Below are 144179 nucleotides of genomic sequence, written 5' to 3'. Positions count from 1 at the left end.
GTACCTTTGTGCAGGGGGGTTCATCATATACTTCCCCCTCTTAAACCACATCTTCTCCCATGGGATTTGAACCTGGTGCTCTCGGGTTCTTCAGAACCCTCCCTTTGAAAACATCAGAGAGATTCCTCTCTTGACACTATCTTAGAAGGTGGCCATTACGTCTGTCAGACGTGTTTATGAATTGGCGGCCTTGTCTTGCAAGTCTCAATACTTGGTCCTCCATAAGGATAAGGCGGTGTTGTGCCTGCAACCTTCCTTTCTTCCGAAGGTGGTTTCGGCCTTTCACCTTAACGAGGACATTGTACTTCCATCCTTGTGTCCTCGGCCGGCGCATCCTAAGGAGGTCATACGCGCCTTGCGGGTGTACCTGTGTGCTACGGCTCCGTTTCGGAGGTCTGACTCACTTTTTGTGTCGGTATCCGGTTCACAAAAGGGCCTGGCGGTCTCGTCGGCCACCATTTCTCCGTGAATTAGGCAGATCGTCATACAGGCCTATGCTCTTTAGGTGGCAAGCACCCCCCTTTCCGGTCATGGCACATTCGACCAGAGCAATTGTGCTTACTGGGCTTTCCGACATCAAGCGTCTGTCTCACAGGAGTGTAAGGCGGTGACTTGGTCGTCCGTTCACACCTTTTCCAAATTTTACAAGGTTGATGTGAGTGCATCTTCTGATGCTTCCTTCGGCCGCAAGGTTTTGCAGGCGGCTGTTTAAAGTTGCAACTCCTGCGTTGAGGAGCTCTGCTTGTTTGGGGTGAAGTTGTGTGTTTTTTACTGAAACTGTTCCCACCCCTCATTTTTTTGACACTGCTTGAGGATGTCCCACTTGTCAAGACTTGAGAAGGCTGTGTCCATCAATGGACGATAAGAGGAAAATAGGATTTTTTTTGTACTCACCGTAAAATCCTTTTCTCTGACATCCATGGACGGACACAGCACCCACCACTCCTTTTTAGGTTTGTACTGCTTGTTACAAACTAAAGCTGCATGCTGCAGGGAGGAGGGTTATGTCTGGAGGGACCGCCCTCTGGGCGGGGCTGTTCAACTCTGTTTAAGTTACGTGTTTAAATATCTAACATGTTTCTGCCTAGTCCTCTCCTGTGAACAGGAACATAACCCACTTGTCAAGACTTGAGAAGGCTGTGTCCGTCCGTGATAGGCGGAACTATGTCTTCTGAGAAACGCCAATCGCGGAAGGGACCAGGAGGAGACCGCGACTTTTAAACAATGAATGGATGTCCGCAGCATGTCAATTTCAGGTGCACTGACTCGGGCACAGTGAGGCTGCAATGGGCACAGTGAGGATGGGCACAGTGAGGTTGCAGTGGGCACAGTGAGCAGTGCCGGCCCAAGACATTGTGCTGCCTGGTACCAAGAATGAAATGCTGCCCCCCCAAAAAAAATTACGCCCACCAAAATGCCCCCACATCCATTATTTTATATCATGATAACTAAAGTGGACCTATCATGGCTCTATACATGTATATAGGAGTATAAAAAGGACCTGTTATGGCTCTATTCATGCAATTAACCCCACAGTGGAGCGGAGAGCGGAACGGGAGGAGCGGTCGGGCGTCAATTAGCCCCACAGTGGAGCGGAATGGGATGGCATGCAGGCAGGAAATTTGCTGCCCCCCTGAAAGTGCTGCCTGGTACAATGGTACCATCGGGTCCCATGGTAGGGCCGGCCCTGACAGTGAGGCATGCAAATGGGCATTGTTGACCCTCTTTTCAGCTTACAGTAGCTGCTGCATTCTCACCCTATGCTTATACTCGAGTTAATACGTTTTCCCAGTTTTTCGTGGTAAAATTAGGTACCTCGGCTTATACTCGAGTATATACAGTATAAAGAAGGTAGTGAATCTTGTCATAAGAACATATAGTGCATTAAAGAGGTTGTAAACTATCATGTATACTTTGTACCTATAGGTAAGCCTAGATGAAGGCTTACCTATGTATTTACTGTATACTGCGCCGATGATGTCATCGGTGCATGCACTCTGAGGGAACGACCGCCCGTGCCTTTTTTTCTGGAGCGTGTGCCATGACGGACGACTCCCGCACGCATGCACAGGAGTGATGTCACGCAGCTCCAGCCAGTCAAAGAGCCGGAGTCCGCGGCCCCTGAAGTAATGCCGCGCACAAAACCGACATTTTTAAAAACGTCATTTAAAATGACCGTGTGGGGGGAAAACGTCATTTTGTGTCTTCTGAAAAACGACAAAAAAAAATTCGAACATGCTTCAATTTTTTATGTCGTTTTTCAAAACGTCGTTTTTTGTGTCATAAAAAATGACCGTGTGTAGGCTAAAACTATGTTTTTAAACCCGCGCATGCTCAGAAGCAAGTTATGATGCGAGCTTGAATAGAACAGACTGCCGCCATACGTGCTGAACGTAACCGCGCTTTGCTAGAGCATTTTGAAAAAACTATGGTGTGTAGGCAACGTCGTTTTTTAAAATGAAGTTTGAAAAACTTTTTTTTTTTCATCACAAAAAAACGACCGTGTGTACGCGGCATAAGATGGATGCGGCCTCCAGTGTGGACGACTCAGGCTTCGTTTGCAGGTAAGTGTCACATCTGCTAGTATGCGATGCACACAAGCACATTATGCCTTTACTTTGCAGGGAACAAAAAATAAAAAAACATCCAAGTTTACTTCCTCTTTAAATTCTCCACACTCTATCCCTGGGAGGATTGGAACAGGTAAACTGATATGTGAGAGTCAGCGGATTTCTGGTACAAAGTGCTTCTTTCTTTCAGTCAGTAAATTCTTTGTTATCATCATCTACCTGATCAACATCTGACAGCAGCAGTAAATTACTGGTGAGCTAAAATTGGCCAATATATGAAGGTATACGAATATTGATGAATATACCTTCAAGAGGCACTTTATGTACCCCAATGCACCTCTATTATGTAGTGTAGTTTGCAATTAATGGAATCCACTTGTCTCTACCAAATCTGATGAGAACAGATCACCAAAGGATCATTTTCCCCAATGGGACAAGGATGGAAAAAAAAAAGAGAATGATATGGGTTATAACCCTCCCTTACTCTATCTACAGCTCTATAAGCTCTATCTTTAAAGTGTTACTAAACCCACAACAGTAAAATCGGTCTGTATATGCAGCATAGCAGGCTTGTTATACTCACTGTGGAACTTAACCCCTTCCCGACCAGCCGCTGCAGTTATACTGTGGCAGGTTGGCTCCCCTGGGCGAACAGTCGTAACTGTACGTCGGTTCGCCTTTTAACCACTAGGGGGCACGACGGCGGAGCCGATGTGCGGCGACCGCTCCACACAGAGACAGAATGCAGATTTGTCAATGTAAACAGACAGATATCCGTGCAGTCAGGGGTGAGGAGAGCAATCATTGTTCATACTAAGTATGAACAACGATCGCTCTCCTCACCCAGGCAGTCCCATCCCCCCACAGTTAGACTCACTCCTTAGGTAACAGTTAACCCCTTGATCGTCCCCTAGTGTTAACCCTTTCTCTGCCAGTGACATTTACACAGTAATCAGTGCATTTTTATAGCACTGATCGCTGTATAAATGCCAATGGTCCCAAAAATGTGTCAAAAGTGTCTGATATGTCAACCATAATGTTGCAGTCCCGATATAAATCCCTAATCACCGCCATTACTAGTAAAAAAAATAATATATAATAATAAATATGGCAACAATCGTTCCCCTATTTGTAGATGCTATGGCCCGAATTCACATACATCGGCGCATATTTATGCGGGCGTAGCGTATCTAATATACGCTACGCCGACGCAGCGCACAGAGGCAAGCACTGGATTCACCAAGCACTTGCTCCCACTCGCTCTTAAAGATACGCTGGGTTTCCTCGGCGTAAGCCAGCGTAGGTGAAAGTGGGCGTGAGCCATGCTAATGAGGCGTGACCCCATGCAAATGATGGGGCAAGCGCCATAGAAGTACTTAAAAAGCACGGCACATGCGCCGTCCCGTGGCCGCATCCCTGTGCGCATGCTCAGAATCACGTCGGAACTACTCCCTAAGATACGACGGATCACTGCCTACGACGTGATCGTAATCTACGCCCAGCCCTATTCTTGTTACCATAAATATGTTACCATAAATATGTAGAAGAATACATATTGACAAAAAGAAGAAAAAGTGCGCTTATCAAGTAAACATATACATAGCCGCAAACTCAAATGTTTATACAAACAAAAGTGAACAATAGAAAAAAGGTGGAGTTGCGCTAACGAATATAATAATGGTGTGTATCCCGTAATCAAGGGAATAAAACAAAAAAATATCCAGTGATAAAAAAGAAAAAATTATTTTTCTCAATGATGAAAACTAACAAGTCTTAACAAAAAATGTGATAACTGTGATCAAAAAATCATAAGTCATTCGTGTAGGTAAACAAGAACATAGGTGATTTGTTCAAAGATGGTGGAAAAATCTGGAAAGAAATCAAACGGTGAACATGGATCCCAAATATCTGGTATTGATGACCCTTACCAGAAAGATTGATCCTTAAGGATCAGGCCAAGCAAGCAGCCACACACCTGGACTGCACAGGGGATCGGAGTCTTTAGGATCCTCACAATAGGTGCTCCAGCAGAGTTTCCCAAAAAAAACAGATATACAAAAAATAGTGTGATACTGTATGGAACACTTAATGGTAAATATCACCCAGTGACTGGCAGACCAACAGTGAAACAAAAAGACCACCACCACAGTACACACTGCTCCTTACCAGAGCCCTAGGGATGGCTAGCGCAAATAGTACAAGAGATGTGTGCAGCAGGATAGGGAATGGTCAGATCGATCCTCAAACGAATGTTCAGATGGTGTATACACATGTGGAAGAGAACTCACAATAGTGTGACATCATTTAAGGATTTATTAGGTAAAAGGTAATGCACTTACAGCATAGTTGTGATAAAACAGCATAAAACAATTCCGGCCGGTAATGGAACGAATTCCTCTCATGCGGTGACGTCAGCACGCCTCCTCCCAACGTTTCGTCCAATCAGACTTGTTCACGGGGTATGTGGAGGCGTCCCGCGTCACCGCGTTATATACACAACAGCGGGCGGAGCAAATGATGGACACATGTCCCAAATGGCAAGCCGTCCGCCATCTTAGTTAAGGGAAAACTTAAGGGAAACGATCAAAACAGAAAGGAAGTCCCCTAAGCGCTGCGGACACCAATGATTTGGCATATCACTAGCATCCGTCGGAACAGAAGCCGCAAGAGCTACAGGAATTAATAAAATATCGTCTGCCAGACTAGGGAAATATCCTCTGTCACGGACATTCAATACTTTTGCATGGTGTGCATAATCTATTAAAAACCATCATAATGGTAATTTCATAACCACCATAATTGGTGGTATAAATGATGCAGCCCAATATGTGCCAAAAATTAGTCCTAAAAAGTTACTTAAAAATCATATTGGCCACAAAATTAAAAAATATTAATTATTAAATATTAAAAACAAAGACGTCTTTGTTTTTAATAATTAATATTTTTTAATTTTGTGGCCAATATGATTTTTAAGTAACTTTTTAGGACTAATTTTTGGCACATATTGGGCTGCATCATTTATACCACCAATTATGGTGGTTATGAAATTACCATTATGATGGTTTTTAATAGATTATGCACACCATGCAAAAGTATTGACTGTCCGTGACAGAGGATATTTCCCTAGTCTGGCAGACGATATTTTATTAATTCCTGTAGCTCTTGCGGCTTCTGTTCCGACGGATGCTAGTGATATGCCAAATCATTGGTGTCCGCAGCGCTTAGGGGACTTCCTTTCTGTTTTGATCGTTTCCCTTAAGTTTTCCCTTAACTAAGATGGCGGACGGCTTGCCATTTGGGACATGTGTCCATCATTTGCTCCGCCCGCTGTTGTGTATATAACGCGGTGACGCGGGACGCCTCCTCATACCCCGTGAACAAGTCTGATTGGACGAAACGTTGGGAGGAGGCGTGCTGACGTCACCGCGTGAGAGGAATTCGTTCCATTACCGGCCGGAATTGTTTTATGCTGTTTTATCACAACTATGCTGTAAGTGCATTACCTTTTACCTAATAAATCCTTAAATGATGTCACACTATTGTGAGTTCTCTTCCACATGTGTATACACCATCTGAACATTCGTTTGAGGATCGATCTGACCATTCCCTATCCTGCTGCACACATCTCTTGTACTATTTGCGCTAGCCATCCCTAGGGCTCTGGTAAGGAGCAGTGTGTACTGTGGTGGTGGTCTTTTTGTTTCACTGTTGGTCTGCCAGTCACTGGGTGATATTTACCATTAAGTGTTCCATACAGTATCACACTATTTTTTGTATATCTGTTTTTTTTGGGAAACTCTGCTGGAGCACCTATTGTGAGGATCCTAAAGACTCCGATCCCCTGTGCAGTCCAGGTGTGTGGCTGCTTGCTTGGCCTGATCCTTAAGGATCAATCTTTCTGGTAAGGGTCATCAATACCAGATATTTGGGATCCATGTTCACCGTTTGATTTCTTTCCAGATTTTTCCACCATCTTTGAACAAATCACCTATGTTCTTGTTTACCTACACGAATGACTTATGATTTTTTGATCACAGTTATCACATTTTTTGTTAAGACTTGTTAGTTTTCATCATTGAGAAAAATAATTTTTTCTTTTTTATCACTGGATATTTTTTTGTTTTATTCCCTTGATTACGGGATACACACCATTATTATATTCGTTAGCGCAACTCCACCTTTTTTCTAAAGAATACATATTGGCCTAAACTGAGGAAAAAAATTGCTTTTTTAAAAAAGAATTGGAGTTATTTATTATAGCAAAAGTACAAAATATTGTGTTTTTTTTTCAAATTTGGCACTTTTTTTTTGTTTATAGCACAAAAAATAAAAACCACAGATATGATCAAATACCACCAAATGAAAGCCCTACTTGTGGGAAAAAAGGACGTCAATTAGTTGTCAGTTGAAGCGGCCCAGTGCTGAATCGCAAAAAATGTCCTGGTCATCGAGCAGCCAAATCTTCCAGGGCTAAAGTGATTAATCCTTTGCATTGTGTAAAAAGGCTGTTTAATCCTGTATGCACAGATCCTCCCCCTCCTGCAATGTCTATCTGGGAAAGGCAAGCTAACACAGGCAGAATAGCCGACCTGCACATGCTCAGTTGTGTCTTTTTTATGCTGGAGAGAACAGTTACTTGTTCTCAGAGATAGCCAGGTCACATGATATTGACATCACACATGTGGGCGTGTATAGAGGCTGCAGTGGAAATCTCCTCCTTCCTGATCTCTCAGCACTGGAGAAACTGTGCAGTTTATCATGTAACCGTGGTATACGGGTTATCCAAAAAGGTATAAAGTAAGGTAACCAGATTTTTTAAACGAAACCTGGGGACATATTTTTTATTTTATTTTACTAGTAATGGCGGCAATCAGCAACTCTCTGTCCCTCGCGGCCGTCGACCGCCTCACAGCCTGTCAAGTCTTCCCTGGGTGGGTAATAGAGGAAGATCACTCCACCAGGAAAGGCAAGGAGATAAGCAGGTCGGCGGCTGGCCGGGACTTGAGCCAAGGCAGAAGAACATGTGAGCGGAGCTGAATTGGCATACACCCGAAACTGAAGAAATATTCCCTCCGGCCAGCACATGATCATCAGAAAGGGGCACAGATAATGGAACAAAATACACCCCCTAAGCTAGTAGGAGTGGGGGTGTGTAATTCAGAATTTTTATTTTTAATTCTGCACTGACTGTCTTTGAAATTTCCCCAGTGCCTGTTCAAAGCCAATCCTGGGACAAAACCAGGGACAGACTTGGTCTGGGGACAGTGTCCTCAATCCGGTAACTGTCCCCGGAAACCGGGGATGTTTGGTCACCCTAGTATAAAGTGGCATTGGAATCTTGTTGAATGCAGTGGATGGTTTTACTTTCATGGAGGATATCTTTATCATGAACAGGAAGCAGGAATATACAAGTGCATGCACTGAACATAGACAGAACATTCTGTAACTACATGACCATAGAATAACACATTATACCACTGCAGTGCCACCTGCTGGATATAAAGGTATAATGCATATATATATATAGATATAGTCGGTCCATAAATATTGGGACATCGACACAATTCTAATATTTTTGGCTCTATACACCACCACAATGGATTTTAAATGAAACAAACAAGCTATGATTTAACTGCAGAGGTTCAGCTTTAATTTGAGGGTATTTACATCAGTTTGTATATGTGCCTCCCACTTTTTAAGGGACCAAAAGTAATGGGACAATTGGCTGTTCAGCTGTTCCATGGCCAGGTGTGTCCTCATTATTTCATTTACAAGGAGCAGATAAAAGGTCCTGAGTTCATTTCAAGTGTGCTATTTGCATTTGGAATCTGTTGCTGTCAACTCTCAATATGAGATCCAAAGAGCGGTCACTATCAGTGAAGCAAGCCATCATTAGGCTGAAAAAAAAACATCAGAGAGATAGCAAAAACATTAGGTGTGGCCAAATCAACTGTTTGGAACATCCTTAAAAAGAAAGAACGCACCAGTGAGCTCAGCAGCACCAAAAGACCTGGAAGACCATGGAAAACAACTGTGGTGGATGACCGAATAATTCTTTCCCTGGTGAAGAAAACACCCTTCACAACAGTTGGCCAGATCAAGAACACTCTCCAGGAGGTAGGTGTATGTGTGTCAAAGTCAACAATCAACAGAAGACTTGATTAAATACAGAGAGTTCACCACAAGATGTAAACCATTGGTGAGTCTCAAAATCAGGAAAGCCAGATTAGAGTTTGCCAAACAACATCTAAAAAAGCCTTCACAGCTCTGGAACAACATCCTATGAACAGATGAGACCAAGATCAACTTGTACCAGAGTGATGGGAAGAGAAGAGTATGGAGAAGGAAATGAACTGCTCATGATCCAAAGCATACCACCTCATCGGTGAAGCATGGTGGTGGTAGTGTCATGGCGTGGGCATGTATGGCTGCCAATGGAACTGGTTCTCTTGTATTTATTGATGATGTGACTACTGACAAAAGCAGCAGGATGAATTCTGAAGTGTTTCGGGCAATATTATTATCTGCTCATATTCAGCCAAATGCTTCAGAACTCAGGGCCGATCCTAGGGTCACAGACGCCTGGGTGCAGAAATATTTCTGGCGCACATGGGCGTGGTCATCTTACTAACTCCTCCCCTTTACACATGTTTCTATTGCGATGACTCAAACACAGAGATGCTCCCCTAAAAAGTCTTCATTAGTGTCCCCCATCAGAGTCCCCCCCAGCAGGTGTCCCCCCATCAGAGCCCCCCACAGCAGGTGTCTCCCAGAAGGTGTCCCCCATCAGAGCCCCCCACAGCAGGTGTCCGCCATCAGAGCCCCCCCTACAGCAGTTGACCTCCATCAGAGCCCCCCCACAGCAGGTGTCCCCCATCAGAGCCCCCCCACAGCAGGTGTCCCCATCAGAGCCCCCCACATCATGTGTGCCCATAGATCAGTACTTGTCCAATATCCAAGATCCCTGTAGCTCGGGCGCGCTGGGAGCAGAAGCACATTACAGGGGGCGGGGCGTATACGTGGCATCTTTGGTTACTTGGAGGGTGGCACTTGGAGAGCATTTCTTGGAGTGCACGGGATGATTGGCAGCAGCTCCGGCCAACCCAGAAGCCTCTCATCACACCGCCTATAGGAGAAGAGCTGACACATGCAGAGGGGGTGGGGCAGACAGGAGACTACTCCATGCACACCGGACAGAATTAATTAGTGGAGCCTAGTGCCGGAACGTGTTCCGGCACTAGGCTCCGCTGTAGTACCCAGCCTGGATCCGGGGACAGCGGGAGGTATGCGCTCTTGTCAGTTGTCAGCGGAATGCGGGATGGGGAACCGCAGCACCCGCTACATGCGCTCTGCCTCTGGACATAGACAAGGAGGAGGGAGGGGAGCACTTTGGGGCTTCGGCGCCCCCACTTCTTTGGCGCCTGGGTGCGGAGCACCCCGTGCACCCTGCCTAGGATCGGCCCTGTCAGAACTCATTGGACGGCGCTTCACAGTGCAGATGGACAATGACCTGAAGCATACTGCGAAAGCAACCAAAGAGTTTTTTTAAGGGAAAGAAGTGGAATGTTATACAATGGTCAAGTCAATCACCTGACCTGAAAGCGATTAAGCATGCATTTCACTTGCTGAAGACAAAACTGAAGGGAAAATGCCCCAAGAACAAGCAGGAAGTGAAGACATTTGCAGTAGAGGCCTGGCAGAGCATCACCAGGGATGAAACCCAGCGTCTGGTGATGTCATTGTGTTCCAGACTTCAGGCTGTAATTGACTGCAAAGGATTTGCAACCAAGTATTAAAAGTGAAAGTTTGATTTATGATTGTTAACCACTTAAGCCCCGGACCATTTTGCAGCTAAATGCCCAGGCCAGGTTTTGCGATTCGGCACTGCGTCGCTTTAACAGACAATTGCACGGCCGTGCGACGTGGCTCCCAAACAAAATTGGCGTCCTTTTTTCCCCACAAATAGAGCTTTCTTTTGGTGGTATTTGATCACCTCTGCGGTTTTTATTTTTTGCGCTATAAACAAAAATAGAGCGACAATTTTTAAAAAAAATGCAATATTTTTTACTTTTTGCTATAATAAATATCCCCCAAAAACATATATAAAAAATTTTTTCCTCAGTTTAGGCCGATACGTATTCTTCTACCTATTTTTGGTAAAAAAAAATTGCAATAAGCGTTTATCGATTGGTTTGCGCAAAATTTATAGCGTTTACAAAATAGGGGATAGTTTTATTGCATTTTTATAAATTTTGTTTTTTTTTACTACTATTGGCGGCGATCAGCGATTTTTTTCGTGACTGCGACATTATGGCGGACACTTTGGACAATTTTGACACATTTTTGGGACCATTGTCATTTTCACAGCAAAAAATGCATTTAAATTGCATTGTTTATTGTGAAAATGACAGTTGCAGTTTGGGAGTTAACCAACGGGGGCGCTGTAGGGGTTAGTGTTCACTTAGTGTGTGTTTACAACTGTAGGGGGGTGTGGCTGTAGGACTGACGTCATCAATCGAGTCTCCCTTATAAAAGGGATCACTCGATCGATACGCCGCCACAGTGAAGCACGGGGAAGCACACGGCTCTCCCCATGCTTCAGCTCCGGGGAGCGATCGCGACGGAGCGGCTATAAACGAATAGCCGCGCCGTCGTCCCGGATCGCTCCCCGAGGGAACCCGCCCGCCGCACGCAGCGGAGGGGGTCCCGATCGGACCCCCTACTCGCTAGAAGGCAAGGACGTGTATATATACGTCCTTCTGCCTGTCCGTGCCATTCTGCGGACGTAAATAGTCGCGCGGCGGGCGTTAAGGGGTTAATCTGTCCCATTTACTTTTGGTCCCTTAAAGTGGGAGGCACATATACAAACTGTTGTAATTTCTACACCATTCACCTGATTTGGATGTAAATACCTCAAATTAAAGCTGAAAGTCTGCAGTTAAAGCACATCCAATGTGGTGTTGTATAGAGCCAAAAAGATTTGAATTGTGTCAATGTCCCAATATTTATAAACCTGACTGTGTTATATATTTATATATATTGTCCCGGATTCACATACATTGGCGCATATTTATGCCGGCGTAGCGTATCTTTTTTAGGCTACGCTTGCGTAGCGCAGAGCGCCAAGCACAGTATTCACAAAGCACTCGCCCCCAAATCTACGCTGGGTTTCCTCCGGCGTAAGCCAGCGTAGGTGGAAGTGGGCGTGAGCCATGCTAATGAGGCGTGACTCCATGTAAATGATGGACTGAGCGTCATAAAGATACGAATAACGTCTGGCGCATGCGCCGTCCCGTGGCCGCATCCCAGTGCGCATGCTCAGAATCCCGTCGAAACAACTGCCTAAGATACGTCGAATCACTGCCTACGACGTGAACGTATATACGCCCAGCCCTATTCAAGTACTACAACGTAAAATACGACGGCTGTTCCCTGGTCCATACCTTTGCAGGAGTTGCGCCTCATAGATGGGGAATAACTATACGCCGGACGTAAGCCTTACGCAAACCGCGTATATTATGCGCCGGGTGGGACTACGTTCGTGAATCGACGTATCTCCCTCATTTGCATATTTGCAATGAGGCGGCCAGCGTAAATATGCGCTCACGATATGCCGGCGTAGGAAAGTTACGTCGGTCGGATGAAGCCTATTTTCAGGCGTATCTAGTTCTGTGGGCACGGCGCACAGATACGACGGCGCATACTTACACTTACGCGGCGTATATCGAGATACGTCGGCGTAAGTGCTTTGTGAATCCGGGCCATAGTTTATATAGAAAGCTCCTTGCTGTTGCTTCTTCCACCAGCCACAGATTCTCAATTGGATTTAGGTCTGGACTTTGACTTTTTATAACCGAACTCTGCTTTAAACTTCTCTGCAACTTTATCCCTGACCTGTCTGGTGTTCCTTGGCCTTCATGATGTTGTTTGTTCACTAAGGTTCTATAACAAACCTCTTCACAGAACAGCTGTATTTATATTGAGATTAAATGACACACAGGTGAACTCTATTTACTAATTAGGTGACTTCTGAAGGCAATTGGTTCAAATAGGTTTTAGTTAGGGGTATCAGTTTCCTTCCTCTTCACAATTATGTGCCACTTTGTGTTGGTCTATCACATAAAATCCCAATAAAATACATTTACATTTTTGGTTGTAACATGACAAAATGTGGAAAATTGCAAGGGGGTATGAATACTTTTTCAAGGCACTATATCTATACTATAACGTCCATGCCTGGAATTCAACTCTAATGCCCTGTACACACGATCGGACATCCGATGAAAACGGTCTGATGGATTTTTTCATCAGATATCCGATGAAGCTGACTTTCATCAGTCTTGCCTACACTCCATCAGTTAAAAAACCGATCGTGTCAGAACGCGGTGACGTAAAACACAACGACGTGCTGAGAAAAATTAAGTTCAATGCTTCCGAGCATGCGTCGACTTGATTCTGAGCATGCGTTGATTTTTAATCGATGGATTTCCCCACAGACGATCGTTTTTTTAACCATCAGATAATTTTAAAACAGGTTCTACGTTTTTTCACCGATAGGAAAAAAAACGATGGGGCCCACACACGATCGGTTCGTCTGATGAAAACGGTCCATCAGACAAACCGATCGTGTGTACGCAGCATAAGAGGTATCTAAACCCAAAAAACAAAATTTTATATATGGCAGCTTACTAGTCCTTAAATGTAGTGTGTGCATTCGTTTTCTTATATTAGATTTTTTATTTTTTCCTTTTATTTTTACGTATTGATCTGGCAAGTAACATGCTTCCTGTCTTAGGTTGTCTCCACTTTGGATCTTTGGACAGCAGCATTGTTAGTCTAGGGAGAGGGTGGCATTCGATGCACTTGACTAATAAATTGAAGTTGAACTTTAGCGAACAGTTTATAAGAAGTTTCAGCAACAATTTTTATTTCCTTTTGAGATGAAAGTGTAGCACCCTCTAGTGTGATAAAATTAGAATGGCTAGAGTTTTGTTAGAGTAGGTACATTTTCAGACTTGGCTGACAGCCAAGCCCAGGTATATTTTGATCTGGGTTGGGAATGACTCAGAGAAGAGCTGGTTGACTCACAGGTAGCCTCACCAAGACCTCCCACTTCTTCTTTCCAGAATGTTCTAGTGTTTTCTTGAAAGAAAGGAGGAGAGGTGGGTGGAACTTTCTGGGGTGTTTTGAGGAGCCTTGGCTGGCAAGGGACAGGCCTCCATAAATACCCAGAGTAAGCCCAGCTGAGGGAGAGTTGGTATCGGGTGGAAAATGGAGATGTTTGGCTGTCATGGCCTTAGAGGGAGTTCTCCAGTCTGGGGGGGGGGGTGACTTTGGGCCTGGGCTCAGGTGCGAACGGGACTCTTACAACCCACAGAGGTGTCCTGACCAGTAGGCACAGGAGGAGCAAGAGAGGACAGCAGGAGAACACTGCCGGGCAATTCTCCAGAGGATCCACAGAGGCAGTCAAGGGGGCTGGTGAGTGTTCACACAGTCCACAGTCGGGAGGACTGGGAGGCATGCCTGAGAGGACTGGGATGGATCAGTCTGGGATGGGTGCAGAGCCAGCCAGGAGGATTGTGGTGACACTGGCAGTGGAAAGGGGCAGCTGCAGCAAGGAGGGCTGGCGGTGCCTATAGAAGTGGAGCTGGGAGCAGTAGCCACATGTAGGACAGCTAGCACCAAGGACTACCATAATGTGTTTTTTATTTTGTTTGTGTTTTTTATTTTGTTGTGTTTTTTATTTTGTTGTGTTTTTTATTTTTTGTGGTTGAACTGGATGGACTTGTGTCTTTTTTCAGCCTGACTAACTATGTAACTATGTACACCATATGGGCCTGCACTCCCTGCCTGCAAAGGGTATTTGCTTTGGGCCTGGCTGAGCCAGTGTTAGGCCTATCTATCAGTGCCAACTGGTCCGTGAAGTGCAAGCAAGTGATGTGCTGGAGGAAAATAGGAGATTGTATATACTGTGAGTGTATATAGTTTCAGCCCCAACATTGACTTTCAATCATCTGGGCATTCCCTGATTTCCCTAGAAAAAAGTGTACTCCCAACCGTCTGGCATGTAAATTGCCACCATCCCTGGTAAATCAAAGAAGAAAATACCTCCAAAAATTGGGATTTTATGGGCAATGAAAAAAGGGTTCAGAAAATATATATAAAAATTTTATAGAAAAAAATTATACAAAAATATACAAAGACAGAAATATATATAAATTACATAAAAATTATACAAAAATATACAAAGACAGAAATATATATACATACATACAAATAACCACCACCAAGTGGTGGGTTAAAAACAATGAATGACAGTGCATATGTGGAGATGATGAATAATATCTGTGTTTTAAACCCAGGGCTGTGGAGTCGGTAGATAAATGTTCCGACTCCGACTCCTCTGTATTAATATGCAAATGTATTTTATACATTCCTTGAGGGAAAGAAACGCAACCTACCACAGGACTACTGGCTGGGAAGCCAACAGTCTACTGTATTGCACAGTTTAAGCAAAAGACAAACACAATGAAAACAACGTTTTTTATTCTAAAACATGATTTTCCTAGGAGAATCCCATAGTCATGTTTAAAGTTTAAGCTAACAATCGGAGTTTACAAGTTTTTATAGCCTTAGCTAAATGACAGCAGTTTTTCCAATGGTTTACAGCTTCAGTCTTGAACTATTGGCCCTCCATTCCCTTCACTTATACAAGTGTCTCACTCTCTAGTCCTGCAAAAAACATATTTATAATGGGCCAGATCCACAAATATCCTGCGTAACTTAAATCTTCCGATTTAAGTTACACCGCCGCAAAATTTCTACCTAAGTGCCCGATCCACAAAGCACTTACCTTGAAATTTGCGGCGGTGTAACTTAAATGTGTCCGGTGCAAGGCGTGCCGAATCTAATGGGGCGAGTCCCATTTAAATTAGGCGCGCTCCCGCGCCGGACGTACTGCGCATGCTCCGTCGGGTAACTTACCCGACGTGCATTGCGCTAACAGACGTCGCTCTGACGTCATTTGCTTAGACGTTAACTTAAATGGCGTCCAGCGCCATTCACGGACGTCTTACGCAAACGACGTAGAGTTTAATATTTCGACGCGGGAACGATGGCCATACTTAATAGGGCTTAGGCAAATAGGACTTAGCCCTATTTTTACACGGCGTAACTTGACGTAAACTACGTAAATTCAGCGCGACGGGCCCGTCGGAACGTTCGTGGATCGCCGTAAGTGCATATTCTAGGCCGGCCGCAATGGCCTCGCCACCTAGCGGCCGGCCTAGAATTGCATCCTTAAGATCCGACAGTGTAATTCAATTACACATGTCGGATTTTCTGCCTAACTATGGAAAACTGATTCTGTGGATCAGTTCCATAGATAGAAACAGGGATATGACGGCGTATCAGTAGATACGCTGGCGTATCCCTTTTGAGGATAACCCCCTTAATCCCTTATCAGTGAGAGGCTAGGTTACACATGGACGCTGCGTTCCCTGTAAAAGCAGAACACAACACTATGGAAAGTATAAGTATTGCAGCTCCTAATTGTGCGTTGCGTGCCATATAGTGAAGCACATGAAAAGCATGCTTCTTCACGGTCACTTAACGTGTTCGTTTTGCGGTTACGTGAGGCACTGCATGCATTGGTCTTTATTCTTACAGTAGAGAAGTCATTAATTATAACTTTTTGTGAATTGGGACATTTAAACTTGCTTTTTTTTTTTAATTCCAATCTAAATTTAGTCGGAGTCGGTGCATTGTTTGCCGACTCCGACTCCAGGTACCCAAAATTTCCCCCGACTCCGACTCCTCGACTCCGACTCCACAGCCCTGTTTAAACCTCAAGAATCTGATAAGAATGGTTCCTAAAGTTCTTTCAGATAGCTGATCCAACGCATTTCAATGTCTTCCTCAGGGAAAAACAGCAACTCTGAAATTGCAGAAAAAAAATACATATACTTAGTACAAACAAAACAAAGGGCGATGATGAATAATCATAACATAGTCCTCAGTAGAAATAACATATTCATAAATTAAAATAAAAAACTTACATGCACCTGTCCCAGAACAAGAAGAACCAATCCCCTCATATGGAACCCCCTCTCGAGTCCCCCAAGAAAGGGAAAGACGTCCACAGCAAAAGGAACCACCAAACAAAACCAATTGTTCAAAATAGGATTGCCAGAAGAAACAAAGCAAAATGTCCCAAGATTTCAACGGACAAAAAGTCAAGATAGCAAGGGGCAAGTAACCTAAAAAATGGAGAGAAGGAAAAACTATTCCATTGGAAAAGAACCCCCCCCCCCCCTCACATTTTGTTTTGTTTGTACTAAGTATATGTATTTGATTGTTTTCTGCAATTTCAGAGATTTTGTTTTTTCCTGAGGAAGACATTAGTGTAAATCCACAAAGTTGAAACGCGTTGGATCAGCTATCTGAAAGAACTTTAGGAACCATTCTGATCAGGTTCTTGAGGTTTAAAACACAGATATTATTCATCATCTCCACATATGCACTGTCATTCATTGTTTTTAACCCACCACTTTTTGGTGGTGGTTATTTGTATGTATGTATATATATTTCTGTCTTTGTATATTTTTGTATAATTTTTTCTATTAAATTTATATTTTTATATATATTTTCTGAACCCTTTTTTCATTGCCCATGAAATCCCAATTTTTGGAGGTATTTTCTTCTTTCATCCCCTGATTTCCCTATCACTATCTAAGTTTATTTCCCTCAATAAAAATACAAAAAAAACAAGTGCAAGGGCTGTTTCATGTCTCTGGATGCTTGATGTTGTGTGCCTGGATGGGCAGGGTGATAGATAGACCACGACACTAAGGGCCCTTTCACACGGGGTGGAACGTGTCCAGGCTCCACTTTGCTCAGCGGGGATCGCTCCGCCGATCCCCGCTGAGCAGGCAGATGACAGGTTTGTCTCTGCACACTGTGCAGGGACTGACCTGTCAGAGCGCCGCTCTTCCCTATGGGGAATCGGATGACGACAGACCGTTGAGTCCGTCGTCATCCGATCTGCCAGACGGATGGAAAATAGGGTTTTCCTCTGTCACACTTTGGCGGATCGGAGCGGGTCGGATCACCGCTGACATCTGTGGCTCCATAGGGGTGCACGGATCGCTCGTTCAGGTCCGCCTAAAAAACTGACAGGCGAACCTAAACGGTCCGCCCGTGTGAAAGGGCCCTTAAGAGCCCTTGCGAGGGTACTGCTACAAACGTTTTATATTAATGAATTAAAGCTGATCATTCTAATCAACCTCTCTCAGCTGTAAATTGTTTGTCTCAACCCTCTCAATGACAATTTTTTTGGACAGCTTGGTCTTTTAAAGGAAGTTAAACAACTGGTCAGATTGCTAGATGAAAATAAAGAGGAAAAGGAAAAGAAATGCAGCCGACCCCGAAAATTAGCAATTCAGAGTTTGCGGCCTCATTCGTTTGCGGATTTTTCCCCAGCCTAGCATTCACCTATAAGTGCCGGTTCACACAGGGGAGACCTGTCAGGCGAATTGTCAGCCTGACAAGTCATGCTTCATGCAGTACAATAGAACCGTTCTTATAGGGGAGACTCAAATCGCTCTGACTTAGAAAAAGGTTCCTTTACTACTTGGGGGCGACTTCAAAGCCGATTGCATTGACTTCTATACAGAAGTCGTTTTGCAAGTCACACTGAAGTCAGGCTGTACAGAGCGGCTTCAGAGTGGGACCGCAGTCGGGCGACTTTGAAGCCGACCCTGTGTAAACCATTTATAGGAATTTTTTTACCACATCCAAAATTTGTTGATTTTCACAATTCATGGGTGCTAAAAGAACCCGCAAATTTCGGAGGTCAACTGTATATTACATTTTTGTTGTTGGGTTTAGATACACTTTATTTTCAGGAGTAAACGGGGTTCAGGAGCCCTGAAAGAAAAAAAGGAAATGCATTTTTTTCTGCCCCTCCTTACCACTATTTAATTTTGGTAAAAAGTTCTGAAATGAGCTCTTGGCCTGAAAAAACAAGCTGCATGAGAATTTATTCTAGAGCAATTCACTTCTCTGCACAGCCTTTCTGTAGCTTGGTGGTAGAAAGAGTCAGCCCAAAAAGGGCCCTTAGGTAGTTTGATTGACAGAGGCACCCATTGTGGTTGTTCAAAGAATTGGCATGAGTTGTCCATCCTTTGCCAATCGACCTACCTAATGGCTCTTTTTCCGCTGACTCTTTCACCCCCAAAGTGCACCCAGGATGGGAATGACGCTGTGTGGAGCATCTAGGAAAGCTTCATGTTCCCTCTTAGCTGGGTGACCGCATCCTCAACAGTTGTAATGCCGCGTACAGACGGTTGTTTTATGCAAAAAAACAACGTTTTCTGTGAAGTAAAAAACGACGTTTTTGAAACTACAATTTTCAAAAACGACGTTGCCTACACACCATCGTTTTTTCACAATGCTCTAGCAAAGCGAGGTTACGTTCACCACGTTTTTTCCATTGAAGCTTGCTTCATAACTAGCTTCTGGGCATGCGCGGGTTCAAAAACTTCGTTTTAAACGTCGTTTTTTGCTACACACGGTCAATTTCTGTGACACAAAAAACGACGTTTTGAAAAACGACACATAAAATTGAAGCATGCTTCAATTTTTTTTTGTCGTTTTTTACAAGACATAAAGCAACGTTTTCCCCCACACACGGTCAATGAAATTGACGTTTTTAAAAACGTCGTTTTTTTACATCGCATAAAACGACCGTCTGTACGCGGCATAAGACCATTTTGATAACAACAAAACCTGGGGAATGCCCAGGGAAAAATCAAGCCTACTTACCGACCAGCTCGCAGAACAGCCAATTAACCTGTCTAACAGTATGCGTTTAAAACAGGCATTTTGTCCGCACGCATTTGCAAACGCATGCGTGAGCCATACCATTTGTAAGACCATTTTGCCCTTTTTTTCTTTTATTATGGAAGCACTGCATTCTTGTTTTTGCATTAATCTACTACACTATTAAGGGCTCTCGCGCCTCCCTCGATTTTCATTTTTGGTGGAAACTAATTGCCGCGTACACACGATGGAAAAAGTCAGACGGAATTTTTTCATCGGATATTCCGAACGTGTGTATGCCCCATCAGGAGTTGCGACGAACTTAGAAAGGGAACATGTTCTCTTTTTTTTTTTCAACAGAAAAAAATTCTATCAGAAATTCCGTTTGTATGGAATTCCGATGGAGAAAAAAACATGCATGCTCGGCTTGTCGTAGTGTTGTACGTCACTGCGTTTTTGACGGTCAGAATTTGGTGTGTTCGTGTGTATGCAAGACATCTTGAGCGGAATTCCGTCAGAAAAATCTGTTTATTCCGACGGAAAAACTGGTCATGTGTACGCGGCATTGGCTTTACCAGAAACCCCCCAGCCAGCTCCTCAGGATCTTTCATTCCACAATCTACCACCACACCCCAGACCTCTTTCTGTAGCTTCCCTGTGTTACAAAGCAGTAAAGGCTTATAACAGCCCAGTGAGAGTCTGGTATGGAGAAGTGTAAACAAAGTTTAAAAATGGCAGTAATGCATGTGAACATACCTGTGACACACCTAATAACTAGGGGTGCAACGGATCAAAAAACTCACGGATCGGATCGATCCTCGGATCAGGAGTCACGGATTGGATCATTTTCGGATCAATAAAAAAAAAAAACACAAGACAAACAAAAGTTTTGTCTTTTTTTTACATTTTTATTAATATTTTTTTTTTTTACTACCAATGGCGGTGATCAGCGATTTTTTTTCGTGACAGCGACATTATGGCGGACACATCGGACATTTTTGACACATTTTTGGGACCATTACAGTGGGAAAATGGCAATTACAGTGTTACTGTTTTACTAGTGTGGGGGCAATGTTGGCTATGGCTATTATTAATAGCCATAGCCAACATTGCCCCCACACTAGTAAAACAGTAACACTGTAATTGCCATTTTTGCCACTGTAATAATAGTCATAGCCAACATTGCCCCCACACTAGTTAACAGTAACACTGTGTGTATAGCCATTTTCCCCCTGTAATAGCCATTAGCCAACTCACTGTACTGATGTACTCGGTCCGTCTCACTGTACTCAGGTTGCATGCAGAGTCAGCGCGCTCTTGCAGAATAGAAAAGATCCACAAGCAGAGGGAGGGGTGATGACGTCAGCGCGCACCGCCGCCGAGTGTACCAAGATGGCCGACCGCTCCGGAGCTAGGCCGAAGCCGCGGTCTTTCCTAAGGGCGGAGCGTTCCGCGGATCACATACTGTGCCGATCCGAACAGGTCGACCGGTTCGGATTGCGGATCGGGCACGATCCGTTGCACCCCTACTAATAACCTTCAGCAATCTCCTGAGAATGGTTCCATATTTTTCCTATATGATCTATGCAAGGAAAGCTATTTCTTTGGAAGTAGGTGATACAAGCCCCACAGGAAATAATCATATACAGTAGTAATATAACTCTTGATCTGCTACAGATTACTGTCAGAATAAGAATCATGCATACTACAGATTTCACCAATAGAAGGTGACACATAGAACAGGCAATGATCCTCCTGTAGACAGGAATTTAGGAATTTTATGTTGGTGATTAAACTTTTTTTTTATCTACAGACGTGTGGACTAACACAGTCAACATATTATAGGACAGTTACAAGTGTCTTCTTCAATTACAATGTTGTTAAATATGTGCTGAAATATGCAGCATTGACAGGATTTATTTTTAGATTCAGAGTAGTAGAAATCTGATCAGGGATGAGACCTGTAACAGAGATGCAAATCACCCATGTACAGCCTGCAGCCTCTTGGCAAACATCTTCTGGTTTCCAAGTGATCTCATTGTTACTGTATGCATTTCCTAGAAAATACTCCATGGACGTAGATACTCTTATGCCGCGTACACACAATTGGAATTTCCAACAACAAATGTTCGATGGGAGCTTTTTGTCGGAAATTCCGACCGTGTGTAGACTCCATCGAGCATTTGCTGTCGGAATTTCCGACAACAAAAATTTGAGAGCTGGTTCTCAAATTTTCCAACAACAAAATCCGTTCTCGGAAATTCTGATCGTGTGTAAACAATTCCGACGAACAAAATTCCATGCAAGTTTGAGATGGAATCGCTCGGTAAAACTAGTGCTTGTAAAACTAGCGTTCGTAATGGAGATAGCGCATTCATCACGCTGTAACAGACTGAAAAGCACAAGGCTGAAAAGCGTGAATCGTCTCTCACCAAACTTCTACTAACACCACTGGTATTGAACTTCCCTTTAATAGTGCAGTTGTACATCTTGTACGTCACCGTGTTCTTGGCGTTCAGAATTTCTGACAACATTTGTGTGAATGTGTGTATACAAGACAAGTTTAAGCCAACATCCGTCGGAAAAAAATCCATGGTTTTGTTGTTGGAATATCCGATCGTGTGTAAGCGGCATTTATCTTATAATAACATTTTCCCTGAATGTACTGCACTTAGCAAAATGTCCCCTAGATGGCAATGTTGACATGAGAAAAATTTACAAACAGTAAATCTGCATCTACTGTTTACAGTATAATAGGTCTTCCCAAACTTTTTACCCCATGGGAACCCTTGAAATAATTTTCAGGTCTCGGGATCTTTACAAAAAACAATTTATGGGGGGAAAAATGCCTCTTCTGTTTGTGGTCACTGAGACAGCTGTGGTCAGAATGCAACTTATACAGACAGTTCAAAAGATTATTGCTGCCATGTCTGTGCAAAGTGGTATTGTCCCCGGACTATGCAAGCACCATCAAATGGGAGGTCCACTAGCCACAGCTCAAGGAACCCCTAGCAAGCCCTGGAGGAATTCTACGATTCAATGGAAACTTTGTTGAGAATGGCTTGTATATAAATTTGGAAATTTCTCACTTACATAAAAGAGACGCTTTAGAGGAAAGTTGGAACTGTGTGTAAGCATTTAAAGCGGGAGTTCACCCATTTATTAAAATTTTAATTTTTTCCCCTTAGATTCCTGCTCGTTCGGTCTAGGGGAATCGGCTATTTGTATTAAAATATGAGCTGTACTTACCGTTTTCGAGATGCATCTTCTTCTGTCGCTTCCGGGTATGGGTCTTCGGGAGCGGGCGTTCCTTCTTGATTGACAGTCTTCCGAGAGGCTTCCGACGGTCGCATCCATCGCGTCACTCGTAGCCGAAAGAAGCCGAACGTCGGTGCGGCTCTATACTGCGCCTGCGCACCGACGTTCGGCTTCTTTCGGAAAATCGTGACGCGATGGATGCGACCGTCGGAAGCCTCTCGGAAGACTGTCAATCAAGAAGGAACGCCCAGTCCCGCAGCCCATACCCGGAAGCGACGGAGAGGATGCATCTCGTAAACGGGTAAGTACTGCTCATATTTTAAAACAAATAGCCGATTCCCCTAGACAAAACGAGCATCCATCTAAGGGGAAAAAGTACTCTCTAAGGGTGAACCTCCGCTTTAAGGTTTTATAACAGTATGGGTACATTTTAACATTTTATTCTGACAGAATATCTGCAAACTGTACATTCCTAAAATATGTTTTTATAGTACTACCAGGACCCCCTTATATCACAGTCACCATCAGAGTCCCTCCTTACATCAGGGTTCCCATCAGAGGACCCCCTTATATCACAGTCCCCTTTAGAGTCCCTCCTTACATCATGGTCCCCATCAGAGAACCCCCTTATATCAGTCTCCATCAGAGTCCCTCCTTACATCAGGGTTCCCACCAGAGGACCTGCTTATATCACAGTCCCCTTTAGAGTCCCTCCTTACATCATGTCCCCATCAGAGAACCCCCTTATATCACAGTCCCCATAAGAGTCCCTCCTTACATCTAAACCCTTCTGCTACAAATGTATTAATACTCTAGCAGGAAAGGAGGCTGCTGCAATGATGAAGAATTTTCTTGCATCCACGCAAACAGAAATGTTAGCAACAGTGAAAGCTTTCCGGGAGGCAGCTGGGCAGTCAGCACAGACCGGGACAGAGGAACTTACCCCCAGGGAAGGCACTTCCTCTCTGGAAAACCCCTTTTCTAGGGGCCCAAGTGCTTTCTTTACACCTTCACAAATTCCCCCTCTGGGTGAGGTAGAGGGTGAAGAAAGTGAGGTAGCAAGTTTACCCAGGTCTAGGCACAGCTCAGGAGAGGTAGATGGAGACCCCATTAGTCAGTCTCAGGAAGACATACGTCTAAGGAGACACCTCTTTGCCGTGGAAGATCTGGAGGGTCTACTCCAGGCAATTTACGCCACAGAGGAGATTCCAGAGACCCCCAAACCAGCCTCAGCACAGGATAAAGTTTATAGGGGCTTGGGTGACACCCAGTCTAAGGTATTCCCCCTACACCAGTCCCTTAAGGAATTAGTCCTACAGGAATGGAGAGACCCTGAAAGGAGAATAATCAAACAAAAAACCTGGAAAAGAAGGTTTCCCTTCTCCTAGGAGGATGAGGAGGTCTTTTTTAAGCTCCCTAGACTTGATGCGGCTTTGTCGCAAGTCACTAAGTTGTCTGATCTCTCCTTTGAGGATGTGGGTAACATCAAGGATGTGATGGACCGTTGAGCAGAATCGCTCCTTAGAAAAGCTTGGGAGGCCAACTCGGCAGCACTGAGTCCAGCTTTAGCAGCAGCATGTGTAGCCAGGAATACCGATATATGGGTAGAAACACTCACCGAGTGAGGGCTCTACCATTTGGGCTAACTTCCAGCCCAATGATATTTACAAAAATCGTAGCGGAAGCAACGGCATTTTTACACCTCCAGGGTATATCACTTATACCCTATCTAGACGACTTACTGATTTCAGGAAAGTCAGCCATCCAAGTCACGTTGGATGCCAACAAGGTAATAGCAGTCCTGGAAAGTCTAGGGTGGATAGTCAACAAAGAAAAATCCTCCCTCAAGCCAGAACAGGTCAAGACCTTCCTGGGATATATAGTGGACACCAGGCAGCAGAGGCTCTTCTTCCCAAAGACAAGGTGTTAAAACTAGCCTCAGCAGCAGGGGACCTAATAAAGAACCCCAGACTCTCCAGAAGAAATGTTCTGAGAGTCTTAGGCCTTATGTCAGCAAGCATTCCAGCGGTAGTCTGGGCTCAGCTTCATGCCAGGACACTGCATTTCTTCTTCCTGTCTTCATGGGACAGAAAGAGAGAGTCCTTAGACCAGGAAATACTGCTCACCCCTCAGGTCCTGACCTCCCTGGAGTGGTGGACAATTCACCAAAACCTGAAGGAAGGGCGACCATGGGCACAATGGAACCCAGTGAAGGTTACCACCGATGCCAGCTCCTGGGGGTGGGGCGCCCACCTGGGAAAGAAAAAAGCCCAGGGGCAATGGGACAGCTCACTAGCTCGCAGGTCATCCAACTACAGGGAACTCAGAGCAGTGGGGGAAGCCCTAGTAGCCTTCCAGGAAGACATCAAGGGCAGAGAAGTCCAAGTAAGCTCCAACAACTCTACAGTGGTAGCGTACCTAGGTCACCAGGGAGGGACCAGATCCAGTCCCCTACTAGAACTATCCAAGGAGATCTTGGAATGGGCAGAAGGAAGAGTATTCTCTATCTCAGCCATACACATAAAGGGGACGAACAATACAGAAGCAGACTTCCTCAGCCACTACCAGCTGAGGCAGGAGGAATGGGAACTGAACCCATTTCAAACCCTGGTCCAGTGCTTTGGAAATCCAGAAATAGATTTGTTTGCCAACCGATAAAACAGGAAGGTAGAAAGGTATTTCTCGATTTCCCAGGAACTACAGTCGGAGGGTCTGGATGCACTATCCCAGACCTGGCGCTTCGGACTGGCCTATGCCTTCCCGCCGGTGGCGCTTATTCCGCAAGTTCTTCAAAAACTCAGCAGGTCTCCCGGCCAGATTCTTCTGATAGCACCATGGTGGCCAAGAAGAACTTGGTTTGCAAACCTAAGATCCATGGCGATAGTGGAACCACTAAAACTCCCGTACAGGGCAGATCTCCTCAGGCAGGGCCCAGTACTTCATCCAAAGCCGGAATTCTTTCAGCTAGCGGCCTGGTTAGTGAGCGCCAGATCTTAGAACGCAAAGGCTACTCAGAGAAGGTCATAAGTACTCTCCTCATGAGCAGGAAACCAGTAACTCAAAAGATTTATCTAAAAGTGTGGAAGACCTTCTGTTCCTGGGGTAAGGAAAGACAGGTATCTTCAACTTCTATCCCGGTTATCCTGGACTTTCTCCAGGATGGGGTAGACCTGGGAATTAAAAGTTAGTACCCTTCGGGTCCAGGTAGCGGCTCTCTCAGTCTATCTTGACAAAAGATTGGCTAGAGGACCTTATTAGACGTTTTTTGTTAGCTAGAGAAAGAGTTTCTCCAGTCCAGAAATATAGTTGTCCGCCTTGGGACTTAACAAGGGTGTTAGAGGCGTTATCTATACACCCATTCGAACCTCTGGAAGAGGTTTCCCTTAAATTTCTAACTTTAAAATTGACTTTTTTGTTAGCCATTACTTCGGCCAGGAGGGTAGGGGATTTGCAGGCGCTATCCATGAAAGAACCCTTCCTAAGAGTACAGGCAGATAGGATCACTCTTAGAGCAGACCCCCTGTATCTACCTAAGGTGGCATACTTATTTAATAGGACGCAAGACATAATATTGCCGTCCTTTTGTTCTGAACCAAAGAACGAGAAAGAAAAGAAATTTCATTTTTTAGACGCAAGAAGGTGTCTTCTCACTTATCTAGAGAGAACTAAGAGTTTTAGGAGATCCAACCACCTATTAGTTCTACATGCTGGGCCCAGGAAGGGACTGCAGGCATCAAAAGTCTCAGTCTCAAGATGGATTAGAGAAGCTATATCCATAGCCTACGTATGCACCGGAGCGACAGCTCCCATTAAAATCAAGGCTCACTCTACTAGATCCTTAGCAACTTCCTGGGCTGAGAAAGCAGGGGCCTCCTGGGAACAAATCCGCAGCGCGGCTACCTGGTCCAGCCATCACACATTCCTGAAGCACTATCGTGTGGAAATGTTATCACAGCAAGACTTAGTCTTTGGTCGAAAGGTTCTACAAGCTGTGGTCCCACCCTGAAGGTAGGCCTGTGTATACTTGATTATCCTCTCAGGTGCCGTCCTGGAAGGTGATAAGAGAAAACCTACGTTAGGCTTACCGGTAACGGTATTTCTATGAACCTTCCAGGATGGCAGGCCTACTTCCCGCCCTATGTGGAGGGAAAAGGTAAGTACCTATAAGGACTACGTCCCTTGTGAACCAGTTCAGGATTACTCTATTACATACTGGGGAGCAAGGGGAAGGGTGGGGCTTTTTATACTGTCATGTGATTGTGTTTCATGCAGGGAGGAGCCATCATCTCTCGGGTGCCGTCCTGGAAGGTTCATAGAAATACCGTTACCGGTAAGCCTAACGTAGGTTTTCCTGTTCAGGGAGCCCGCAAAGTCAGCCCCCGAGGCCGATCTGTCCATTGGATCGGGTGCAGGTGCCATCATTCTAACTAAGGGAAACCATCAGTGGAGCCTTGCGGCTTCACTGCCCGTTTCCTTCTGCGCATGCGTGACTCACAGTCAGTGTTTATCGGTTTTGGGGGGGCGCCAGAGGATTAGCTTGCACAGGGCGCCTGAACACCTAAGGCCGGCCCTGATGGCACATGCGACATTCGTCCCGACACTATTCGATTAGGGGGGCACTTCTCGACAGAACACCGGGCACTGATGTAAGCTTATTTGTTTATATATTATTCTCCCTTTTTTTTCATATAGTATGCAACTACGTTTTTAATAACAAGCTGTATGTTTGCAAGATTTTAAATAAACCAAAATATAGACTCCCTGCCTCTGCAGATGAAGAGGGTAGCAGTTGAGTGCTCAACCATGGAGATTTACCGCCCCCCCAACCTCACATGTGCGTTTGGGATGTCATTTAGTTTATTCAGCATGAAATGGAGCTTAGTTATGTAGCATGAGGCTGTATATTCTGCAATATTAATTTTTTTTATAAATTCATTTAATGAATCCAAGCTCTGTAAGCTGAGATAACATGCACTGCATTGATGCATTCACACAATTTCACAATCTGGAATATTCCTTCATCCCATTGTTTTGCAAATCTATGTACACTACAAACTGTATGATTGAATCAGTTCTGATATTGCCGTTTTACTAACCTGACAGCCAGGGCTAAAGTCCTGTGGGAACGGAGTTCCTGCACTTTTTTCACAGCAGGAACTCAGTTCCTTTTGCAGGACTAGAGCAGCTGAGCCACCCGAGCCAATCCTTCACTAAGCGGTGATGCCCAGCTCGAGTCACTGTCAGGGGCAGGCGAACCTTAGTAATCCTTTATGTTACTGGCCGCTTCCTGTATATGGATTCATCAGGTAGTGTGCGGGTATTCCGTCACTTCCTCGATGCCGCAGTGTCTCCTGGGAGCTTTTGTCATTGTTCCCAGGAGAAATTACGGAGGTCTGGGGGATTTAGAAAGAACTTGCTTCTTTCTAAATCCCACGATAACTCGCGTCAGACCTCCGCAATGTCTCCTGGGAACAATGACAAAAGCTCCCAGGAGACATTGCGGCATCGAGGAAGTGACGGAATACCCGCACACTACCCGATAAACCCATATACAGGAAGCGGCCAGTAACATAAAGGATTACTAAGGTACGGTGGATCGGAAAAAAAAATGCGGTTTAGTAATTATGCATATGAGCGCATCTTTTTTTTTTTTTTTTTTTTGGTGGGGGAGTGGATCTTGGGTGGGAGTTCCCACACTTTTCCCCCCAGGACTTGACCCCTGCTGACAGCTTATTATTCTAATTAGAAAAACTTAATTTTGTGTCACTGCCGCATTACCAGCATTCCCATTAAAGTGAATGGGACTGTCGGCGAGTCAACAGCGGGTCAGAAGAGGAGCCGCTGCGGGACAGAGATGACAGTTGCTCTTTAAAAATGATGATTTAAATCAAGTTTTTTTACTAGAGATTTAAATCAAATCCACCCTGCTGGCCATATAAAAACAATGTCTTTTCTAATCATTAGTGGGATCCAATAGACGTATGTTTTCGACCACAGTGACTGGAAAATTCGAAGGAGCAAAATAGAAAACTTCTTGGTCAAAAGGAATTTTCAGACAGTGTTCGTGGTTTTTGTTCAGAAATTACCTTCATTTTAAAACTGAATGTTAAAAGTGAAATTTTCAAATGACATTCTTTCATTCAGCGAATGTACAAAGTATTTCCGTATGAATATTCTCATCCAAAAATCAATACGTGTATGGAGGATATTTAGTTATGAGGAAAGGTTGCAAGCACTGAATTATTCTCTCTGGAGAAGAGAAGCTTGAGAGGGGATATAAGATTTCAATTTACAAATACCGTACTGGTGACCCTACAATAGGGATACAACTTTTTTGCGGAAGGGAGTTTAATAAGACACATTACCACTCATTAAAATTAGAAGAAAAGAGGTTTAACTTTAAACTGCGTAGAGGGTTCTTTACTGTAAGAGCAGCAAGGATGTGGCATTCCCTTCCACAGGCGGTGGTCTCAGCAGGAAGCATTGACAGTTTCAAACTATTAGATAAGCACCTGAATGACCGCAACATACAGAGATATACAATGTAATACTGACATATAATCACACACATTTGATGGACTTATGTCTCTTTTCAACCTCACCTACTATGTAACTTTTCCCTTCACGTTTTGCCCCTTAACCACTACCATTTTTTTAGCTTTAGAGGCAGTAGCTGGGCATGTTCACAAATGCCGCGGGTGCAATTATACCCCCTGTTGCTTTCAGCAGGTGTAGCACCCACTGACAGTGACCCATTCAAGTGAAAGACGGCACTCTGCAAGCAGCCCACAACTGCGTGCAGCATGGAGTTCAAGGGGTTAAAGCAGGTTGGGTGGAGCCGATACAACGTCTTCTCACCACCTCTCAAATGCTCTCTGCATGAGTGGGAGTGACGTCATTGTGCTCCAGCCACTCATACAGCCAGAGCCCGCAAACCCGGAAGGAATGCCAGGGGAGGAGGAAAGCCTTGTTAGATTCCCTCTTTCTAAGGCAAGCATTTCATAATGTGCTAGTATGCGATGCATACTAGCACATTGTGCAATTGTCTTCCAGGGGAATTTTTTTTTTTTTAACTGCTGTGGTTTACAAGCGCTTTTAAGTTGGTACATGTGCACATGTTTTTTTATTCAGTTTGCTAGCTGACAGGTTCTTGCATCTACACAAGCGATGTGGATGCAAAGACTGACAGCGGAGACTCTCCACCGTCAGTATACACTCATTAGTGCTACAGCTGATTTGTTGCAAGCTGCTGATTGAACAATATTTCAAAGCCCCTTTCACACTGAGGCGGTTTTAAAGCATTTTAGCACTAGAAATGGCATCTATAAAGTGGAAAATGTGGTGATACTGCGCTGTCTAATAAGTGAACCTAAAATTAAAATGCTAGCAACTTAAAAAGTGAGATACCCACAAAAAACTAATGCAATGGAAAACAAGCTGCGCAACTAATATAAACATACAAATATCTGTGATGCTTGGTGATATGATACAGATAAGATAAATTCACATGGAACAATTAGAGTTGTCCAAAATGGTGAAATGAGACAGTCCCAATGGTTGTGTATTAGACAAAAATAGAAAAATAAAGTGAAATAAAATTGAGTCTATCATTGGAACACATAAAAAAACGTGCATCTGATGACAATTACTGACAGTCAATTATCATATTCCTTCAAGTGGATGGTGACATCAATGCATGAAGACCTCAGAATAGTGCACGGATAGATAAAACACCTCCACCTTTCAAACACACTGCCCCTTACCAGAGGAAAAGATCCCAATTAGAGATCTTCTGACAGCAGATGGCTTGCTCCCCAGCCAAGGGCTTGTGTGGCAGGATATCCAAGAGTCGAGATTTCTCCCACAATGCACCAATGACAAGCAAGAGAGCTGTGTGTGTGTGTGTCTTCTTGTTACAAGAGTCTGGGCCAACAAACCACTGCATGCTTCTCCTGTTTTGAGACAGGAAATCAATCCTTGACAAGTGCAATGGTGGAACAGGTGTTTATGAGGTGACACAACCATTTACCCATACTTGTGCACAGACATACAGGTAAGTAAATATATATTTGGACACAGGTACAATTTTTTGATTCTTTTGGCTCTGAATGCCACCAGAATAAAAATTAATCTAATTAATTTGAAGGGCAGGCTCAGCTTTAATTCAAGGGGTTGAGCATACATATCAAGTACAAATTTTAGGAACTGTAACCATTTTTATACACAGCCCCCCCCCCCTCCATTTAGGGGCTCACATGTAGTTGGACAAATTATTAATACAATCATAAATGTTCATTTTTTATATTTTGTTGAGAATCGTTTACTGGCAATGAGTGCCTGAAGTCTGGAACCCATGGACATTACCAGACTGGGTTTCCTCCTTTCTGATGCTTTGCCAGGCTCTAGCTGCAGCTTTCTTCAGTTGTTCTATGAAAAAAAGAGGTAAATAAAGACCAAACTGGGAGCCTGACAAGTTATATATAGTTACATAAGATCCCATATTCCCCAATAAGAATACTACAAAACCCCATTCAGCCCTCCAACCCATCAAAACATGGTAAACCATGTTAGCCTATTGCCATTCCCTATCTCCTCTTAGCACATGTGTGGAACCGCTAAGAACCCCCCCCCCCTTAGTTCCATAACGGAGCTGGAACCAAAAGGCTGTGATGAACCCCCCTAGATGGTACCGTTGATGACTGCACCTGAATCCATGCCCTACCGAATGATTCCAGACCAGGTAATTGCCTAATTGCCCATTTACACAGGGGCAATACAACTTCCAGCACGTCTTCGGGAGGCAACTTGGACACGACTTGAGTATGAATCATCAGGCAACTTACAGGGCAACTTCAATTTTCCTCCAGGACAGTACAAGGCAACTTCAAGTCGCCTCCAGGACAGGAGGCTTTCCAGTGGCCAATCAAACAACAATCGGCTCTGTGGGAGGAAGGGGTTTGCCTGAGAAATGTATGTTCGCTTCCTGTATTGTTGCTTCAGTTAAGACAGTGATCCAACTTCTGAGGCAACTTCCATTGAAATCAATGGGTACAAGTTGCCTACAAGTCTGATTGAAGTAGTACAGGAACCTTTTCTGAAGTCGGAGCGACTGCAGTAGTGTGCATTAAGACGGCTCCCATTCACTTCCATTCATTTTCTCGGCCGCGCAACTTGGGGCGACTTGAAGTCGCATCTCAGGTCACCCCAGTGTGAACCGGCTCTAAGTGCCCATTTACACAGAGGCAACACAACTTCCAGCGCGACTTTGGGAGGCAACTTGGACACGACTTGAGTATGAATCATCAGGCAACTTACAGGGCAACTTCAAGTCGTCTCCAGGACAGTACAAGGCAACTTTTTCAAGTTGCCTCCAGGACAGTACAAAGCAACTTCAAGTCGCCTCCAGGACAGGAGGCTTTCCAGTGGCCAATCAAACAACAATCAGCTCTGTGGGAGGGGTTTCCCTGAGAAATATATGTTCTCTTCCTGTATTGTTGCTTCAGTTAAGACAGTGATCCGACTTCTGAGGTGACTTCCATTGAAATCAATGGGTACAAGTTGCCTACAAGTCGCCTAGAAGTCGGATTGAAGTAGTACAGGAACCTTTTTTGAAGTCGGAGCGAATGCAGTAGTGTGCATTTAGACGGCTCCATTCACTTACATTGATTTTCTCATGCAGCGCGACTTGAGGTGACTAGGGGCGACTTGAAGTCGGATCCAAAGTCGTCCCTGTGTGAATGGGCTCTAAGGGTCTGCACTTAGTAGAGAAGGAAGGGTAGCCGCTGCAGGTGAGGTGTGTACTCCTAATGATCCTCCTCACAGAAACCCCAGGTGCAGGCAATGCATCAAGCAAGGCAGAAAAAAGAAAATGTCTTTCTGGACAGCCGCACTCAAAACAAAAAGTTGCCTTTATTGTAAAATCACAGCAGCACTACAAATCACAGCAGACCGGACAGCTGATGCGTTTCACACTATTCCTAGTGTTTAATCATAGCCCCAGGGGGCCCCTGCAGCCTCCCTGTCATATTATCATTTCCTCCACAAAGTCCAGCTCCGATCTGCCCAAGGGCCCCACAGCCACACTCCAGTACTGGGCTTTAACTTTGCCTTCCACGGTCCATGCCCCTTCGTTCTCATTGGCTGGGGACAAGCTGTGAGCCATTTCCTGAATGGAGAGGAGCACAGGGTGAGAACAGCCCAGGGGCCAGGTCAACTTTTGCATCAGGGCCCACAAGCTTCAAGTTACGCCTCTGCCTGGTGGTATGACTAAAACAGGGGATCAAGCCATGAGTGATAACTGTATAGTGAGGGAATGCCCTCATCCACTGGTAGTGCCACACAATGTCACACACAGATATAAGTCATATGGAGGATGGAAAGTGCTATACAGTGTCACAGGGACACAGAGTGTGTCACAGAGTGTACTCACAGATCCGTTTCCTCAAGTGACAGCTGGATGGTTGTAGTTGTGACAATCAACAAGGTGACTGAATAAAGATGATAGAAAACGGTAATCCCCTAGGTCAAGCAGGTAATGCAAGTTACATAGTAATGCTTTGTAAATCATGCAGGAGCGTTATTCCCATAGTAAGCTCTGAATTGAGCATAATGCTGATTCACCTGTGCCATAAGTAGTGGGTGCAGGTAGACTTCCAGGCAGATATCAGCAACCAGCATCCCAGCAATTAGAGTCCATCTGGTGTAAGTATGTATCGTACTGGATATCTCATTGGGTTCCTTTCAAATGACTAAGGATGCGGTGCATCGGGGGTGGGGGCTTCATTTGTTCTTTGTGGGTCTTTCTGCCTTTAGCTTTGCGTTCAGCAAGTGAAATGCATGCTCACTTTGGTTGAGATCAAGTGATTGAGTCGGCCATTGCAGAGTTTATTCCACTTCTTTTCCTTCAAAGCTCCTGGGTTTCTTTTGCAGTGTGTTTTGGATCATTGTCCATTTGTACTGTGAAGTGCCATCCAATCAACTTTGCTGCATTTGGCTGAATCTGGGCTGACAGTATGACCCGGATTCACAAAGCACTTACGCCAAAGTATCTCGAGATACGCCTCGTAAGTGTAAATATGCGCCGTCGTATCTATGCGCCGGACTCTGAAACTAAGATACGCCTGAAAATAGGCTTCATCCGACCGACGTAACTTTCCTACGCCGGTGTATCGTGGGCACATATTTACGCTGGCCACAAGTGGCGCTCCCATTGATTTTCTATTCACATATGCAAATGAGGGAAATACGCCGATTCACGAACGTACTTGCGCCCGGTGCATAATATACGCGGTTTGCGTAAGTAGTACGTCCGGCGTAAAGTTATTCCCTATATATGAGGCGCAACTCATGCTAAGGTATGGACCAGGGAACACAGCCGTCATATTTTACGTCGTTTACGTAGTATGTGAATAGGGTTGGGCATAGGTTACGTTCACGTCGTAGGCAGTGATCCGTCGTATCTTGGGGAGTAGTTCCGACGTAATTCTGAGCGCCGTTCGGTTTAAGTACTTGTATGGCACTCGGTCCATCATTTGCATGGGGTCACGCCTCATTAGCATGGCTCACGCCCACTTCCACCTACGACGGCTTACGCCGAGGGAACCCAGCGCAGATTGGGAGACAAGTGCTTTGAGAATTCGGTGCTTAGCTCTCTGCACTACGTCGGCGTAGCGTATATTAGATACGCTACGCCGGCATAAATATGCGCCAATGTATGTGAATCCGGGCCAATATCTCTAAATACTGCCGAATTCATCCAGCGGCTCCTGTCTTCTGTCACATCATCAATAAACACCAATGACCCAGTGCCACTGGAAGCCATGCATGCCCATGCCATCACACTGCCAGCTCCACCATGTTTTACAGATGACCTTATGTGCTTTGCATCATGAGCTTTTCCAAGCCTTTCCACACTTTTTTTTCTTCCCGTCATTCTGGTACAGATTCATCTTGGTTTCATCCGTCCAAAGAATGCTTTTCCAGAACTGATCTGGCTTTTTTCGATTTATTTTTTTTTGGTAAAGTCTAATATGGCTTTTCTGTTCTTCAGGCTTTTGAATGGTTTTCACCTTGTGGTATTTGCTCTCATGAAGTATTTTCTTGATTGTAGACTTTGACAATGATGTGCCCACCTCCTGGAGAGTGTCCTTCACTTGTCTGGATGTTGTGAATGGGTTTTTCTTTTCCTGCGATCATCCACCAATTTTTGCATTACACCTGTAAGGGGCCCGATGGTCCCCAGTGGCCCTTACAGGCCCGGCTGGCCCCCTTCTCGTTTTATTTATTTATTTGTTTTTTGCATTACACACCTGTATGGGGCCTATTGGTCCCAGGCTCCCCCCCCCCCACTTATCTCGCGAGAGGAGAGAAGAGATTGCACTTTTTTTCATCAGCACCCCCACCCCCGGTTCTCTGCTCCAGGTGGGCCCTGCCTAAAGCTGTGTAAGGGGCCCCAAAATTTGTGATGGCTGCCCTGCTGCTATCTCTGATGTGCAAAAATATATTACTGCGCTGAACCTAATATTAATCTTATAGGTAATACAAACAATAAACCAACAGCATTATTTAAAAATAAAAAATATAAAAATAAATACACCAAAAAACAAAAGTGACTCAGGGCCAGATTCTCGTACGATCGCGTAACTTTTTGCGGGCGTAACGTATCTGATTTACGTTACACCTCCGCAACTTAGACGGACAAGTGCTGTATTCTCAAAGCACTTGCTCCGTAAGTTGCGGCGGCGGCGTAGCGCAAATCGGCCGGCGTAAGTCCGCCTAATTCAAATTTGGATCAGGGGGGGCGTGTTTTATGTAAATATTCTGTGACCCGACGTGATTGACGGTTTTCCCGAACGGCGCATGCGCCGTCCGTGGAATTTCTCCAAAGTACGCCGCAAGGACGTCATTGGTCCTTGGACGTCATACGTTCCGACGTGAACGTAAATGACGTCCAGCCCCATTCACAGACGACTTACGCAAACGACGTAACTTTTTCAAATTTCGACATGGGAACGACGGCCATACTTAACATTGTTACGCCGCACTAATTCCACCATATAGCAAGGGTAACTATTAGAGGTCGGCCGATATATCGGCCGATTTTCGGGCTTTTTTGAGAAATCGGCATCGGCCGATTTTTATCAAAAAAGGCCGATATTTCACTTGCCCGCTAGTGGTGCAACGGATCGCCGTTGATCGGTGATCCGAACGTGTCACCCCTTTCGGATCCACCGCGAATGGCCGCCGCGGCCATAGCGTTAGGAAAGGCCGCGGCTTCGGCCTAGCTCCGGAGCCACGGCCATCTTGGTACACCCGGCGGCGCCCTCCTCTCTGTTTACACTGACAGAGGAGGAGGAGCCCGCGCTCGAGTGACACACACACACACACACACACACACAAGGCTGTCCGAGGTCTGTGAGGGGAGCTTGTGTCTGCACTAAGGGGGGGCTTGTGTCTGCACGAAGGGGGGGCTTGTGTCTGCACGAAGGGGGGGCTTGTGTCTGCACGAAGGGGGGGCTTGTGTCTGCACTAAGGGGGGGCTTGTGTCTGCACCGGGGGGGGAGTCTACTGAGGGAGGGGACTTTAGTTGGTGGGGGGGTGACACCATTTTTTTGCACCTGTGCCACCTGCCAATGCCAACCAGTGCCATCTGCCAGTGTCACCTGTTAGTGCCACCTGCCAGTGCCAATCAGTGCCGTCTGCCAATCAGTGCCACCTGCCAATGCTAACTAGTGCCATCCAGTGCCACCTGCCAATGCCATCCAGTGCCACCTATCAATGCCAACCAGTACCACTTGCCAGTGCCACCTGTTAGTGCCTGCCAGTGCCACCTGCCAATCAGTGCCATCTGCTAGTGCCATCTTCCAGTGTCAATTAGTGCCATCCAGTGCAACCTGCCAGTGCCAATTAGGTCCCACCTGCCAATCGGTGCCACTTGCCAGTGTCACCTGCCAAACATAAATAAATAAATCGGCCTAAAATATCGGCTGCAAAAATCGTCATCATATATCGGCGATCGGCCGGCCGGATTTCTAAATATCGGCCAGAGAAAAACCCATATCGGTCTACCTCTAGTAACTATACGCCGGGAAAAGCCTAACGTAAACGGCGTAACTTTACTGCGTCGGCCGGGCGTACGTTTGGGAATTCGCGTATCTAGCTAATTTACATATTTTGACGCGTAAATCAGCTAACAGATATCTATGCGTAACTGATTCTAAGAATCAGGCGCATAGATACGACGGCGCATCTGGAGATACTACGGCGCATCTGGAGATACGACGGCGTATCTGGAGATACGACGGCGTATCTCGGCTGTGAATCTGGGCCTCAGTGTTTAAAAAATAGATATTCATAAGTCAACAAAATGCCTCCTGACAAAGTTCACTCTGTCCCTTTTATCGCTAAAAATATCATCCATAAATGCAAAAGGGCTCAACATCCCTGAAAAAAGAACTAAACTTATCAACAAATTTTCCAGACGAAAAGCCAACATCATTCTTATACAAAAAACCCACTTTAAATCTGATAAGATTCCAATAATAAGAGATAAAAGATTTCCAACTTCATTTCACGCTACCAATCCAATAGGTGAGACAAAAGGCGTTTCGGTACTGCTATCCAGACAGACCCCATTTCAAATTGTAGACACTTTGATTGACCCCGAAGGTCGATATATTTTTCTGAAAGGGAAGCTGAATCAGCACCCCATTACTATCGCCAATGTCTATGCCCCAAACGTGAGGCAGGTAGCCTTCTTCCGCAAAATCAAAGATCTCTTAACAACTTTCGCCTCAGGAACCCCGATTTTTGGAGGGGATTTCAACACTCCTTTAAATCCTCTTATAGATCGATACCTCAAATGGTTCATCGAGTTTACCGTTTAGGGGCCTGAAACAAATCAAGATTCAATTTCAAGACCTCATGCTTCATGAAACATGGAGAATTCTGAACCCTCATGCCGCATACACACCATCACTTTATGTGATGAAAAAAACGACACTTTCTGTGAAGTAAAAAATGACGTTTTTGAAACTTCAATTTTCAAAGACGAAGTTGCCTACACACCATCGTTTTCTCACAATGTTCTTGCAAAGTGAGGTTACGTTCCACCACGTTTTACCATTGAAGCTTGCTTCATAAGTAGCTTCTGGGCATGCATGGATGAAAAAACGTCTTACAAAACGACGTTTTTTGCTACACACGGTCAATTTCTGTGAAGTAAAAAGTGCACTTTTGAAAAACGACACATAAAATTGAAGCATGCTTCAATTTTTTTTGGTCGTTTTTTACAAGACATAAAACAACGTTTTCCCCCACACAGTCAATTAAAGTGACGTTTTTAAAAACGTCATTTTTTTTCATCACATAAAGTGATGGTGTGTACGCGGCATTAGACTAAGGACTACACATACTTCTCCAATATACACCAAAAATATTCCAGAATTGACTACCTCCTCCTCTCATAGCCTGACCTTCCACTTCTGACGGACTAAAAATTGTAACCTATGACTCTCTCGGACCATCATCCAGTAACCATGACTTTGACTTTCCCAGAAAAGAACAACATAACCAAGACTTGGAGACTCAACACGGCGGTACTGAAAAACCCTTCTGACACAATAGAGTTTAAGGAGACGTTAAACGATTATTTTCTGCGCATTGAAAATGACGATACTTCACTGACTACACAATGGGAAGCTCACAAATATGTCATAAGGGGAGAGTTTATTAAAAAAACTGACTAGCATAAAAAAAGAACAACAATCCAAAATAAGATCCCAGTTAGAACGCATCCACCAGTTAGAACTTGCACACAAGCGAACTTTGGCAGTCTCTGCACTCGACGAGCTAACGCATTTCCAATCAACTCCACTCGCATGTTCTTCTGCCTTGACTTAAGTCTCGGCCAGCCGCCTGCCTGCCTATGTCCTTGCCTTCCCCAGTGGAGTGATCTTCCTCTGCTCCCCACCCAGTAGTAGCCGGGGCCCGGAGAGTAAGACTTGAGAGGCTGTGAAGCGGGCGGCGGCGGTGATGGGCAGAGAGTCGCTGATTGCCGCCATTACTAGTAAAAAAAAAATATGTCCCGGGATTTCATTTAAAAAATGTGGTCACCTTACACTGACACCATCGCTATGAGAGAGCGCGCTGACACTAGAGAGATTGCACTGACACTATCGCTGAGAGAGAGCGCACTGACACCAGAGAGCACGCACTGACACTAGAGAGAGCACACTGACACCATCGCTGAGAGAGAGAGCTCACTGACACTAGAGAGATTGCACTGACACCATCGATGAGAGAGAAAGCACTGGCACCATCGATGAGAGCGAGCACTGACACCAGAGAGAAAGTACTGACACCATCGCTGAGAGAGAGCGCACTGACACCAGAGAGAGCACACTGACACCAGAGAGAGCACACTGACCCCATCGCTGAGAGAGTGCGCACTGACAATAGAGAGATCGCACTGACACCATTGCTGAGAGAGAAAGCACTTACACCATCGCTGAGAGCGAGCAATGACACCAGAGAGAAAGCACTGACCCCATCGCAGAGAGAAAGCACTGACACCATCGCTGAGAGAGTGTGCACTGACACCAGAGAGAAAGCACTGACACCATCGCTGAGAGAGTGTGCACTGACACCAGAGAGAAAGCACTGACACCATCGCTGAGAGAGCGCTCGCCGACACTAGAGAGCGTGCTGATGCCAGAGAGAGCACGCCGACACCAGAGAGTGCGCACTGACACCATCGCTGGGAGAGAGCGCACTGTAACTAAAAAGAGCGCATTGACACCATCGCTGAGAGAGAGCGCACTAACTAAGGAGAGAGCACACGGACACCATCGCTGAGAGAGAGTGTGCCGACAGAGAGAGCGCGCACTCAAACTAGAGAGAGCGCATTGACACCATCGCTGAGAGGGAGCGCACTGACATTGGAGAGGGCACATGGACACCATCGCTGAGAGAGAGCGCACTGACACCAGAGAGATCGCACTGACACCATCGCTGAAAGAGAACGCACTGACACCATCTCTGAGAGAGAGAGCGTACGAACACCATCGCTGAGAGAGAGCGCACTGACACTAGAGAGATCGCACTGACACCATCGCTGAGAGAGAGCGCACTGACACCATCGCTGAGAGAGAGCTCACTGACACGAGAGAGATCGCACTGACACCATTGCTGAGAGAGCGCACTGACACCATCGCTGAGAGAGAGCGCACTGACACTAGAGAGAGCGCACTGACACCATCGCTGAGAGAGAGTGCACTGACACTAGAGAGAGCGCACTGACACCATCGCTGAGAGAGAGCACTGACACTAGAGAGAGCGCACTGACACCAGCACTTTGGGGCCCTTTCACACGGGGCGGATCAGTAATGATCCGCCTCCGTGTGTCCGTAAGCTCAGAGGGGATCGCTCCGTATATCCCCGCTGAGCCGTCGGCTGACAGGGCGGTCTCCGCACACTGTGCAGGGACCGCCCTGTCTTTTCTCCGCTCTCCCCTATAGGGGGATCGGATGAACATGGACCGTGTGTCCGTGTTCATCCGATCTGATCCGCAGACAGAAGAAAAAAATAGGACATTCTTCCGTCTGCAAAATCGGATGTTTGCGGAGGCGGGTGATTACGGGTGTCAGTGGATGTTTATCCGCTGACACCCGCAATCACATAGGGACCAATGTATGTCCCTTTTTCATCCGCAAACAGATGGATGAAAAAGCGGACATACGGTCCGCACGTGTGAAAGGGCCCTTAGGGCTCTTAATATATAAAATGTATAGTTAAGGCGACCGCCGAATTTTCCTAGGTAAAGAGCCGCCTCTGAACTAAGTAATAGTGAGCTGACCTTTTATTATATTTATTTATTATTTAATGTATTGTTTATTAAATGATATAATCTATTTATTATGTGTTATAACTGTCCCTGTTCACTGTGGTGGGATGTATTTAATACTCGGGCGATCAGACCACTCCCACTGTCCCCGATCACTGCACCGATTATTGCCCGCCACAAATCTCACAATTATTACTCCTCGTCCGGACTCCGCCCACTACCTATGCATGGTAAACCTGATCCAATTGGACCCAGGAGATGGGCCTTACACCTACTCAAACGAAATGCAGGGGGCGGCGCTTATGTGTGGTTTAATCAGGCGGAGGGGAGGTGGAGTTTGTTTTTCTCCCAGTTGGTCCCCTTCGGCAGCGGATCATGTCTGCCATAATGTCGCAGTCACGAAAAAAAAAATCGCTGATCGCCGCCATTAGTAGTAAAAATTTTTTTTTTTATAAAAATGCAATAAAACTATACCCTATTTTGTAAACGCTATAAATTTTGCGCAAACCAACCGATAAGCGCTTATTGCGTTTTTTTTTTTACAAAAAACAGGTAGAAGAATACGTATCGGCCTAAACTGCGGACATTTTTTTTTTTATATATATATTTTTGGGGGATATTTATTATCGCAAAAAGTAAAAAATATTGAATTTTTTTCAAAATTGTCGCTTTATTTTTGTTTATAGCGCAAAAAAAAACGCAGAGGTGATGAAATACCACCAAAAGAAAGCTCTATTTGTGAAAAAAAAAAAGGACGCCAATTTTGTTTGGGAGCCACGTCGCATGACCGCGCAATTGTCAGTTAAAGCAACGCAGTGCCGAATCGCAAAAAAGGGGCAAGGTTTTTTAGCTGCATTTTGGTCCGGGTCTTAAGTGGTTAATACAAAGTCCCGTCTCCTATTATAGACAGAATAGTCATCCAATGCCAGCCCAGGAGACGGGACTTCCAATTACAGATGGCGCAGAGTAAACAGGAGATTCTCCTGTATGTAATCTGACGGCACTCTTCCCGCCACCTCCCAGGCAGCTCTGATAAATACAGTATATATCCTTCGTGGCACTGGGGGCCACAAAAGTTTTATATAATTCCCAATTACCAGGGGGGCCATATTAAACCAGAACATTGGCTGCCATTGGCCCACGGGACGGACTTTGGACATGCCTGATCTAGACAAACCAGACTAAATACCTGCTCCAAGCTTGCCTGATATGCAACCCGGACTGGATGATCTAGGCATTGCAGCCATCTTTAGACCCCTTTCACACTGAGGTGCTTTGCAGGCGCTATATCGCTAAAAATAGCGCATGCAAAGCGCCCTGAAAGAGCCGCTCCATTATCTCCAGTGTGAAAGAAAGCCCAAAGGCTTTCACACTGGAGCGGTGCACTGCCAGGGTGTCAGAAAAAGTCCTGCCAGCAGCTTCTTTGCAGCACATTAAGAGCGGTGAACTCACTGCTCCTAAAGCGCCCCTGCCAATTGAAATAGTAGCAGCGCTTTGAACCCTTTTTTGTCTGCTAGCGGGGGTTAAAAGCGCCCACTAGTGGCCGTAAAGCTCCGCAAAAACGACGGTAAAGCGCCGTTTTATTATTTATTAATTTTTTTGGACATTTTTGTTTGATATTTCTTTTTCTGCACTAGCCCTCTCTGTTTGGAGAACCGAGGGTTGTTTTTGATGCATGAGGACATATCCTTGTATTCACATATATTTATGTCTATATACATAATGTTATTTTTATGTATTTTGTTTATTAGTCATTAGCGCGATTCTTTTCCTTTTTTTCTATTTTGTTCACTGTATATATAACACAGCGAATCGCAGCTTTATTGATTGCATTATAGCAGTGCTTCTCAAATAGTGGGGCGCGCCCCCCAGGGGGTGCTCATAAAGGGAGGCTCGTTCCGGACCGCGGCGATCGCGCCATTTAGTATCCGCTTCTGTCCCCAGCCTCCTCCGCTAGTTAGAGGAGCGGACGGCGGGAGGCAGGACATTTTTGAACTGGGGGACGGGACCAGAGAGGTAGCAGCCTGTCATGTTGGACGGCAGGTGATTGGCTGCTAGGAGGCGGTCCTAGCAGCCAATCACCAGTTCGCCCAAAAGTCTCCCCGCCCCGCCCAGTGCTGCTGCGGCTTCACTTGACGAATGTCCCGCCTCCTGCTCTCCACCCTGAAAAGTTACAGGTAGGAGTGGAGAGGGAGGAAAAATATATGGAAATGTTAAGGACGAGGAGTGGGGGCTGTGCTGTGGGGGGAAAAGGGGGGTTATGTGATGGGGGAAACTGTGTGCAGGATATGTGATGGGGGTCATGTAAAGGGGGCGATACTGTGTGGGGGGGTATGTGATGGGGTCATGTAAAGGGGGCAATACTGTGTGGGGGGATATGTGATGGGGCAATACTGTGTGGGGGGATATGTGAAGAAGGGCAATACTGTGTGTGGGGGGATATGTGAAGAAGGGCAATACTGTGTGTGGGGGGATATGTGAAGAAGGGCAATACTGTGTGTGGGGGGATATGTGAAGAAGGGCAATACTGTGTGGGGGGATATGTGGATACAGTGTTATGCAGAGGTGTACTTATAACAATTTTATAGACAAATGATACTATTTACAGTCCGCGGGGGGGCGCGAAATGTTTTCTTCTTCCTAGGGCGGGCATGACAGAAAATAATTGAGAAGCACTGCATTACACATACAGACACATTTTTGTTACATTGTTTATTTTATGCTATTAGCGCAGTTTTCACCGCACTTTTTTCCATTTTTGAACTCTCCCTCTATAGGTCTATGGAAAACACTTGTCAATGATGTGTTACCCTTATACAAAGATACCTATATACATAGAGGCTGTCCGAAAAAATATGACAGGGTCTGGTCTAAGTGGTTGGCAGAACCCTCCACTGTGGCAGCAGATTAGGAGGCTTCTCTGAATTCTAATAACACCCCCTGAGGTTTTGTAAAACCGACCCTTACTAGCAGAGCATTTTAGGTGAGCTAGTTAACTAGAGGGCCTCTGGCTCCGAACCGCCACTGAAAATAACATACATTCATGCATTGCATGAATGTATGTTATTGTTGCCAGCTGCCGCTGGTCTATTCAGGCGGGCCGGATGTTGAGCGCCGGCCGGCCACCTGAATAACGGCAGCTGGTTGGCTGTGCGGAAGTGCCTATCAGAGCCAGCGGCTCTAATAGGCTTTCCGAGTACAGCCCTCGTCTCCCGGATGTCTTATCCTCGGGACGTACAGGACGTTCCTTCGGTAAGACTGAGGGCCGTCTCAGCCAATCAGGTTTATCGATTCTGGTTATCGGTAACCTGATTGGCTGAAGCGTCACCAAGGCGGGAAAAGACATTGAGGGACGTGGAAGGGAAGGTAAGTGCATTTTACACGGCACAGCGGCGACAATGAGCACAGAGGCGACAAAGGGCACAGTGGCATTAATGGGCACAGTAGTGACAATGGGCACAGTGGCAACAATTAAAGGGCACAGTGACATGCACAGGGGCAACAATGGGCACAGTGGCGACAATTAAAGGGCACAGTGGTGACAATTGGCACAGTGGCAACAATTAAAGGGCACAGTGACATGCACAGTGGCAACAATGGGCACAGTGGCGACAATTAAAGGGCACAGTGGTGACAATTGGCACAGTGGCGACAATTAAGGGGCATAGTGGTGACAATTGGCACAGTGGCGACAATTGAGGGGCACAGTGGCTGCGTTTGATGGCATGGCACAGTGGTGACAATTGATGGCACAGTGGCTGTGTTTGATGGGATGGCACAGTGACTGCGTTTGATGGCATGGCACAGCGACTGCGTTTGATGGCATGGCACAGCGACTGCGTTTGATGGCATGGCACAGCGACTGCGTTTGATGGCATGGCACAGTGACTGCGTTTGATGGCATGGCGCAGTGGTGCGAATTGATGGCATAGTGACTGCATTTGATGGCATGGCACAGTGGTGATAATTGATGGCATGGCACAGTGGTGACAATTGATGGCACAGTGGCTGCGTTTGATGACATGGCACAGTGACTGCATTTGATGGCATGGCACAGTGGCTGCATTTGATGGGCACAGTGAAGCTGCAATTTTTTTCTTTTACGTTTGCGCCCCCCCAAAAATATTGAGCACCAGCCGCCACTGTGCTCTAACATCTCTTGGTTTTGTATTGCTACCTTGCGACCCCTGCTCGGGTCCTGCCCATGTTGTTGGCCAGATGTTGGCTGTGCTGTTGTACGTTTGTATTGTCTATGTGTTTATATAAAAAAAGATTTAAAAAAAATAGCAGCATTTTACCGCCGACCCCCCACCACCCCAGTTGGAAAGCACCTTAGATTGGGGAATCTAGTAACTGTACAAACAAGAAAAAACAATTAGGTAGATTCAGTAAGAGTTAGGCCGGCTTATCTACAGATACGCGGCGTAGGTGTAAATTTGCACCGGCGCGCTTTTGTTCCGTACCCACAGAACAAGATACGCCTGAAAATAGGCTTCCTCCGACCGACGCAACTTTTCTAAGCCGGCCTAACTTGGGCGCATATTTAGGCGCGACGTATCTTCCGCTCGCATTGATTTCCTATTTAAATATGCAAATTACGGAGATACGCCGATTCGCGATTGTAAGTGCGCCCGACGTAGGCTAAGCCCGGTGCGCGCAAGTGTTACGTCAGGCCTAAAGTTATTCCATCAAATAACTTTGCACCAGACGGACACAGGTCAGCTGGAGAGCAGCTACAGCACCGTTACGGACGAACTGAGCACCCACACTTCCAGGACAAGGGGATGGTGTCAGCCTCCTGAAGTCCCCTTTCCGATTCCTGGATAAGTCTGGGGGTACCCTGTTGTATTCCCCAAACTTTGTGTGCCAGATCATCGGTGCATGTTGCATGCTGCATGCTGCACAACCTCGCCGTGAGAAGGGGCCTGCAGATTGACATACGTGATGACCTGACCCCCGAGCCACACAATCCCCCCCCTGACCGAGGGTACCCAGTCTGCTGTGGGAGCCGCAATCAGAAGACGCCTCACAGAAGACATCTTTTCACGTTAAACAAACATTAATCATGTCACAATGAGAATGCATGCATGCACACCACTGTGGTCCCTAGCACAGACACATCTCATCCTCATCAAATTGGATTAGACCAAAGTACACCGCACGGGACTTTGGAGCAGCCACGCCAAGGCTCCAATTATGTCACTGTACATTCATACACCTTTCAAACGGCAGAGGGTGACACCCCTTTGCCAGCAGGAGTGACACCCCCCCCCCATTCACACACCAGTCACACTGTAGCAGCACTCCTCACTGTGTGCTTGCAGAATTGCAGAAATAAAAGGAAAGCATCACCTGAGCATAAAAGAAACAAAAAAAGCTCATCACCTGAGCATAAAAGAAACAAACACTGCTAACCTGGTGACCAGGTTAGCAGTGGTGGCCTGCAGGTCAACCACACAGGTGGCTACTGCAGAGCTGTTGCAGCTCACCTCCTGCACTGCCTCCCTTAGTTCTCCAGCATCATGAGCCATCTTCTGGAGATGCCCGGCGATATCCCCCATATGCTGGGTCTAATGGCTTTGATCCTGGGCAATCTGGTCCTGTACATCCACCGCTACACCCCTCGTCTTCCTGGTCGCCTTCCTGGGGCCAGAAGAGGCGACTGAGCGGGTGTATGTGGAGCCCCTGGAGGTGGGTGATGCGGGGGGGCTTCCTACCATGGGGGTGGAGGTGTTAGAGGGCCCAACCATCACAATGGACTCCTCTATAATAATGCCGATCTGGCCTAGGTCCACAGACTCATCCAACACCACCTCAATAGGAGAGGTGTGGACAGTCCCCTCCACCGCATCATCTTGGGGGTCTTCCTCAGGCTCGTCGGACGATGTGGTGGGACGGCACAGATGTGCCCACCCCTTCCTGCACATCTGTGGATGACATAAAGCAGTCACATGTTGGGGGACCCACACACTTGTCACATCTTCCCTTCCCCCACCCACACATGCTACACACCAGATAGGAAATATAAAACACACTTTCCTGTCCTCAAGACCTCTTGCCGGGAATCGAAGCCCTCAACTTCCACCACCTGCTCCTTATGCAGACACCGGGCGATCCTCTCATCCTCCGGGGTCAGCTCTACATCACAGGGTGGTCCACCCCCAGTGCCAGTCCGGTGCTTGTTTATTTTGGCCAGCTTCTCCCGCACACGAAGCCGCATATCATTGATTTTTTTCAGTATGTCCTTTCCAATGCAGGGACATTGCCATGGGCATTGACCATAGTGGCTATTGTGTCCAGGATCTCCTGCTTCCTGGCACGGGTGGTATTTCGACTTTCAGGTCCATGGAGGAAATCATCAAACTCCTCCATCCCAGAGATGATGATAGCCCTCTCCTGGGCAGTAAAAAAATGTTTTCTCTTGCTGACAGGAGCAGCCATCAGACAGAAAAAAAACAAGCTGGGAGCAAAATTACGACGCTCGTGGGGGGGGGGAAGCAGGATGTAATTTTGCGTCGGACGGACGCATGTCTGGGCGTATTTATGCGCTAGACGCAAGCCAATAGGCCGGCGGCGTACAACGGGAAGTTCGGCCGACCTAGATGCGCGCATGTGCACAAGAAAGCGCTCCGGCTTAGACATCACTGCGCATGCTCCGTTGAAGTTAGGCCGGGCGTAAGCCACTGCACCACGCTCACACAATCATTTGCATAAGTTCACACCCACTTCCACTTACACCGGCTTAAGCCTCCAATTTTAGGCTCGGCCGGCGCACATTGGCGAGCAAGTGCTTTGTGAATCATCAACTTTGCTATTCGACTTATGCCGGCGTAGCGCATATACGTTGCGTTACGCCGGCCCAAATATGCACCCATCTACCTGAATCTACCTAAAAGGGTGCAAAAACCTAGTGCATTGTCAGCACTTTATTGAAAGGTATAAAATATACTCATAAAACCATTGGCCCGGATTCAGAGAGCAGTTACGAGGGCGTATCTCGGGATACGCCGTCGTAACTCTGAGTTGCAGGGTCGTATCTATGCGACTGATTCATAGAATCAGTTACGCATAGATTTCCCTAAGATCCGACTGGCGTAAGTCTCTTACACCGTCGTATCTTAGGCTGCATATTTACGCTGGCCGCTAGGTGGCGCTTCCGTAGATTTACGCGAGGAATATGCTAATTAGGTAGATACGCCGATTCAGAAACGTACGTCCGCCCGGCGCATTTTTTTACGTTGTTTACGTACGGCTTTTTCCGACGTAAAGTTACCCCTGCTATATGAGGGTTATCCTTTGTTAAGTATGGACGTCGTTCCCGCGTCGAATTTAGAAAAATTTACGTCGTTTGCGTAAGTCGTTCGCGACTAGGGCTGTACGTAAGTTACGTTCACGTCTAAAGCATAGACGATTTGCGGCGTAATTTCGAGCATGCGCACTGGGATTCTTTCACGAACGGTGCATGCCGTCAAATACGCGGGGTCACATGTAATTTAAATAAAACACGCCCACATCATCCACATTTGAATTAGGCAGGCTTACGCCGGACCACATACGCTACGCCGCAACTTAGGGAGCAAGTTCTTTCTGAATACGGAACTTGCGCCCTAATTTACAGGGGCGTAACATATCTGAGATACGTTACGCCCGCCGATTGATACACCAATGTATCTGAATCCGGGCCATTATGAATAACTGTGTTGTACATCCCAGGCACCAAAAGCAACCCCATCTATGGAACTCCTCAGGTTCAAGTGGATGATAACCCCAGCTGATGCTAGTTGATGTCACGTACTTGGTCGGAGGCTAGAGTACTGAGCGGACTCCCGTTACGGCTAAGTACAGAGCATCCCTGAAGGTGATAACAGCAGATGCTATGCCCAAAGAAACGCGGGTTGGCAGCTGCAATAGACTTAAAGGGGTTGTAAATGTAATTTTTTCCCCCTAAATAGCTTCCTTTACCTTAGTGCAGTCCTCCTTCACTTACCTCATCCTTCGATTTTGCTTTTAAATGTCCTTATTTCTTCTGAGAAATCCTCACTTTCTGTTCTCCTGTCTGTAACTACACACAGTAATGTGACACTTCCTCCCTGGTGTGGAGAAAGCCTCTTGAGGGGGAGGGGCGAGCAGGAGTGTCAGAACTCCCACTAACACACAGCTCCTTTCTCCCTTGCAACATAGATAGCGTCCTGACCCCTCCCCCTCAAGAGGCTTTCTCGACACCAGGGAGAAAGTGTCGCATTACTGTGTGTAGTTACAGACAGAACAACAGGAAGTGAGGATTTCTCAGAAGAAATAAGGACATTTAAAAGCGAGGTAAGTGAAGGAGGACTGCACTAAGGTAAAGGAATCTATGTTGACCGGATGATGACCAGATGAGCAGGATGCACTGCAGGGCAGGAGTCCCTCAGAAGTACCAGGCAATACTTGGCAGCAGGGAGAGACAGGAAGCAGGATCAGGAGCCAGGCCAGTAGTCAATCACCACAATTACTAGTAAAAAAAATAATAATAATAAAAATGCCATAAAAATATCCACTATTTTGTAGACGCTATAACTTTTGCGCAAACCAATCAACATAAGCTTATTGTGATTTTTTTTTTTTTTTACCAAAAATATGTAGAAGACTGCATATAGGCCTAAACTGAGATTTTTTTTATTTATTTTTTAAATTGGGATATTTTAGCAAAAAGTAAAAGATATTGGCCCGGATATATTTCATATTCTAGGTTCTTCCACCTTTTGCAGCAGACACATCTCTAGAACTGGTAAGAGGAGACTGTGTGAATCAGGCCTTCATGGTAGAATATCTGCTAGGAAACCACTGCTAAAGAAAGGCAACAAGCAGAAGAGACTTGTTTGGGCTAAAGAACACAAGGGATGGACATTAGACCAGTGGAAATTGTGCTTTGGTCTGATGAGTCCAAACTTGAGATCTTTGGTTCCAACCCCCGTGTCTTTGTGCGACGCAGAAAAGGTGAACGGATGGACTCTACATGCCTGGTTCCCACCGTGAAGCATGGAGGAGGAGGTGTGATGGTGTGGGGGTGCTTTGCTGGTGACAATGTTGGGGATTTATTCAAAATTGAAGGCATACTGAACCAGCATGGCTACCACAGCATCTTGCAGCGGCATGCTATTCCATCCGGTTTGCGTTTAGTTGGACCATCATTTATTTTTCAACAGGACAATGACCCCAAACACACCTCCAGGCTGTGTAAGGGCTATTTGACCAAGAAGGAGAATGATGGGGTGCTGCGCCAGGTGACTACCTCTTGAAGCTCATCAAGAGAATGCCAAGAGTGTGCCAAGCAGTAATCAAAGCAAAAGGTGGCTACTTTGAAGAACCTAGAATATGAAATATATTTTATTTATTTTTATATTTAGTTTTGATGCCTTCAGTGTGAATCTACAATTTTCATAGTCATGAAAATAAAGAAAACTCTTTGAATGAGAAGGTGTGTCCAAACTTTTGGTCTGTACTGTATATCTATCTATATATATATATATATATATATATATATATATATATATAGGGAAATGGACAGTGTTGATAGAGCAGAGGTTGGTGTCAATAGAGCAGTGAACGGTGTCAGAGGGGCACAGATTGGTGTCAGTAGTTTATTTTTTACTATTTTTTTATTATTTATTACAATAATTTTTTATTATTGTTTTTTGCAATTATTTTTAGGAGCTTTGGTGAAATGTCAGGAGTCTAAACAGACCCCTGATGTCTCACTTTTGAGACAGAGAAAGGGACAGAGATTCCCCAGTCCCTTTCTCTACAAGCAGCAGGGGGAATCTGCTCAGCACAGGGTTATTAGGGTGTGCTCAGGCACACCTGGCACACCCTGTGCACATGCCTATGATGTGTGTACAGATGGATTGTCATACTCCGTGTAATGTGTGTACAGGTGGATTGCCATATTTGGTGTAATGTATGTACGGGTAATTTGCCATCCTCGGTGTAATGTGTGTACAGGTGGATTGTCATCCTCTGTGTAATGTGTGTACAGGTGTATTGCCATCCTCGGTGTAATGTGTGTACAGGTGGATTGCCATCCTCGGTGTAATGTGTGTACAGCTGGATTGCCATCCTCGGTGTAATGTGTGTACAGGTGGATTGCCATCCTCGGTGTAATGTGTGTACAGGTGGATTGCCATCCTCGGTGTAATGTGTGTACAGGTGGATTGCCATCCTCGGTGTAATGTGTGTACAGGTGAATTGTCATATTGGGTGTAATGTGTGTACAGGTGAATTGTCATATTGGGTGTAATGTGTGTACAGGGAGATTGTGTACTCAGTGTAATGTGCATACAGGTGGAATGTCACGCTCAGAGTAATGTATGTGTGTACAAGTAGATTGTCATACTTTGTATAATGTGTGTACAGATGTATTGTGTGCTGTGTCATAGCTCCTATGTGTACCGTAATGTGCATACTAATGTATTGTCGTACTCAGTGTCATAGCTACTGTGTATAAGGTGTGTACAGGTTGATTGTCATTCTCAGTGTAATGTACATACTGGTGGATTTTCATACTCTGTGTCACAGCTCCTGTGTAATGTGTATACATTTGGATTGTCGTATTCAGTGTAATGTGCATACATTTGGATTATAACATTGGGTGTCACAGCTCCTGTGTGTAATGTGTGTTCAGATGGATTGTTGTACTTAGTATAATGTGTAGAGGTAGATTGTCATACTCGGTGTAATGTGCATACAGGTGGACTGTGATACTCGCTGTGTGTAAGGTGTATACAGGTACAGGTGGGTTGAACATTACCTGTTGCTGTGTGAGAAGTGGGAGGAGATCCAGGAGGATGTCACCGTATACCTGTCACCGAGTCCTGTCCCCCCTCCTCCTCCTCCTCCCTGAAGAGTTTGAACTGTTGTCAGCTGTGCTCTCAGATATGGTTAATAGTACACACAAAGGCAGGCAGAGCAAGTGCAAAGGCTAATTTCTCCTAAGCTCCATCTCTCAGCCCCCCTCATGATCACTGTGTTCTTCACCGCCCTCCCTGGGCTTCTGCTGCTGCCTCTCCTCATCAGCTTCATCTTTCCATACATCTTCCAGGACATTGCCAATTTCATCACTGTCACTCGCTTTGGTATCAGGACCAGGAAGCGTTCCAACAAGACCCCAGCTTACACCATTGTGGACCTATTCCTGGAGAAGGTGGAGACAAGTCCTGACAAACCATTTATCCTCTACCAGGATGAAGTGTACACCTATTCCGAAATAGACAAACTCAGCAACCAGACGGCCAGAGCCTTGCGCAAGCATGCTGGGGTCAAGTCAGGGGACTGTGTGGCCCTATTCATGAGCAATGCCCCTTCTTATATCTGGATATGGCTCGGGGTGGCCAAACTGGGCTGCTCAATGGCCTGCCTCAATAACAACATCAGAGCAAAGTCATTTCTGCACTGCTACAGATGCAGTGGGGCAAAGGTCATCCTCGTAGAACCAGGTGAGTGCAGCTCTATTGTCATGTGACATGGGCCGGTGCCCTAAAAGTGGGTTCCGGTCATTGGATGTGTGTATTTACAAACAGTGTGACATGGGACAGTGCCCTACATTAAGTATGTATACACTGAGAGTGTGACATGGGACAGTGCCCTACATTAAGGATGTATCCACTGAGAGTGTGACATGGGACAGTGCCCTACATTAAGTATGTATCCACTGACAACTGACAGTGTGACATGGATCAGTGCCCTACATTAAAGGATGTATCCACTGACAACTGACAGTGTGACATGGGTCAGTGCCCTACATTAAGGATGTATCCACTGACAGTGTGACATGGGTCAGTGCCCTACATTAAGGATGTATCAACTGACAATGTGACATGGGTCAGTGCCCTACATTAAGTATGTATCCACTGACAACTGACAGTGTGACATGGATAAGTGCCCTACATTAAAGGATGTATCCACTGACAGTGTGACATGGGTCAGTGCCCTACATTAAGGATGTATCAACTGACAATGTGACATGGGTCAGTGCCCTACATTAAGTATGTATCCACTGACAACTGACAGTGTGACATGGATAAGTGCCCTACATTAAAGGATGTATCCACTGACAGTGTGACATGGGTCAGTGCCCTTAAGGGATGCATCCACTGACAACTGACAGTGTGACATGGGTCAGTGCCCTATATAAAGGATGTATCAACTGACAATGTGACATGGGTCAATGCCCTACATTAAGGATGTATCCACTGACAGTGTGACATGGGTCAATGCCCTACATTAAGGATGTATCCACTGACAGTGTGACATGGATAAGTGCCCTACATTAAAGGATGTATCCACTGACAAATGACAATGTGACATGGGTCAGAGCCCTACATTAAGTACGTATCCACTGACAACTGACAATGTGACATGGGTCCGTGCCTTACATTAAGGATGTATCCACTGATCACTGACAATGTGACATGGGTCAGTGCCCTACATTAAGGATGTATCCACTGACAATGTGACAAGGGTCAGTGCCCTACATTAAAGGATGTATCCACTGACAACTGACAGTGTGACATGGGTCAGTGCCCTACATTAAGTATGTATCCAATGACAACTGACAGTGTGACATGGGTCAGTGCCCTACATTAAAGGATGTATCCACTGACAACTGACAATGTGACATGGGTCAGTGCCTTACATTAAGGATGTATCCACTGACAGTGTGACATGGGTCAGTGCCCTACATTAAGTATGTATCCAATGACAACTGACAGTGTGACATGGGTCAGTGCCCTACATTAAGGATGTATCCACTGACAGTGTGACATGGGTCAGTGCCCTATATAAAGGATGTATCAACTGACAATGTGACATGGGTCAATGCCCTTAAAGAAGGCATCCACCGACAATGTGACATGGGTCAGTGCCCTACATTAAGGATGTATGGCACTGACAACTGCCAATGTGACAAGGGTCAGTGCCCTACATTAAAGGATGTATCCACTGACAACTGACAGTGTGACATGGGTCAGTGCCCTACATTAAGGATGTATCCACTGACAGTGTGACATGGGTCAGTGCCCTACATTAAGGATGTATCCACTGACAGTGTGACATGGGTCAGTGCCCTACATTAAGGATGTATCCACTGACAGTGTGACATGGGTCAGTGCCCTACATTAAAGGATGTATCCACTGACTGGGTTCCGGTCATTGAATGTGTGTACTGTACTGTGTACCGACTGACAGTGTGATATGGACCAGTGTCTTACATGAGGTATGTATCCACTGACAACTGACAGTGTGACATGGACCATCCATCTTACATGCGTCTTGCCATGCGTTGTATGTATGCTGCAAACTGACAATCACAGTAAGTGCCTGTTCACACCAAAATTGCACAGAATTGCGCTCTGCAGTCCCGTGCGATTCAGTGCGATGGGATTTTCAGCTGAAATCACATTAGGGCTGAAATTGCAATGTAATAATTTGCTTAACACTTGCTTAATGTAGGGCAGCCTGATTAGTACTAGATAAGCAGAGTATTATGAGAGTAACATACTCGATAAAATCTCCCCTAGTATAGCTGCTGGTAATAAGCAGTTAAATGGATCCTACTAAACACTGGACTAAAATCCAAGGTTGTACAGAGCTTGTACAATCACATTGTAGGGGCCTGAGTCAATGGACCTTTGTTTCAGAACTGCTTTTCTCAACATACAAGTCTATAGAAATGCAAAGCAGGTCAGCTGCAGGTCCATTGCACCTACAGTGACTTGTAAATGATCTCAGAGGAATCTTAGTCCTCCTGCACATGGACGTTTACCAGCTCCTATGTGCTAAGCCAAGGTGTAAATATTGGTGGCTTCTGCATCAGTTTTTACCCTCACATGCAAGTATGGTGCTTCTCCCCAAATGCAAAAGTGGTGTGTCCTGGCTAAAGTGCCATAGGCGCATATGCAGCCGTGTACAGCCATTCACATGTATTGGTGGCTGTACATGGCACATGTGGCTCCCCAGGTGCCCAAAAGTGCCAGAGATTTTATGCCTCAGTACACAGGTGTTGGTAAGCGTCCATTTGCATGAGGCCTTATGGTCCTTTCACACGAGCGGACCGTTCGTCCGTTCATTACAAGTCCGTTAACGGACTTGTAATGAATCCCTATGGGAACGCGTCCGTTAGCGGATGGAGCATCCGCTAGCGTCCGCGTCAGTCGGGATCCGCTTTTCCGAACGGAAGAAACCCTATTTAGGGGACAGCGGAGCAGAGACAGGGCGGGCCCTGCACTGTGTGCGGGGACCGCCCTATCCGCCGACAGCTCAGCAGGGATCCCCGCTGAGCTTTGGCGGACACACGGAGCGGACCCAGAAACGGTTCGCTCCGTGTGAAAGAGCCCTTAAACTTAAATCACGCTGCATTTGCCCAGTGAGGATCATTGCCTTTGGCCCTACATGTGTGGCCAGCTGTGGATCTGAGCTGGAATACTGCTGGTGTTCATCTCCCTGCTCTTTCTCTCTAGAACAGGGACTGGCAACCCATTCATTGCGATCCAGTCATTGATCACATGAGGTGATGGGTAGATAACATTAACCCCTAGCTGATTGGAAATGCTCCTTCTCCATATGCAAAAAGCGGCTCAAGGAAGCAGCATATTTGGGTGTCCTGTGCTGATTCCTGCTGGCCCTCCTCTTCTCTCCATCCTAGTTGCTTGCATGTGGATTCCTTTGCTCTGTCCTGCTGACCCCTATACTCTGCTCTACTAACCTCTGTGCTCTGGTCTGACCCCCTGGACTCTGCCCTGCTGACCCCCTGGACTCTGCCCTGCTGACCCCCTGTGTTTTGCCCTGTTCACCACCAATACATTTCCCTGGTGTCCCCTGTACGCTGCACTATAATCTACTGACCCCTGTATGCTGCCCTACAAACAACTGATCTTTGTACTACCCTTTAAACGAATGACCCTGTGACACAGCCCTACAAAATACTTACCTTTATACTCTGACCTACAAAATGCGGACCTCTACTCTTTACTACTGATCCCTGTAAACTGCCCGATAATCTACTGACCCCTGTACACTGTCCTACAAACTACTGACCTCTGTACACTGCCCTACATACTAATAACCCTGTACACTGCCCTACATACTAGTGACCCTTGTACACTGCCCTACATGCTAGTGACCCCCTGTACACTGCCCTACATACTAATGACCACTGTACACTGCCCTACATACTAGTGACCCCTGTACACTGCCCTACATACTAATGACCACTGTACACTGCCTTACATACTAGTGACCCCCTGTACACTGCCCTACATACTAGTGACCCCCTGTACACTGCCCTACATACTAGTGACCCCCTGTACCCTGCTTTACATACTAGTGACCCCTGTACACTGCCCTACATACTAGTGACCCCCTGTACACTGCCCTACATACTAGTGACCCCCTGTACACTGCCCTACATACTAGTGACCCCCTGTACACTGCCCTACATACTAGAGACCCCTGTACACTGCCCTACATACTAATGACCACTGTACACTGCCTTACATACTAGTGACCCCCTGTACACTGCCCTACATACTAGTGACCCCCTGTACACTGCCCTACATACTAGTGACCCCCTGTACCCTGCTTTACATACTAGTGACCCCTGTACACTGCCCTACATACTAGTGACCCCCTGTACCCTGCTTTACATACTAGTGACCCCTGTACACTGCCCTACATACTAGTGATCCCCTGTACACTGCCCTACATACTAATGACCACTGTACACTGCTCTGCATACTAATAACCTCTGTATACTGCCCTACATACTAGTGACCCCCTGTATATTGCCCTACATACTAATGACCTCTGTAAACTGCCCTACATACTAATGGCCTCTGTACATTATTATTATTATTCTGGATTTATATAGTGCCAACATTTTACGCAGCATTTACAATATAAAAAGGGAGACAATACAGTTATAATACAATACAATACTAATGACCTCTGTACACTGCCCTACATACTAATGACCTCTGTACACTGCTCTACATACTAATAATGAAGAAAAAATTATCCGCACTCTGGTCGTTGCTCTTTCAAAAAATCTTTGTTTTTATTGACAAGCCACAGTGAACAAACGCAGATAAAAACAGTTGACGCGTTTCAGCCAATAAGGCGGCCTCAGTCATAACCATTTTGGTGGTTATAACTAAGGCCTTATAGACTGAAATGCGTCAACTGTTTTAATTTTCATTTGTTCACTGTGGCTTGCCAATAAAAATGAAGGTTTTTTAAAGAGCAAGGATCGGAGTGCGGATCATTTATTTCTTCATTACTCTACTCAGCCAGCGAGCGCCCGGGAGCTCTACTTATGTGGTGTATGGGTAGTAGCATTGACTTTTCTGTTTATACATACTAATAACCCTGTACTCTGCCCTACATACTAATGACCTCTGTACACTGCCCTACATAACACTTACAATGGTCAGAACGTAATACAGCAAGTCAGGCCAGACCTCAGACCAGACAGCCAGGCTTGAAACTAGTTGAACAAGTCAATCAGTAGTACCAGCTGTTCTGCCTTTATGGTAAACTTCTTCATCAGACCTGCAACCAATTAATCTCCAGACATGAAAAAATTGTGAGTAAATGTGAATGACAAGTCTCACCAAAACTAATGCCGCGTACACACATTTTTCAGCATGAAATTTTTTTTTGTTTTTCAGCATGTCGAAAAAATGAAGTTTTCCCAACTTCATCATTAAAACGATGTTGCCTACACACCATCGTTTTAAAAAAATGATCTAGCAAAGCGCGGTGACGTACAACACGTACGACGGCACTATAAAAGGGAAGTTCCATTCCCCTTTGGGCTGCTTTAGCTGATTCCGTGTTAATAAAAGATAATTTGCGCTTTTTTGTCTGTTACAGCGTGATGAATGTGCTTACTCCATTATGAACGATAGTTTAACCAGAACAAGCGCTCCCGTCTCATAACTTTCTTCTGAGCATGCGTGGTTTTTTTACGTCGTTTTAGCCCACACACGATCATTTTTTACAACCCGAAAAACGACGTTAAAAATTGCAACATGTTTGAATTTTTTTCAGAACCTGAAAAATGATGTGAAGCCCACACACGATCATTTTAAATGACATTTTTGCAAAACAACGTTTTTTTCATGCCGAAAAATGATCGTGTGTACGTGACATAACTTTTAGCCCTGGTTCACATTGATGCGATTTGGCATGCAATGTCAAATCGCAATCCAAATCGGCAGCTATTGCCCGCAATGGGACCGTCTGAATCGGTGTGACTTTGCACCGCCGCACCAAATCCCAAAAGTACTACTTTTGGAGATTTCAGGTGCGATTTCAATTAGGGCCGAAACAACTAACAACTAATCGGTTAGGAAATAAATCGATTACTATTCTCATAATTGATTAATCAGCCAGTAACATAAAACGGGGTTAAAAAAAAAAAAAAATTATCCCTTATTGGTACAAAAAGTGCAAATTGCTACTGTAAATATTACTTTCACTGTCCCACAGTGGCGATTATTTGCTCTTTTTGTACTAATTTTAGTTTTTTTAACCCCATTATGTTACTAAACATCTCAGGTCTGTGTCACACCTCTGTGTTTTTTGTTGCTTTTTTAGAGAAACACACTACAGTTCATTTACATTGTTTCCTATGGGACACGTTCACATCTGCTGCTACATATCTGGGAAGGGCAAGAACTTTTTGTTAACGCAAAACGGTGCTATTTCGTTTTTTTGGTTTAAAATACTTCAATGGAGAAGCTGCAGACAAGCATGTAATGCGTTTTTGTGGCAATTTGTGTTTTTTAATCTGCCCAACAACAAAATTGCCCAAAAAAATGTAAAAATTCAAATCGCAGCAAAATTACTTTTTTTTTTAAAGTTATTAACCGATTAATCAAAACAATCGTTGGCCACCTAATCGATTATGAAAATAATCGTTAGTTGCAGTGCTTATTTCAATAGACATCTGTGCAGGAAACCGCATAGATTTCTCTGAAATCGTTGGACTGACATAAGGGAATGAAACCCTGCAAGTTCATCCGAACGCGCACAATTTTAATCCCGCAGCAAGGTAGGCTAATGCCGTGTACACACAATTGGAATTTCCGACAGGAAATGTTCGATGTAAGCTTTTGGTCGGAAATTCCGACCTTGTGTAGGCCCCATCGGATTTTTTCTGTCGGAATTTCCGACAGCGAAAATTTGAGAGCTGGTTCTCAAATTTTCCAATGGCAAAAGTTCTTGTCGGAAATTCCGATCATCTGTATGCAATTCCAACACACAAAAATCCTACGCATGCTCGGAATCATTGAACTTCGTTTTTCTCGGCTCGTCGTAGCGTTGTACGTCACTGCGTTCTTGACGTTCAGACAACGTTTGTGTGACCGTGTGTATGCAAACAAGTTTGAGACAAAATTCTGATGGAAAAAAATCCACGGTTTTGTTGTCGGAAATTCCGATCGTGTGTACGCGGCATTCGTTTTTTTTTTTTGTTTTTGTTTTTTACAATGACTTTTGTTTTATTACATTTACATTTTCTTCGTGCTCTATTTGCTTTTTAATTGGGGCATTGCTAGTTAATTTTTCTTTTTTTTTATAAAAAAATAAAATTCGCGGTAAATCGCTATGCTGCCTATAAATGTATTTAGGGTATAAAAATGAATTCCATCGGAAATCACCACTATTCCCTCTTATCTGCATGCTACACACACACACACACACGATTCAACACCAGCATTGTATGAGTTTTAGTTTGTAATCTTTGCACTTAGGAGAAACAATTACCATCAGATGCTCAAGACTAGTGACACCAACATCATAAAAACAAATCTATCTGGCCAGCATAAAATGAAGATGATCAATTCGATTATAATCAGTAATTAATCTGTATGATCATGATACCTATTCTAAAGTTCAAATGACATTATAACCCCTTCATCACCTATCTGCGTATAAAGAGGCCACTCTTTATACGCAGATAGGTGATTAAGGGGTTATTATGTAAAACGATGGCACTGTTGAGGATAATAATGGCAACGACAACGTTGTAGTAACAGCTAATTAAAACAAATGCCCCCAGACTAAGTAAAGCCTACAGGGAGTTGTGATCCTGACTCAGCAGCCATAGGAGAGCATACTTATTGTCTGTCTCTGTTTACCCTGAAATACACAGTTGTAAAAAATCTTCTCTGTCTCATCTGTTAGGCCTGGTTCACACCTATGCATTTTTTAGTTTGTTTTCAGTGTAGCACTACCCCCGAAGGAGCCGCTGGTTAATTTGGGATCGGCGTATTAAGTTACCAAATTCTTCTGTCTAATGACAATGCTTGTGAGTGTGGATAAAAGAACAATGGGTAGATTCACGTACATTGCCGCAACTGCTGTTGCCTGCTAAGTTACGTTGGCATAGCCTAAATTGGCAGGGGGTAAGGGCGCCTAATTCAAATGTGTTTGAGGGGGGCGTGTTTTATGTTAATGGCGCTAGACATCACGTTTTTTACGTTTTTTTTACTGCGCCTACATTTCCCAGTGTGCATTGCGGCTAAGTACGCCGCACGATCCAGAATATGCCAGCCATGACTAAGCACTTACTGTAAGTGCGAAACGCGTCGGCCATACTGTGTTTTGTTGGTTGCAGTGACTGTGTGTACAGTTGAAAAATAAAGACAACTTTTTTAAGTGATTTGGAGTGCGGCTATCCAGTTTTTCGTTCTTCTATTGTGCTATCATCAGCATTGCCAGCACCTTGGTGGTTCAACAGCCCTTGATTGCTCACGGGGCTCACCTGGAGCGGTGAGAAAATTTGTCTGTAAGTACGCCGCACGGGCCTATTGATTTTCGACGTGGACGTAAACGACGTAAATCCCGATTCACGGACGGCTTACGCAAACGACGTTAAAAATTCGAATTTCGACGCGGGAACGGCGGCCATACTTGACATTATTATTCCAATAGGGCCTAGCTCTAACTTTACGAGGCCTATCTCTTACGTAAATGGCGTAAAAGTACTGCGTCGGCCGGGCGTACGTTCGTGAATCGGCGTATCAACTCATTTACATATTCTACGATAACCGCAATGGAAGCGCCATCTAGCGGCCATCCGAAATATTGCAATCTAACATAGGACGGCGCAAGCTGTTGTATCTTAGATATGTTTAAGCGTATCTCTGTTTGAGCATACGCTTAAACATAAGTCGGCGTAGATTCTGAGTTAGGTCGGCTTATCTACTGATAAGCCGGCCTAACTCTTTGTGCCCAGCAGGTAGCGTGAGTTTTTTCGTAATGCTTTATTCCAGAGCCAACAAGGCCAACATCAACATGACACACAGTATAGGAAAAAGGTTGATGAGTAGGAAGGACTTGTAGCGTCAGGCCTTGGATATAAAAAAAAACATAGAGAGCAAGCCTGCTCTCGGCTCAGATAATTTAAACGTCGCCACCCTCGCCAGGGTGGGTAAGTGCCCCTTGGACAGGCAATTAAGTTGGACCTGGCAGCCAAAGGGTCGCTCGCAATAATCAGATCACTGGGAGGAAACAGTGCCTCTGCCACAGGCGTAGTACATTTTCTTGGTATAATTGAAGTGTAAGGATAGAGAATCCTCCCAGTAAGTTCTGTTCTACAGGATCACCCACTGACAGCAAAAGAAGAATACCTGTCATGTAGCACGGTGATCGGATCCCCGGTGGTTCGTCCAGGCCTCACAGACAACCTCTGCACTTAGGTTCTCCCGAGCCAATCCCCCACCGTTCAGGATCTGGAACCCAGCAAGCCACTGGGGTCCCCTTCTTTATCAACGAAAGGCTCCGCGAGGTGCACAGCCTCGACCCGACTGGCCATGAGGATGGGGCCCGCGGATGCGCGCACCCTAAAGGTGGATGCCGCACCTGGAACTCGGGCCCCGCAGACTACCCAAAAAAATGGCCGGTGCTCCAGATATACCCCCCGCCAGCATGCCCAAAGAGGGGAACTCTTCCGATTGGCTGCTGGGGAAGGATGGTTCCATCATAACCCCTATAGCGCCAACTGTCGCCCAGGGGTGGGAGCGCACCCCTGGACACACAGACTGACCCAAGAGGCAGTTCTGAACTGGCACCAGCTCAAACTAACAATTAGTGAATGGGAGCAAGTGAAATCTCCCATTCCCAACTAACTTTAGCGTAACGCCCCACTAACAAAATCACACTACAGTCCATTTAACATGGTTTCCTATGGGTCATGTTCACACCTTTGCATTTTATGGAAAGGGCCAGGGACTTTTTTTTCTGGTTTTTGGTTCCATAGACTTCAATGGATCAAAAATGTGTTTTGAAAAACGCAAAATGCATCAACTGCAACCTGCATAGGTGTGAACCGGGCCTAAGTGGTTGGACTGGTAATAGGACATGTCATTGAGAGACTGCCTCCAAGTTGGGTTGTCAGTAGAAATCCGTTCATGTCCTGTTCATGTGGTTGTTTGCTCCAGTAACATGTCCTAACTCATCTGTGTCTGTTGGGGCCATGGAGACCTGGAGCCCCGCTGGGTTCATTCACAATTAACTCCCCCTGGAATTTACCATAGACACAGCTGTACATGATGAGAAATATGCTTTCCCTGACACCCACATGCATCGTAGCTCAGTATATTTTTAAAACTGGCCAAAAAACTGGTAATCTGATCTTAAAAAAAAAAAAAAAAATTGGACTATTTTACATGGGTGGCAGTGTCTACCACCCTCTGAAAGGTGATCTGCTGTGGGTTGTTTTTCAGAGGGCAGTGGAGCAGTAGCTGCCAGGTTTTCAGGAGGTTATCCTGCTGCCTCTTGAATGTGTGTTTTTTTTTAAATCTCAATGAGACTTTTGCTATAAAATACAGTAACGCAACCACAAGCGTTTGGCTCACGGTTGCAGTACACTCCTATTGGCCCTAATGGGCCCATTTGTCAAACTCTGCAAACTGAGTTTAAATGGCTGCAAAGCATCACATATGAACAGTCCTGTCTGGCTGCAATGGTAGAATTTACAGTAGCTGGGTGGTTGGCAGCGGTAAAACCACAGCTCAACTGTTTTTTTTACTGTTCGCCCCTGTAATAGGAGTCCTACTGTTATACAGTAACTCATCTCAAATGCATCCACACTGTTTCTGTTTGCATTGTTGGGTCACGTCACGTGGGTCCTGAAAACTTCCCAGGTAGTGGCTGCCAACTTTCTACGAAATGTTGCACCCATGGAAAGCGGTATTTACAGGTAGGGGGCGCTCCCTCTGTTCTGTGATTCGCTGCAGCACAAGTAGGTTAGCAGGTCTCGGCCAATGATTTTATGGCTGGGACCTGCTGATCAGCTTAGAGCAGGGGTGGCAAATACAAGGCCCGCGGGCCGAATCCGGCCCGCCAAGCCTTGTCATGTGGCCCGCCAGCCTCCACCGCTTGTTCTAGTGCCGCATGCTCTGTGGCCTGTTGATGATCAGGTTGCACAGCGAGAGGTAAGCAGCGCCCGCGGCCTGGACAGGGTTAACACAGGTCGCGGCCGCCGCTCACCTACCGCTACGCGGCCGTGCCTGTGTCATCTCCGGGCTGCGGCGCAACTACGTTAGCGGCTGATTGGCTGAGCTGTGTGTCTCTCTCACACACAGCTCTCTCCACACTGTGTGGCCCGCCCACACCCCCTGTGTCTGCCCCGCTCACACATCCCCGGGAAAATGTGAAGGAAGATGCAGGCAGCCCGCCCCTGACCCTCCATCCTGGGGTGAGTAAGCTCACCCTCTCCCACCTCCCAGTGTATAAATTATTGAATTTAAGGGGTGCTCTGTGGACTCTGAAGCAAGAGGGGGGCTTTGGTGGGCAGAGCCCCCTTACATCAGAGTTCCCCCTTTACATCCAAGTCCACAGCATTACAAGGGGGTCTGTGCGGACTCTGATGTAATGGTGCTCTGTGCGGACTCTGATGTAATGGTACTCTGTGCGGACTCTGATGTAATGGAGGTCTGTGTGGACTCTGATGTAATGGGGGTCTGTGCGGACTCTGATGTAATGGTGCTCTGTGTGGACTCTGATGTAATGGGGGTCTGTGTGGACTCTGATGTAATGGGGGTCTGTGTGGACTCTGATGTAATGGGGGTCTGTGTGGACTCTGATGTAATGGGGGTCTTTGCGGACCCCTGAATCCCTGCACTGTGTACATAGCGCAACCCCTGAATCCCTGCACTGTGTACGTAGCATAATCCTGACGTAATCCTGAACTCTGAATTCTGTATGTAGTGCGACCCATATACAACTGGCCCTTTGAGGGCAACCACACTGCTGATGCGGCCCTCGACGAAATTGAGTTTGACACCCCTGGCTTAGAGAGTCACAGCACAGAGCCCTGTGTTTACAAACAACACAGGGCTCTGTACACAGAGGAGAGATGTGGCTGTTATTTTCTCCCTGCTTTCAGCCACATCTACTAGGAAAAGCACATATTGCACACATTACACTTGTAAGGTACACAGGTAAACTTTTCATTGCCCTTAGATGTTAACCCCTTCTCAGCCAGTGTCATTAGTACAGTGACCGTGTATAGTATTAGCACTGATCACTGTATTAGTGTCGCTGGTAATGTACTGAATTAGTCAGTTCCCACTCAGTGTCAGTTAGTGTCAAATTGGCCACAGCACTATCACAGTCCCTCTATAAGTCGCTGATCACTGCCATTACTATTATGACAAAATAAATAAATATTTCCAGTATATATGCCACCATCATTTGTAGATGCTATAACTTTCACGCAAACCAATTAATATACACTTATTTTTTTTACCAAAGACATGTAGCAGAATAGATTTTAGTCTAAATTTCTAAAGAAGTTTGATTATTTATTTTATAGCAAAAAAAAACATTTTTTTTTTAAATGTTTGGTCTTTTTTCATTTATATAATAAAAATACAATTTCAAGTGCACTTTGCACTTGTAGTGCAAAGTGAATTTGCCTTTCGTAAATAACCCCCAAGGAGTCAAAACCATCTGGTGGGTGAGGTGTGAAATCCGTGTGGTCCGTCTTTCTTGGACTTTCTAGGAGAAACACTTTGGTGCCCCCATTCTTTTGAAGCATCATTATGTATTATATGGAGCAGTCACTCGGTCACTCGTGCTATTGAGTGGTCTTTATTTATATATACAGTACATTTTTATATTACTAAATTGATAACTTTGTTTTACACTTTGAAGAAGAAAAGGTAGCACTATTGCCCATAGGTATTTGGAGATAAATATACATCCCAATGCACTCATTTATTATACATCTTTCCTAAATGTACATAATATAACACAATACTAACATTTATAGGTAAAGTTGATCCGGGGAATATCCGATTGCCTCTCGGGGGATCAGGAAGGATTTTTTTCCCCCTGCTGGAGCAAATTGGATGATGCTTTGCTGGGTTTTTTTTGTTTCTTTTTGCCTTCCTCCTGGATCTACTGCGGATACATTATAGGATTGTGTATATAGGATTGTATGTTTTAACTTTTTTTTTTTTTTGGAAGGACTTGTGTCTTTTTTTAACCAGACTAACTGTGTAACTATATATACCACATTATACTTGCACACACCACACATTGGAGCTGCACAATTAATCATTAAAAAATTGTGATCTCGATTCAACCCCCCTGACGATCTCCAATGCAGAGTTTGCAGATTATTTCATATAATAAGTGGAGAGACTTTATCTGCTCACTCAGCTGTCAAAAGAAAATATCTGGGCAGTCTGCCAAGTTCTTAACAGGAAACATTGGGCCAGATTCACGTAGAACCGCGGCGGCGTAACGTATCCTAGATACGTTACACCGCCGCAATTTTTCATCGCAAGTGCCTGATTCACCAAGCACTTGCGATGAAAACTACGCCCGCGGCCTCCGGCGCAAGACGGGCCAATTCAAATGGGCGTGTGCCATTTAAATTAGGCGCGCTCCCACGCCGGACCTACTGCACATGCTCCGTTTCCTAACTCCCGCCGTGCTTTGCGCGCCGTGACGTCATTTTTATGAACGGCGACGCGCGTATCGTACTTCCGTATTCCCGGACGGCTTGAGCAAACGGCGTTGATTTTTAAATTTCGACGCGAGAACAACGGCCATACTTTAGACAGCAATACACTTGCTGACTAAGGTTAAGGCACCAAAAAAAAAGTGTAACTTTGCGACGGGAAACTAGACTAGTGGCGACGTAGCGAACGCGAAAAACCGTTGTGGATCCGCCGTAACTCCTAATTTGCGTACCCGACGCTGGTTTACGACGCAAACTCCCCCCAGCGGCGGCCGCGGTACTGCATCCTAAGATCCGACAGTGTAAAACAATTACACCTGTCGGATCTTATGGATATCTGTGCGTAACTGATTCTATGAATCAGTCGCATAGATAGAAACAGCCGTCGTATCTCATTTGTAAATCTGGACAATTGTAACTAATGCTTCCTTCTTAGATCAAAGGGATAAACTTCTTTGTGTAAAGAAAACATCTGGGCAGTTTGCCAAGTTTGACAACATGAAACATTGTAACTAACTTCCTTCTTAGAGCAAACTTGTGTAAATGCAGGAAGTTTAACCACTTAAAGTCCAAATCTTTTTCTGATACTTGTTTCTTACGTTAAAATCATTTTTTTTTGCTAGAAAATTACTTGGAACCCCCAAACATTATATATATTTTAGCAGAGACCCTAGGGAATAATATTTTGCAATTTTCTGGGAAAAATACACTTCAATGAATAAAAAAATTGTGATTCTCATTTTAGCCAGAATCGTGCAGCTCTACCACACATTATACAAACTTATGCACTTACTATATTTATTCATACCCATGGAAATACAATGCTATATGGATAATTATCCATCCATCAACATGATACATTATACATATTAATGCGGGCAATATACATTATAAATATACATGCACATAATCTACACTATACATACCCATGTACACACAACACATTATACACAGGTACATGACTAGAGAGAACAAAATGGATTTTTAATCTGTTTAGTTTATCCTGCAAACAATTGTCTTGGCACTGACAGCTGACTCTCTGGTTTAGCAGAACAAGGGTTTGCAGAATGGCTGCACTGAAAATGAAAGTTTCCTCTAGTAGCTAATCTATATATTAATTACAATTACAAAAACATGGAAAGGCATGCAATAAAATAAGGGAATGTCACACTAAAATTACTTTGGATTCACCAAAAATATCTCAAAATATGTATACCCTTAAGACACACTGGGGGTTATTTATGAAAGGCAAATCCACTTTGCACTACAAGTGCAAACTACAGGTGAACTGAAAGTGCATTTGGAAGTTCAGTCGCTGTAGATCCGAGGGGGGCAGGCCCGGACTGGCCATAGGGCACACCGGGCATATGCCCGGTGGGCCGCGGCAGCCAGGCCACATGTCAATTTCGGGCCTGGTTTGGCAGTTTCTGCGGCCGGCTCCGCAGGGAGGGCCAGGGTGCCCAAAGGCTGCGGCATCTGGGCTGCTCTGTGAGTCGGGGCTGCTCAGCCGGCCTCACCACGGCCAGCTCCACGGCCGTCCGACTGACTATTCAACTCAGGGGGAGGTGGAAGTGAAGGGGTCAGGTGACCATGAAGGGGGAGGAGCTGCCTGGAGGAGTCCCCTTCTGCCTGATGTCGGAAAGGTGCATCTGGAGCGCTGTGAGTAGAATGAGGAAAACGTTGCACTGGTATGGGGGGAACTTTGTGGGAGGAGAGTCTTGCCTTGGAGGGGAGTTGAATGTGGAGCTCTGACTGTACTGGAATCTGGGGGGGGGGGGGGAGCACCCACCTCACCCTCTGCACCCACCCCACCCTCTGCACCCACCTCACCCTCTGCACCCACCTTACCCTCTGCACCCTGCACCCACCCCACCCTCTGCACCTACCTCACCCTCTGCACCCACCCCACCCTCTGCACCCACCTCACCCTCTGCACCCACCTCACCCTCTGCATCCTGCATCCATCCCACCCTCTGCACTCTGCACCCACCCCACCCTCTCCACCTCCTCACCCTCTGCACCCTGCACCCACCCCACCCTCTGCACCCACCTCACCCTCTGCACCCTGCACCCACCCCACCCTCTGCACCCACCCCACCCTCTGCATCCACCCCACCCTCTGCACCCACCTCACCCTCTGCACCCTGCACCTACCCCACCCTCTGCACCCACCTCACCCTCTGCACCCTGCACCCACCCCACCCTCTGCACCCTGCACCCATCTCACCCTCTGCACCCACCCCACCCTCTGCACCCTGCACCCATTTCACCCTCTGCACCCTACACCCACCCTCTGCACCCTGCACCCACCTCACCCTCTGCACCCACCTCACCCTCTGCATTTTTAAGGGCACTTTCAGTGCAATTTTAAGTGCACTCTGCACTTGTAGTGCAAAGTGGATTTGCCTTTCATAAATACCCCTCTATATACTATAATATCCCCTTTAAAGCAGAGGTCCACCCTAAAACTAAAAATTACATAAAAATGCTAAAAAAAAAATGGAAAAAAAAAATTCTTACCAGAAATGGTGGTTGCTAGGCAAATCTTCCTAATCTGCCTATTCCTAGTCCGCGGATGGTTGTCCTCCTCACGTTGTCTTGTTGTCTTCTGGGGAATGGGGTGCGCTGTCTTCTGGGAACTGTGTTTATCCCAGAGAACAGCCGCCCATTCATAAAGCGCCGTGCTAATCGCGCATGCGCAGTAGGAAATGGGCAGTGAAGCCGCAAGGCTCCACTGCCTGTTTCCCTTAGTGAGGATGGCGGCGCCGGGACCTGCCACGATCGAGGGATTGGCCTCAGGGGGCCGACATTGCGGGCACCTAGGACAGGTAGGTGTCCTTATTAAAAGTCAGCAGCTACAGTGTTTGTAGCTGCTGACTTTGAAAAAAAATGCAGCTGCACCTCCGCTTTAAGTTCAACTGAAAGTGAAAATCTATGCGCGGGCTTATCTACAACGATGAAGAGTAAACCAAGTAGATTCTGATGCACACCTAGTAGATTGTGAAGCCAGACACTGTCTGGAAAAAAGGGGGGCCACGGTGCTCTCAAAATTTTATGGTAACTTTTTCGCTGATATGGGACAACAGAAAATCCTACTTTAGAATCTACTGGTGCTGGTTTTCACTTCATCACTGGTTTCTGTACAGGACTATTGTAGAGCCATGCGCCCACCCATCACAAGGGTTACCTATGGACGTCTGCGTGGTATGGTTTGGCAAATGGTTTTGTGTGACATTAATTTACCAGTTAGCATGTTTTTATTTCTAGCTTAAAGGGGAGGTTCACCCTAAAAACGACTTTCTCTTATTACACTGGCCCCCCACATTACAATACGATTATGCCTATTAGTTTTTTTTTTGATGCTGTACATACCTTCGTACAGCTAATTCACCCGTGGCTTCCGGGTTGCGAGTCCCGCGGGAGTGGGTGTTCCTAACATGCTGGTGATTGACGTTTTGACAAAAAACGAGCTCCCCCGTCGCGTAAGCTGCGTCACAATTGCCGAAAGGAGCCGAACGGCGGTGCGCAGTATAGCGCCGACTCGCCGTTCGGCTCCTTTCGCCAATCGTGACGCAGCTTACGCGACGGGGGAGCTCGTTTTTTGTCAAAACGTCAATCACCAGCATGTTAGGAACGCCCACTCCCGCGGGACTTGCAACCCGGAAGCCACGGGTGAATTAGCTGTACCAAGGTATGTACAGCATCAAAAAAAAACTAATAGGCATAATCGTATTGTAATGTGGGGGGCCAGTGTAATAAGAGAAAGTCGTTTTTAGGGTGAACCTCCCCTTTAAGAATTTAGCATTAGCCTGGCCTGGGTGGTCTTAAAACTCAGACTGATCTCTAGAAGAGTGTTCATGTTCACATTATTTATTCATACCTAAACATTAGGGTTATTCCCAGAGGAGATTATAACAGCTCCCTAACACTTGCTCTGTATATTGAGTCACCACCCATCGAATGAGACCCCAGTGGGGTTTTTTTGTAAGGGAAAAGTAACCAACGGAATCCAAATTCAGCCCTTTGTACTGTTGTTTTGTTTAACTGGATCCCGACCGGCTCACACAGATATACTGCGGCAGAATGACTCCCCTGGGCAAAATCCAGTACGGGTACGTCTTTCCCCTTTTTTGGCCACCAGAGGGCGGGGAACCCGATGCGCATGGACGGCAGGCATGATCGTCACCGACCATGCGCGATTGCATGCACAAGCGAACACACAAATCCCTGTGCTGTCAGGGAAGAGAAAACATATCGTTTGTTCCTACTTAGTAGGAGAAAACTATATTGCCGCGTACACACGACCGTTTTTAATGTCCTAGAAAAAACAACGTTTTTCTCAACTTGATTCTTGTTAAGCCTGCATTGCCTACACACGATTGTAAAAAAAATGCTGGAGCAAAGCGCGGTGACGTACAACACGTACGACGGCACTATAAAGGGGAAGTTCCATTCAGATGGCGCCACCCTTGGGGCTGCTTTTGCTGATTTTGTGTTAATAAAACTTTGGTGAGAGATGATTCGTGCTTTTCAGTCTGTTACAGCGTGACGAATGTGCTATCTCCATTACAAACGCTACTTTTACCAGAACAAGTGCTTTGTCTCATAACTTGCTTCAGAGCATGCACGTTTTTTTCCCATCGTTAAAGCCTACACACGACCATTTTTCACAACGTGAAAACCGACAACGCGAAAATTTAGAGCCTGTTCTAAATTTTTAATGCCCATTTTTCACGTCGAGAAAAATGCTCTGGAGCCCACACACAATCCTTTTTAATGACATTTAAAAAAAATTGCATTTTTCACATCATGAAAAACGGTCGTGTGTACACGGCATATGTCTCCTCCCCTAGTCACTCCCATCCCCACACATCTGGAACACACAGTCAACACCTTGATCGCCCCCTAGTGTTAACCCCTTCCCCGCCAGTGACATTTACAGTAATCGGTGCATTGTTATAGCACTGATCGCTGTATAATTGTCAATGGTCCCAAAAAAGTGTCCTATCTGTCCGTCACAATTTTGCAGTACCACTAAAAATCTCAGATCACCGACATTGCTAGTAAAAAAAAACAATAATAAAAATGCCATAAATCTTTCCCATATTTTGTAGATGCTATAACTTTTGCGCAAACCTATCAATATACGTTTATTGTGATTTTTTTTTTACCAAAAATATGTAGAAGAATACATATCGGTCTAAACTGAGGATATTCATTATAGAAAAAAGTAATATTTAATTTTATAGCGCAAAAAATAAAAACTGCAAAGGTGATCAAATACAACCAAAAGAAAGTTCTATTTGTGGGGGGAAAAAGTACACAAATTTCGTGTGGGTACAGCATTGCATGACTGCGCAATTGTCAGTTAAAACGATGCGGTGACAAATTATAAAAAGTGCTCTGGTCAGGAAGGGGGTAAAATCTTCCAGGGCTGAAGTGGTTAAAGGACCATGGCCACCTTTCACCTAGTTTACTGTTGTAATTGGTGGCTTTCATCTAGATGTAGACTTTAGTACGAGTTGCTAAACTCTTTAGTTCAAAGTTCAAAACATTGGTTGACAATAGACACATTACCTCTGGGATATTCTTGATGGCATGTACAGTAAAACCTTGGATTGCGAGCATAATTTGTTCCAGAAACATGCTTGTAATCCAAAGCACTTGTATATCAAAGCATTTTTTTTTACAGGGTATAAAAGAGAAGAGAGGCACCTCGAAGTCCCCATACACACGATAGAATCCATCCGCTGAAAAATCCCAGCGAATGGGTTTCAGCGGATAGATCCTATGGTGTGTACACTCCAGCGGATCTGTTTCCGCGGATATATCTCCCCTGGGATGGATTCCAGCAGATCGAATATTCGCTGACATGCAGAACAAATCTATCTGCTGGAATCCATCCCAACGGATGGATCCGCTGGTCTGTATAGACTCACCGGATCCATCCGTCCGAAGGGATCCCCCGCTAGCGTCGTAATGATTCGACGCATGCGTGGAATTCCTTATATGACAGCGTCGCGCACGTCGCCGCGTCATAATCGCGGCGCCGGCGCGACACGTCATCGCCAGAGGATTTCGGCGCGGATTTCAATGCGATGGTGAGTACACTCCATCGCAGAGAAATCCGCTGAAATCCTCGAGAGGATTTATCCACGGAAACGTTCCGCTGGAACGTATTCGCGGATAAATCCTCTCGTGTGTATGGGGCCTTAAGTGTAGCAATATGTTGCTAAATGTTGTACCTTCATTAAATGTAACCATATTGCTACATTTAGAGACTCCTCTCTTCTTTTTTATACTTACTTGTGACATGATGGTACTCTTATATCAAGACATCGCTTGTATATCAAGGCAAAATGTATTAAAACATTTTTCTTGTCTTGCAAAACGCTCTCAAACCAAGTTACTCTCAAACCAAGGTTTTACTGTATTCAGTTGTAGCTTTACCAACTTTTACAAGCTAGAAATAGTATACTACCTGTAGGGTATAGTAAACAATGAGACAACGGTAGTAAAACTTGACATTTTCGAGGGCGTCTACTTCATAAAATCAGTTCAAGAAAATATTGCCTTCTTAAATCATGTGATGCATTTCAAATATGATAAAGTATTAAATAGGGAAACGTGATTTTATCATAGAAATAGAGCGCACAAGATGCATTGTGATAACATTTGCATGAATCATTGCTTCATTTCACCGCATTTTTCTCCAGTTTGTAAAAAAAGATGCCAGCCCAGGCAGAGAGAACAGAATGTTCAAAGGTCAGCTCACACAATTTCTGGCAGAATCAATAGGTATTTGTTTGCACTAACAAAGCAGATATTATAAAAAACCTTTCAATGGTATATTTAACAGACCAAAAAGAGCAAATAAAATAAGTTCATTGTTATGGCTTTTATACAGTACAACATACATTACTACCAACAATTACCGTATATACTGCAAGACCCCACCTGATTAGAGATAATGGGGTAGATCCACGTACATTGGCGCATATATAGACCGGCGTAGCACATCTTATTTACGTTACGCCAGCTCAATTTAGAGAGGCAGGTACTGTATCCACAGAGTATTTGGTCCAAATCTGCGCCGGCGTAACATAAATTACGAGGCGTAAGCCGGTGTAATTGCAAGTGGGAGGGAAGTGGGCGTGTTCCATTGAAATGAGCCGTGACCCCATGCAAATGAAGGGCCGGCCGGACTGCGCATGCGCGCGTGACGCTGACTATGTTCAGCGCCTCTCTGCGCATGCTCAGAACTCGGCCCGGCGCAATCAGTGAGATATGAACTAGGCCCGGCGTAATTAGTGAGATACGCCCAGTGCATAAATACGCACAAACATACGCCCTTCCATTGCAAAAGTACATCCATTTGTTTCCCCCCCTGAAGCAAGGTGCTTTTGTTCTGTTGTCTGTTGCTGTTTGTTGGTTTGTGTCGGTGTGTTTTTGGATTGTGTTTATTGGACCGTGTGTTTTGCACAGATGACAACGAGGAAGAGGAAGCTGAACTTCTCTCTGCAGAAGAAGGAGATCATTGCCAGGGCCATGACCCAATATGATCGTTACCTCCATGGGCCTGAGAGTCTGAATACCACCGCGGCCAGGAGGAGGGAGATCCTGCAGATTATTGCAGACGATGTAAATGCATCGGGGTGTGAGACCAGGACCCCCAATGAGATCCTTAAAAAGATAAATGATCTCAGGCTCCTGGTTAGAGGTAAGATGGTGGCTCATGCCAGGGGCACTGGAGGGGGGCTACCATGCACTATCAGGCTCACTGCTGAGGAGCGTGTGGTGGCCCAGTGCCTCCACAGGCATCAAGTGGAGGGAGTGCCTGGATTTGACTCCATTGAGGAGCTCGTGAGGACAGGTAATTTTTTTTTTCTCTCTGGTGTGTAGCATGTGTGGGTGGGGGAAGGGAATATGTGACAAGTGTGTGGATCCTCCAACCTGTGTATGTTTTGTGTCATCCACAGATGTGCAGGAGGGTGCTGGGCCATCTGGCCAGTCCGCACCATCCCCCGGACATCAGTCTGAGGCAGACCCCCAGGAAAGCCCGGAGTCCTCTGTGCAGGGGAGTGGCCCCAGCTCTCCTCATGAGGAGGAGGAGGAAGTCACCAGTGCCAATGAACTGAGGCTCCATTTGGAGGAGTCTAGCCCTGGTGTTGGCATCAGTCACGCCTCCATCAGGGGTAACCCCTCCCACTCCTCCCTCAACAGGGCTTCCCCCCCAAGGGTCTCCCCTTCTCCCAGGCCACAAGCCTCATCAGGAGGCAGGAAGGCAATATTTAAGTTTATTTTGCAAAGCAAATATACAAAAATCAAATACTTTTGACAGGGTACATTCTCTGTACTGCGACGCAGCGCATAAATACACTACATATCAATACAGTTGCAAGCATACAATTAAATTACATTCATTCAACCCATTCTGCGGTATGATGCCTGATGTGCTGCGCAGAGTTGTGAAACCCCGAAACATCACATCGTGCATGACGCCGCATTACCCTGAAAACAGTAGTTCAAAAAAAAAACGTGTCAAGAAATGTCAATGTCAGGGGGAAGGGGAAATCTTCAGACGTCCTCTTCCTCCTTAAAGTCTATCAAGGTATAGTCTCTCAGCAGACTGAGGGTCAGTCTGCGACAGTCCTCAATGGACATCCTCTGCCGGTGGTGTACGCGGCGGTTCCTGGCGTACCATAAAGCGTCTTTAAAACAACACAGCACCCGCCAGGCACTGTCAATGTCCTCCTGTGAATGAGTTCCACAGAAGAGTCCGTTTAACACACCAAAGTGTGTAATAGCAGTCTGTGGTACAAAGTCTTTAAGTTCAGGTTCCAAGGCCGTCAACAGGCCCTGTGCAAAGGGGCACTCCCAGAAAACATGATATGATGTTTCCTCCTGGATGATGCAAAAGGGGCAGTGCCTGTATCTGCACAGGTTTCTGGCATGCAAGAATGTCCTGAGTAGCAATCCCCCTTGGATTGCCATCCATGCCTGATCTTTGTGCCTGTTGATGAGTCTCTTTGAAGAAACATTCCTCCAAACCACTTTGCAAGTGGCTGAAGGGAGGCCTGGAATTGACTCCAAGATGTCCGATGCTCTGATCAACTTGTAGATAGTTTTTGGCTTCCACAAGTCGGGCTTAACTCCATGCAGTCCCAGCTCCTTGATGAACTTGAAAGTGTCCAAGTAATACCATGGAGCGTCCCAGTTGTAGGGGATGGAACTGTCCCATTTGTCCCATCCAAGAGACTTCCAAAGAGGCAGGAGGAAAAAACGGGACATGGAGTTACCGCCAGAGTCCACAGTTCTGTCAACCAAAGTCCTGCGGATGCAGTTACAGGCAAAGAACACCCTCAGTAATGTGGCGATGTCAGGCACGCCCTTACCGCCCTTGAGAGGTTCCTTGAACATAACAGTCCGCTTTACTCTGTCCATTTTGGAGCCCCAGATGAAGTGAAACACCGCCCTGGTGATGGCCTTGCAGGTGTTGTCCCGGGGGGGGCCAGGCCTGGGCCAGGTACTGCAACACAGGGAGAATCTCGCTGCGGAGTACCAGTGTTTTCCCTTCGATGGTAAGTACTCTGTTGCTCCAAAGTCCAAACTTCTGTCTCATCTTAGCCAGTCTTTCCTCCCAGGACTTCAGGGCTGCGCCCTCCGCTCCAAACCAGACTCCAAGAATTTTGATGAAATCCGCTTTGAGGCTGAACGGTATGGGTGCAGAAGAAGGCAGGAACCACTTTCCGAAGAGCATGACTTCCGACTTCCCGCAGTTGACCTTTGCCCCCGAAGCTTGGCCGAAGTCCTCGCACGTCTGGACGAGTGTGTCGATGGAGCGCTGGTCGGCACAGAACACCGTCACGTCATCCATGTAGAGCGAGCACTTGACCTCCCGTCTTTCCGGTCCTGGTGCGGTAATCCCTCTGATCTCTGGGTTCCGTCTGATGCTTTGGGCGAATAGCTCTATACAGCAAACAAAAAGCAGAGGTGAGAGAGGGCAGCCTTGTCTGACCCCCGAGAGAACCTCGAAGGGGTCAGTTTTCCAACCATTTACCAGCACCAAACTACAAATGTCTTTATACATTACATTCACGTACGAACAAAACAGTTCCCCAAGACCAAGCCTGCGCAGGGTTCTGCACATGAACTCATGGGAGACACGGTCAAAGGCCTTCTCCTGGTCAAGACTGACCAGGGCCGCATGCACACGGCGGTCCTGGATGTACTGGACCGTGTCCCTGACAAGCGCGAGGCTGTCTGCAATCCTTCTGCCAGGAATGCCACAAGTTTGATCCGGGTGGATGATCTGTCCGATGACAGATTTCAGCCTGTTGGCCAAAACCTTGGCGAGGATTTTGTAGTCCACGTTCAAAAGAGAGATCGGGAGGAGGTCACCCTTGGTTGTGGTGGAGAAGGGATCCCCAGGACCAGGGAGAAGTGAACCCAGCCGTGGGGTCGCGAGCGCGCCGCCAGTGGCACGCTCGCAACACGGTCCGAAGCTCCGTAACCAGACCCGCGGACCCGATCGCCAACGGTGTCCCACGATCGGTCACCGGAGCTAAAAAACGGGGAGAGGTTAGTGTAAACACACCTTCCCCGTTCTTCATTGTGGCAGTCTCAGTGATCGTCTGTTCCCTAAACACATATGAGGTCACACTTAACCCCTTACAGCGCCCCCTAGTGGTTAACTCCTAAACTGCAATTGTCATTTTCACAGTAAACAGTGCATTTTTGGTCCCAAAAATGTGTCAAAATTGTCTGATGTGTCCGCCATAATGTTGCAGTCACACAAAAAATCGCTGATCGCCGCCATTAGTAGTAAAAAAATAAAATATTAATAAAAATGCAATAAAACTATCTCCTATTTTGTAAACGCTATAAATTTTGCCCAAACCAATCGATAAACGTTTATTGCGATTTATTTTTTTTTACCAAAAATAGGTAGAAGAATACGTATCGGCCTAAACTGAGGGGAAAAAAACGTTTTTTTATATATTTTTGGGGGATAATTATTATATCAAAAAGTAAAAAATATTGATTTTTTTTTCAAAATTGTCGCTCTATTTTTGTTTATAGCACAAAAAGTAAAAACCGCAGAGGTGATCAAATACCACCAAAAGAAAGCTCTATTTGTGGGGAAAAAAGGACGCCAATTTTGTTTGGGAGCCACGTCGCACGACTGCGCAATTGTCAATTAAAACGACGCAGTGCCGAATCGCAAAAAGGGGCCTGGTCCTTAACCTGCATAATGGTCCGGGGCTTAAGTGGTTAATTTCATCGTCTAAAATGACTACCGGTAAAACATTTAAGTCGACTAAATGAATACTATTTTAGTCGGCTAAAATATGACTCAAACAATTGAGATGACTAAAATACGACTAAAACTAAAATGGCCTTTTAGTCAAAAGACTAAATTGAAATTTTGACTTCAAAATTAACAGTGGTCTGTAGTGCATGTTCATAACTTAATACCATCAATAATAACATATTAGATTTTTCACTCAAGCAGTATAAAATGAGTTTGGAAATTGTAGAGAAATGTTAACTAATGCATTACAATTTAATTACACCCATTCGATTTTAGACAACTAAAATGGGTTTTAGTCGACTTAAATGTACTGGAGATTTAGTCGACTAAAACGAAAACAATTGCAGAGGACTAAAATGAGACTCAGGCCTTGTACACATGACCGAGGAACTTGTCGTAAATGAAACATCTTTTTCCTCGACGAGTTCCTTGTCAGGCTTGTGGAGAAACTTGACAAGCTTGCTTTGCGTACAAGACAAAATCTCGTCGTTCTCAAACGCGGTGACGTACAACACATACAACGGCAGGGGAAGTTCGATTCCACGGGCACAACCCTTGTGGCTGCTTTTGCTAATCTCATGTTATTGCGTGTTAATAAAAGTTTGGTAAGAGACAATTTGCAATTTTCAGACTGTAACAGCGTGACAAATGTGCTATCTCCATTACGAACGCTACTTTTCCTGAAGGTGCGCTCCCGTCTCATACTTTATTCTGAGCATGCGCGGGTTTCTTAGCATACACACGATCATGTTTCTCGTCGAAAACCAGCCCAACGAGGAAATTGAGACTCCCGTCGAGGAAAAAGAGAACTTGTCCTCTTTTTTTCTCGTCGAGTCCCTTGAAAGTTTCCTCGATGAAAAACATACACACGACCATTTTCCTCTGCAAAAAAGCTCTGCCACCAAGTTTCTTGATGGATTCTGTCGAGGAAAACGGTCGTGTGTACGAGGCCTAAACCTAAAATGCCATTTTAGTCCTAAGACTTAGAGCCGGTTCACACAGGCACGTCGCGTTCCGTTCTAATAGGAGTGACTCAAGTCGCTCCGACTTAGAAAAAGGTTCCTGTACTACTTTGGGACAACTTTAGTGCAACTTGCATTGACTTCAATACAGAATTCATTTTGCAAGTCGCCTCTGAGGTCGTGGGCAGATCGCCTTGCCGAGTCGCTCGGCAAGTCGTGCTGCCCCTGTGTGAACCGGCTCTAAGACTAAAACTAAATCTAAATTTGCTGCCAAAATGAACACTGTTTGACTGTAAAGCCCTAGTGAGGGAGTAACTTCTGTTGCAATCAGTAATTAAAATAGCGCAATATGTTAAATGGCTAACCCAGTAAGCTTATAGTATTCAAGATTGGAGGGTGTTAGTCAGTCACACATTCCTGTCTTTAGAGCCAGCCAGAGGCCCTCTCAACTTTTATAAATGTATGAGATCAGGAGACAGAGCAGTGCTGTATGTTACAATAAATGTATTCGTTTCACTGTACAAATTGCAGCAGCTGCCCTGACCTACTGCACCCAGGTTCAGTGTTATTTAAAATCTCTTCAACTTAAACCAGCCATACATGGATCAAAATTCACCTGGTTCAGCAGGGACCAGACGAGATTTATTCCATAGATCGACTTGGGTACAACTGGGCAGACAGATTTTTTACACTCGATTACAACCGCTAGCAGTAATCATTGTGTTCTGCCAGTCGAGAAGGCTCGCATCATCCCACCTCCAGCAGAATACAATAGCGCTGCTGGAGGCATTCCCCCATCAACACTGATGGAAGGAAAGACTATTGAGTCATCTATGGGCTTCTTTAGCATGCATTAGGGCCAGTTCTAGTCATATCATACATATTGCAGCTGTGACAAGCAATGCTCAGATCCTTTGCACTGATTTTGATTATCACAAAAAGTGAAGTCAGTCTACTTTCTTATTTAGAATGTTCACATTTCTGGTGATCTGGGGGGAAATTAGTAAATGTAAGGTGTTCCTTGTTCAGTATGGAAAACCTCATTACATATAGCACAGGTTTTCAACTTGTGGGTCTAAGCTACCTTCAGTGGTACTCAAGTAGTCTTTGCACATTTGGTTCATTACCTGTCTATACAGATAGATGCTCCCTTTAAAACTTTTGTCCAATTTAATAGCTCCCAGCAGTCCTTTATGTAGCGCCCCCTTTACTTTCAGTAAAGGCGCTACGCTAAAGTTAGTGGGGGAATGAGAGAGAGAATTTGCTCTCATTCTGAATTATGTAAAATTTGGCTGTCGCCAAATCTGTATTGTTCTGATGAGACACCATCCCTGGGCGGCAGGTGGCGCCAGAGAGGTCCAGGCGGAGCCGCTTCTTCCCAGCAGCCAATTAGAGGAGTTTTCCCCTTGCGGGGCATGCTGGGGAGGAGTATTTCTGTGGCGGAGGCCGTTGTTCTGGGTTCTTCGCGGGTTCCTGGTTCCGGGTGCGGCACCCACCTTTAGGGTGTGCGTACATCGTGGGCCCCACCACTATGGCCTACCTGGCCTGGGGTCGCGTGCAACGCGGAGTTCCTGACTCTGGGCCCTCATGGCCTGGAGCGACTGATGCTACCGGGGGCCGCAGTGACTTACTGGGTTCCCAACTCTACTGAAGAGTTCCCAAGCTGCGTGCTGTGCGGTGGGGGATCGGCTCAAGGAGAACCAAGAGGCAGGTTGTCTGAGAAGCTCGAACGAACCATTGGGGATCTGGGTGACCGAAGACTGACAGATAACCTCAGTACTGTCAGTCGGTGGCCCCAAAGCACAATTTACTGGGAGGATAAGCTCAACTATTCCGCTCATCCAAGTTCTAGGCCTGTGGCAGAGGTCCCACTAGAGCCAGGCCTGTGGCATAGGCCTGTTCCTCCCAGCAACCTTAAAGTGACACTTCGGCTGCCAGGCTCGTGGCAGGAGTCTGTCCGGGGGCACTTCACCCACTCTGGCTAGAGTGGTGACGAACTGTATTCATTACTACTGAGAGCAGGATTGCTCATCTCTTATCCAAGCCTGATACTGCAAAGTTCTCTTACTTCATCAACCTTTCCTGTCCTATCTCATGTTGATGTTGGTCGTGTTGGGCCGAGACAATAAAGCATTCAGAAAATCTTATTCGCTGATTGGACATTCGTTTACTGCTCTACTCACTACAACCACCCTAGACAACGATTGAAGGTAACTTAATACGCCGATCCCAAAACAACCAGCGGCTCCTAAGGGGGTAGCGCTACATTTATTTTACATATCTGTCCTTCTTTTTGGAGGCAAATCCATCTGCCCCCCTTTACCCTCTATGTTCCCCCTGTTTTTGGCCTGACATAGAGACCTCTATTAACACAAACTATTTATTTACCGTGTTGTACAGTTTACATTATTTACAGTGTTGTAATTCACAAATTGTTTTACTCTTAGACACAGTCTGGACAATATGGTTATCTGCTGACTTGGCACCATGCACAGGCAGCTTAACTCTTCAATAAGACACAGACATTGAATCCAACACAGTTATACTTTGGATAATTGCAGTACAGAGGATGCTTTTGTACATTTTTCCGAATTCAGGCGGTCCCCTACTTACAAACATCCGACTTACAAACGACTCCTAGTTACAAACGGAGGGAGACAACAGGAAGTGAGAGGAAATCTACCCCTAGGAAGGGAAATTCACTCCTGTAAAGCCCCGTACACACTATCGAAATTTTCGGATGGAAAAAGTCAAATGCACTTTTTCCATTGGAAATTCCAACTGGGTGTATGCCCCATCAGACTTTTTTCCAAGGAATTCCATCAGAGTTTAGATAGAGAACATGTTCTCTTTTACTCTGATGGAATTCCGTCGGAATTCTGATGTTAGTTTGGCCGGGCAAAAGCCCAATCGTGTGTACGGGGCATTAGAGTTATTATGGGAAAAAGGTGTCTACACTGATGCTTTGTCACCAGTCCATGTTTCCCTAACAACCCCAAATTTTCAAAATCCAATTGTCATAAGGACAGAAAGTGAGGTGAAATCTTCTGAACAGGGAAACAGAGAGCAAAACAAATGTTACAGGGGTGATAAAAAACAATAAAGGGTATTCAGTGCTGGTAAAAAAAAAACACAAATTAACAGAAATAGAAAATGCAAGCCGGCACTAAGGATAAATTCATATAAAAAAGCCACGCACAACGTCACCCGTGATCGCCGCTGTTCGTACTTTCACACTGGTTACTGCACACCTGTCAGCTGGCACTCGTGTTAGAGTGCCTTAACATGTGAGTTGTTTTAATGTGTGTTATTTAATAAATTGTCGCTACAGAGAGCATTAGATCCCTCTCTTTTTGTTCTTTATGGTGGATTATTACTGCTGGATTTTTTGGTCATTTGCGATACATGGAGCTGTCAAGTATTCTTTTGACGTATCATATCAGGATCCCTTGGTTGATTTGTATGCCCAGTGACCTTTTAAGGTCGAATATGTGAGGTGAGAGGCCATGTTATGCACGGGGGAGGATATCTTTCTGGTCACTTACATATACCTGCACTGCATGATTGAAAATTGATTGGACTTTAATTTTTACCTACACTTAGGGCTCTTTCACACAGAGCGGATCCGTATTGATCTGCTCCGTTAGCTCGTTTGCTCAGCGGGGATTCCTCCGTTAATCCCCGCTGAGCTGTCGGCGGACAGGGCGGTCCCCGCACACAGTGCAGAGACCGCAATGTCTCTCCTCTGCTCTCCCCTATGGGGAATCGGATGAATACGGACCGTGTGTCCGTATTTATCCGATCCGTTCTGTCGGACGGAAGAAAAATAGGGTTTTCTTCCGTCCCCAAAAGCGGATCTTTGCGGGCGCGGATGGTTGCGGACGTTAGCGGATGCATCATCCGCTAACGTCTGCAATCCCATAGGGATACATTACAAGTCCGTAAACGGACTTGTAATAAACGGACCGTTTGTTTGTGCGTGTGAAAGGGCCCTAATGGACTTCTTCTCTATTGATCTGAGTCTTTTAGTTATTTAATTTGCGCTGCACTGTTTTACTGTACAGGGGTGATAACCCTTCCCTTATCCGAAAAGCTTAAAAATATTTTTTTTGGCTGGAGCTACACTTTAAAAAATGTACATGTTCCGACTTACAAGCAGATTCAACTTACAAACAAACCTACAGTCCCTGTCTTGTTTGTAACCCGGGGACCTCCTGTATAGTCTTTACTGCATGTAGAATGTGTGGCAAGTTGAGTTTTTAGCATTACGCAAATATGTGAGAGGTGGTCATTGAAGGTTATTTTGCTGTTGCCAGTCTATGGGAAAGCCTTAGACCCCTTTCACACTGAAGCCTTTTTACAGCGCTATTAAAACGCTCATAAAATGCTCTCCATGCATCTCAATGGACCCTTTCACACTGAGTCCTGCAAGCAGCATCTTTGGAGCAGCTTTTGGGCGCTGAAAAAAACGCTCCAAAAACGCCCCTCCCCATTGAAATGAATTGAAAGCGCTGTAAAAACGCCTTACCCTTTCACACTGAGGCGTTGCACTGGCGGGGCGTTCAGAAAAGTCTTGCAAGCAGCATCTTCGGAGCAGCTTTTGGGCACAGAAAAAAAATGCCCCTCTCCATTGAAATGAATTGAAAGCGCCTGTAAAAACGCCTTACCCTTTCACACTGAGGCACTGCAAAAACGCCCTAAAACGTTAGGGTCTTAGCAGTGCTTTACCAGCCAAAGCCCCAAATTCAAGTCAAAGTTTGTAAGGCAAACAATGGGTAGTCCCAAAAGACTATGAAAAGCTTTGTGGAGATTTAATGAGCGCAGCTAAGATTAGGTTTGGGTCTTTTCTTGTTAATGCGTAGTAGTGGAGTATGTGATCCACAGGAGAAGTACAGATAAACAAGCTTTGGCTGTACAGTGGAACCTCGAAATTGTGATGTTTCGCAATACTGGCACTGTATTTTAAAAAATCTTAACTCGGTTTGCGAGTGTTGTCTCGCAAAGCGAGCAGGATTCAGGCCAAATCGGTGTGCAGTACCGCGTTTGGCCTGAGGTGGGGGGGCGTCGGAGCAGATCGCAGACGATCAGCGCCGTTCGGTAATGCTCGGAAAGACATGGAAATACTCAGTTCCCAAGCCTTTTTGAGGTTTGCCGAGGTCAGCTGAGGTGTCCTCTGGTCTTTCCGTCCGTTTTCGAGGCTCTCCGGCACCCCCCACCTCTGGCCGTATGCGGTATTGCATGCCATTGAAGTCAATGCGGAACAAATTATTTTTATTTCCATTGACTTCAATGGGGAAACTCGCTTTGATATGTGAGTACTTTGGATTACGAGCATTCTCCTGGAACGGATTATGCTTGTAATCTGAGGTTCCACTGTACTTCTCCTTTAATATTATCTCCATTGCTAACATTGTTACCTTACACTCTACATCAGCAGCACATATAAGGCCAGGAATAGGAAAACTATGAACATCTGAACAATATATAAATGAAGTTCATGGAAAGGTGATCTTTGATAAAAATTTACCGATTAGCTAGGTTACAAAGATCATTCAAAATTAGGTAAGCACAGACAGTGATTACACCATAAAAATAGGTCACAAAAGCAAACTAATGTTAAAGGTAATGTACTCTAATTTTATACATATATATATATGGTCCGGATTCAGAAACGAGATACGACGGCGTATCTCCTGATACGCCGTCGTATCTCTGAGTCCGGCCGTCGTATCTATGCGCCTGATTCATAGATATCCCTAAGATCCGACAGGTGTAAGTGACTTACACCGTCGTATTTTAGCCTCCAATTCCAGGCCGGCCGCTAGGTGGCGCTTCCGTATTATTACGCTAGGAATATGCAAATGCGGATTTACGCCGATTCAGAAACGAACGACCGCCCAGCGCTTTTTTTTTTACGTCGTTTGCGTTCGGCTTTTTCCAGCATATAGTTACCCCTGCTATATGAGGGGTAGCTAATGTTAAGTATGGCCGTCGTTCCCGCGCTGAGTTTTGAAATTTTTATGTCGTTTGCGTAAGTCATTCGCGAATACGGCTGTACGTAATTTACGTTCACGAAGCATGACGAGTTGCCAACGTCATTTGGAGCATGCGCACTGGGATTCAGTCGCGGCCGGCGCATGCGCAGTTCGTTCGGCGCGGGGATGCGCATCATTTAAATGATACAAGCCCCCTACCCGCCAAATTTGAATTCCGCCGGGTGGATTTACACTACGCCGCCGCAACTTTACAGGCAAGTGCTTTGTGAATACAGCACTTGCTGAAAAACTTGCGGCGGCGTAACGTAAATGAGTTATGTTACGCCAGCAGAAAGATCCGCTGATCTTTCTGAATCTGGCCCATATATATTTATTTTTTTATGATCAGGGCTAAAAACAAATACATACATATAATTACATATTAGTCAGTTATATTTGAACTATTGCTTGCATATTAACAGTTTGCCTACGGGGGCAATTTTTTAAATTTTCACATACGTGTTAAAATTTTAATTTTCTCGTCTAGAAAATTATTTAGAACCTCCAAACATTGTAGATTTTCCAAAAGAAGAGGAGCTGGAGAATAAAATGGCAGTTGTTGCAATTTTTTTTATATAAAACGTTATTTGCCCAGCCGTTTATCAAGCGAAAATTTTCTAGAAAAAATACATAAATTAACTTTAGTACACACAAACACCATACCCAACTTTTGGGTAGAATATAAAAGATGGTGTTGCCATACCAAACATGTCAAGATTTGAAATTGCAAATGCTTGTGAATCGGCGTCTAACTAAGGTACCTAAAATTGTCTATAAGTGATACTTTAAAAAACTTTACTGGTTATCGGTTTAGAGTTAAACATGATCTCTGGTGCTAGAATTATTGCTTTCAGTCCGACGTTTGCGACATCCCACATATGGTGCAATCACTGTTTACATATGAGCGCCAGACAGGTTTGCCTTTGCATGTATGCGGGGGAACAAAGATGCTTTTAAATGTTATCAATTATTTTTATTTATTTTATTTACATTTATTTAATTTTACGGTTTTTTTCTTTTTTTTTACCCTTATTGCTATGACAAAGAAGTAAACAAGCCTCCCTTGTAATAGCTCTGGGGAGTGACAGGTACGCTTTATGGAGACTGTTGATGTCTCCCGTGTCCTTCAAAGCAGATGCTCAAACACAGATCGTTCCAATCAGCTGCTTAAAAGGCGTTTTAGCGCTATAAATAGCGCCTGAAAAGCTCCTAAAAACTGCCTCCCATTAATTTACGCTTTCCAAATAGGACTACAACTAGGAAACACTGGGCAGCAAGCCTTTAGATACATGGGTTGCATCTTTTAACGGTTATCCCTTGTCTAAGCTGGAACTTCATTTTATTTTTTGTACAAATTAATCATACTTTGTATTATAGGGTCAATTCTCTAATGCCGCATACACACGATCGGATTTTCCGTCGGAAAAACCTTGGATGGTTTTTACAACGGAATTCCGCTCAAGCTTGGCTTGCATACACACGGTCACACAAAAGTTCTCTGAACTTTTGACCATCAATAACGCGGTGACGTACAAAACTACGACAAGCCGAAAATGAAGTTCAATGCTTCTGAGCATGCGTTAAATTGTTTCCGAGCATTCGTCGGAATTTTGCGCGTCGGAATTGCTACAGACGATCAGATTTTCCAATAGGAATTTTTTCCTTTGGAAAATTTCAGAAGCAGCTCTCAATCTTTTGTTGGCAGAAATTCCAACAGCAAAAGTCCAACGGAGCATCCACACGGTCGGAATTTCCGTTCAAAAGCTCACATCGGACTTTTGCTGTCGGAATTTCCGATCGTGTATACGGGGCATAATGGTTATATTTTTTTTGGAAATATTGCATGCAAAGATAATAAGTAATTTCATTGAAAATATAGTAAATGCTGCATATTTGGTAAATACGTGAGATAAATACTCCAAAGGAAATAACATAAAGGCGATTTACAAAAAAAAATGTATCTCGTGGTATAGGCCCTTGGTGCCCAACCTGCAGCCCGCCGACCCTCTGCATGTGGCTCGCGGGTTATTGGGCACCATAAATAGCAGAGTAGCACCGAAGTTCCAGGCGCTAGAATGGTTTCTGTGTTCCAGCACTCGACTAAAAGAAAGATTTATTGTGGGCGGAGTTATTTTTTAATCCCTTGATCACCAATTGGGGGGATGGGGCATTAACTTTCACTGTCATGGCTACTAATGCAGGGGTGATGGGGGTTTAACTTTCACTACTAATTACCACCAATCCAGCAGTACCTCGGGGGTTACATTCCACTACCAGTGACCACCAATGTGAAGGTGTGTTAATAGTACGGACACCAGTACTGGGCACTATTATTTTGTTCACTGACACCAGTGCTGGAAGTTATTATTGCTTCCACTGACAGCAATACTGGGGGTCATTATTGTGTTAATTGACACGGATGTTGAGGGCTATTATTGCATTCACTGAACCCAATGTTAGAGGTTATCGCATCCATGGACACCAATGTTGGGGCTTAATATTGCATCCATTGACACCAATGTTAGAGGTTATTATTGCATCCCTTGACACCAATGTTGGGAGTTATTATTGCATTTGCTAACACCAATGCCTGGGGTTACTGTAGTTCAACTGCTTCAGTGTGCATGCAAATACATTGTGATGCAAAAAAATTAAGCAAGATTCACATTTTTGGGCATTGATGTGGTGATCAGAAAAGATTCCGCCACGTATGAAAGGGGTGTAAAGCCCTGTACACACGATCAGTCCATCCGATGAGAACGGACTGAAGGACCGTTTCATCGGTTTACCGATGAAGCTGACTGATGGTCTGATGTGCCTACACACCATAGGTTAAAGAAGCATTTCGGTTCAGAACGCGGACACGTAAACCACGTACCACGTCACTATAAAGGGGAAGGCCAAAGCCTTTGGCGCCACCCTTGCCTCTGCTTTTGCTGATTCCGTGTTCCCGCGTGTTAGTGAAAGTTTGGTTAGAGCCGATTCGTGCTTTTCTGTCCGTTACAGAGTGACAAATGTGCTATCTCCATTACGAACGCGAGTTTTACAAGACTGAGCGCTTCCGTCCCCTCATTTAGTCTGAGCATGCGTGGACTTTGAACCGATGGTCGTGCGTACTAACCATCGGTTTAGACCGATCGGTTAGGCGTCCATCGGTTGAATTTTAAAGCAAAAATATATAAAAAACAAGGTGCAATCAGCGCAAATATATAGATCAAAAAATTATGATATTAAAAGTGTATTTATGTGATACAGACCCCCAGGGTTCAGATCACTGGTAATGCCAGCTGAACACTAAGGGAAATTCGCAAAAATCCTAAGCAAGTAAAAAATAAAATAGAAAAAGTGCAGCGCAAAACTCAAATATATAAATGATACTGGTATACTCAAACACCAATACCATAAGTGTGAATATAAATATGCAGAAAAAAAAAAAAAAAAAAAAAAAAAAAAAAAAAAAAAAAAAAAAAAAAAAATATATATATATATATATATATATATATATAAAAAATTAAATACAATTCAAACAAACAGTCCAAAAGTCCATAAGTGTCAGAAGATGAGTGAATTAAACGAAAATAAATCTCCACCACGTGACAATCCACCAAAATTTTGAAGTGATCCCTCCACCGTTGTAGATGGCTACTCTCACCTTCATATATGGACCACTGAGTTAACAGATGGTCAATAAAGCAAATCAAATAGGCAGGTCATGAACAGGAACCAGGCTGATGTATTAGATCCTCATAAGACAACCAAACCGCAAAGGACAGGTGCATGTAAAGAGATAATCACATACTAAGTGCTCACTGTTGCAATGTGTGGATTTATTCTTTAAAAGAAGCAAAAGTCAGGCTACTCACATTTGGCCAGACAAAAAACGGCATGAAGTAACAATCTTTAGGAATGAACAGCAGATGAGCGACGTGATGTTTCAGGAAACATCACGTCGCTCATCTGCTGTTCATTCCTAAAGATTGTTACTTCATGCCGTTTTTTGTCTGGCCAAATGTGAGTAGCCTGACTTTTGCTTCTTTTAAAGAATAAATCCACACATTGCAACAGTGAGCACTTAGTATGTGATTATCTCTTTACATGCACCTGTCCTTTGCGGTTTGGTTGTCTTATGAGGATCTAATACATCAGCCTGGTTCCTGTTCATGACCTGCCTATTTGATTTGCTTTATTGACCATCTGTTAACTCAGTGGTCCATATATGAAGGTGAGAGTAGCCATCTACAACGGTGGAGGGATCACTTCAAAATTTTGGTGGATTGTCACGTGGTGGAGATTTATTTTCGTTTAATTCACTCATCTTCTGACACTTATGGACTTTTGGACTGTTTGTTTGAATTGTATTTAATTTTTTATATATATATATATATATATATATATATATTTTTTTTTTTTTTTTTTTTTTTTTTTTTTTTTTTTTTTTTTTTTTTTTCTGCATATTTATATTCACACTTATGGTATTGGTGTTTGAGTATACCAGTATCATTTATATATTTGAGTTTTGCGCTGCACTTTTTCTATTTTATTTTGAATTTTAAAGCAAGTTCTAAATTTTTAGACCGAAGGATACTGGACCGATGGGGCCCACACATGGTCGGTTTGGACCGATGAAACTGAACTTCAGTCCGTTTTCATCGGTTTTGACCGACCGTGTGTACGCGGCCTAAGGGGAACTCTACATTGGTCAAAACAATGTATCAGTGTATCAGTGTGGAAATGTCCTGCACCAAGCTCTGGAATGTAAATAAATTGGAACATTTCACTAGAGGGAGATTGTTCTGTCAATGAAGGCACACTGAGAGCGCTTTCATAGCTTCACCATATTTCTGTGTCCTCAATCATAGAAAATCTAAGGACCCTTTCACATTGGCTTTCCGATCAGGTTCACCTGTCAGTTTTTCAGGTGTATCTGATCGGAGGCGCCATTCACCCCTATCGGGCAGCTGATGTCAGCGATAACATGTCTGCTGACACTCGCTGCTATCTGATCCGATCCTGTCCGTGAAATCCAGATGGATGGAGACCCTATTTTCCATCCGTCTGGCAGATCGGATGAAAACGGACAGGGGGTCCGTTTTCAGTCGATTTCCCCATAGAGGACAGCAGAGCTCTGACAGGTCCGTCTCTGATCAGTTAGCAAAGACAGACCTGTCATGCGCCTGCTCAGCAGGGATCAACAGATCAATCCCCCGCTGAGCAAATCAGAGTCCGTCGGGCAGATTGCCTGTGTGAACAGACCCTTTTTCTGTTGCAATGTTGCTTTGGTTGCAATAATGTAGTGCAACCTGAATGCAACTTGGGTGCTACTTTAATGCTTTATCGGATATACGACGAAAAAATCCATCGGATTTGATTCCATCAGAAATCCGATCGTGTGTACAGGGCATAAGAGTTACATTGATGTGAACGGATGTGAATTGCATTGTTGTGCGATTCTGTGCGACTCAAGTTGCATCTGAAATCCCACTATTGTGAATGGAGCCTAAGCCGGTGAAAAAAATAGTAGTAAAAGATAAAAAAATATAAGTGTTAACTTTTGCAAAATGTGTTAAATAAATTATTTTTGAATGAATTGACTACTTCTGAGACAAATAGTGCACAAGTTATTTCAAGACAAAAATGTATTTTTAATTCCTTTTAAGCTTCTAAAGACAATAATATATTAAGATTTCTATATCCTTGACATGGTGCAAAGATTATTACTGAATGCTGTGCTTTTTTTTAGATCAGTCCCTGCACATCCAATGTCTACATAGGCCAAACTGGTCAGAAGTCTGTTAATGTACAAATATATTTAGTACAATAATAAAAAAAACAGGCTACCATCCTGTAACCCATTCCAGTTCTCTGTTATATCTGCAAATCCCAACCCATGCAGATATTATCCTGATTGATTTTGAGAACAGGACCTGTTTTTAGGGCTTTAGTACAATTCAGGTGACCACTGTGCTATCCTTTGAAAACAAATGGATCAAGAAAAAACTTTGCTATTTTTACCTGTTGCCATTTACCATTGTGAATATATTGCTGTGCTTTTAATATATATATATATTTTTTTTTTAGAGCTGAAAGATGCCATAGATGAAGTGATGCCAGAACTCGAGAAAGACAATGCAAAAGTATTTTATATCTCGGAGACACCTGTCTGTGAGGGGACCGAAACATTCTTGGACAAAGTTAAAGCTGCATCATGTGAATCCGTTCCCAAATCCTTGAGGTCTTTTATTTCTGGAAAATCACTGGCCATGTACATCTATACATCAGGAACAACAGGTAAAGGGTGAGAACTGCTGTCGCCAAAAGAGTTTGCATGACTGCAGTCTCTTTATTTCTGAGCTTCTCCTCTAATCTTAAATCTCAACTCCAGGCAAAACTTTTTGCACACAAAGAGAAGCATCAGATTAGAACTTTTTTCAACTTTTATTGCTGGGGGATTGGAAGTGTTCTTGGAGCAGAGACAATAAAAAAAAAAACACTATTAGAAATGTGAGGAAGGGTTGGCAGCTCTGTCAAGTTGCAGCCTTCTTGTCCTGCTGACTCCTCGTTCTCCTCATTTCTCCTTCTTGTCCTGCTGACTCCTCGTTCTCCTCATTTCTCCTTCTTGTCCTGCTGACTCCTTGTTCTCCTCATTTCTCCTTCTTGTCCTGGTGACTTCTCGTTCTCCACATTTCTCCTTCTTGTCCTGCTGACTCCTCTTTCTCCTCATTTCTCCTTCTTGTCCTGCTGACTCCTCGTTCTCCTCATTTCTCCTTCTTGTCCTGCTGACTCTTCGTTCTCCACATTTCTCCTTCTTGTCCTGCTGACTCCTCGTTCTCCTCATTTCTCCTTCTTGTCCTGGTGACTCCTCGTTCTCCTCATTTCTCCTTCTTGTCCTGCTGACTCCTCGTTCTCCTCATTTCTCCTTCTTGTCCTGCTGACTTCTCGTTCTCCTCATTTCTCCTTCTTGTCCTGGTAACTCCTCGTTCTCCTCATTTCTCCTTCTTGTCCTGCTGACTCCTCGTTCTCCTCATTTCTCCTTCTTGTCCTGCTGACTCTTCGTTCTCCACATTTCTCCTTCTTGTCCTGCTGACTCCTCGTTCTCCACATTTCTCCTTCTTGTCCTGCTGACTCCTCGTTCTCCTCATTTCTCCTTCTTGTCCTGGTGACTCCTCGTTCTCCTAATTTCTCCTTCTTGTCCTGGTGACTCCTCGTTCTCCTCATTTCTCCTTCTTGTCCTGCTGACTCCTCGTTCTCCTCATTTCTCCTTCTTGTCCTGGTAACTCCTCGTTCTCCTCATTTCTACTTCTTATCCTGATGACTCCTCGTTCTCCTAATTTCTCCTTCTTGTCCTGGTGACTCCTCGTTCTCCTTATTTCTCCTTCTTGTCCTGGTGACTCCTCGTTCTCCTCATTTCTCCTTCTTGCTTCGGTGAATCCTTGTTCTCCTTATTTTTCCTTCTTGCCCTGGTGACTCCTTGTTCTATTCATTTCTCCTTCTTGTCCTGGTGACTCCTCGTTCTCCTAATTTTTACTTCTTGCTTCGGTGAATCCTCGTTCTACTCATTTCTCCTTCTTGTCCTGGTGACTGCTTGTTCTCCTTCTTTTTGTCCTGATGACTCTTTGTTCTCTTCATTTCTCCTTCATGTCCTGCTGACTCCTCTTTCTCCTCATTTCTCCTTCTTGTCCTGCTGACTCCTCGTTCTCCTCATTTCTCCTTCTTGTCCTGGTAACTCCTCGTTCTCCTCATTTCTCCTTCTTGTCCTGATGACTCCTCGTTCTCCTAATTTCTCCTTCTTGTCCTGGTGACTCCTCGTTCTCCTTATTTCTCCTTCTTGTCCTGGTGACTCCTCGTTCTCCTCATTTCTCCTTCTTGCTTCGGTGAATCCTTGTTCTCCTTATTTTTCCTTCTTGCCCTGGTGACTCCTTGTTCTATTCATTTCTCCTTCTTGTCCTGGTGACTCCTCGTTCTCCTAATTTTTACTTCTTGCTTCGGTGAATCCTCGTTCTACTCATTTCTCCTTCTTGTCCTGGTGACTGCTTGTTCTCCTTCTTTTTGTCCTGATGACTCTTTGTTCTCTTCATTTCTCCTTCATGTCCTGCTGACTCCTCTTTCTCCTCATTTCTCCTTCTTGTCCTGCTGACTCCTCGTTCTCCTCATTTCTCCTTCTTGTCCTGGTAACTCCTCGTTCTCCTCATTTCTCCTTCTTGTCCTGATGACTCCTCGTTCTCCTAATTTCTCCTTCTTGTCCTGGTGACTCCTCGTTCTCCTTATTTCTCCTTCTTGTCCTGGTGACTCCTCGTTCTCCTCATTTCTCCTTCTTGCTTCGGTGAATCCTTGTTCTCCTTATTTTTCCTTCTTGCCCTGGTGACTCCTTGTTCTATTCATTTCTCCTTCTTGTCCTGGTGACTCCTCGTTCTCCTAATTTTTACTTCTTGCTTCGGTGAATCCTCGTTCTACTAATTTCTCCTTCTTGTCCTGGTGACTGCTTGTTCTCCTTCTTTTTGTCCTGATGACTCTTTGTTCTCTTCATTTCTCCTTCATGTCCTGCTGACTCCTCTTTCTCCTCATTTCTCCTTCTTGTCCTGGTGACTCCTCGTTCTCCTCATTTCTCCTTCTTGTCCTGGTGACTCCTCGTTCTCCTCATTTCTCCTTCTTGTCCTGCTGACTCCTCGTTCTCCTCATTTCTCCTTCTTGTCCTGGTAACTCCTCGTTCTCCTCATTTCTCCTTCTTGTCCTGATGACTCCTCGTTCTCCTAATTTCTACTTCTTGTCCTGGTGACTCCTCGTTCTCCTTATTTCTCCTTCTTGTCCTGGTGACTCCTCGTTCTCCTCATTTCTCCTTCTTGCTTCGGTGAATCCTTGTTCTCCTTATTTTTCCTTCTTGCCCTGGTGACTCCTTGTTCTATTCATTTCTCCTTCTTGTCCTGGTGACTCCTCGTTCTCCTAATTTTTACTTCTTGCTTCGGTGAATCCTCGTTCTACTCATTTCTCCTTCTTGTCCTGGTGACTGCTTGTTCTCCTTCTTTTTGTCCTGATGACTCTTTGTTCTCTTCATTTCTCCTTCATGTCCTGCTGACTCCTCTTTCTCCTCATTTCTCCTTCTTGTCCTGGTGACTCCTCGTTCTCCTCATTTCTCCTTCTTGTCCTGGTGACTCCTCGTTCTCCTAATTTCTCCTTCTTGCTTCGGTGAATCCTCGTTCTCTTTATTTCTCCTTCTTGCCCTGGTGACTCCTCGTTCTACTCATTTCTCCTTCTTGTCCTGGTGACTCTTTGTTCTCCTCATGTCTTCTTTTTGTCCTGATGACTCTTTGTTCTCTTAATTTCTCCTTCATGTCCTGCTGACTCCTTGTTCTCCTCATTTCTCCTTCTTGCCCTGGTGACTCCTCGTTCTCCTAATTTCTCCTCCTTGCCCTGGTGACTCCTCGTTCTTCTAATTTCTCCTTCTTCCCCTTGTGACTCCTTGTTCTGGTATCATGGGAATAAAAGTTAAGGGGGAATCTCAAAATAAGACCTTGTTTACAAAACCGGCAAAAGGTGATATTACCATGTTTTCACTGTCCCTGGCCACCCACCGAAAGGCTAACTTAGCAGCTGGAGCAGACCATACGCATGCTGCAGCAGTTTCAAATCCTAAATGCCCAGAAAGCGCTGCTCTACTTCCCTCTGGAAAGCAATCCACCATGTATCTCTCTTCAGAGGGGTCATGGAGGCCGCCACAATTGTGAACTTAGCTAAAAGGTTACATATTACTTTATAGCTTTCATGCTTTCCAATGCATGTACAAATATTGTATTGTATATAGTTTTGCTGCAGAACACTGTATTATATAGCTACATCTCCCAGAGAAGTTGTACGCAGGCCGTTGGTGCAATAGACAATATAATATTTCATCCTTGGATCTGGCACCCTTCCCTATCACAGCTCATATGTCTGAACCTACCTAACCAAACAAAACTGAACAGCTGAACTGTTTTGGTAAACATGGGTAAGATAAAATGCTATGCAGGTTTGTATGAAAATTGAACACTGGTTGAACACCGGTCCCCATCCTTGCCTGTCAGCTCTTTGCCTCTCCCCCAATCCCCCCCCGCCGCTATTAGCACAAATAAAATATTAGAGATGGTCACTCTCCAGCCTCTCTATTATAGCCAGGCATACCACAATGTATATGTGTTATATTAAAACGAGGCATGTAAATGCCTTTTTAGAGTGATCTTCAGGCCGGTCACGTCACTCGCAGCTGCTTTACATCTCCAAAACAGGGCTACTGCGGGAAGAGCTGAACGACCATGTGACCTCCCTGGCTGACGTCAGAGGGAGATCTCGGCTTCTCCTGCTGTAGCCCTGTATCGAAGATGTAAAGCGGCCGCAGGTCACGTGACTGGCCTAAAGATCGCTCTAAAAGGGTATTTACATGCCTCGTTTTAATATAACACATATACAGTGTGCCTGGCTATAATAGAAGGGCTGGCAGTGATTTAAAATTGTGCGTTAACAAACACTTTTAATTAAGGATCTGCTGTTTTATACTTTGTACATCTTGAGCTTTGAATGAATTAGCCTAAGGCCTCGTACACATGACAGAGGAACTCGGCGGGCCAAACACATCGTTTTCCTCGTCGAGTTCTTGTTAGGCTTGTCGAGGAACTCGACAAGCAAATTTTCTCCATTCCCATCGAGGAAAAAAAGAACTTGCTCTCTTTTTGGCTCGTCGAGTTCCTTGACAGTTTCCTCGCTGAAAAATGTATACACGACCAGTTTCCTTGGCAAAAAAATTCTCCCACCAAGTTTCTTGATGGATTCTGCCGAGGAAACCGGTCGTGTGTACGAGGTCTTAGAGCTGTTTCACACTGGGGCGACCTGGGATCCGACTAAAACTAGAGAGTGTAAAATCTGGCACAGATCTGCATAGAAACCAATCAGCTTCCAGGTTTTACTGTGAAAGCTTAATTGAACAAGCTGAAGTTAGAAGCTGACTGGCTACCATGCACCAGATTCTGAGTGCTCCAGTTTTAGTAAATCAATCCCATAATTTATTCGCCTCTGATTGTAGTAAACTATCCCCGGCTAAACTGCCATGTGAGTGTAGCCTAAAGCCTCATGCACACGATCAGATTTTCCGACGGGAATTGTGTGATGGCAGGCTGTTGTCAGAAAATCTGACCATTTGTACGCTCCATCGGACAATTGTTGTCGGATTTTCCGCCAACAAATGTGGGATAGCATGCTTTAAAATTTTCCGACAACAAATGTGTGTTGCCCAAAGGGTGGTGCTAAAAAGTTTAAAAAACAAGTTTTGTGTTTGTTGGCCGACAATTCTTTGCCGTTTGTATGCAAGACAAATTCCTGGCCAACGCCCTTCGGACAAAAGTCCTACGCTTTGTCCGCGGAAAATCTGATCGTGTGTATGAGGCTTAAGAGAGAGATCTGTTCTTGTTTTTCTTCTTGCATATCCAAGACAGGATGTGTAGAGTGTAGTATGTGGTCCAATCTTTTCTGTGAGAAATATATAAAACAACAACATTGTCAAGGTTGGTACAAATACAATACGGAGTGGGATTCACACCCACTTCAAGTACAGCATATATCATGACATAACGGGACATGAAAACATAGTAATAACACAGGAAATTGACTGATAAGAACCATTGAGAGTAAAGAACAGGCCTCAGGACCTCCAAACTTAAGCCTCGTACACACGACCGAGGAACTCGTCGGGCGAAACACATCGTTTTCCTCGTCGAGTTACTTGTTAGGCTGTCGAGGAACCCGACGAGCCAATTTTCTCCATTCCCGTCGAGGAAATAGAGAACATGCTCTCTTTTTGACTCGTCGAGTTTCTCAACAGTTTCCTCGACGGAAATATACACACGACCGGTTTCCTCTGCAAAAAAATATCTCCCAGCAAGTTTCTTGCTGGTTTTTGCCGAGAAACTCGGCCGTGTGTATGAGGCCTGAGAGCAATATATAATTCAAAAGCCCTAACAACGGTCAATCCAGAGAATCTGGGGAGCAACATAGGCATACATTTTTAAGCCTTTCCTATTCTATCCACATCTAGGCTTTTTAGCTATGAATACCTTAATCCTAACTTATCAATTACTTTTTATTTTCAACAGGGCTTCCAAAGGCAGCTATTATCACTCACAGCCGTGTTCTTCTGGCTACTGGATTTTTTGAAATCTGCCATATCAGACCCAGAGATATCGTCTATATTACCCTTCCACTGTACCACAGCTCGGCTATGCTGATAGGAGTCCATGGATGCATCTCAAAAGGTAATATCTTCTGTTGTACTGCTTAAAGGGATGGTTCATCTGTATGTAGGGATTGAGACCGAATTGGTGCATTCTCACTGCTGTTTGCTGCTGGAAATATTCTGTTCACTGAACATTTATCACAGTCAAGTGCTGGAGAAAAATGTTATTGTGCGTCCCAGCATTTGTGTGATTTTGGCTATGGAAGAAAGGTCTCTTGCTGTCTATTCTACGTGAGAGATCTGCCTTTACTATGGCCGACTCTATGATCCACTTTATTAATGACGATGTATTATTTATAGGCAGTGGGTTGTTTCACAGATTATTATTTTTTTGGTGTACTCTGTTCACACACATATGTAAATCATCGGTGAAGATCTTTTCACTGGCATGGTTGTTTTTTATACCGTATTTATTGGCATATAACATGCACAGGCGTATAACACGCACCTTCAATTTAAGAGGGAATTTTTTTTAAATAAACCACTTTGAAGCAAAATAATGGTCAGTGCCCATCAATGCAGCCTGATTAGTGCCCATCTGCATCCTCAATGCAGCCTGATCTGTGCCCATCTGCAGCCTCAATGCAGCATGACCTGTGCCCATCTGCAGCCTCAATGCAGCCTGACCTGTGCCCATCTGCAGACTCAATGCAGCCTGATCTGTGCCCATCTGCAGCCTGATCTGTGCCCATCTGCAGCCTCAATGCAGCCTGATCTGTGCCCATCTGCAGCCTCAATGCAGCCTGATCTGTGCCCATCTGCAGCCTCAATGCAGCCTGACCTGTGCCCATCTGCAGCCTCAATGCAGCCTGACCTGTGCCCATCTGCAGACTCAATGCAGCCTGATCTGTGCCCATCTGCAGCCTGATCTGTGCCCATATGCAGCCTCAATGCAGCCTGATCTGTGCCTGATCTGTGCCCATCTGCGGCCTGAATTTTGCTTGGGTTCAACATCGCATGACGGCACAATTGTCAGTTAAAGCAAAGTAGTGTCGTATCACAAAAAGTGCTCTGGTCAGGAAGGGGGTAAATCCTTCCGGGGCTGACGTGGTTAAACAAAAATCATACCATCTGGTATCACGTGAGAAAATTGTTTGTCCCTTAATTTAAGATGAAAACTGTGTACTAATATCAGATTATTGTACGATCGCTTTAAAAGCAAATTTTTTTTGAACAATATTCTGTTTGTGTGTACTAGGCTTTAGATCTCTTTGTTTATGAGGGCCTGGGCAGCTGTGTTTGCTATAGATATTACTGTCTGTAATGTGCTGGTAGATGTCATTATCAACTGTAAACTAAATTTGAAACAAAGTATACAAAGAAACACCCGCATGAAGCGCTACACCATAAGGACGGTAAACCACAGTGTTGTCAGTGGTTAAAGAAGTTTCACTAAAACACAATCCGTGCAGCTGTCAACCACTAAGGAGACATGGGCAAAAAGCAAAAGAACAAAAACATACAGCGCACAAGGGTTAAGTGAATGTCACTTTATAGTCTGTAATGTGTGGAAAAACATATATGCATGAAAAATTGAAAAGTTGAAAAAATTGAAGTAGCCACAAATAGCACACAGGAAAATAGCACATTAAAATTTTAAAATTTTTTTTTTTAAAAAAAACGAATAACAATAGTCCGCATAACATAAGCAGCAGTTCACGTGGAGATGGTAGAGTGAAAACACATACACTTCGGGGGGGTGTTAGGAATGAATCCAGGTAGTGTGCATACACTTGTATGCAGAGGTAAAACAATACCTCAATAAAAGCAGCCGCTTCTACGTCTCAATGCAGGGAGATGGAATCCGTTGGTGGGATGATGACAGCCACACTGGGAGCAGATGTAGAAGTTATATCCATGCAGAGATGGATACTGCCGTTTAAAGACCACTAGCTCAGGGGCTGATGGAAAGGAAACCTTCCTCGCAAACAGAAATCTCCAGCGGCAGGGGAAGTCCTGGAGGGGAGCCACCAAGCCGGTTCAGTGACGCAGCCGCGTCACACGGGAGCGAGGAAAGGGGGATGGTAGCCTGATGGAGTCACACAGAGAGCAGGAGGTGTCCGGACACCTTCGATCCAGCGTCAGGTGACTCAAAGCACCAATCAGTGTGGGCAGAAAACGAGCAGTAAAGATGCTGGCGCTAGTGTCACTGAGAGGATTTCCCGAGTGTCGGCACTACACATCAGCTGCAGTGTGCTTGCTGCAAACATATAGGGGCATCAAAGATTGTACTGGTGAGCCGTGACTGACATGTTTCGCGTGCCAGGACGCTTTATCAAAGTCCTTTGGAGGAAGGTTTCCTTTCCATCAGCCCCTGAGCTAGTGGTCTTTAAACGGCAGTATCCATCTCTGCATGGATATAACTTCTACATCTGCTCCCAGTGTGGCTGTCATCATCCCACCAACGGATTCCATCTCCCTGCATTGAGACGTAGAAGCGGCTGCTTTTATTGAGGTATTGTTTTACCTCTGCATACAAGTGTATGCACACTACCTGGATTCATTCCTAACACCCCCCCGAAGTGTATGTGTTTTCACTCTACCATCTCCACGTGAACTGCTGCTTATGTTATGCGGACTATTGTTATTAGTTTTAAAAAAAAAAAAAAAAAAAAAAAAAATTAAAATTTTTTTAATGTGCTATTTTCCTGTGTGCTATTTGTGGCTACTTAAATTTTTTCAATTTTTTCAACTTTTCAATTTTTCATGCATATATGTTTTTCCACACATTACAGACTATAAAGTGACATTCACTTAACCCTTGTGCGCTGTATGTTTTTGTTCTTAAACTAAATTTGAACACTGTCCTAACAAAGTGTTTAGAAGTTGGTCTCCTGCAGTGTATGGTAATGAGTGGAAGCACTACCTGCCCATAGTACAGACTCAGTCTGACATTGTTCAGAAATCATTGCAGTCAGCCATGAGGTCTTGTGTCTCTTTTAATGAAAATCATACTGGTTCCAAGATAGTTAGGCCGGCCATACACATATGGAATCTCAGCCGGTTTAGCAGGAACCAGCCCTAGATTTGAACCGTTATTGGGCAGGCTGAATGTACCAAGTTTATTGAACGATCAACTTGGGAAGAACCAGCCTGCTGAATTCTCTTCTGCAACTATCACTAGCAGCTGCTATAGCTACTAGCGATAATCACTGTCTTCTCCCGTCGCTAAGACGGTGGCCCAGGAGGAGGGATTCCCACATAAACACAGGTTGCAGGAAAGATATTGGCTCCATTTATGGTCAGCCTAATTAAGTAGCTTTCCAAATTGATGCCTCAGGCCTCGTACACACGACCGAGTTTCTCGGAAAAAAATAGCAAGAAACTTGCTGGGATTTTTTTTTGGCCGAGGAAACCGGTCGTGTGTACATTTTTCGACAATGAAACTGTTGAGGATCCCGTCGAGCCAAAAAGAGAGCATGTCTTCTTTTTCCTCGACGGGAATGGAGAAACTTGCCTTGTCGAGTTCCTCGACAGCCTAACAAGGAACTTGACGAGGAAAACGATGTGTTTCGCCCGTCGAGTTCCTCGGTCGTGTGTACGAGGCTTATGACATTATGAGGCACATAGGTTAAGGAACGGCTACTTCCATCAAAGCCTTGTGACAGATAAACTATATTGATAGTAATAATACAGTAAAACCTTGGATTGCGTGCATAATTTGTTCCAGAAACATGCTTGTAATCCAAAGCACTCTTGTATCAAAGCTAATTTCCCCATAAGAAATTATGGAAACTCAGATGATTTGTTCCACAACCATTTATTCATAAGTCCTTCAGTTTATAGTCCATCTAAAAAGATGATAGCAATGTGATTGTTGTGTAACCATAAAATGTCCATCCACAAATGGAAGCCTCCACAAGGGGATTAGAAGCAAAATCCATCAGGAGCTACAAAGTATAAAATAGAAGAGAGGCGCCTCTAAGTGTAGCAATATGTTGCTAAATGTTACATCTTCATTAAATGTTACCATATTGCTACACTCTCTTCTCTTTTATACTCAGTTGTGATAAGACGCTACTTGTATATCAAGACATCGCTTGTATATCAAGTAAAAATGTATTAAAACATTTTGCTTGTCTTGCAAACACGCTCTTAAACCAAGTTACTCTCAAACAAAGGTTTTACTGTAATTACGGTAATTGTTTCTTTTAATGTGTTTTTGTTCTTTGATATTTATTTCCTCTTATTGCTCTCAGGTTGCACTGTAGTGTTACGGAAGAAGTTTTCCGCCAGCCAGTTTTGGGATGATTGCAGGAAGTATAACGTGACTGTTATCCAATATATTGGAGAAGTGCTGCGCTACCTTTGCAATGTTCCTAAGGTATCTGTTGTTGTGGTGCACTGTAGGAACGTAAAGCATGTGTGAAATATTACGATTTTAGTCAGCAAAAGTGCTAAACATGTTTCAGAGGTCTGTCTAATAATGTGTATGGCAGAAAAAAATATTTCACCATCCAGGTGTCAACTGGGATATAGACAAATGAAGACCTGGAAGTTCAGCTAGGATGGTAGAGATCTGTGCTTTTGCATGGCCATACAAAAATCAATCTGTTTGTGGTTAAGTCTGAGTAAGTACTTATAGTTAGGATATATTCCAATTTTGCAGTTCCGCCAAGGAAATTAAAAAACACCACACCCATTATATACTGTATACTATCCAAATGCAAGGGGCCAATTGGACAATTAATGCTTTTAAGGTCATTACATTTACTCAAGGCTCCAAACGATAAAATATTATTTTATTATTGATACATTTTGTTTAAAATATAAATCCATAGCCATAAAATCACAAAAATAGCAATTGCTTCTCCTCCTTGGGGAGCCTACCACCGAAATTGGCAACCTCTTACTCTGTACAAAATATGTTTAGTTTAGTCCAGGGGTGTCACTATGCTTAAATATTCACAGCAGTCTCCTTTCTCAATGCAGGGGCGGATCCGGGGGGGGGGGGGGGCAACAGGGAAATTGGCACCCCCGAGAAATTAGCTAATTAGAAATTTAGCTTTTTTCTAGTTGCAGAATTTGCGGGCGCCGGGGAGTCTGAGCAGCTCCGCGAGTCTGCCTGTAAGTGACAGAGCGGGCGGGTGACAGTGTGGGAGGGCGGCTCGTGGTGAGTGAGAGTCAGAGAGTGGGTGGTCAGCCTGGTCGGCTCTGTCGGTGTACGGGCGGCTGGCCAATCAACAAGCCGGGGGAGCAGAGAGATTACATCATCTCTCACCGTCCCGCGCCCGCCCTGCATCCCTGCAGTAACTTCCACCCTCACTGTGCAGGCAGCAGAGAGATGACATCATCTCTTTACTGCTTGACTCTGACAAGCAAAACACCACCTTAGCACGTGACAATCCGAAAGGTGTGGCAGGTAAGGTGGCAAGTGACAATCTGCATCTGGTGACAGGCAAGTGGCATTCCGCAACTTGTGACAGGTGACGTGGCAAGTGACAATCCGGAACATGTGGCAAGTGACAACCCGCCGCACCATGTGGCAAGTGACAACCCGCAACATGTGACAAGTGACAATCCGGAACTTGTGGCAAGTGACAATCTGCATCTGGTGGCAGGCAAGTGACATTCTGCAACTTGTGGCAGGTGATGTGACAATCCGCAACTTGTGGCAAGTGACAATCCGAAACACCATAACAACCATGATGCAGTGAACATTGAAGCGCTAACACCAGTCATTTCCCTGATAAATTGCCCCCCCCAAAAAAATAATTCTGGTAGTGCCCCTCCCGAGACGAGACGCTGGATCCGCCCCTGTCTCAATGTGTGTCACACATCAAGCTTCTCCAGGAGAGCAAGGAAAGATAAATTCATAAACCAGGCAGTAATTCATACTTAGAGTGTAATAATTTACTTACAGTTACTTGGGTAACTTAATGGTTCTGGTTGATGACTACAAAGATCTATAAAAGGTATGGTAGTAAATCAGTGATGTCTACAAGAATCATTAACAAAAGAAATCAATACAGATAACATCCCAAAGCTTGATATTGCACATTTGCTTCCCTAATCTGTTTTCCTAAACTTCCCCTACGTTGTTCCTCAGACAGATGATGATGCATCCCATAACGTGAGGATGGCCCTTGGCAACGGTCTACGGACTGATGTCTGGAGCGAGTTTCTGAGGAGGTTTGGAGATATTCACATGTATGAATTTTATGCAGCTACTGAAGGAAATATATTATTTATCAACTACACCAACACGGTTGGCGCAGTAGGCAGAGAAAACTTCTTACTCAAGGTAAATAAAAAATATATTCATTGATAAAGTAGGTCATAAATGTTTTTGGAAGATAATTGGCATTAGTGGCATTACAAAAAGAAAAGAAAGGAGGGCGCACCGACCTTGTGCATTACCACTTACATTTTTTATTAAAAACAGAATAAAAAGCAATGGTCCTACTCACAAGGAAATTTTGAGTAAGCGCTTTTCAGACAGCTGGACTGGACCTCACGGCACCTGCCAGTAGAACCTCAGACATCTGAACGGCTGACGCGTTTCTGGGGCGTACCCTCTTCTATAAAAGCCTAAGTGGTCCGTGGTACCTCTCTCCTGTGTGTCCTCCTTAAAGCGGAGGTTCACCCAAAAACACAACTTTGTACCATCCAAACTAGCATACTAGCATCAGCTACAGTATGCTTTTTTTTTTTTTTGCGCTGCACTTACGGTTTAATCCGTAACTTTCGTTTCAGACTCCCGCGCGAAGTAGGCGTTCCTATGAAGAGTGGAACATGATTGACGGCCAGCTATGGCGCGTCACACGTTCCGAAAATAGATGGAGGAGGACTCAGCTCTTCACGGCGCTATACGGCCCCTGCGCACATACTAGGAGCTGACTGCGCAGGTGCCGTATATGTCCGCGTCCTATTTCGGCTTTTTTCAGAAGGCATGACGCGCCATATGAAAAGGGGTACATGATTGACGTCCAGCTATGGCGCGTCATGCCTTCCGAAAAAAGCCGAAATAGGACGCGGACATATACGGCGCCTGCGCAGTCAGCTCCTAGTATGTGCGCAGGAGCCTCCTCCATCTATTTTCGGAACGTGTGACGCGCCATAGCCGGCCGTCAATCATATTCCACTCTTCATAGGAACGCCTACTCCCCGCGGGAGTCTGAAACGAAATTACGGATTAAACCGTAAGTACAGCGCAAAAAAAAAAAAGGCATACTGTAGCTGACGCTAGTATGCTCGTTTGTATGGTAGATAAAGATTTTTTTTTTTTAGGGTGAACCCCCGCTTTAATATAGGTATGTGTGTGTGTGTGTGCACATGTTCAAAGACGGCCCCCAACACTGGTGGCCACTGATTGGCAGGCCTCACCCCCCTCACACAACCCCACCCATCCCTACTGTCACCTCAGGGTAACAGGCACAGATGTGGTAGACAAAGGCATATACTCTATCAGGGGGACCCCTAGGCTATCAATAGACAACTACATAGTGGATAGCCTTCTTGATTGAATTAAGTCACAGGGGGATGGGAGAGGTGAGCCTGATCCAAAGCAGGGGACACCACATAAGACCGTAAAACGTAAAGGTCCTTACCTGCTCCCCCTCATACTGCAGGAAAGGCAAAAACGAAGTGGCGCCGTATACAGCCGACACCCCGATGCGCCGCATGTCCCCAATCATTGCATGGATCCGTTTAAAAATTTTAAGTGGTAATGCACAAGATCGCTGCGCCCTCCTTTCTTTTCTTTTTGTTTTAGCCATATGAACACCCTTTGTTCTGTGGAGGGCTGCAAGACTTCAGACTTTGCCGTTAGACTATACTGCTGTACCCGGGTTTTGGCGAAACACCAGAGCGCAGGAGGTTTTTGTGTTATCATTAGTGGCATTAGGCATCGGTGTATAAAGAGAGACCACCCTAGTAAGGGTAAAAAACAAGGCAGCAGGGGGTTTTGACAGTGGCGGATTACAATATGGACAGAACAAGTGGGTGACCACTGACCAGAGCGCCACACTCCAAGAAGGCTTGTAGGGATGCAAAAATAAGTTCTGTACTTCATTGCTCTTCATAATAAGTCAAATTCAGCTTTGCAAGTCTGTAGACGTTATTTTAGAAGGTGAACATCGGTGGCAGCTTATGCATCCTTCTCTTTAATGGTTTCCTTTAACCCCCCTGGCGGTATTCCCGAGTCTGACTCTGGGTTAAATTTTTGTGCTGCGATCGGTAACCGGACTCGCCTCGCTGAATCCACAGGCTTGGTTTACTTACCTTGTCCCTGGATCCATCGATGCCACCGCGCTGTGTGATCGAGCGGTGTCTCCTCGCTCGATTCACACAGTGCCTCTGTGTGCTGCCGATCTCCGTTCCCTGCGATGTTACGACGCATGGGGGCGGAGAACGGCGCCAAATTCAAAAAGGTAAACAAACACCTTACATACAGTATACTGTAATCTTATAGATTACAGTACTGTATGTAAAAAATACACACACCCCTTGTCCCTAGTGGTCTGCCCAGTGCACTACATGTTCTTTTTTATAATAAAAACTGTTCTTCCTGCCTGCAAACTGTAGATTGTACATAGCAACCAAAAGTATCCCTTTATGTCAAAAATGGTTTTAGAGCAGCTAGAAAACAGCAATAATAAATTATAATCACTTGCAGAATTGAGCGATAGCGATTTGTGGGGAAATTCATCATAAAAAAATAAAAGTAATGACAGCGACAATTCTGCAACTGAGCAAATTTCAGTGATTTTGAGTTGATTACATTATTGAATAATTTTTATTATAATTATATTATTATTTGTTATAATTATTTATTATATTATAATTTATAATTTTGTTTTTAAAAAAAATTCATACCCGGGATGCCTACTAGACTCTTGTTTGGTCAGATTTAAGTGAGTTATTCCTAAGAATTACAGGCCTACAATAAAAACGCCAAATTTCCTTGCAAATAATGGTGCCGCTTTCAGCACCTTTTTTCTGAAATAATCATACCGCTAGGGAGGTTAAGCTCCCTGGCGGTATGATTATGTCAGACTTTTGATGCTGAAAGCGGTACAATGTTTTACATGGAAATTTGGCATTTTATATTGTAGGCCTTTAATTCTTAGGAATAACTCACTTAAATCTGACCAAACAAGAGTCTAGTAGACATCCCGGGTATGGTAAAGTTGGAAACACGAAATCATAAATTATAATATAATAAATAACTAGAAATAATTATAACAAATAATATAATAATAATAATTACATTTAGGGTTGTCCCGATACCACTTTTTTAGGACCGAGTACAAGTACCGATACTTTTTTTTTAAGTAGTCGCCGATACCGAATACCGATACTTTTTTTAAATGTGTCCCCAAATGCAGCCATGTCCCCCACATATGCAGCCATGTCCCCCACATATGCGGCCATGTCCCTCACATATGCAGCCATGTCCCTCCAGCCATTTCCCCCATACCTTTGCCGCCGAAAGCCGCCGCCGCCGCCGCATGGAGAAAATCACAGCATTCATTTGAATAGCTGTTTTGCCCGCGCGTATAGACACTCCCCCTTGCTCGGGATTGGACAGATCACGATCACTTATCCAGTCCCGAGCAAGGGGGAGTGTCTATACGCGCGGGAACACTACAGCTATTCAAATGAAAGCTGTGATGTTCCCGCACGCCGTTTAACCCATGCGGCGGCTTTCGATGCGGCGGTGCGATGCGGCGGCAGCGGCGGGGGGGGGGGGAAGTATTCTATTTAGGTATCGGGGGTATTTGCGCGAGTACAAGTACTCCCGCAAATACTCAGTATCGGTCCCGATACCGATACTGGTATCGGTATCGGGACAACCCTAATTACATTTATTCAATAATATAATCAAATCAAAAACACTTAGGCCTCGTACACACGACCGAGAATCTCGTCGTAAAAGAAACATCCTTTTCCTCGACGAGGTTCTTGTCAAGCTTGTTGAGAATCTTGTCAAGCTTTCTTTGCGTACACACTGTCAAGACAAAATCTCGTCGTTCTCAAACGCGGTGACGTACAACGCGTACGACGGCACTATAAAGGGGAAGTTCGATTCCACTGACACAACCCATGGACTTGCTTTTGCTAATCTCATGTTACTGCGTGTTAAGTAAAAGTTTGGTAAGAGACGATTCGCACTTTTCAGTCTGTTACAGCGTGACAAATGTGCTATCTCCATTACAAACGCTACTTTTACCGAAGGTGCGCTCCCGTCTCATACTTTATTCTGAGCATGCGTGGGTTTCTAAGCATACACACGAACGTGTTTCTTGTCGAAAACCAGCCCGACGAGTCACATGACGAGGAAATTAAGACTCCTGACGAGGAAAATGTCATCGAGTTCCACGAAAAACATACACGCGACCGTTTTCCTCTGCAAAAAAGTTTCTTGATGGATTCTGTCAAGGAAAACTGTTGTGTGTAAGAGGCCTTACATTTGCTCAGTTGCACAATTGTCGCTGTTATTACTTTCAGTGTTTGATGACGAATTTCCCACAAATCGCTATCGCTCAATTCTTCAAGTGATTCTAATTCATTATCGCTGTTTTCTAGCTGCTCTAAAACCGCTTTTGATGTAAATGGACACTTTTTGGTTGCTATGGACAATGTCAAGTTTGCAGGCAGAAAGAACAGTATAATATAAAGCATTAGGGACAAAAGGGATGTGAAATTATTTGAAACAGTAATGTAATCTGTAAGATGACAGTGTACTGTATGTGTTCTGTGTTTTTCACTTTTTGAATATGGTGCCGGGCTCCGTCCCCGTGCTGACTTGATTCCCCTATTCACACTCGAAATGGATGGGGGAATCCTCCGCACTGAGCTTTTGTATTGACAGCTGAAAGACTTCCCTGTCACCAGAATACACTGATCAGCACTGCCTTCTATAGCCTGCAATGCTGATCAAGCTTAAAAAAAAAATTACAGGAAGGCTGTACAGAAATTGATTAGTAGATTGACTTCTTTACAACCACAGTGCCCATACATGTATTGAAATTCGGTCAGTCCCCGCTCAACCAGACATATTTTGATCCATGTATGGGCAGCTAACGACTTGCTTTGCAGCTTCGGGTCCTGAGTTTGAATCACAGATGGAACACCATCTGCATGGAATTGGCATTTTCTCTGCATGCTTGCATGTGTTTCTTCTGGGTTCTCTAGTTACCTCCCACAACCCAGTTCTGATATAATAGATGTTATAATAGAATTGGCCCAAGCATGGTAGGAACAATGGGCCTGGTTCACACTATTGTGGCTCTTATGTGTTTCATGCAGGAAAGAGATTCCTGCACCATTTTTAAAATGCAGGGGCAAGGAAATTGCATGGTGCTCTTGCACCATGCAATTTTCTGGTGGTTCCTGGACCCACAAATGAACTGTGTTTTTAGATGCGTGGGGGTGCCATTAAGAATGAATGGCAGCCCTCCACATTTTTAAAGAGCAGTGCGTTTTTGCTGCGGGTACGGGAATAGGTGTAAGTCCCACGCCCACAACCACTTTTTGCGATAAGACACTACTTCGCTTTAACTGACAATTGTGCGGTCGTGCGACGTTGAACCCAAGCAAAATTTACGCCCTTTTTTCCCCACAAATAGAGCTTTCTTTTGGTGGTATTTGATCACCTCTGCAACCTATGTGGTATGCACTTAAAATTAAATTGCACTTAAAATTCTTGCCCATCATGGTTTGGCTGGTGGTGGGTGCTAATTAGGTGTAAAGAGGAGAGTTGGACAATGGAGTAAAGTTTCAAAGTGGTTGTAACCCCCCCCCCCCCCCCCCCCCCCCCAAAAAAAGAAGAAAAAACCTGCAAGACAAAGGCATAATGAGCTAGTGTGCATAGCATGCTGAGTGGCTGCCCGCTGCTTACTGAGCACAGGAGGTTGCCCACTCAGCACGGGGCGTCATTAAAAGAACACCTTACATTTTCTCATGCAATGTTTTCTGTGATTTGGCAAGGTGGAGATTGTGGTGCTGTCACCTCGCTTTTCCACCTCATCCAATCAGAGATTGTTTTGCATCCACTGAGAAAGTGAAAAGTGTTCCATGAATGGCACTCATGCTGAACAAGTGACCTCCTATGTTCACTATGCAGCAGGCCAGCCACTTAGCATAGGACCCAGAAGCGAATGGAGATCATTGTAGTAGCAGTGCCTACTTAAGTGATTTCCAGCTTCCACGAGGATCCCAAAGGTATGGTATATACCAGTGGTCTCCAAATTCCGCCCTGGAGGCCAGATGGGGCCCTTTGCTTGCTTTGAACCTTCCCACTGAGCTTCTTTCCTCCCACTAATACAAGACACAATGCCCCATTGTTGTGTCAGTGGGAGGAATAATTTCTCCTATTGACACCAATGATGGGGCACCATTCCTCGCACTGACACCAAAGATGGGGCACTATTCCTCGCACTGACACCAAAGATGGGGCACTATTCCTTGCACTGACACCAAAGATGGGGCACTATTCCTCCCCCTAGTACATGTTTACACGTACTGGGTGGAGGAATTGTTTGCATTGCTTACTCCCACTGATGCCAGGACTATTTCTACTCCCAATAGCCACAGTCTAGACCCACAAAAGTCTGAATGACAATAAACTGGCCCTTTGTTTAACCACTTCCCACCCGGCCTATAGCAAAATGACAACCGGGCGGTGGTTTAGTCATCCTGACTGGGCGTCATATGATGTCCAGCAGGATAAGTTGCGCAGCGCGGCGATCGGTGGTGTGGCATGTCTGTCTGACACACCGCATCACCGATCTCGGTATAGATCCTCTTTACAACGTGATCAGCCATGTCCAATAAACAGGAAGAGCCTTTTATCGGCATTTCCTCACTCGTGTCTGACAGACGCAAGTAGAGGAGAGCCGATCGGCGGCTCTCCTGACAGGGGGGTCTCTGCTGATTGTTTATCAGCGCAGCCCCCCTCCCCACGGATGCCTGCCCAGGACCACCAGTGATGGCCACCACACAGGACCACCAGGTATGCCACCCTAGACCACCAGGTATATGCCAATCAGTGCCCAGGCAACTGCCAATCAATGCCTATTAAAAATGCCTGCCAGTGCCACCAGTGATGCCTATCAGTGCAATCTACAAGTGCCAGCTATCAGTGCTCATCAGTGCTGCCAAGCAGTGCTGCCTATCAGTGCCACCCATAAGTACCCATCAATGCAGCCTATCAGTGCCCACCAGTGCCACCTATCAATGCCCATCAGTGCTGCATATCACCGCCACCCATCAGTGCCGCCTATCAGTGCCCATCATCAGTGCCACCTTATCGGTGCCGCCGTATTAGTGCCCATCAGTGCACCTTATCAGTGTCCATCAGGCCGCGTACACACGGTCGTTCCAAACCGATGAGAATGGTCCGACGGGCCATTTCCATCGGTTCACCGCTGAAGTGGCCTGATTGTCTGATGTGCGTACACACCATCGTTCCAAAAACCGATCGGGTCAGAACGCGGTGACGTCAAACACACAACGTGCTGAATAAAACAAAGTTCAATGCTTCCAAGCATGCGTCGACTTGATTCTGAGCATGCGTGGGTTTTGAACCGATGCTTTCTGTACTAACCATCGGTTTGGACCGATCGGGCAGTGGTCCATCGGTTCGATTTTAAAGCATGTTTTAAAATTTTGGACCGAAGGACAACAGACTGATGGGCCGTACACACGGTCGGATTTGACCGATGAAACTGGACTTAAGGCCGTTAGGGCCGAAACAACTAACCAATTAATCGACAACTAATCGATTATGAAATTAATCGATTACAATTTTCATAATCGATTAATCGCCCAGTAACATAATGGGGTTAACAAAATCTAAAATTAGCCCTTTATTGTCCCACAGTAAACAAATTAACCCCTTACAGTAGCGATTATTTGCTCTTTTTGTACTTATTTTAGTTTTTTTTTAACCCCATTATGTTACACCTCTGTTTTTTGGTGCTTTTTGCAGAAACGCACTACAGTTCAGTTACATGTTTTCCTATGGGACACGTTCACATCCATGATTTTTTTTCAGCTGCTGCGTATTTGGAAAGGGCAAGGACTTTTTAATGCAAAACGGTGCTATTTTGTTTTTTTTGTTCAATATACTTCAATGGAGAAGCTGCAGAAAAGCATGTAATATGTTTTTGCGGCAATTTGTGTTTTGTAATCTGCCCAACAATTTGGCCCCAAAAAAATGTAAAAATGTTAATATTTTTTTTAAGGCGATTAATCGAAACAATAATCTGCCAACTAATCGATTATGAAAATAATCGTTAGTTGCAGCCCTATATACAGTACATAACTACATACAGTAGGTCCAAGCTGGAAAAATTGCTATACCTAAACTTCAGCCTTATTTCTGGCCCTTTTTTACTGTTTTGTGCAGTAAAACAATCTATTACTTATTTCTCAGTCCTGCTATCCAATCTTGCAGCGACTTTTCCCTCTTATTCTCACAGCAACAGCATTTTTCCTCCAGTACACATGCAGGTTTCCCTTTGCTCCCTTAGGCCCCGTACACACGACCGAGTTTCTCGGCAGAATTCAGCCAGTAACTCGATCGGAGCTGGATTCTGCCGAGAAACTCGGTCGTGTGTACACTTTTCAGCGAGGAAGCCGACGAGAAACTCGTCGGGCCAAATAGAGAACATGTTCTCTATTTCCTCGTAGTTCAATGAGGAAAGTTGGCCCGCCGAGATCCTCGGCGGCTTCAACACTGAACTTGACGAGGAACTCAATGTGTTTGGCACGTCGAGTTCCTCGGACGTGTGTACGGGGCCTTAGCCTAATAGATACTCAGTTTCATGAAACTTGAGGAGCCATCTGTTTATTTTTTTTAAGTGAATGGAGCTATGGGGGCTGTACGGACTCACCCCCACATTTGATAGATACACAGAGACAAGTGCATGGCCCCAAGCGCAGACACCTGTCCTTGCATACCTGTCACATTGGGCTGTGCAGGTGAGTACAGACAAAGTGCTGGAGGTAGAGTCTGCAGGAGCCTGGTATGTTCTACAAGCTCCTATGCAGAAAAATAATAAATGCATATTTCCTGAAAAATTTGGTGCATTATTTTTCTCTGAAAGGAAGACTAGCCTTTAATTTATAAGCTGTAAACATCTTCATCTCTAAAGCCTCGTACACACGCGTATGCCGCGTACACACGATTGTTTTTCGGCATTAAAAAAACTAAGTTTTTAAAAACGTCATTTAAACTGATCGTGTGTGGGCTTCACATCGTTTTTCGGCTTCTGAAAAACGACAAAAAAAAATTCGAACATGTTGCATTTTTTCACGTCGTTTTTTAAAATGTTGTTTTTCGTGTTGTTAAAAATGATTGTGTGTGGGCAAAAACAACGTTTTAAACCCTCGCATGCCAAGAAAGCGAGTTATGAGACGGGAGCGCTTGTTCTGGTAAAACTACCATTCATAATGGAGTAAGCACATTCATCACGCTGTAACAGACAGAAAAGCGTGAATCTTCTTTTACTAACAAGGAATCAGCTAAAAGCAGCCGAAAGGCGAATAGAACTTCCCCTTTAGAGTGCCGTCGTACGTGTTGTACGTCACCGTGCTTTGTTCATCATTTTTCAAAAACAATGGTGTGTGGGCAACATCGTTTTTAATGATGAAGTTGGAAAAACGTTTTTTTGGACGTGCCGAAAAACTTCGTTTTTTTCAATGCCGAAAAACGATCGTGTGTACGCGGCATTAGATTTTCGGACGACCGAAAGTCATTTTTTTGTGGCGTTCTAGTCTCATGTCGAAAATTAAGAAGTTGCCCACAATACAACAATTTACGTACGACAGAATACAACGTCAGAAGTGACGTAATGTGTTGAATAGTTTTGTATGTACTCTTAGGCCTCGTACACACGACGGGACATGTCCGATAAAAACGGACCGAGAGATCAAATCGCATTACAAGTCGCAGCCTATTGGAGGCAATGGCACTGTTCCAATCGGTGCAACACAGATTTTGCAGCACCGCACCGATTGGCAAAAGTAGTTCCTGCACTACTTTTGGGAATTTCAGGTGCTACTTCAATAGACATCTGTGTATGAAGCCCCACAGATGTCTATCAAGTAGCACCTGAAATCGCAATGACCTTGCGACTTTGAAATCACGCTACTTCAAGTGAAGTAGCGTGATTTCAAAGTAGCATCAATGTGAACCTAAGGCTAAGGGGCCAACCCCTGAAAAACAACCCCACACCCTAATCCCCCTCCAGCAAATTATTTGGACCAGTGCACAAAGCAAGGTCCATAAAGACATGGATGAGCAAGTTTGGGGTGGGAAAACTTGAGGCCTCGTACACACGACAGAGTTTCTCGGCAGAATTCACCGAGAAACTCGGTCAAAACCCGGATTCTGCCGAGAAACTCTGTCGTCTGTACAGTTTTGGCTCGATGGAGCCGCCGAGGAACTCGACGAGAAAATAGAGAACATGTTCTCTATTTTCTCGTTGTCCTCCTTGTTCTATAGGAGAAGGCGGCACGCCGAGCTCCTCGGCGGCTTCATCCCAAAACTCGACAAGGAACTCGACGTGCCAAGCACGTCAAGTTCCTCTGTCGTGTGTACGGGGCCTGACTGGTTTGCAGAGTCCTGACCTCAACCTGATGGAACACCTTTGGGATAAATTAGAGCGGAGACTGCAAGCCAGGCCTTCTCATCCACACCACAAATGCGCTTCTGGAGGAATGGTCAACATTCCCATTGACCAGGGGTGTCAAATTCATTGTGGGCTGCATTATGATTGTCCTCAAAAGGGCCGGTTGTATCTGTAAGATTCGATTTCCAGCGGTTGAGTCCCCCACTCTCCCTTACATCAGTGTACCCCCCTTTCCTTATGTTGCTGCTGGGAAGAAGCTGGATGCATTGCTTGAAAGCAGAAAGTAATGCCGCGTACAGACGGTCGTTTTTTTGTGATGAAAAAAAACGACATTTTAAATCCTGAAATAAAACAAAGTTTTTAAAACTTCATTTTCAAAAACGACGTTGCCTACACACCATCGTTTTTTCAAAATGCTCTAGCAAAGCGCGGTTACGTTCAGCACGTAAGACGGCACTCTGTTCCATTAAAGCTCACTTCATAATTTGCTTCTAAGCATGCGCGGGTTTAAAAAACGTCGTTTTAAATGTCGTTTTGCCCACACACTATCATTTTAAATGACACAAAAAACGATGTTTTGAAAAACGACACAAAAAATTCGAGCAAGTTCAATTTTTTTTTTGTCGTTTTTCAGAAGACATAAAACAAAGTTTTCCCCACACACGGTCATTTTAAATTACGTTTTCAAAAACGTCGTTTTTTTTCATCACAAAAAACGACCGTCTGTACGCGGCATAAGGAGGACCAGAGGAGGGCTGGAGCTCTCCTGCAGCTGCAGGAGAGGTGCGAGGGCCACATGAAATGGTCTGGAGGGCCGGATTCAACCCTCGGGCCTTGTGTTTGACACCTGTGCCATAGACTCACTCCTAAACCTTGTGGGCAGCCTTCCCAGAAGAGTTGAAGCTGTTATGGCTGCAAAGGGTGGGCCAACTCAATATTGAACCCTACGGGCTAAGACTGGGATGCCATTAAAGATTATGTGCGTGTAAAGGCAAGTGTCCCAATACTTTTGGTAATATAGTGTATGTGTGTATATATATATATATATATGTGTGTGTGTGTGTATATATATATATATATATATATATATATATATATATATATATATATATATATATATATATATATATATATATATATATAGATATAGATACACAGTATCTATATATCATTCAGCTGCTATGGTGTATTTCTGAATGCTAAAATATCTCCTTTGTTTTAACAGAAAGCACTTCCATTTGAATTTATCAAATATGACATTGAAAAGGATGAGCCTGTCCGAGATGCCAAAAGTCGCTGTGTCAAGGCCAAGAGAGGTGTGTAATGAATGGATTATTCTATCTATCTTTGAAGGAATGCCGCTCACTGGGTTTGATTTTCTGGGGTTTGTTTACTAAATTAATAAACCGTATTTATCTGGTTATAGCGCGCACCGGCGTATAGCGCGCACCCAGTTCTAGGAGGGAAATTTCCTGGAAAAAAAAAATTACTTACAGTTTAAATGTCCCTATTCGGTGTCTTGCCCGGCGTCCATCGGCAGCCTTGTCCACTCCGGCATCCGTCTTCGGCCTTCGTGGTGTCCTCCGCACTTCTCCCTCGCTGTCTCTGAGCGCCGCCGACATATACCTCTCGCAGGGCATGACCGCGAGCGTAGCCGAGCGTAGCCTAGCCGAGTGTACCCGAGTGTACTGCGCTCTGTATATGTCGGCGGCGGCGCTCAGAGACAGGGGATCGGCGTATAACGCGCACCCACGATATTCCCCTGTTTTTAAGGGGGAAAAAAGTGCGCGTTATACGCCGATAAATACGGTACATGTTCACTTAGTTCAGTAAGTCAGGTGATCTCTTACATATTATTGTATGTATTCCAATAATTTGGCAATTGTCTTTCCTCTCCTAGGCCAGCCTGGGCTTTTGGTCAGTAAGATTACCTCCCTTTCTCCATTTGGAGGCTATGCTGGAGACCAGTCTCATACGGAGAAGAAGATACTTAAAGACGTGTTCCGGAAGGGAGATGTGTATTTTAATACTGGCGATATTTTAATGGTTGACCAGCAGAAATTTATTTATTTCCATGATAGAGTTGGAGACACATTTAGGTGAGTTAACAAAATAAGAATATTATTCATCCATTTTGAAATTGAGAACTTTCCCAGAACTTCAGTGATTCTTAAGGTCAGCTATGGACACAAGAAGAGCCATTCAACGTCTTGCTTTCTTCTAGAGCAGGAGACCTCAAACTGTGGTGCACAGGCCAAATCTGGCCCTCTAAGGCAGGGGTCTCCAAACTTTTCAAACAAAGGGCCAGTTTATTTTCCTTCAGACTTTAGAGGGGCCGGATTGTGGCCAACAGGGGCAGAAAATGTCATGGGCCCATCATCAGTGAGAATAAATATGGACTCAGGGTTGGTGGTCAATAGGAGTGGTGCCCCTATTAGTAGGAGGAATAGTATCCCATCATTGGTATCCATAGAAGAAAAAAATCCCCATTGTTGGTGTGAGTGGGAGGAATAGTGCCCCAAGGGCCAGATAAAGGCTACCAAAGGGCCACATCTGGCCCTCGGGCTGTAGTTTGGAGACCCCTGCTCTAAAGGATCGCATCTGGCTACCACTGGGGGCAAGTTCCCCCTACTGTACTGTAATGTTCTTATCGTCAATTGGTTGCTAAGACAGTCAGCATCCTAGCAACCAATGACCCTGGCAGGAGAATGGAACTTTCTCTGTCCATATTTGCTCTGCCTCCTGGCTTCCACCATTGCTACTACACTGACTACAGTAACCATAGGTGTGCACAGCCTTTTGCATTAGGGTGTGCACCCCAAAGCTCAAACACTCTCAGTTTTGAGACAGAAAAAAAGACTGAGGACAAAGATTCCTTAATCCTTTTCTCTATAGCCTCAGCTGCACTGGACAGTGAATGAATGGGAAGTGCTATATATATGAAAGCTAACCCAAGGGAGCCCTCAAGAGTTTACCTGTTACAAATAGAGAATGTGATATTTAGTTTCATAGAATATCTCTATATAGGTATAGGTAGAAAATTAACAAATCTGCAGTTCTAGATGCGGGAAGAAAATGAACCCAGCTATGATTCTAAATATGGTAAGAAAATTAACCCAGCTACGATTCTAGATATGGTAAGAAAAAATTAACCCAGCTATGATTCTAGATATGGTAAGAAAATGAACCCAGCTATGATTCTAGATACGGGAAGAAAATGAACCCAGCTATGATTCTACATACGGGAAGAAAATTAACCCAGCTATGATTCTAGATACGGGAAGAAAATGAACCCAGCTATGATTCTAGATACGGGAAGAAAATGAACCCAGCTATGAATCTACATACGGATAGAAAATAAACCAAGCTATGATTCTAGATGTAGATGCACGAGTCCCTGCCCCGCTTCTTCCCTTTCAAAAGATCCCACCTGCTTGAGACTTTAACCAATCTTCCCCATGTCAGAGGCCCTCTCACAACAGGCTCCTATGCCCCAACTGCATCAAGGCTCCTTCCATCCTGGCTTATATCTTAGCACTGATTCACCCATTACATCACCACAGGAGGGCTCTAGCTAAAGAGGACCTAGCACCTGATTACACTGTTCTCTGTAACCATTCTAGGCATTGGAAGAAAAGCAACCCATCTGCTACTCTAGGTATTGGAAGAAATTGAGCCAGACCACAATTCTAGATGTGGGAGGAAAATAAGCCTATTTGCCAAGCTAGGGGTGGGTAGAAATTTAACCTGTTGAAGTTTCTTCTTTAAAGAGATTATCATTTTTGTTTTCCAGCCTGCTATATCTGAAAGATAAATTAAAGGGGCCCTCAAAAGTTACCCTATTACAAAAAAGGAATCTGCCACTCTAGGTCTGGGCAGAAAATAAACCCAGCTACCATTCTAGGCCTTGGAAGAAAATGAACCCATCCGCCACTCTAGGTGTGGGTATAAAGTGAACCCATCTTCTACTGTGGGTAGAAAATGAAACCGTTGAGCAAAGAAACCAAACTTTTTCTTCTTCAAAGAGATTTTCCAGCCTACTGTATCTGAAAGCTAAAATAAAGCTGCCCTCAAGAGTTTCCCTGTTACAAACAGAGAATGTGATAACTAGTTTAATAGAATCTCTCTATCTAGGTATAGGCAGAAAATGAATCCAGCTACTATTTTAGGCCTGGGCAGAAAATAAACACATCTACAAATCTAGGCATTGGAAGAAAATGAACCTATCTGCCAATCTATGTGTGGGTACAAAATTAACCCATCTGGCAAACTAGGTGTGGATAGATGAACCCATCTGGCATTCTAGATGTGGAAAGAAAAATAAGCCCATCTTCCATGCTATGTGTGGGCCACTCTAGGTGTGTGAAGCAAATGAAGCAATTTTAAGTGTGGAAATAAGTGAACGTAGCTACCTTTCTAGGTGTAGTAAGAACATAAACCGGTCTGCCATGCTTGGTGCTGGAAGAATACAACCCCATCCGCCATGCTAGGTGTGGGTAGAAACTGAACCTATCTCCTAAACAAAGAAACCAAACATTTTATTCTTCAGGGAGATTTTAATTTTTGGTCCGGACTGCTATGTTTGAAAACTAAACTAAAGTACCCCTCAGAAATTTCCCCATTACAAATAGAGAATGTGATATTTAATTTGATAAAATCTCTGGAACCATAGCTGGACTTGGCACTCGTCACAGTAATTAGAGCCTGTAGAAGCAGTAAGTCTTTTAGGCTTTTTCCCTACTAAGTATATTTGTTTTCCTGAACAAATAAAACCCCTGCCGTTAATAGAGATTAAAATGGTTTGTTTATGGTAGCAGAAATGTATTCTGATCTGTAATATACTTTCCAAGGCTCTCAAAGGTTCTTCCTAAAGCAGTCATCTCATGCATGGGGTTCTGTATTTACAGCATCCGATTGTATAAGCTCATCTCATGATAAGTTTCATTTCAGGTGGAAAGGAGAAAACGTTGCTACCACCGAGGTTGCTGATATTTTGAGTCTGGTGACTTTTATAGAAGAAGTCAATGTATATGGAGTGCCTGTCCCAAGTAAGGAAAATGTCTACTGTATTTATTTTACAACACATAATCAGTTTTTTTTTATATTTTGCTTAAGCAGAAAAGGCAAGTTCAGGTCAGTAAGACAATGGTACAAAATTAACGGTGAACCAGTATATCCATAATAGTCCTAAATAAACTAATAAATGAAGACTTAATATAGCCAAACCAATGTCCTCAAATTGTACATGTTAAATATACCTATTACATTTCTTTCAAGAGACTTTAAAAGATCATCAATTAATTTTTAATGCATATATATTTATTCTCTCAGGCCTCGTACACTTGACCGAGTTTCTCGGCAAAAACCAGCAAGAAACTTGCTGGGAGATATTTTTTGCCGAGGAAACCGGTCGTGTGTACATTTTCGTCGAGGAAACTGTCGAGAAACTCGACGAGCCAAAAAGAGAACATGTTCTCTATTTCCTTGACGGGAATGGAGAAACTTGCCTTGTCGAGTTCCTCGACAGCCTAAGAAGGAACTCGACGAGGAAAACGATGTGTTTCGCCCGTCGAGTTCCTCGGTCGTGTGTACAAGGCTTTAGTTTTGTCCTAAGCTAGTGCAGCTAGTAAAGTGAGCATTGTGTTCTAGAGTCCATAGTAATCACTCATATTTAACATGTAAAACTTGGAACAATGAGAGGGGATTTATCGCTGGAATGGCACGGGCAGGCAAAGCAACCTACAGGTACATTGCTTTGAATCTGTTTTTTTATATATATATTTTTTGGAATATTTATTGTAGCAGAGGTGATCAAATACCACCAAAAGAAAGCTCTATTTGTGGGGGAAAAAAAGGATGTCAATTTTGTTTGGGTGCAACATTGCACGATCGTGGAATTGTCAGTTAAAGTGGCGCAGTGCTGAATTTCAAGAAATGGCCTGGTCATTCAGCAGCCAATTCTTCCGGGGCTGAAGAGGTTGTGTGCCACCAAAGAAATACTATATGACATAGAAGGGCAAATTCTGGGCACCAGGCTTGCTTGCCTGCCAACTGACTCAGTCCAATTCTTTATGCTACCATGGACTGAGGTGACCCCATAGTCACAGTTTATCAACTACTGTATTCCTTTCCTGTGCTGCGGAGTTTATGTTAATCAGCATTATGAAGGAATACATTTCCCATAGTTATTTACAATATAACAGAGATATATTACACCTGTATGAGGTATTGTGGCCAGCTGCCCAAGCTGAAATATGATAGGATTTGCCCTTCTTTCTCATGGGGATTTGAACACCAAACAGAACAAAGACCAGGGCTAGATTCCTATTCCACAGTTCAGGTATTGCTTATTTAGCCGGCCATAGATGGAGCATTTTTTTTTCCTGCAACCAGGGGTTGCACATAGTGATTATTGCTAGTAGTTAAATGTCCACTAGCAATAATCACTTGTAAAATCTGACAGGCTGGTTGGGTACATTCAGCCTGGCTATACATGGTTTGAATCTCAGCTGGTCCCTGCTGAACTTGCTGAGATTCAAACCATCTATGGCCGGCTTTAGAAACCTTCCTTGTAATGGGATTTTATCAATTTAATGTGCATTGTTAATGCCGATTGCTGTGCTTTTCTAATTAGTGAACTCAATTTATTAAACCTATAGCTCATGGTACATAAGTGTGTTGTAGATACTTTATAAATTAATAAAGAAATAAGAATAATAATATAATAATTTACACAAAAGAAACACAGACAGTGAAAACTGTAGTGACCATTTGTATTGGTGGTCAGTGTAGGCAAAAGATCAATTAGCCAATGTTCTCTTCTCAAGGACTCACTGTGAACCTCTGGAGCAGTCTTTTCCAACCAGGGTGCCCGGGCACCCTGGGGTACCTTGAGGTTTCTTCAGGGGTGTCTTGGCAAAATGCCTAAAAAAATATAAAAAATTGTATAAGCCTGCTTTTTAGTTACACAAAGCCTTTCTAGACACTGGCATCCTAACAACCAACGACATCAGTCAATAAGGAGGATGTCTGTTGCCTCCACAGCATCTTTGTTTGACCCTCCTGTGCCCCTCTCCCTCAGCACTTGAGACATTAGCTGGAGAGAAATTAAGGGAGAAGAGAAACATTGGCGTACTAGTCAGTAGTACCAGTGTGCCTTTATAAGTAGGTTAGAGTGTTTAATGACAAAAAAAAACTCCAAAAACTAATTAGGAATATATATTGAATGAAGCAATTTAGAAAAAATAGTTAAAAAAAATATTTCAAAGAAGTTATCTAGGATTAAAAGTAAACCACATTTTGGCAGCTCAAAATAGCTATAGGATTCAAATCAGAAGTAACATTCTGTGAAAATAGCGTGTCAAAAATATCAGTTGATCCAGAGAAGAAGGAAGCTCAGGTTTTATGCAAAGCTCCACTTTTCCAGTAAAATTATAGTTTGCTTTTTTAACTTTGCTTTTTCGTCAATGGGGCTGCCCAAATTTTGCATACAAGTTCATCTGCCTTTATCTCTGGATCATTTGATAATTTTGATATGCAGTTTTCACTGAGGATAACCTCTCCATTATATATTCAGTTTGAATTACTCAGATTTGTTTACTTTAACATGAGCCATTTCTTCCATGTACAAATATGCTGTAGAATTACCTGACAACACCTTTCAACTATCGCTACTAAGATTGGACACCTCAAAGACCTTCGCAAAATGAGAGAGGCTTTCTCAACCCCTTCCCATCCAGCCCCAGTGTCCCTTTACTTGGGCTATTATGCCCAAGTGGTGGAAAGGTCTGTCTGATCACATGATCATTGGGGCCCTTTCACACTAGCGGACCGTATGTCCGCATTTTCATCCGTCCGTTTGCAGATGAAAACGGGACATACATGGGTCCCTATGTGATTACAGGTGTCAGCGGATATGTGATTACGGGTGACTCCTACTCCTGATGACATCTACTCCCTAAGATATGTCGGATCACTGCCTACGGTGTGAACGTAACCTACGCCTAGTCATATTCAAGTCCTATGTAAACTACGTAAAATACATCGGCTTGTGTTCCCTTTGCATGGATGCTGCTGAGTTACACCTCCTTTATGGGGCATAACTTTACGCCGGACGTATGACTTTACGCGCACTGCGTCGATCGGATGCACGTACGTTTGTGAATCGGCGTATCTCCCTCATTTGCATATGTGAATAGAAAATCAATGGGAGCGCCAAATACGTCCAGCGTAAATATGCGCCCACTCTTCGCCGGCGTAGGCAAGTTACGTCGGTCGGATGAAGCCTATTTTCAGGCGTATCTTAGTTTCTGAGTCCGGCGCATAGATACGACGGCGCATATTTGCACTTACGCGGTGTATCTGGAGATACGTCGGCGCAAGTGCTTTGTGAATCCGGGCCATGATGTCTGTTGTAGACTAAAGTCCTGGAACATGTATGCTGAAAAACAATTCAGCAACAACAGCACCCAATTTATATGCTGAATGTTTCCTTTAGAAATGTGGTGAGGTATGGGCTATCAGTATGTTACCAAAACTGCCAGGGTACTTGAAGTTAGTGGTGGTTTTGCTGAAGATTTTATTTATAGGAAGATTTGTAGCAAACATACAAAACATTGCTCATCTCTCTCAGACCTCCTGCAAGGAATATCTTGTAAAAATGTAATCTGAATTGTCTTGTGATTTCTTGAACAGATCACGAAGGGCGGATTGGAATGGCCACACTCAAGCTGAGGAAATATGAGACCTTTGATGGTAGAAAGCTATATGCACATGTTCGAGACTTTCTTCCAAATTATGCAAGACCTCGCTTCATTAGGGTCCAGGTAAGACTTCTCTTGGTTCCCTGGGATAAAACGCTTCATACTGTCAGAATTTATACTTACTGTAATTATTGCTATTGCTTGTGTGGCATCTAACAAATCATAAATGTTGGGGAAGGGTGTTGCCTTAGCTCTCCTGTAATTATTACTTGTATTTATATAATAGTGACATGTTACAGTGCTTCACACACATCATTCATTGTCCCCTATAGTACCTTACAATAATGTCTCTGTGACGGTATTAGAATGATATCCCCGTCAAACATTCCCTTCTTCCCATAAAGAAAATCACCCCAATATTCCACGAGGGGGAATATTCCTGGAATCGCCCAATAAGCCACACATGAGTCAAGCTTATTGCTGGAACAAGACAGACTTTAATGGTACAACACACAGCTTATATGTACTTACAAAACTGTTAAAATGACAATCTCCGCCCCCCCCCTCACACTGGGGCTTCCATACAGATTATAGGCAGACACTTCGGAGCCGACCCTGACAGACACATTTCTTTAGATAATGACATCAGTGAAGGTAATTACTAGTTGTACAGAATACGTTATCTAGACAGCCTGGCCCCGCATATAGAAGAGGTAATTACCACAATGAAGCAATCAGAATAATTAACATGAGCCACTTCTAATCACAGTAAACAGTAAACACAGGTCTCCTTCACACACACAATAGATCAATTACCCTTTGAAATAGGACTGGCTGAGGAAGGGTCATTAACATTTCAATCAGCCTGTTAGCAGAGGAGTGAGTCACACCTGAAATCACCTTCCCTCTAACACACACACACACAGCATTAAACAAGCAGGGAGAATTACACTGAAGCATATGTTTCACAGTCTCTAATACTATAACTCATATATGTTGCACTCAACGCTGTATCCTGGCCTATGCCAATAAGGCCCAGGCCTAGGGCAGCACGAAAAGAGTCCCCGCCGGATTGCACTACACCATTAGGCAAATTAGTCTAGCGCCCCCATAAAGTGGACGCACTGTTTCCGGTATGCGTCCGGCCGGCTTTCCACAACTGTGTGGGGGGTGCCACTTCTAATTTTGACTGTCCTATCATCCTGAACCACAAACCTTCCTCACAGTGCTATGTTTCTGTTGCACCTCTCGATAAAAAGATCAGAAATTTGTGCTTAAAGTAGGACTATAATAAACACTTTTTTTTCATTGTGGATAGAGTAAGGGAGGGTAATAGCCCCTGTCAGTTTATTTTTTACCATCCCTGTCCCATTGCAGAGATTTCCCTTCACTTCCTGCCCCATAGCCAAACAAGAAGTGAGAGAAAAATCTATGCAAATTAAGGGAATCCCCCCCAGGCATTGAGAACTAGTGTCCCCACTCGAAAATTCCAGGGGTGGGTCTTAAACAGCAGGGGGTGTGGCCTTGACAGGAAGGGGTGTGTCATATTTAAATTAGGGTGTGCACGAGTTTAGTCATGCCTAGGGCAGCACAAAACCTAAATACACTACTGGTTGTACTAGGGATGCTATTTAAAGCCCTATTCCAGGCTCAAGATCCCCCGGGTGTCTTTGGTTCAGTCATGGGACATCACACATCCTCACTAGCTTCTGCTTCCCCAGATCCTAAATACTGCAGATAGTAGTTCCATGTAGCATTGGGGTGTCACTCTCTGTAGAATGCTCCTGTGAGTCCAGGGTGAATCATTGCCACTTTGAGCTCCTAGAAAGAGGGCTAAATAGCGCTGGGCCTCATTTGACCAGAAAAAGACCAGCACTGCAATAGTGAGCAGGTGACTGTGGAGAATAGCAGGTAAGCATAGCAACCAGAGCTGCTCATTTTTTTTTTAAAAAGCTGCTTGGGGATCCATATATTTATTTTTTTGCTCGAGCTGGACTTGGACTTTAACCTACTAGTATGTTTTGGAGAGTGTAATTAAACTGGAGAGCCCAATGGAAATGGACACAAACATCAGTAGGACATTCAAACACCAAACAGATAGTGACTTAGTTGGAACTGAACTTGGAACCCTATCTCTGCAAGTCATGTTGACACTGCTTTCATCCTATCCATGTTTTTTTTTAAACTGCACAACAATTCTGTCCTACTGTAGCAACAGCTTAAAGGGAACCTGTAATGCCCATTTAACAAATTAACTAGCATTGCATACCTACCTTGTGTGTCTTCAAGTACTTGCCATTGTCTTGAAAACAGACTAAACTTGCTGTTTCCTTCTGTCACTTTGTTTTGGGGTTCCTTTTGGCCTGGGTCCTAAGTCCAGGTTATAAGTATAGAACCCCAATTTTTCTACCCACTTTTCCACTACAAGTTGAGCCAACGAGACTAGGCTGTGCACCAGGAAGGGCAATGGTTTAATGCTAAATTGGAAAACTGGAGAGATATTAAAGCCCTGTATACAACCTGGGCCTAATATTCAGCACCCTTCCTAGGCACAAAAGAACTGGTTAAAAGCGGAGTTCCAGCCTGTAAAAAAATATATATATTCAGTTGAATAGCTGCTACTTTTTAATATAAGGATACTTACATGTCCAGGGATCCCGCGATGTCGGCCCCCCAAGCCGTTTTGTCCATCGGCTTTGGGTGCAGGTGCCAGCATTGCAAGTAAGGGAAACTGGCAGGGAAGTCTTCAGGCTTCACAGCTGATTTCCTACTTTGCATGCTCGAGTCCTGCTATGCTTTCTGAATGGTCCCGTAGTCTTATGCAACACACATGTCCCAGAAGGCAGCGGGGGGAAGGAGGAGGGGCCGGACATAATGGAGGTCACCTTGCGGTGATCTTTACCAGTGGGAGCGGGTACCTGTCAAAATCAGGTGCCTGCTCCCCCTTTCCCCCCAAAGAGTGTCAAATGTGGCAGTGGAGGGCAGGTGTGAACAAGCGGAGCTTCCCCCTTTGGATGGAGCTCCGCTTTAAGATCAGTTAAGCCCCATACACACGGGCCATGACCAAAAAAGGTCTGCCAACCACCTCTTGATCAGTGTTCTCAGCCAATGGCTGACCAAAGTGTTGTGGTAGGGGGGCCGCCCCCCTGTCAGAACATAATAGTACAGCGTCTCCAATCGGAGCTGTCAGTTTTTTTCCCTTAAGCTCGCTGGGTTGGACGGAAAAAAAAACTAGCCGTGTGTACTAGGCTTTAGGTATATTGTGGAAACTACTGCATGTTAATCAGTAATATTAGTTCATATACTTATTGGACATTACAGCCAAGACCTAATAAATATTGTCTCCTAATTGCTTATTTATTTATGTGTTTGATTAGGATGAACTGGAGATCACTGGAACTTTTAAACAGCGCAAAGTGGAGGTTGTGAAACAAGGCTTTGACCCGTCCACAATCACTGACCCCATCTACTTCCTGGATGAGAGGGAAAAGAAATATGTGCCCATGACTCAAAACATATATACGGACATTAAAAATAAAAAGATAAAATTGTAAGACTGTGTCTTATGCTGGGTATTGACACTGCAACTAGTTTATTTTGCATTAAAAAAGATTAATAGTGTGTATATGTTTGTCCATTCTTAAGCGGGTAACTAAGTAACAACATCAATTCCTCCAGGATGCCATTAGTGCCCCACTGGGGCCAATTTGTACGCTCTGACCCCCGACATCGGTGTCAAAAATAAACAACAGGAGCGGTATGTGTTGTAATACAGCTGCAATACTCAGCACTGCTCATTTAGAGCAATCTTTGTAATACATTACAAAAGATGAAACTGCTTGCCCTTTAACGAAGTGTGTGATGAAAACTGAAACACTATTTATGGGCTAGGTATTGCAGAGAGGATTTCAGGTTACTGCAACATCAAACCCTGAGTATATTCCTCCAGGTAGAATACATCAGTTACCTACACCAGTTGGTTGAAAAGCCTAGACAATATGCTCATGGGATTTAAAATATTAAGGGGCTTATGCACTAAAGGAATTCAAGTATTTATGGTGTTCCAATGCAGAGGAGATTCTCTTTTAGTAAATGGCCTCCTAAGATCTTTCTTGTCAAATCTGCATCATTTTTAAAGAAGCACTATTGAAGAACGAGCCAGCAGTTTACAGTGGTCGGCATGTTTCCTGCAAATATGTACAATTTGTACTGAAACGTTGAAATATTATTACTACTAACATTGTTACTAACATTATTGATAAACTGATTGTCACATGCTGAGACCCAGGAAGGAAATAAATACAAGATTCATTTACAAGCAGTTATCATGTCATCTTTTCTAAAATAAAAACACATACACAAAAAATATATATATATAGGACATAAAAGACATACAGGTAGCAGAAGACAGAATATAAAGTAGTACTGTATATGTTACTGTGGGGTTGATTTACTAAAAGTTCAGAGTGCAAAATGTGGTGCAACTCTGCATAGAAACTAATCCGCTTCCATTTTTTATTTTTTTTGTGTGTCAAAGCTTAATTGAACAAGCTGAAGTTGGAAGCTGATTGGCTATCATGCACATCTGCACCAGATTTTGCACTCTCAACTTTTAGCAAAATCAACACATTTGTGTTTCTATTATACAGGCTCTTATTTCTTCAGCAGTAAACTTTGCACCTACAGCCATGGCCAAAAGTTTTGAGAATGACACAAATACAAATTTTCACAAAGTCTGCTGCCTCAGTTTTTGAGATGGGAAATTGCATATACTCCAGAATGTTATGAAGAGTGATCAGACAAAATTGCAATTAATTGCAAAGTTCCTCTTTGCTATGAAAATTAACTTAATCCCATAAGAAAAATTTCCACTGCATTTGTGAAGAAGGCTTCAGGGTGCCCAAGAAAGTCCAGCAAGCGCCAGGACCGTCTCCTAAAGAGGATTCAGCTGCGGGATCGGAGTGCCACCAGTGCAGAGCTTGCTCAGGAATGGCAGCAGGCAGGTGTGAGCGCATCTGCGCGCACAGTGAGGCGAAGAAATTTGGAAGATGGCCTGGTGTCAAGAAGGGCAGCAAGGAAGCCACTTCTCTCCAAAAAAAACATCAGGGACAGATTGGTCTTCTGCAGAAAATATGGCGAATGGACTGCCGAGGACTGGGGCAAAGTCATATTCTCCGATGAAGCCTCTTTCCGATTGTTTGGGGGAAGGGGAAAAAGGCTTGTCCGGAGAAGAAAAGGTGAGCACTACCATCAGTCCTGTGTCATGCCAACAGTAAAGCATCCTGAGACCATTCGTGTGTGGGGTTGCTTCTCATCCAAGGGAGTGGGCTCACTCCCAATTTTGCCCAAAAACACAGCCATGAATAAAGAATGGAACCAAAACACCCTCCAGCAGCAACTTCTTCCAACAATCCAACAACAGTTTGGTGAAGAACAATGAATTTTCCAGCATTATGGAGCACCGTGCCATAGGGCAAAAGTGATAACTAAGTGGCTCAGGGAACAAAACGTTGACATTTTGGGTCCATAGCCTGGAAACTCCCCAGATCTTAATCTCATTGAGAACTTGTGGTCAATCCTCAAGAGGCGGGTGGACAAACAAAAACCCACTAATTCTGACAAACTCCAAGAAGTGATTATGAAAGAATGGGTTGCTATCAGTCAGGAATTGGCCCAGAAGTTGATTGAGAGCATGCCCAGTCGAATTGCCGAGGTCCTGAAAAAGAAGGGCCAACACTGCAAATACTGAATCTGCATAAATGTCATGTAATTGTCGATAAAAGCCTTTGAAACGTATAAAGTGCGTGTAATTATATTGCACTACATCACAGAAACAACTGAAACAAAGATCTAAAAGCAGTTTAGCAGCAAACTTTGTGAAAACTAATATTTGTGTCATTCTCAAAACTGTTGGCCACAACTGTATATGGTTTGAATAGTGCCCACAGCAGGTTCACTATCACTAAAAATGTTGTATTCTGAGAATATTATGCAGTTTCCTTTTATTTATTTTGTCTCCATATGTACATGTAGACCAAGCTGTCCAGAAAAAGTGTCAGTGATGGGGTATAGACAAACTACAATACTGCCAGGGGTGTTTGGGAAAGTTAGGTGAATAAAAATTAACTACTAGTCTACTAAACTACTAATCACAATCCCATTATGTATTTTTTCTGATCAGCTAATGGCCCGTACATACGATCCGAATATCGTATGACTTTTTTCGCTTAATAGTCGCAAGTAGAGATTGAATAAGTTACTAAAGTCACGAAAATTCTTGTACGACAGAAAAAAAACCAGTGATGTCATGTGTTGTAATGTATTTGTATTGTATTTTCAGATGACAACTGTACTGACTAAATGAAAATCGTACAATCTGGTATCATACGAGGAAATTTTTTGTGCTTTTCCGATCAAATAATATCGGATGAACTGTCGTGATCGGCTCTCGAAAGTAGTGTACACGCGATCAGAAAATCGTACGATTCTTTCTCGGTCGACAGTTTTCGTCCGATAATCGGATCGTGTGTACGGGTTATTAGTATATGTAGAGAGTGGGGAATATAAATGAAGACAATGAAGGGCAATTTATATACTGAATACCACGAATACCATACCAAGCACTAAATATAAGAGTGCAGTTTATTTTTTTGCAATGGCTTTTTTTTTTACATCAAAACATTTTTATTTCAAAATGCATAGGTTATACATAAAGCATAAGTCATACATATGCAAACAATAGTATACATTCAGAAGAACTGAGGACTCCCATCTGTCGGGCCCCCGGTTCCCACACCGATTCGAACTTGGCAGTTATGTTTAGCAATATACTGGAAAGCTTTTCCTGGGACATTATCCAGGATATTTACCTTTTAGCCGCAGGAAAAGAGACCTTAGGTTGTTTCCAGGCCCTAGCCACCATAAGCTTTGCACGCACCCAACAATATAAAATGAATCAACCTCCGGGAGGGTTCGGGAATACTTGGAATTTGAGCATTCAGTAGAGCAATCATCGGGGTCCTGGGGATCCGACTTCCAACTAGCCTGTCAATAAAGCTAAAAATGTTCTTCCAGAAGGGGCGTATTCTAGGGCATTCCGGCTTTTTTTTTTAAGCCAATGTTGTTCAAATACACTTTAACTAAAACAGTTCAGGTAGGTAGTAGAAGTAAACTCTTTTATGCTATGTTTTTGAGCACAGAGATGAATACCTTACTCCCAGGAAGTTTGTTACAATCAACTGTCTTGATACAGGTATTCTCAAGTTTGGCCCTTGACATCACCAAACGGCCATACATAATATTCAGTAAATGTAATGCTACAGAAAGCAGTCATAGACTGCAAGAAATGACCAGAGGCTCTGGACATGCTACAGCAAATGGTCAAAAACGATAGACATTGTACAAGAGATGGTCTGAGGCTCTCAACATGCGGCAGGAGATGGTAAAAAACTATGGGCATCCTACAAGAAATGGTCAAAAGTAATGGGCATCCTGCAAGAAATAGTTTGACCATCTCCTTCAGCAGGTCAAAAGCTTCTAACTATTTCCTGCAGGATGCCCATTGCTTTTGACCATCTCTTCTAGCCTGCTCATAGTCTTTGATTATCTCTTCTAGCCTGCTCATAGTCTTTGCCCATCTCCTTCAGCAGGTCAAAAGCTTCTAAGACTATGAGCATGCTAGAAGAGATGGTCAAAGACTATGAGCAGGCTAGAAGAGATGGTCAAAGACTATGAGCAGGCTAGAAGAGATGGTCAAAGACTATGAGCAGGATAGAAGAGATGGTCAAAGACTATGAGCAGGATAGAAGAGATGGTCAAAGACTATGAGCATGCTAGAAGACATGGTCAAAGACTATGAGCAGGCTAGAAGAGATGGTCAAAGACTATGAGCAGGATAGAAGAGATGGTCAAAGACTATGAGCAGGCTAGAAGAGATGGTCAAAGACAATGAGCAGGCTAGAAGAGATGGTCAAAGACTATGAGCAGGATAGAAGAGATGGTCAAAGACTATGAGCAGGATAGAAGAGATGGTCAAAGACTATGAGCATGCTAGAAGACATGGTCAAAGACTATGAGCAGGCTAGAAGAGATGGTCAAAGACTATGAGCATGCTAGAAGAGATGGTCAAAGACTATGAGCATGCTAGAAGAGATGGTCAAAGACTATGAGCATGCTAGAAGAGATGGTCAAAGACTATGAGCATGCTAGAAGAGATGGTCAAACACTATGAGCAGGCTAGAAGAGATGGTCAAAGACTATGAGCAGGCTAGAAGAGATGGTCAAAGACTATGAGCATGCTAGAAGAGATGGTCAAAGACTATGAGCAGGCTAGAAGAGATGGTCAAAGACTATGAGCATGCTAGAAGAGATGGTCAAAGACTATGAGCAGGCTAGAAGAGATGGTCAAAGACTATGAGCAGGCTAGAAGAGATGGTCAAAGACTATGAGCAGGCTAGAAGAGATGGTCAAAGACTATGAGCAGGCTAGAAGAGATGGTCAAAGACTACATACAGTGCATGTTGAAGGAAATAGTTATGTTGGACATGTTACAAGAGATGGTCAGGGACTATAACATGCTATAATAATTGTCGGAGACTTGGGACTTGCTTGTCTCAGCAAAGTCTTTTATATAAGTTGAAGAGGAAAGGGATAAACAGAACAGAAAAAGTAAGATAGCGTGACAGAAATAAAATAAGCAATTTAATAACTAGAACCTATTATAAAGAATTATTCTTCCTTAGGAAAACACAGACTATTTCTGCTGTGAACTGGAGGGTTTCACAGCAAGCGCCAGTGGCCCTTGGGCTGCAGGCTGGGCATCAGAGCCATATATATCTTTTTCTCAGTCTTTAGTGCAGGTTTAAATGAGGCAATAGTTATTACACATTATTATAGTTGCTTCACAATAAGGTATATTTAATACGGCAAAATGTAGGAACCTTATAACACATAATCAGAGTGGTGGATTCACTGACCAGGCTACAGCAGGCTGAAATCTATTTGGTTGCAAATAGTTACCAAACGTTAGATATTATCACTGTACACTGTACTGCCTTATTAAATAAGCCAAGGTATTCTTCAAAACAATACAAACTAATACTTTATATCAGTGGTCTCAAAGTACCGGCCCGCGGGCCATTTGCGGCCCGCGGACCAGTTATAAATGGCCTGCAGGCAGGGTGGAAGTGGGGGGAGCAAAGAGCTGGTGCTATCTGCTGGTGAGCCGTTGGTATTACAAGTTATTACCACCAGATGTGAGCTGGCGCCATCTGGTGGTGGCCGTTGGTATTACAAGTTAAGCATTACAAGTTAAACAGCAATTCGAATGTCATTTTACACTATTTTCACTGCCATCTTCTTCCCTCTAATTAGAACCCCCAAACATTATATATATTTTTTATCCTAACACCCTAGAGAATAAAATGGCGATCGTTGCAATACTTTCTGTTACGCCGTATTTGCGCAGCGGTCTTACAAGCGCACTTTTTTGGGAAAAAATTACACTTTTTTTTTATTAAAAAATAAAACAGTAAAGTTTTCCCCATTTTTTAAAATATTATTAAAGATAATGTTACGCCGAGTAAATTCATACCCAACATGTCACGCTTCAAAATTGCGTCCGCTTGTGGAATGCCGACAAACTTTTACCCTTTAAAATCTTCATAGGTGACGTTTAAAAAAATCTACAGGTTGCATGTTTTAAGTTACAGAGGAGGTCTAGTGTTAGAATTATTGCTCTCGCTCTACCAATCGCAGCGATACCTCACATGTGTGGTTTGAACACCGTTTACATATGCGGGCGCTGCTCGCGTATGTGTTGGGACGGGGTGCGTTTTCTGGCTCCTAACTTTTTTAGCTGGCTCCTAGATTCCAAGCAAATTTGTCAAACCCTGCCTTACACCAGTGCTGGTGGTAATAATGCGCTCGCTGACACCAGTACTGTTGTTTTTGAAGTTTGAAAGTTTGCATGCGGCCCCCCATGGCATATGAAAACTTGTCTTGTGGCCCTCAGGTAATTTGAGTTTGAGACCCCTGGTTTATATGAAATGAAGCAGGTTCTTCTATTCAGCAGTGAACATCACAATGACCAGCTTTATGAAAGGTGATATATGTATTGGGAAAGCTGGTTTGGATTATGACGAGTTTCAGACAGTTTTCTGTTTCTCCCCTTCACTGTAGCTGGTTCACAGGTCAATTTAAAGGGAACCTGTCAGCTTGAGGTTCCCACCCAGCGCTGGAGTCTGTCATTTTCTAATTGCTTGGATACACTGCAGAGTTTCGTAACCCCGACAATCAGATTGACTGTTTACTGAACTGGCTGTAGCAAGCTCAAATCTATGGTTGTTATAAGCTACCAAACTTTACACATCACATCACCACTGTAAATTGTACTGTCACATAGAATAAGCAAAGGTATTCTTACACAACGTACACCATAACACTTAATAGGAAACCCAACAGGTTCTTCTAGTCAGGGATTAACATCACAATGGAGAGCTTTAGGAAAGGTGATACAAGTAAAGGGATACCGGCGGGCTTGGATTATGATGACTATTTTCAGTTTTATGTTTCACATCTTCACTGCAGATTTATTGATCAATTTAAAACAGAACCCGTCAGATTGTGTTTAAATTGTGTGAGTTGAGGTTCCTATATGGCACTGGAGGCGGCCATCTTCTAATTTCCAGGACAATTCTGACTCTGGGTAGAGCTAGAATCTGACTAATGTATTTACCTGATCCTTTAACAAAATTGTTATGCATATTCAATTATTCATCTCACAGTTCTTCACATTTGAAAATTTTATTTTTAATTTTTTACTATAATAGCAGTAACTAGTAAAGCACAGCAACCTATATAAGAGCACTTTTAGTTGCTTAGGGAATAACGAAGGAATAAAAACCTTTGGGCCAGATTCACAGTCAAAATACGCCGGCGTATCTACAGATACTCCGGCGTATTTTCAAATTTGCCGCGTCGTAGCGTTGTTTTGAATTCTCAAAACAAGTTATGACGGCTTTAGGCTTCGATCCAACAGGCGTACGGCTTCGTACGCCTTCGGATCGTAGGTGTAATTCTTCGGCGCCCGCTGGGTGGAGTCCTCGTAGTTTTCCGCGTCGGGTATGCTAATTAGCTGTTTTTGGCGATCCACGAAGGTACGCGCGTTCGTCGCATTCGCTTACGTCGTTGCTAGTCGGCTTTTCCCGTCGTAAAGTTACAAATGCTATTTAGGTGGTGTAACATTAGACCATCCATGTTAAAGTATGGCCGTCGTTCCCGCGTCGAATTTGAATTTTTAATTTTTTTTGCGTAAGACGTCCGGGAATACGAAAGGACATAATGCACATCGCCGTTCAAAAAAAACGTCGGAGCGCCGTAATTTTGCGCAAAGCACGGCGGGAAATTTCCTAACGGAGCATGCGCAGAACGTTCGGTGCGGAAACGCGCCTAATTTAAATGGTACACGCCCCATTTGAATTAGGCGGGCTTGCCCCGGACGGATTTACGTTACGCCGCCACAAGTTTACAGGCAAGTGCTTTGTGAATCAAGCACTTGCGCTGAAAAGTTGCGGCGGTGTAACGTAAATGAGTTACGTTACGCCGCAGCGCAGGTATATGAATCTGGCCCTTTGTGTCTTGTAATATACATTATATATATATATATATATATATATATAATATACAGTACAGCTTACTGTTAATTACAGAGACTGCAACCCGGAGCTGTGTGTGAAAGGTAATCAGAACGATCAAAGTCCACCATGTAATTACCTTTGGAGCAGATCCTTGATAAATAAAAATATTTCACATTTGTCATAAATGTGGAAATTAATGCTGTCAACATGACAATGATGAGCCAAAAGTTTAATTTAGCATTTGATTGCACATTAGTAGGCATTACATCTTTCATCAAAAAAAAAAAATTCAAAATCTTAAAAATATCTTCAGACTACCAAAAAAACTGTTTCATGTCCTAGTATTTGCTTCTATATAAATGTTTCATGGATATTACAAGTACTAAAGGGAGTATTTATATATAGTTGGGCCTTCTATGAAAATCACAACTAATAGTGTCACCCTGGGCACTTTTTTTTAGACAAAGTACATTTTCTGCAAATATAGTACAGATAATACTTATTGATTTTAGTATAAAAATCTTTATTAAACTGAAAATTCTACGGCCATATATGTTCTAAGAAAAACGAAAGAAAGAGGTGTTCTGCGTCCTGTCTTTAAATGACAGCACTGCTGCTCTATAGATACAGTACAGTGAGCAACAATACCATGTTTCCCCGAAAATAAGACCGGGTCTTATATTAATTTTGGGTACAAAAAATACACTAGGGCTTATTTTCAGAGGGATGTCTTAAAAATGTTCCCTGTCTTCTCCCCCCTGTCAGGTCAGGAGTGAGTATTGTGACATTTTAATTCCCCCAAAAAATATCTTTGTTAAAATCCTTATACAATTCTGTGGTCTGTTCTATAGGGGGATTGTGCTGGTGTAGGGTGCAGTGTGTCTCCATTTGTGGCAGTTTTATGAAATACCTTTTTCTACAGCTCTGCTGGGGGCTCACGTGATCTTCCTCAGCTCTTCTCCACTCGGAGATCCCTGGTGACGTCAGCCCATTTCTCAAAACTGCAGAGGGAGGAGCCGCAGACGTCAGCCGGGAGGAGCAGAGAAGAAAGGAAGAGCCGCGATCCCCGCTGACGTCAGCCCGCTCCAAAAACTGCAGAGGGAGGGGCCCCAGACAGCCATCAAGAGAAGAAAGGAAAAGCCGCAATCCCCGCTGACGTCAGCCCGCTCCAAGAACTGCAGAGGGAGGGGCCGCAGACGTCAGCCGGGAGGAGCAGAGAAGAAAGGAAGAGCCGCAATTCCCGCTGATGTCAGCCCGCTACAAAAACTGCAGAGGGAGGGGCCGCAGACAGCCATCAAGAGAAGAAAGGAAAAGCCGCAATCCCCGCTGACGTCAGCCCGCTCCAAGAACTGCAGAGGGAGGGGCCGCAGACGTCAGCCGGGAGGAGCAGAGAAGAAAGGAAGAGCCGCAATCCCCGCTGACGTCAGCCTGCTCTAAGCACTAAAAAGGGAGGGGCCATCAGCCGGGTGGAGAAGGAGAGGATCTCTGGTTATATCCGGCGGTTATAAATGGGGTATACATGGTGCTGTTGCAGTAGGAGACACACTGCACTTGGGATCTCTTTCCAAAACGGATTACAGCTTTTTTCATTAATTTTACTAGGGATTATTTTTGGGGTAGGGCTTATATTTCAGCCCTCCCTGATAAGCAAGATAGGTCTTATCTTCAGGGTAGGGCTTATTTTCTAGGAAACACGGTAGTCACCTCTAGGACATTATGGGCCAGATTCACGTAGAATCGCGGCGGCGTAACGTATCGTATATACGTTACACCTCCGCAAGTTTTCATCGCAAGTGCCTGATTCACCAAGCACTTGCGTGAAAACTTACGCCGGCGGCCTCCGGCGTAAGCCCGCGTAATTCAAAGGGGCGTGTGCCATTTAAATTAGGCGCGCTCCCGTGCCGGATCTACTGCGCATGCTCCGTTTTGAAATTCCTGCCGTGTTTTGCGCGAAGTGACGTAATTTTTTCGAACGGCGACGTGCGTAGCGTACTTTCGTATTCCCGGACGTCTTACACAAGAACATTTTTTTTTAAATTCGACGCGGGAACGACGGCCAGACTTTAACATGGGCTGTGTAAAGTTAGGGCAGGTAAAACGACGACTAACTTTGCGACGGGAAACTAGACTAGCAACGATGTAACGAACGCGAAAAACCGTCGTGGATCCCCGTTAAACCTCATTTGCATACCCGACGCTGGAATACGACGCGAACTCCACCCAGCGGTGGCCGAGGTACTGCATCCTAAGATCCGACGGTGTAAGACAATTACACCTGTCGGATCTAAGGGCTATCTATGCGTAACTGATTCTATGAATCAGTCGCATAGATACTCTGAGAGATATGACGGCGTTTCAGAGAAACGCCGTCGTATCTCTTCTGTGAATCTGGCCCTATGTGATTAACAAGCACAATCACCAGGTGAAAATAAAGGAATTAAAAGTGGCAGACTCTGATGCCGCGTACAAACGACCGTTTTTCGGGTTAAAAAAAATTACGTTTTTAAGGGTCTAGAAAAAACTATGTTTTTTTCAACCCGATCATTAAAACGGCCTTCCCTACACACGATCGTGAAAAAAATCTCTATCAAAGCACGGTGACGTACAACACGTACGACGGCACTATAAAGCGGAAGTTCCAATGCGGATGGTGCCACCCTTTGGGCTGCTTTAGCTGATTTCGTGTTAGTAAAAGACGATTCGTGCTTTTCAGTCTGTTACAGCGTGATGAATGTGCTTACTCCATTACGAACTCGTGGACATCGCAGGACAAAGATGGGGCTCAGATAAGTATTAGGGGTGCTGAGGGGGGGGCGCTGCACACAGAAGGCTTTTTATCCTGCCTGCAAACATTCATTTACTCTCAACCAAACTCCTAGCCACCCCAACCCAAGTCCAATCACTTCCAAACAACTTAAATCAAAACCTTATAAATCTGGAAACTACAATCCGTGCAAAAAGTATATATAAAAAATATATATATAAAAGATATATAAAATTATTCAAACATACAGTATTATAAAAAGATCAGAATAAACCAATAATGTGTAAATAAATAAATGATTTTATATATATATATATATACAGTGAGGAAAATAAGTATTTGAACACCCTGCTATTTTGCAAGTTCTCCCACTTGGAAATCATGGAGGGGTCTGAAATTGCCATTGTAGGTGCATATCCACTGTGAGAGACATAATAAAAAAAAAAATTCCAGAAATCACAATTTATGATTTTTTAACTATTTATTTGTATGATACAGCTGCAAATAAGTATTTGAACACCTGTCTATCAGCTAGAATTCTGACCCTCAAAGACCTGTTAGTCTGCCTTTAAAATGTCCACCTCCACTCCATTTATTATCCTAAATTAGATGCACCTGTTTGAGGTCATTAGCTGCATAAAGACACCTGTCAATCAGTAAGAATACAACTACTAACATGGCCAAGACCAAAGAGCTGTCCAAAGACACTAGAGACAAAATTGTACACCTCCACAAGGCTGGAAAGGGCTACGGGAAAATTGCCAAGCAGCTTGGTGAAAAAAGGTCCACTGTTGGAGCAATCATTAGAAAATGGAAGAAGCTAAACATGACTGTCAATCTCCCTCGGACTGGGGCTCCATGCAAAATCTCACCTCGTGGGGTCTCAATGATCCTAAGAAAGGTGAGAAATCAGCCCAGGACTACACGGGAGGAGCTGGTCAATGACCTGAAAAGAGCTGGGACCACCGTTTCCAAGGTTACTGTTGGTAATACACTAAGACGTCATGGTTTGAAATCATGCATGGCACGGAAGGTTCCCCTGCTTAAACCAGCACATGTCAAGGCCCGTCTTAAGTTTGCCAATGACCATTTGGATGATCCAGAGGAGTCTTGGGAGAAAGTCATGTGGTCAGATGAGACCAAAATAGAACTTTTTGGTCATAATTCCACTAACCGTGTTTGGAGGAAGAAGAATGATGAGTACCATCCCAAGAACACCATCCCTACTGTGAAGCATGGGGGTGGTAGCATCATGCTTTGGGGGCGTTTTTCTGCACATGGGACAGGGCGACTGCACTGTATTAAGGAGAGGATGACTGGGGCCATGTATTGCGAGATTTTGGGCAACAACCTCCTTCCCTCAGTTAGAGCTTTGAAGATGGGTCGAGGCTGGGTCTTCCAACATGACAATGACCCGAAGCACACAGCCAGGATAACCAAGGAGTGGCTCTGTAAGAAGCATATCAAGGTTCTGGCGTGGCCTAGCCAGTCTCCAGACCTAAACCCAATAGAGAATCTTTGGAGGGAGCTCAAACTCCGTGTTTCTCAGCGACAGCCCAGAAACCTGACTGATCTAGAGAAGATCTGTGTGGGGGAGTGGGCCATAATCCCTCCTCCAGTGTGTGCAAACCTGGTGAAAAACTACAAGAAACGTTTGACCTCTGTAATTGCAAACAAAGGCTACTGTACCAAATATTAACATTGATTTTCTCAGGTGTTCAAATACTTATTTGCAGCTGTATCATACAAATAAATAGTTAAAAAAATCATACATTGTGATTTCTGGATTTTTTTTTTTTGATTATGTCTCTCACAGTGGACATGCACCTACGATAACAATTTCAGACCCCTCCATGATTTCCAAGTGGGAGAACTTGCAAAATAGCAGGGTGTTCAAATACTTATTTTCCTCACTGTATATATATATATATATATAGTCCTAGTGAATATCTTCAGTGTTATTCAGCTTTTTCCTGTGTGTTCATCCCTCATCCGTGACTCAGCACAGCTATTATTTCACCAATTTGTGACAGCACCACCACCTTATGAATTGGCCAATCACCAGAAGTAAACTACATGTACGCCTTTGGTTCATCTATGGGATAACCACTCCACTTAGAGGATCAGTTTGCGCCTTTCCCGGACAGCGTATCAGTAAATTTGGCTTCTCAAGCTTTATCAGTATCTCACAGGAAAATAAATAGCAATCATTGTGTAGTATATCTACTGTTTATTAGTAAAAAAATTAAAAGACTATTGATCTCACAATGTTGTGTGCCCAAAGGCTGGCACCAAGCCTTTGCAGCAGTGAGTATGGGGTAGGTGTATCGGTGTGCATTCCCCTGTATTTGCGCAAATACACTTTATTTTCTATATTTAATATCCCACTTTAGGGTGGGACACTTATCTTGACTTCAGCAAACTTAAGAATAATTTTTCATATTTTTCTATATTTTTTTTGGAGGCTAATTGTATACCATCATGGAGATAACAATATCATGATGAAACCAGCGGTGAGCAAACAACAAAAATGTAATAGAATTAAAGCTGTGGTGCCTGTCCAAGTAGCTAGCAGATCCTTCATCCACCTCCTATTATCCACTGGACCTTAATCTTTATCTGAGCCCTTCTTATCTTATTTTTTTATTTGTGTGTATTTGTTGACATATGAGTAGCATTCACCCTCCTCCTCTTAATATGCTACTCTAATGCTGTATAATTCCACGGGGAAGTTGCACCAACTTCATCTAGATGTTACTCATGTTCATGTGAAATGTATAATTACGCCACTCATTATTCACCCCTGGGTGGGTAAAACAACACTAATTTATTGTTTTTAGTTGTATGTTTGTACTGTTGTACTATTAAAAACAATAAAAAGATTAAAAAAAAAAGCTGTGGTGCCTATTTACAAGAAAAACAAATTACCACTCATATAGTTTGGCCAAATTGCTTTGACTTTTGCGGACTGCTTGTTCGAAGGTACAGGTACATGTGATGACACAAATCGAAACAAAGGCATGCACATGAAAAAAATGTATTCTTATACCAAATACTATTAATACATACAGTATATTTGCTGGTGAAGTGTGAGTGCTCTGAACAATACTTGCTAATGGCCAAGTATACTATGCCCAGGACCAATTGGAAAAGGTGATCCCTGGCACAGTTCACTTGTGGTCTGGTACGGTTTCCTTTAGTGCGAGTGCGAAAAACTGAGCATAGATGACTGAGCACGTAAACAGGGTTCACTGGTCTGGTTGGCAGAGGAACACTTGCTTATAGCCCAGTGTGATTGCTGACCAGTGGGGGAGTGGAAAAAATCAAACTCAGGCAAGGTACAACTGTGTGCAGCGTTAGTGCACCCTTAAAGGAGTTGTAAATAAAAAAAAATGTATGCTGAAATGACTGTTTACAGGGTATAGAGACATAATAGTTAACTGATTCCTTTTAAAAACTATTAAAAATAGATAAAAATCAATAATATAATGTACCTGTAGTTTATAGTTTCGTATTTGCATGTTGTTTCCTGCCTCTCTGCTGTACAGAGCCACAGAGCCAATACTGGGCAGTGATGGTTTGGAAAACGAAACTGATTGGTGCTGAGGGGTTTTAGACACACAGTAATCACACCTCCTTGATTAGTGACCACAGAGAGAAAGCTCCCAGCACTGTGGTTATCAGGAAACAGACAACCAGTAAGTGTGGAGATCAGAGAAGAATTACAGCAACTTTAGAGCAAAAACGAACAATGAGGACATGAAAACAGCGCTGCATTAAGGTAAAGGAAGCTATTAAGAAAAAAAAATCCTTTACAAACCCTTTAACCAAACTTTGATCAAAACAGCAATAGGGCTTTTGGGGTGGGCCTGGCACTCAATCATATAATACCCTTGATTTGCTAACCTGCTTTGGGAAAAATAATCCTTTAATCTGAGTGTTCTGAGTTCAATTGTCCTTGTTTAAGTGCGAACAGACAGTTGTGCACCTTGTTTTTGGATGAAAATTTTTTATTTTTGTACTCACCGTAAAATCCTTTTCTCTGAAGTCCATGGACGGACACAGCTTCCTTATACTCTTGACTGTAGGGTTATGTTCCATCTATTAGGAGAGGACTCCTCTCCTAATAGACAGAACATAACCCACAAGTCCATGGGTGAAAAGAGAAAATAGGATTTTTTGTACTCACTTTAAAATCCTTTTCTCTGTCGTCCATGGACATACACAGCCTCCTTAAATCTTGACTTGTGGGTTAGGCCTCGTACGCACGACCAAGGAACTCATCGGAAAAGACATATCGTTTTCCTCGACGAGTTCCTTGTTAGGCTTGTCGAGGAACTCGATAAGCTTGCTTTGTGTACACACGGGCAAGACAAAATCTCCTCGTTCTCAAACTCGGTGACATACAACACATACAATGGCAGGGGAAGTTCGATTCCACTGGCACAACCCTTGGGGCTGCTTTTGCTAATCTCATGTTACTGCTTGTTAAATAAAAGATTGGTAAGAGATGATTTGTACTTTTCAGTCTGTTACAGCTTGAAAAATGTGTTATCTCCATTACAAACGCTACTTTTATCGAAGGTGCGCTCCCGTCTCATACTTTATTCTGAGCATGCGCGGGTTTCTTAGCATACACACGATCGTGTTTCTCATCAAAAAACAGCCCGACGAGGAAATTGAGACTCCCAACGAGGAAAAAGAGAACTTGTTCTCTTTTTTCCTCGTCGAGTTCCTCTACAGTTTTCTCAATGAAAAACATACACACGACCGGTTTCCTCGGCAAAAAAGCTCTCCCACCAAGTTTCTTGATGGATTCTGTCGAGGAAAACTGTCGTGTGTACGAGGCCTTATGTTCTGTCTATTAGGAGAGGTGTCCTCTCTTAATAGATGGAACATAACCCTACAGTCAAGAGTATAAGGAAGCTGTGTCCGTCCATCGACGAAAGAGAAAACAGTTTTTGTCTTGTGGGAGTTTTATTGACCTTGTAAATTTGCATCTCCTGAACTTTTATAAATATATAGATATGGTATGTTCGGGAAAGCTGATGATTAGTGCACTTTATTTACGTTGCGCTGCTCAGCCCTGTTGTGCATTTTAATTTCTAACAAAGCATGAATTATTCTCTGGAGCATTTTAAAGATCCCTCTGGAATCAATTTATTCCAGGCTCCTTCCCCAAGCACCAGAGACCTTGTCTTACCGTAACAAACACCAATGTGAAAATGCACACTGATACACACAAAACTGAGTGCAAGTCTATATATAGAAAGATAAACAGGGCCATTGGGGAAAATATATTCTTGGGGAGATGAAGATGAAAGTAGTTATTTTTAGGAAAGAAATTGCCAAGTTTCATGCAACCTTTGCATAGCTCCATCTGCGTGTTCTGTCAATGCTGTCAGCAGAAACATATATATGTTATATTGGAAATTAACATATATGTAAGCATGTATAATGCAATGTATCACAAATTATATTATATATTATTATAATTATATTAAGCCTGGTTCACAGCAATGCAGTTTTCTTTTAAACAATTTCTGCAGTGCTTTTTGTGTTTTTTTAATGCTCTTTTTTTGGCCAATTTGTCCAATGCCTTTTTTTGGCCAATTTGTTGTTGGGCAGATCAAAGAATGCAAATCACGGCATAAAATCACTACATCTTGAACCAAAAATACACCGCTTTGCGATGAAAAAAGTCCCTGACCCTTCTAAAAACGCAGTGGCTGAAAACAGCATAGATGTGAATGAGTCCCATAGGAGACCATGTTAAATGGACTGCAGTGCTTTTCTGCAAAAAAACAAAAAGCACTAAAAGACGCATAGGTGTGAACCAGGCATGAGGCTGCGTTCACACTAGCTGCGGTCGCGGCTCACAGCAGAGGTCCAGGGCGTCCCTATACGCCGTTTCAGGTGCCAATCAGGTCAGAATTTTTGGCCGAATTTGCAACTGAAACAGAGCCAAAGACGTAAAAAAGAACCCTTTTCCAGTGCGCTCCGCGGCCGCCCCAGAGCTGTATGAACCGACTCCACTGAGAGCAGGTCACAGACTACTGTCATGCGAATTGGATGCAGTGAAAGCCACATCCAATTCGCATCAGTGTGAACCCAGCCTTAATATGGTGGAAGATATTATTAACGATCAGATGTTCAGAGTAACATAAGCTGAGTATGTACATTGATTTTTTAAGGCTGTGGCTGGTAATAGATAGGCTACTTTCAGCAACAAAATGTAGCACTTACCTCCAGAGGAGCCGCTTGGCATAAAGGGGTTCTCTGTTCTATGCTACGTCTCTGTGAAGTGCTTTGTCCACTCTGACACATCTGGTTAAATAACTGGATTATGCAAATGCCTATGTGAGTATTTATATCCTACTCACAATTATGTTAGTGTATAAAGAAATGAGCACCAGGCAATTTGATTGCAAGTAAAGCAAGTAAATTGTCAAAGGGCAAAAGTACATAGCAATGCACAAATATCAACGAGCAGGTCAAAGAAACTGTTTGCTCGCAGTAATCTAGCTGATGGAATTATTAGGTTATAGCTTAGCAGTTTTGTTTAAATAACCATATTACTAATGCAAGAATAACCTAGCAATAGACAAATTTGGTAATGACCAGTATTAATCAGTGCCAACCCATCTATTATGGACGCCGCCCCCCCAATCTACATGCAAGGCACCGGACACATGGATTTCAATTACGTTTTTTTTTTTTTTTTTAAACTGGCTTCAAAAAATGTTGGGCTCAGGGCGCAGAGCCCTGAGCCCACCCATTTGTGTGACAATAGCGAATTCAAATATTCGCCATTGTCTTCCCGATTATCCTCCCCAGGGCCAGTGCTACCACTAGGCTAACTAGGCTGCCGCCTAGGGCGCACTGCTGCCTAGGACGCCCGGCCACTGGGGTTCCTACTTTCTGCAGCAAGCAACCAAGTCTCAGCATCAGCAGGCAGCTGCCGCTCCGTTCGCACATAATGTCAGAGGCGCGGCGGAAGAATGTGTCTGTGTCCCGAATAAATGGAAGCAAGCAAACATTCATTGATGGGCATTAGTAGGCTGCATTTGATGGGCGCTGGTGAGGCTGCATTTGATGGGGGCTGATGAGCTGCATTTGATGGGCACTTCATTACAAAGGTGGGTTATGCATGGGCAGGGCAAAGGGGGTGGAGCAAGGGGGGCAGCAAAATGAGGTTTCGCCTAGTGTGTCAAAAATCCTTGCACCAGCCCGGCTCGTCCCAGCCAATCAGGAAGTAGGTCTTAAGACTGGATTGGCCAAAAGGAGAAGCCGAGGGAGGCCATTGAGGACGAAGCCGACGTGAAGCCGGAGAGGCAGGGTGAAGCTGCCGCCGAAGAGGAGGAAACGAAGGAAGGAACCGAAGCTGCTAGTTGGGGTAAGTGTGAGGCTGGTGGAGGGACAGACAAGCGACCGACGGTGGGGGTTTGGGATTAGTGTCTTGTTTTACGCCCCCCCCACAATATACAGCACCAGCCGCCACTGATATTAATATTAAATAGTATCAGCAGTGAACAGTGTTAACATAAATGAATAATCCCATATTAGTTCCTATGTAGTCAATAGTCAGCGAACGTCTCAGAGTGCACTCTGTTTATATGTATTGCTAGGTAAATATATATAACCCAGGAGAGGTACCTCTGACTATTAAATAATAATAATATTAGTAACTCAGTTCAGGTTCCCTGGGGAGCAGTTGGTAAGTATATTTCTTCTGAATTGCAGTCTTCAGATGGTTAATCAATGGGGCCTTTAAAGCTCTGCATGCAGATGCAGAAGTCTGGGCAACTAGATGGATGGTCACTCCCTTAGGGCCCTTTCACATGTATGGACAAACGGTCCGTTTATTACAAGTCCGTTTACGGACTTGTAATGTATCCCTATGGAATTGCAGACGTTAGCGGACGTTAACGTCCGCAACCATCCGCGTCCGCAAAGATCCGCTTTTGCGGACGGAAGAAAACCCTATTTTCTTCCATCCGGCGGAACGGATCGGATGAATACGGACACACGGTCCGTATTCATCCGATTCCCCATAGGGGAGAGCGGAGGAGAGACAGGGCGGTCTCTGTGTGTGGGGACCGCCCTGTCCGCCGACAGCTCAGCGGGGATTAACGGAGGAATCCCCGCTGAGCCAAACGTGGCTAACGGAGCGGATCAATACGGATCCGCTCCGTGTGAAAGAGCCCCTAGTCCCTTTCTTACTCAGTCTGCTAGCAGAGGTAAAATGAAACACTGCAAATGGACACTCATTAGTCCCAAGCACACAGCAAACTCTGATCTGGGCCCTTGGCTGTTGGCAATCCTTATGGCTCTGCACTCTATGTGACTGGTGCTCTAGGCCTCAGTCTACAGATGAGTACACACAGCAGCGCAGATGTACACTCTGCAGTCCCATCCAGCAAGAGA

General features: G+C 44.3%; 1 protein-coding gene across 1 annotated transcript; it reads left to right on the top strand.

The window, feature by feature from the left end:
• Positions 1-51359: 51359 nt before the first annotated feature.
• Positions 51360-124977, top strand: SLC27A2 (solute carrier family 27 member 2). The gene is made up of 10 exons (XM_040342580.1): positions 51360-51962; positions 89893-90102; positions 95928-96086; positions 100267-100391; positions 102117-102311; positions 113876-113966; positions 114551-114749; positions 117601-117698; positions 121345-121475; positions 124730-124977. Exons 1-10 carry the CDS (start codon positions 51485-51487, stop codon positions 124904-124906), a joined length of 1863 nt encoding a protein of 620 aa, XP_040198514.1. The 5' UTR covers positions 51360-51484; the 3' UTR covers positions 124907-124977.
• Positions 124978-144179: the final 19202 nt, after the last annotated feature.

The sequence above is a fragment of the Rana temporaria genome, chromosome 3, assembly GCF_905171775.1.
Source record: "Rana temporaria chromosome 3, aRanTem1.1, whole genome shotgun sequence".
Lineage (NCBI taxonomy): Eukaryota > Metazoa > Chordata > Amphibia > Anura > Ranidae > Rana > Rana temporaria.
Note: the sequence above shows the minus strand (reverse complement) of the source record. Positions and strands in the feature narration are given on the sequence as shown.

What these genes read in the sequence shown, in the direction of transcription:
- SLC27A2 (XM_040342580.1), top strand. Translation starts at nt 51,485, where the DNA reads ATGATCACTGTGTTCTTCACCGCCCTCCCTGGGCTTCTGCTGCTGCCT. An exon ending in CTATACATCAGGAACAACAG is followed by an intron (nt 90,103 to 95,927) that starts GTAAAGGGTGAG and finishes TATTTTCAACAG; the next exon opens with GGCTTCCAAAGGCAGCTATT. An exon ending in ATATGGAGTGCCTGTCCCAA is followed by an intron (nt 117,699 to 121,344) that starts GTAAGGAAAATG and finishes TTTCTTGAACAG; the next exon opens with ATCACGAAGGGCGGATTGGA.